This window comes from Lichenostomus cassidix, chromosome 3, assembly GCF_008360975.1.
Source record: "Lichenostomus cassidix isolate B80296 chromosome 3, HeHo_3.0, whole genome shotgun sequence".
Lineage (NCBI taxonomy): Eukaryota > Metazoa > Chordata > Aves > Passeriformes > Meliphagidae > Lichenostomus > Lichenostomus cassidix.
Genome location: NC_139483.1, coordinates 97,491,660 through 97,635,838, shown reverse-complemented (window position 1 = coordinate 97,635,838; position 144,179 = coordinate 97,491,660). Strand labels below are relative to the sequence as shown.

Here is a 144,179-nt window from a genome sequence, read left to right as displayed (position 1 = left end):
AGCCAGGAGGCTAAAAATTTGTCATTCATTCAATCTACTAAACAAGGGTTGCTGAATACAATTAGGGACAATTAGAGCTGATTCATGGGCTATATGCTGGCCAGAAGGGAAATGAATGCATACTGAATACATTTTATAGTAAGTAGTTCAACCAAGTCTAATTTCAGAATTGTTCAAGCCATGGTAGAGTGCCTTTATTCTTTCTCTGCTTTTGAGATATCACTCCAAGTATTTAGTTCTTCTCCCACCCTCTCCAGATAATACACAAGGCTCATAATAACACATCTGCTAAATTTTCAGTATGACTATCCCCACATATGCAGAACCTGGTATCTTATGGTTTCATAATATCAGGATTACATGTTTGCAAGAACCCCTTTTCAAACCTGCAATTTGAAGTGATGCTTTTAGCCATTATTCTCCATGTCTGACCTAGCTGGTGACTTGTGCCCTCCTGGCAAGTGGGGAGGAAACCTACTCAAAATTAGAACTTCTGTGAGGAAAAAAATTAAATCCTCTATAAGAAACTTCAGAAAGTTTAATGGATGAATGAAAGGCTGTGGATGTGATTTACCTGGACTTCATCAAAGCATTTCACACTGTTTCCCACAGCATTCTCCTGGAGAAACGGTCTGCTCGTGGCTTGGACTGATGTGCTCTTCCCAGGGTAAAACACTGGCTGGATGGCCAGGCCCAGGTGGTAGTGCTGGATCTAGTTACTCCAGTTGGTGGCTGGTCACAAGTGGTGTTCCCCGGGCTTGGTGTTGGTGTTGTTTAATAAATTTGTCAGTGATCTGGACGAGGAGATCCAGGGCACCCTCAGTCACTTCACAGGTGACACCAGTTTGGGTGGGAGTATGGATCTGCTGGAGGGTGGGAAGGCTTTCTGATGTTTATCAGAAATCTGTGAGAGCTGTCTGGCTTAAATGCAGCACTAAACCACCCTGCAACAATCCAGGATGACAAGTTTAAAGAAATTTGACTGATGGCCTTTGAGACACAGTTTCACAGCACCTTCTTTCTTTTTCAGTATGAAAGGTGTGTTCTGTCTTCTGCTAGCAACACTTGGGTCAGTGATGCAGCTGGACTACAGAAGTCAAAGGAAGGTGTCTATCACTACTGAGATGAGCAATGGGCAGCATCAGAGCAGAACTCAGCCTGCTCTGACCCCATGTATTAGTTTGAAAACAAGCCAGTGGGAGATTGCAAGTCAGGATTAAAATTTAATAGAAAAAATTAAAAATAAGTGAAATAATACAAGGAAAAGCACTGACAAAGTCGGATACAACCTGACACCCGGTTAGGGTGGTGGTAGCAGTCCAAATGAAGTAGTTCAGTTGAAGTGGTGATCTTATGGAAGGTCTGGTCTCCACCAGAAGATCCAGTGGTAGCTCTTGTCCCCTGGGAACCCAGTAGAGAAGGCTAGCTCAGGCAGTTCCAAGACCAGGTTATATCCAGGTGGGAATGCTTGGCTCCTCCCTCCTGGGTGGAGCATCTCACAACAGGATAAGTCCATGACTCATACAGTGGGTCCTTGATGGCCCACTGTCTGTTATCAGGGGTGAGTCACAGCAGGAGATAACAGCTAATGCACAACAGCTGGTGGTAATAGAATACTAAATATATCTGTATTGTAACCTAGGACACCCCATCAGCTCCATCACAGGTGTGCATACACCTGTCCCAGGTAGGGGCTGGCATCATGAGACATGAGTGCACATCAAGCAGTGCAGCCACCTCCTGGAGAACATCAGGTTCCCAAGGGTTGTCATGTGCTCCCCACCAAATCAACCTTGCTGTGATTCTCAGTTGTCTCATATGAGAAAAGTTTGCATCATGGCCTCTTTGTCATTGTGGGTATTCTCTCCCTTTCAGCTGCATTTATTTGGCAGGGTATCAAAGCTAGGAAAAGCATGTAGAACTGATAGTCACCAGGAATATCACAACAGATCACAGCTGTCAGTGCATGAGTGAGGTTTCCAGGCAGGCAAACCCAAAGGGGGAATAGCCACTCTGCAAACCATCCTACCCCAGAATTTTTGTCTCAGAACATGGCCTCACCCCTTTCAGACTTATTTGCCAGGAATTCCTGTGAAGAGATTGTGCTGTTGTGACATGCCTGGAAAATCCCACATTTGCTCACATTAGGAAATCAATGACTAAAATATGGAAAGTGAGCCCAGGCTATAAGTGATTTTACAGTATGCTTAAGTGTTTTTTTTTGGAGAAGCTGCACAGCACGGTCTTTACCTTCCCACTCTGCATCTTAAAATTTTTTTATTATGGAACAGTTCTTTTTCATTTTCTTTTTTCTTTTTTCTTTTTTTCTTTTTCTCTTTTTCTCTTTCTCTTTCTCTCTTTTCTCTTTTCTCTTTTCTCTTTTCTCTTTTCTCTTTTCTCTTTTTCTTTTTTTTTCTTTCTTTTTCTTTTTCTTTTTTTCCTTTTTTTATTTTACAGGTATTTTAAACTGCAAAGCTGTTTCATAGAATAACAGATTCAGAATATCCTGAATTAGAAGACACCCATAAGGATCACTGAGTCCAGCTCTTGGCCCTGCACAGGAGAACCCCAAGAACCAAGCCTTGTGCATGAGAGCATTGTTCAAATGCTTCTTGAACTCTGTCAGGCTTGGTGCTGTGACCACTTCTCTGGGGAGCTGTTCCAGTGCCTGACCTCCCTCTGGGTGAAGAAGCTTTTCCTAATATCTGACCTAAACCTCCCCTGAGACAACTTCAGGCCATTCCCTTGGGTCCTATCACTGGTGACCAGAGAGAAGATATCAGTGTCTGCCTCTCCTCTTCCTATCATAAGCAAGTTGTAACTGCATTGAGGTCTCTCCTCAGTCTCCTCCTCTCCAGGCTGAACTGACCAAGTGATCTCAGCCACTCCTCACACAGCTTCCCCTTTCCCTCCAGGCCCTTCACCATCTTTGTTGTCCTCCTTTGCACACTCTCTAACAGTTTAACGTCTTTTTTATATTGTGACACCCAAAACTGCTCCCAGCACTTGAGGTGAGGCTGCCCCAGGTCAGAGCAGAGCAGGACAATCCCCTCCCTTGCCCAGCTGGCCATGCTGTGCCTGATGGCCCCAGGACAGGGTTGGCCCTCCTGGCTGCCAGGGCACTGCTGACTCGTGTTCAATTTGCCATCGACCAGGAGCCACAGGTCCCTTTCCAAGGAGCTACTTCCAGCACCTCATTCCCCAGTCTGTCTGTACACCCAGGGGTGCCCCATCCTAGATGCAGAATCCAGCACTTGTTTCTGTTTAAGCTTCTCATGGTTGATGATTGTCCAGTCTTCTAATTCATCAAGGTCTCTCTGCAGGGCCTGTCTGCCTTTAAGGGAGTCAACAGCTCCTCCCAATTTAGTGGCACCAGAATAACAGCCCAGACAACCTTCCCAATACAGGCTTTCAGACTGGCTTCCTGGGGAATATCCTAGGCTAGTTTTTACTGTCACTTCATGGACAAGTTCTTTCTAATTTTTTCTCATTTCACTTCAATAGTTTGTGAACAGTTGGCTTTAATGTCACAGTAAAAGCCAAGAGCTGTGTATGGTGTCCTCAGCCTCAGCAGATTACCTTGATTATTGCAACAGAAAGATGTATCTGTGACTGTTGAATTCCCTATTTGCTGCCTGAGAAGTGATTTGTCCCTACCTGTGCACTCTGACCTATGGCATCCAGATCCTGAGAGCTTATGGGTGGAAGCTACTTTAATATCCACAGGCATCCAAATAATTTTTGCATGAAGATCCCTATTTAGGTTTGCCCTTAAAAATGCAATATGTAAATTTAATTAAATGTCATGGGTTTAAATCAGCATAAACCTACTGAAATCAATGAGGTTATTTGGATTCACAGCACGGGGGCTCACTCCATCTATGCTCGGACTACAAAACTTCCCAGTTCAAGCAATGGTGCTTCTTTGACTCTACTGTTTAAGAGCCAAACTTAGTTAATATGTTAAGGAATTACCTTGGCATGGAAGGTAGAAGGAGGATAATGACGTTCACGAAGAGGCAGTGCTGCCCAGTGTAGGGACAGACTGTCCTATGGCAATCCAAAGCAGACCAGGGTGTAGGGATGGCTGGGAGGGAAAGCCTGGCCAACCCAGAGGAAATAACTTTAATTTAGCCTAGTAAATTGGGGAAGAGTGAGGATGGTAGTGGTCTCCATCAGTGCACCAAACATTAGGGATAAGGATGATTATTAAGCTCAGGGATGGCACAGCTGGTGTCACCAGTTGCTTTGGAAGTGCAAATGAGCTGCTCTGCTCAGGAATGGCTTCAGACTGAAAATGAAATAGTGATTCTGGCCTCTTAGAGAAGGCAGGCCCTGGAAAGGGTCCCCAAGGGAGCAGAGTAACAGAAAAGACCTATGAGTCTGAAGATGGGCTTGAATTTAACTGTGAGAGGGTGGGAGGGAGATGGTGAGTGACAGTGAAGTCCCTGCCCATTCTCTGGATCTCGCATGCCCCCTTGCACCCACCGTCAGGGTCTGCTCTGCCCACGGGGTGCTCACAGCCCTTTCCATGCAATGTTTAACTCTGCTAACAACGGTCAGTCCCTTCTGCAGTTGGTTTGGCATTTAAACACTCACCCACTAGCCCCTGGGCTGCCCTGAGGAACCACATCCTGAGGCATGCAGCACAAAGTGGGTTCAGACCAGCAGCACTGGAGTGGCTGTGTTGCAATGCCAGTGCCCTGCATCTTACAGCTCCTACAAATTCACCTCCTTATTCATTAGTGTGGACACACATTGATACAGTGATTTTCATGAACGACCTCTTTTTTTTTCTCTAGGTGTACTGCCTTTACACTTAATACTATTAGCTGATAAAAAGTCTGGAGATGTGTGTTACAGATCTGTGCATCTAAGTCTGTAACAACATACTACTTTTATTTTTCTCTTTCTTTAAATGAGAAAAGCTTCCTGTCAGGCCCTTTGAAAGCATAGAGAAAACAAGCTTAATAAAAATTAAATCAATGTCAAGAAAACAAGCCTATAGATAATGGAGTCCACAAAGAGGTACTGGGGAGAGAGCAGCACTTACCTTGTCAGTCAGGTAGAGCTTGTGTTTCGACGTTAAACTCTTAGTTGTATCACAACCAGCCCTTGTTTCCATTGAAGTCATTAGCAGCTGTGCTCATTTGATAAATACATTATTAAAGTGGGATGCTATTAAAATAATCTGCAGCAAAGCTCAAAACACACAGATTTTCACTCAACAAATGCTTGCAAATATTTAGGGTGCGTTTTTCACAACTGCTTCTAAAATTTGGATGTGTTATGAAGCATATTTACACTTACTATGATGGCAGCATCATCTGATTTAGTCTTTCTGTAAGTGGACATTTTCAATAGACAGGGCAATCCCTATGATGAGGCATTAGGTGAGCAACAGCTGCCCATAAACAGCTACACAGTGTAAAAGCAGTAGGCTGGGCTGTACAGATTACTGTGGTCTGATGAATGAGGTCTGTGCTGTGTTCCTACTAACAGTATTAACAAGCATTATATGGTAAAGGAGAAAAACGACTTATTTCAACCAGTGTTTTAAGTACAAAAGCAGGTGGAATTGCTTTAAATTTGGTCCTGATGTAGAAAATCTGGCTTGTAACTGAAAATAAATGACCAGAGAGATGCTGAAGGGTACAGTGATGCTCCTGGTGTATCACTCTGATAGGGGCCAGGATGAGGAGGAATGTTGAGAATACCCTGAGTAGGCTCTGTTTCCCTCTGAGTGTAATTATTTACAGCTAGCTGAAACAGAAGCTCTTCCTGCCCATCATGCCTTCCTTCACCACAGTACATGGTACATACCAGGCTCAAGTCTGGCCAAAAATGTCATGGCCCTGGCTCATGTATCCTGCCATTTTTATGAGTTGGACCATGCTGTTGTGGCACATGAAGCTGCTATTTCCTGGGAGCTCCTCCTGGGCCCTGGGAAGATGCTAGAGGGAGGCTAGCAGGTCCCCTGGTCCCCAGGAGGATGCTGGAGGGAGGCTGGTAGGTCCCCTGGTCCCCAGGAGGATGCTGGAGGGAGGCTGGCCAGCCAGCTCCCTGCAGGCCAGCAGAAGCATGAGGGGTTTAGGCGTTTTGCAGGCGAGATAGGCACTGCTTTCCCTTGGCTGAAGATCTTCTCCTTCCTTCCTCTCTCCCTCCCTGAGACAGACAAAAGTATGTAAAATGCCAGGGCCTGTTCCCCACAGGGGGGATCATTTCTGTCTCACTTCTGCTTCCAGACTCCTGTGCAAGTAGCAGTCATGGATATTACTAGACTTTATTTCATGTAAGGTAATTTACCTGCCAGCTTTTGAATCTGAAGATCTTGTTATCCTGTTCCACAAAAGGAGTCTATATTTCAAAGTGATCTTTTCCTCTAGTTAAAAATCTCACCAAATAGTACAGATTTTGCTTTAAATATGCTAGGAGTTAAGCATTCAGGATAATATTTCTGTTATGCCCAGCACTACTTACAGAGTCACAGAGGATGAAAAAGCTCTTCAGTAGCAATGCCACTGCAGGAACACTGAAGAACAGAAACTTTTTACCAGCATTATCCAAACAGTAACACAGTCCAGAATGTCCTGAGCTCGGTATAATCAGCCTGAACACAAGAGAGTGATTAGTGAGAGCTACAAGAATATGAACACTAATGCCTGGTAATCAACCTGCCTTCAAAATATATAAGGAAACAGAATATAAATTGGACATAAATTCCTCCTCGGGGTCACTTTGAAGTGCCTCTGGACCCAGAGAATAATGTGGCCAGGGTATTTCCCTAAGGCCAGGTTAACATGGACTCCAAGAATACAGACACAGATCTGGTAGCAATCAGTGCAGATGAGAAATCTGCTTGCTTAATGAAGAGAAAAAAGTTGCAGATGAAACCAAACATCTTCGTCAAGTGGATGATGTCGGGGCAGTGGAGTGTGCCTGTTTTCCGTATTGTTATTTTTGGACACAACTGCCCTTCTCCTGTGGAACTGACTCACCTCTGCAGGAAAGCCTCTTCCTGCCCCATGCAGTTGTCTGCATTTTCCTTCCACGGCTCCTGATTTCCTTCTAAGGGTTTGCACCAAACCTCACACACAAACAGTTTTAGAGCATGACCACTGTGACTGTTTTTACAGGGAGAGACCTGAGCCAAAGAAAACAATAAATACTTGAACTCTATCCCATTAATCAGATCTCAAAGCATGATTACACCAAATCTCAGAAACCCCAACAAGTAATTCCTCTTATCCTCACTTTGAGTATTTGGATGGTCAGGCATAGACAACTGAAGTTGTTTTCCCCAAATTCATGCTGTGTGGCAGGCCCAGGAACAGATTTTAGATCTAGGCATTTATAGGCAGCCCAAGCTGGAAGGGATGAGTTTTCAGTCAACATCAGCTCAGAAGCTGGTCTGAGATGTCCCTTCTCACTTAGATTGGACCAGGAGATGAAGTAGGGCAGGAACCCTCTGAGCACAGAGGAGACACAAACCTTTCTCTTAGCAATGCTGTAGTTACTCTCTCTACAATAACAAATGGTTCTTTGACGTAGAAAATTAATCCCAGTGATTTAGAAAGCAAGCAGACACCATGTTGCACAGCCCAATGGGACCAGGCACCCTAAAACAGAGCCCAATCAGAAGCTCCAAGGACCTTTTGTAGAAGATCCTTGTGGTGAATCTTTCCTTCAAATTCCCAAATAAATTGGTCTTAAAATAACAAGATGCAGAAAACAAAAAGCAAGAACCTTAGTAATCATTGTAAGTCTTTAAAAAGTAAGGGGAGAGTGAAAGTGTCTCCTTAGAGCTCAGCAGTTGGGTGCACCCCCAGGTGCCGTGGGGAAGGTGTGTGTGATGGCAAAACCTGCTGGGAATGGGAGATGAGGACATGCTCTGTCCTGCATTTTTTGATTGTTTGGGGGATTTTTTTGTCTCTTTGCCTTCCTGTTAGGCATCCCCTCATGAACATCTTGTATCTTGCAAAAGTTTACAAAACTTCCTTTTAGTAAAATTTTCATTTTACCAGATCCATCTCCCCCAGCCCTGAGCACACTGTAGCATCCAAGAGGAAAGCGAAATGCTCAGCATCCTTCCTCCCTGAGCTGCACCACCACGTCTCAGCTGACTGTGACCACAAAAGCCTTCCCTGTTTGATCAGAAACCATAACACCAATGAAAACTACAATTTCCTGACGAAAATTCAGATACAAAATCTGCATGGAGATGAAGTCTTGAAGGGTCATATTATTCTCTGGGCTGATCACGTTTCCCTGCCCACTCTTTCTCATCTGAAGATTTTAATGGCTTAAATATGTAAGTGTTTGGAGCAGTCACAGTTTGTAGCTGTGTTTTAGAATAAATAGGAAGTGAGAAGACTTGAGCAGCAGTAGGGTTGCCATAGCAATTGTTTGTTGAAGAAGAGAAATTGCGACAACAAAACCCTGGAAAACATGTCCCTGTGACTCTGCCCTTTGCATCAGGCCTGTCCGGACTTCAGAAAGGACAGGTTGCATGGGAGAAGGGAGCCCTCCTGACCCTCTGCTGCTCTTCAGCAGGAGTTTTGGGAACCTGCCTGTGGGCACAGCTGAGGCAGCAAAGCCCTGGGCTCAGCACGCAGTTTTGTTGAGTGACACACTCCCGAACTTTGCAGACACGTTAAATCACACATGAGTCACCAAGTGAGCTTGTCATTGTATCAGCGCAAGTGCTTACTTATAAATCATCGGTGAATCACAAGGCATTAGTTTGACTCTTAAACCATGGAATATCAATCATATGTTTTGTCTCAGATTTCAGTCTACAATCACTTTGAAAACAAGCTGATCTCTGGTGTAGGAAGGTTATCTGCAGGGTGCTCTTGTGCTACTCAGCTAAACATTGATGGGCCACTGCCCAGACAAGTAGATAAATGGAAAATAAATCCATGTGCAATTGGGGGGATTCACTTTAACTTACATGAGAATATCTCTGAGAACCAAACACCACTTGTACCACTGTTATCTGAGCAATGCAGTGATAAATTGACAGCATTTGTAGGGAGTTTTTTCTTGAGGGTTTACATTTGATGTTTTATATCTTTCATTTGCTTACCCCTGGCACCAGCCTTTAATGGCTGACTTGCCTTATTACTCTCATCTTACAAGGGAAGGGACAAGGACAGAATGTAAATGGGAGCCAAGGTGAGACAGACACAGCAGAGCTGGAAATAGATCTTGTTTGCAGGCTCCATTTGACACAGACCCTGCCTAATGGTGTAAACTCATGGTTGTTCTGCTGCCATTACAGCAGATGCTGCTGGCACCTCCTGGATGTGAGGGTCACACCATGTCTGAGCATCAGCATTTCAGTGACAACATTCAGAGACACCCATGGGACATTTATATTCGCATGTCAACATCACTGGCCCAGGAAATAATGTTTGCATAAATAGTTTTAAAATGCTGCCCAGAATACCTTAACCACCATAGGACACCCTTCTCTAAAGACAGCAGTAAAGTGACCCTCGTGCCTTAGGAAGAGGGAAGGGGAGGCAGAGTCATGTCTCACTGGTCACCAAACCAGCAGCCAGCTGCACTGGGCATCAAAGAGCACTTTCCTCCCTTCTCACCCATAGGACAACAGCTCAGACTAGAGCAGTGCTTCTTGAGGAAGAATTTAGAAGTTCACTTCATGAGTGTGTCTGTACCAGGCTACAGTGATGCACAAATGCTTCAGCTGTACTCACAAAATACACATGGGTGATGGCATATCAAAACCAGGTCTGACTAATTTAATTGGCACAGTTGGCCCCAAATGATCTTTTTTCTTGAAATATTTGCCAGCATTTTGTCGGGTTCTGTTCTGGAGCAGGGAGGTGGACCAGAAAGCATCCCAAGATTTCTTCAAGCTCTATTTTCTTGTGTACCTTTTTCTGGTTAAAATCAAATCTGTAGGATCATTTTTGAACTATTAGAGCTTATGAAGCAGAACAAACTGCTCTGATACTTCTTCAGTGCAGAGAATAGCCAGAGATTCAGTTGTGTGAGATATTAATCAAAAGCTGTGGAAGAACACCAAAACTGCTTCCCTGCATAAACCAATGAGCCATGTGAAATAGAAGCCCATGTCTAACAGTAGTCAGTTATGCCAAAGTCAGAGGGAGATGCAAAGAAGCACTTGGTGTAAATTCATTGCCAGCGTATCACAGTGTTGACCATGAGTTAATATCATTTGCTTTCAGAGAAACAAGGCAGCTGTAGGATAATTCATGCCCACTTGCCCTGTGGCTTTACACAGAATGTAACTTCCTCAGAACTAGCTGGTATTGGTAGTTGCTGAGCAAATTTTTCCTGCACAAAGACTCCCTTGCTCTTTAAAATAAAAAACACCTTGTCATAAAGAAATGAAATTCTGGGACCCTTTACATATTCCCAAGGTAATTTCTAGGACAGGATATAAAAAGCTAAGGCTGCACTTAGAAGTCTGCATTAACTGAATGCTTGTGTTAGAGGCAGTATTTGTGTTGCCCTAAGAAAAGACAGGTGAAAATTTTGAGGTGGCAATTCACTTCACCTGCTTGGACCAGCTCATAAGGGAACCACTCCATGCCAGGGAGGGCTTATCCCCAGCTTCTTCCCTGAGGATGCTCCATGGCACAGTGTCTGTGGTGTTCCCAGCAGGGAAAAACAGTTCACCCACTCACTGACACACACCTTCATGGTTATCAGGTGTGCCAAGATGTGAAGGTCAGTGCACTCAACCCTCCATGTTTGCCACCATTTGGAAACTAAACACCTCTCAGCCTGCAGAGCACATTTCTGCACAGCCCTCCTTCTGCAGCTTCAAAACATTATGTATGCTTGGCATCTTGCTACCTCGATACTGAAACACTGTCGTCAGGCAAAGCTACCTCCCTGGAATAATGTACTGAATGCCAAGGAACATGAACCATCCTACAGCAGGAAATTTAGTTTGCTTTAAGCAAACTCAGCTACGAAATCCAAATTCTTCTTGCTGTAAGACATGTTAGATAAAAAATATTTATATAAAATTATCCTCTGGAGGGACTGAACTGCAGGTTTGGCTTTCTTACTGACTCTGCTTCAACACTCAAATGAAAGCTTTTTATTTCCCTACATTCATTTTTTTTACCTTGGTCAAAGATCACTGCTCTTGCCTGACAGCAGAGCACATCTTCTGAAGTCCAAGTCAGAGCCCATGGGTGTTATCTGTCTGTCAACACTTGCACTGAGATCCCTGGTTTCAGAGATGTAAATACTGACTTGATATCAGCCAAGCACCATTTCTAAAGTAATTTCCAAACCCTCCATACTAAGGAGCTACTACTGTCTTATGAAAGGCTTCAGCAAGCGGAGACAGGTCGGCTCATGGATCAGTTCCCTCCTCTTATATTACTGCAGGTATTTACCTGAAAATAAGATGCTTTGTTCATTAAATAGCATCTATTCCTTGATGCATTCCCCCTCTAAAATCCAGGCTTATTTTAGTCTTGGTATCATGGGCTTCCTGCTGCAGAACTAGCAAGCTACATTAACAGGATCAGAAAATGTACCTCGTTTTTTGGAACTCTTATGTACAACAAGCCAAGAGTGGGGAGAAGCATAAGTTTATACTGTGTCAGCAGGACTATTTTCTACTGGAAAGCTTTTGGACTTGGCAGCATTAGATTATGAAATTACTTTAATTTTTTAGCATCCCCCCTTAAAGGTAATACATCCGCACGAGCCCTTAAAAACTAGTTTTTCCCCTATCCCTGACAGAAGGACTATCAGTGGCCAATATAAACTCCTGGCCATGCCCAGCCCTCCCTCAGATAGGAACCATGCTGCACCAGAGAGAGAAAGTAGGACAAAATCTGTGCAACATATGGTCCATGAGGTTGGTCCCGCAGCTGCTGAGGAGGAGTGGGAGCTGCATGGCCTCTCCAGAGGCCACAAGGAGCAGCCAAGTGGCCCATGAGGCTGTGGGGAGCCCAGGCCAGGCTCTTGGCCAGTGACAATGTGCACAGCATTTGGCTGGCAGTGTGGCACATATGCATTGCTGGGAGCAGCCAAGCTGCCTCCCTTTGGCTCTGCACAGCACAAGGGGTGGGTGAGTGGGAAGCTGGATGTTGTCTTGGCTGGAGAGTGATGGAGGATGGCTCCTGCAGTGATGGGGGCTAAGGCATGAAGAGCTCCACAGATGCAAATTCAGGGTCAAGTAAGAGATGTGGGAGGTGTTGCATTGTAGGAGTCTTTAGGTATTACAGATGGCAGAGGTGAGGAGAGACCCAGGATCTTGTGGGGAAAAGGAAAGGGAAATTGAGGGTTAAATATTGTGGGTGCAGGGAGTTGTGACCCAGTAGGGATGTTTGATGGGCTCTAAAACCCAACATGCCCATGAGAGTTGGCCTGCACTGGGCTGTCTCCAGAGGCTTCAGTTTCACCTCAGGGAGCACCTTCACCCTTTACATTTGTAAAAACCAGACCCACTGAACACTGGGGTGTGGATCTGCAATGCCTGTGCAGCTCACTAGAGTCCTGGTCAGGTAGAGCAGCATTTATGCTTTACATTTTTCTGGTTTTTTAATGAGTGAATTTTGTGTTCCTCAAGACAGCAGGCAGAATTCTCCAAATGGGGACTGGGTATCACCCAACCACCTCTCCTCAAGCTCCCATTCCACCACAGAGTATAATTAAAAGTGATATTATTCTCTTTCTGATGAGCTTCTTGTGAGACATTCTGGTTAAGAGTTTGTAATCATAAACTCCTTTGACCAGATCTACGGAAGGAAAGTGATGGTGACTGATTTCTGTAGCATCTCCTGTAGCTTTGGCAGTGCTTTGCTCCAGTTGTGCATCCACAGGCAAGCTCTGGAGCAGACAGACCTTGAATCCAGCAAGGCACACACAGTGGCACAGGCCACCAGATCACCCAGAGCAGAGGAATTATGTTACTTGTTACACAACAGCCTCAGGGTATCCACAATACTCACCACAGGAGTAAAAGTTCTACAGCTTATCACTGAATGTGACACTTGGTACTTATTGCATTATTATATTCTTTAAAATAATATTATTATCTTTACAGGAAAAATACTACAACCACTCTTTCTTAACAATGATTGTTCTTTTTCTGAGCTCATTAGAAAATTTCTTATATCAGAATGGGATGCTGGCAGGATCCTAAAGTTGTACATACAAATGGGATTTCATAAGCAAGTATGATTCATTACTACAACCAGATAACAGAATTATGTATTCAACGGCCTCTGGACTATTCAGTATTCACTGAAGGTGAGGAATTACGTTTGTTAAAAAAAGTATTTGCATGAGACAGCTTCTCCACATTCTCAAGAGGGCATAAAGGCACTACAGTGTGTGTTGGCCTGTGTAAAGAAAATTTGACACACCAAGAAAAAAATTAAAGGACTTAACCTCTTCAATTTTGGCTTTGAAAGGAAATACAGTGTAAACTTGCTCTTCTTTCTGCTGCCACTACAATGATCCAAGGGGGCTTGAACCAACATTCAGGCTTTGGGGATGAGAGTGGTCCTAGGTGGATGGATACACACTCTTCATGCAGACCCAAGCAGCCATGAAGAACAAAACTCAGGAGCCTTGGTGGTTAAGTGCTTCTGGGACTGTGAGTTGGTGTTGCCTCACATCATCACTGGCTCCTGTCAGCAAGGCACGGGCACAGGCTGCACTGCCTCTTTCCTTTGCTCTTCTGGGAGCTCTTCCAAACTCTCCACAGCAGACCCATAAACCAGCAACATCATCAACCTGTCCTGACAATATTTTTCCTTTCTCATTGCAAAAGATGTGTGCTGTGCAGCACTGCCAGCGCTGGGGACAGCAGGATCCCAGTGATTTCCAGGTGTCTGGCCCTTTGTTGGTCAAACACATACTCAGGAACAAGCCTGAGGGAGTTTAATGTACGTTCAAATCTTCCTCTGTCAGGTGCCATTAGATTAGGACAGATTCAAGAATGGGGCCAGAAGAGCCCAAGCAAGCAGATGCAAACACCTCATGGTCATCCCTTTTTGTTCAAATAATTAAATACCAAATCTTTTGTACACTTTGCTCTCTCATCCCATAGTGATCTTCTGCTACAGGGATCATGGCTGGTGTAAGGCATGTGTAACACCCCATGTGGCTGACCCAGTTGAGTTCTTCTGTGGAGACCAGACAAGGTGCATTTTGCCCCATTCTCACTAACTCTGGGTAAGGCTGCAAGCTTGTCTCCTCCTAAACCTCCTGAGAAGGAAGGGCCTTGTTTGAGTAAATCACCATTAAAAGACAGAAAAAAAAGAAGGTAGGAATAGGTAGGCAGTGTTTTTGGACAAGGGTGATCATCAGAGAAGTCCCACAGAAATCTCTTCCAGTGTTTAGATCATATGAACCATATGGATCATATGACAACATCTTCATAAATAATTTGAAAGAATAAGGAACAGAGATTGATGATGATTATATGAACTGATTCAAAGCATTAAAACTGCAAGCTGACTGTACAGAGTTGTAGTACAACCTTGCAATAAATGGCTGGATGACAAAAAGCCAGGTGAAATATGATATTGATAAATGTGGAATAATGCATACTGGAAAGACAACTTTAACTCCATGCACACTGTGATGGGCTCCGACTGGCTTGCCTTCCACTCAGGAAAGAGATCTTAGAGTAGTTTGTTAAACTGTCAACTCAAAGCTCAGGGTCAGTTTGAGAAGGCTAATTTTAATACTAATATTAGGAAATCATAAAAAACAATGTGAGAAAAAAACCAATAAAAACCTGCAAGGATTGTGTGCCTGCATCTTACCATACATCTCCATGGTGAGCATTGGCATCTCTTCCCAACGCAACGTAGTAGCAGCAGAAAAAGCACAAAGATGTGAAGCAAGAGTGGTACAGGGAAAAGTCTGTCACAGGTAAGGAATCTTTAACCTAAGGAATAGAGGATTATGAGGAATATATGTTAGGGTTTGTAAAACTTCAAGGCACACAGGGTAGATTCGCAGGGAATAAAGATGATAATAATAATAGTCATCATCATCATCATCATCATCATCATCATCATCATCATTGTCATCTAGGGAACCTCACCTAAAATTTTCTAGTGGCAGATTCAAAAACAAGAAGTGCACAGTGTGTTGTTAAACTGGGGAGCTCACAGAGACATGACATTGGTGGATATCACAGCTCTGTGTGTTCAGTTGATGGAAGACAGAACAGATCAAGTGTTATTAATCACAAAGATATCATAGCTGACTCAGGAGTCCCTTGGCAAAGCCTCCAGGGGAAGTTCTCCTACAGCTTTCACATTTTCATGCATGTTTCTAAGCATCCACTAGCAGTCACCTTATTTTCTATGTGCATTAACTTCCTCACAGTCCTAAATATCATTCTGCAGTCCCATGAGAGGTGTGAGAATGCAGCAGTGAAACCTAGTAGAAATGTAAGTAAAGCTCACAGGGGACTAAATGACACCAGGGTGTTCTAACCCAGGTCACAGAAAGAACAGGTGCTTCTTGAAAAAGAGGATTTCTATGGCAACGGTGAAAAATTATGATCTTCTTGCTTGTTTACACATCTTTTGATCTGCAACAGCCTATGGCTTGCACAATATTTATCTCTCTTTCTGAACAAGGGCAGAGACAACCTTCTGACCATCCAACCATCCACTCTCCGAGGTGCAGATTTGGTCCTAATACTTTCTGGCTGGCAGGGATCTCAATAAAAAAATTGGGAGTATGTGGTGTTTGTAGTGTGCTTAATGAAGTGGAGGATTAAGCAAACAAAACAATACAAAAAAGAATAGTATAGAATAATATAGTTTATAAATTGTGAAGACAATAACAGGACAAGATTTGTTTCTTATACATTGGGGGGAAATACGGTAATTTTTTTGGTATTTGACCTTGGACTTGAACCTGTAAAGAACTTTTGCAGCTTTCTCCCGTGTACTCCTTCTCACTTTTGGCCAAATTGCCCCATGCCAGCCTCTGTGCACTTAGGGATAACCAGCAAAATCTTTATGGAGGGCTGCTGTGCAAGACCTTTTTATAGGCTTTCTATAGGTCGTGATGCCCAGATTGGTGCAAAAGTGAGTCTCAGCCAAACCTTCTGCTTGCCAGGGTTCCTCTGCAGGGTGCACAACACAAATCTCCACACAGGAAAGGCAGTGGACCTCTGGACCTCTCAGAGTCTGGGAAAAAATGCAGGTAGTCTTTACTTTCTGCAGGTATAAACATTTCATCCTCCCCGTGGGTGTGCTGAGCATCTGCTAGAAGATGAAGGTAGTTGTCAGTACAGACACTTCACACAGAAATGAGAGACATTTCTTATTCCAAACTACTGCTGCCTCATCTGAGAACGGGTGAGCAGGTGTTAGACATGATTTTGGAGCATCTGGAGTGTGTGGATGCAAGCTATGTATTAAGTAAGGTTATTAACTTTTAAATTGATCAGCTTAGTGCAGCTCTGAACAGAGATATGTCGAGTTTGGGTGCTAACCGGGGGGGAGCTGAGCTCAGAGGAGTCCTGGCTAGGTGAAGGAGCCAAAATAAGATGTACTTTCAGCAAGTTTGAGAAATATTGATTTGGATGGACTCTAGTGACAGCAGAACCAGCATGAGCAGGGTCTGGTCTGCTGTGCTGGTGAGGAGCTGTGCAGTGTCCCCAGGGATACTCCCCTGTCCCATGGGTGCTCATGCCAGCACTGTGCCTCTACATGGGCACAGCTGAAATGCCCTTTAAATGTCAGTGAACAAAGTAGGGAGACATCAATTAGACATTTTCCCTGCTCTATTTCATGCCTTCTGTGGCATCAAAATCCAATATTATAAAATACAGGGAATTGATAAAGAAAACTAAGTATCTAGAAGAAAATTCCATAGGTGGCAGGACAAGTGTCAAGGAAAAGACAGGATGTCCACTTTGCTGGTGCTAACTGTTGGATAAATCTTGTCTTCCTGAGCAGGTTGTGAAGCCTAGGAGAGCTGTTGTAGCAGCAAATTCAAAAATAGAAAGCTAGGACCCCTCAACAACTGAAGGACAGCTAGTTGGGGTATTAAACAAAAAAGCAAAAAAGCTGCTTTTTTTTTCCTGCTCTGAGGAGCAAGAGTAGAAATGTAATTATGGAAGATAAGACGTGCCAAAGAGAATATTTAATTCTTTGAGGAGATTATGTGTTTGATTTATAACTGCAAAGACATAATAGAGTTTTGCAAGGTTTTCTTTTTGAGCACCATATTGGCATTCTGATTAGAAATTGTCAATATACAATGTTAATAACGCATTATGTCAATAAAGAAGTGACTAATAAACAGCTCAAAAAACTATTTTCTTCATCAAACAGATTTGTTATCTATAGAATCTTATTAAGACCAGCAGGATCTTGGTACCTCTCCAAAATTTTTATCCATTATCCGTAAGACACAAAATCACTGTTGGTAAAATTTCAAACGCATCAAGTCTGGAACGCATTGCAAACAGACTTCTAAAATGCAAGGCATTTAAAGAAAGTCAAATTCAAAGCTGGTCTAACCCAAGCAAGGCAGACCAGCCCTAATAAGAGCTGCATTTTACAAGTGACTCTGGAGCAACCAGTGTAATGCACCACGAGCATTCAATGGGCTTAAAAAAATGCAAAGGAGTTGTCTCGTGGGCAGAGAGGCAATAGAACCGATGCACTGTGTTAAGAAAAGCACAGAGAAATGGGATATTTTTGTCTCAGCCCTTTCCAGTGCCTCCAGACCACATAACCTCCAGCAATCCTCGTACTGTGCTGGTTACTGATGCTTGTCCCCACACTCCCTCCAAAAAAACCCTGCACCCATCTTACTCTATGATGCTGCTTTCCTTGGATTTTAACTTCCTGTTATGTGAAACCTGAGTTTGCCCAATCACTTGAAAAGCAGGCATCTGACAGGAACAGAATATGAACAACTCTAGAGAACACTGGTCTGCAAAAAATTATTTATTGTGATGATAATAACAGGACAAGATTTGTTTCTTAAGCATTGGGGGAAAATATGGTCTTTTTTTTTAAATTTGAGCTTGTAAAGAACTTTGCAGCTTTCTCCCATGTATTCCTTATGTATTCCCTGTGGGCTTATCCTGGCAGCTGATGAGAGCAGACAGGGAATGGGACCAACAATGGGCATGGCACTGCTAAGGAATCATTGGTGGCCAAGGGTGCTGCTGCTGGGGCATGCACTGCTTTGCCAGAGCACTTCATTTCTCAGTGGTTTTGAACTGCCAATGCTGTACACATGTCACTTTCTAATTTATTTTTGGCTAATGAAGTTTCTGAGAAGCAAATCAGATTGCTATTGACACTGAGTCTAATGCAGCTCCTTCTTTGTCACAGTCACTTTCTGAAATGAAGTTATAACACTGCTGTAAAAAATACTTGATGTGACAGGCCTGGAAGATGAAATGGTTTGTTGATGTGAGTCTGCGCTAATGGAAGCTGAGCTGAATTGCTCAAGAGCAACAAATTATATAGATTTAGGGCACAGAACAATTTCAGCTACATCACCTTAATGTCCTTTGTAATGAAAACAAATTGCTTTGTGCTATATAAAGTGGTGCCAGCAGGAGCTGGAAAGTTCAAAATGACACAAGGGCATTGGTAGGTTCCTCAACCAGCTCAGTAGAAGCGTGACAGAGTGAAAAATGAGGAAAGAACCTCACTGGCTCCTTCCAGAAGAATTTGGTCCCCAAGACATAATCCTCAACCTTTGTTTAGATATTACACTAACCAAAGATGAAGAAATATTCTAGTTTTATTCACAGCAGTGACTGTTGATCATTTGACTTCACCAAAGTACCCATCAAACTTCACTTAAATTTGCAGCACCTCTTGAAGCCTGGCCTGTGTCTCAAAATGTTCAGTCATTTAAACTGCAGCGACACCATTGCAGCAGAAGAAAAAGCAACCTTAAAATAAGTGGCTCTACCAAGGAGCTGTTAATTCAATACAGTTTATTTAAACTGTGTAAAGCAACATTAGCACTCTGATGAGCAATCTCTATTTCTATGGTGTGGCACCTCAGGCTCTCAACACCACACTTCCATCACTCTGTACTGTCTGCTAGATGAATATATAAATCCAAAGCCAATATTTTTGTACTAGGCTTTTAATGTCCAAAATATATTTGGAAAATATCAAGTTTTTAATTGACATGGCGTAACCATATCCTTGTTTTAAAGAAGAGGAAAAATCAAGTCAGTTCAAGACTTCTTTGTATTACAAAAATGGAAAAGGAGACATTTACAGATTTCCACTGAAGAAACACTTTTGCCCACAAAGATATTGGATGGTTGATTCCAGGTCCTATAATGAAGTCCTTTCCTTCTTCCCAATCCTGACAATGGAGAAGCACTATCTTTTTTCTTTTGGAGATGACTACATTTTAGTGCCACTTTTTTGTATTCTAACAGTGCCTTCTTTTCAAGAATAAACCTTCTCCTTTGTACATATATGTTCATAAACGCCTTGAGGCTAGTCTTTAAATCTTAATTCTCTTACTAAGCACACATATATCTACCTTTTGTGCTGGAAAAAATTTTGGAAATATATGGACGTGACTATATATGTATTGTTACAAGTGGCTACTGACAAGACTGACTTTTGACCAGGCTGGTGAGCCAGATGCAAGAGCAGTGATGCTGTTCAACAGATAATACAGCTGTGAGAGAGCTGTGGGACTGCTCTGGTAGGGCTGAGTTGAGAGTCACCACAGTCACTGATGCTTTTTTTAGCAATAAAAAAGAGCTCTTACAGCCTCGACAGGTATAGAATGGCTGGATCATATCCCATTTCCACCTTTTGATGCTTAGATGACACACTAAGGAACCTTTTTCACTTTCAAGTAATGTTTCTACTAACTAACATTTTGCTAATGCATTCATCACAAAAGCATCATAAATACTTCTGGAGACAGACATTAATCATATGTCTTTCAGGAAATGTGTGCTTGGCCAAACTAAAATGCATGAAAGAACTGGCAGTCAGATGCACAGAAAGCAAAAATCACATTGTGTGAGCTGGGTGACTTTTCCCGCAGCATGAACAATGGATTATCTTGGGGAACATAAGCAAATTCTAAGAGGAATTGTATTTACTTAACCACTGGCAAAATAATTTTAATATCAAGTACATTTGTAAATGATCAAAGTCTATTCAAGGATAACTAAAATGGACTAGTCTGATGAAGCACATGGCCAGAAAAAAAAATATTCATCATTCTATGCTCCATCAAAATTATGCAAGTTTCCAAATGGCCTCTATTCCTTTGCACACATTATTAATGCTTTGTTTATTTGTGTACAGATTCAACAAAACCATGAAGTATCTGTGTGAAGCTGTGTATCCCAGTGCAGCCATTACACAGACACCTTTCCACTCACTTGCAAAAGTTAAGTTTAAGCCTAAAATGGCCTTGCCTGTGAACTGATTCCTTTCAGAAATCATCTCTTCTGAGCAATGGCTCTTCTATCTCGTTCTTCTCATATCCTTAATTTATTTCTGGAGTCTTTCTGACCTCTGAACTGCAATTTCATGAGGCAGCTGGCTGAGTTTTGCTACGGCTGGACTGGATTATGACTGGAGAGGATTATAGCTGGACTGTGTCTTCAGTACCTATGTTTTTATTTGGGCTGAAAGAATCAGAAACAGTGTAACAGGACTGAGCTGGGCAACAACCTCATTGGAGTCCCTCAGTGTCAGGCTGTGTCAGGGAATGCCACCACCCTGGCATCAAACACTTCAGCAAGATGTAATAATCCAAACATAAACTACATCACAGCGACGTGGCTTTAGTTAGCCTTATTTTAGGGTAGCTGTTGTGACTGCAGTAACAGTAGAGATCCTTATATGACTGATGCAGTGTGTGTGGGATGGAGGAGTGAGACCAGGGTTCATGTACACAATCGAGTTGGTGAGCTCCTGACTCTGCTCTCCCTCCCATGTGGCATCACATACTCCAGGAGGATTGAGAGCTGCTGCCCTGGACAGACAGGGCAATCTGGAGGGATGGGTGAGGCTGGTGCAAGGACTGAAGCCACCATCCCACAGCCCAGCAGTGCTGCCTTCCTGAGCAGTCTCCTGCTGCCACAAAATGTGCCTGCAAACAGAATGTGCCTGAGCCTCAGGTATTTATAAACATTCATCTCCACAGCTAATTACAAGAAAAATAGACAGACCCTCAGGTCCTCCTTTTTTATCATTATTGCCTTGTGGCTTTTAGCCCAGGCAGTTTTTTCAGCTCTCCCCCTGACCCAGAGAACCTACAATGAGGAAGGCAATTCCTTTCCTTCCAGCGGGGAATACCTTGTTGTGGTAAAGGCTATCCTGGTTCCAAGGACATCTCCTTTATTAAAGCAACTCTTGGTCTATCTTAAACACCAAAGGAAGTTGAACAGTAGTAATGCAAACCTGACATGCTAAAATCAACCGACTCAATACTACAAATTTTGAACCTCACCTCTTAAATTCCTGAGGAAGAAATCCTTTCATTAAGGACTGGAGAAGAGAAAAACCAGAAAAAAATTTGAGGGTTATGGTGTTTCTAACTGTACACCTATATATATATGTGCCATTTACAGTTCAGTTGTGGTACTAATAGCTTGTCTCATTTTGTGTGACAAGAATGATATGCTGAGGTGGGAAATAGCAATGAAGGAGACATTCACAAAGATGAAAGCAAGCACAGTAAATGCTTAGGATCCAGGCAGGGCAGGACACTCACAAACACACCGCTGTTCCTGACAGCCCTTTGCCAGGGCTCTGTCACTGATGAGACAGCTCTTGGCCTGAGACACTATCATGCCTTTCCTGCACACACAGGGTATGGTAACTGGCTTGCTTGGATGGGAAAAAACAGAATTTTCATTAAATCTGGTACCTGGGCAGGCAGCCTGCTGCCTGCTGAAACCTGACATATGTGACTGGTTCAGCCTCACAGGAGGCAGAAAGAGACGAAATCCAGAGTAAGGAATAACTCATACTACAAGCAGACCAAGAGGGAAAAAAAAAAAAGAAAAAAAGACCACTTAGGTGCAAACCCCTGCTAGGTATAAGACAGATGGTTTTCTATGGCCAAGAACCAAGATTTTTTTTTTTTAATATTGGCCAGAAATTGCATGAAATCATGTTAATTTATTTATTTATTTACTTAGTCTTCAATTAAAAATACCATTGAACCAAATCTGACAGTGTTCAAATTCAGTGTACTCCAGCATTACCATTTCATCCACTGATGGGTTTAATTTCTTTTTGATCTTTGCTGTATAGAATTTTTATGAGGGCTGCTGACAGTTTCACTCTGCATCAGCTCCCAAAATTTTCAAGCAGCAAACCCACTTGGGCAGGTATGGCAAGAGCAAGCCTTGCTCCTCTTTTTCCTCCTGGAAGATGATATGATGGTGATTGCAATGATATCTTCTATAAGCTGGGAGGAAAAAGCAGTCCCACACATCTCCAACCAGGGGGAGGGGAAGGGGGAACAAAAGCCTATGTGCAAGACCTGCTGCAGAGGCTGTGCTGCCCCTCTGCACAGCCACACTACTCACCCTGATGGAAGTTCAAACCCTCTGCAAGCACATGGTACCAGAGGTGGTGATTGCATCCCTGCTGCCAATCAGATTCCCAGCACAGGTTCGCAGAGGGGTGGAGGTTGGAAGGCACCTCTGGGAGTCATCTGCTCCAAGAGTGGATTGAACATTATTTGTGTTATTTCATTGTCTCCAAACTGCGCGAGGTATGCTGAGACCCTCACATCTAGCTTTGCTTACTAGATTGGAAAAAAAGAGTTATGAAATCTATTAATCTCTTTCTCTTACTTTTTTTCAAAGTTCTGCCATGTGCATTTTGAAGTGATGTTGTGGCATGGCATCACACTCAGCCAAGTTTTGCTGAAGGTGAGGATCATCTGAAGACAAGGTGACGACACAAGCAGAGGTGTGCTTGGGGAGGTGACAGGGAGTGTGAGAGGGTCTGGCCTGCTCTGTGTGACAACATCTCCCACCCACCACACCTGCAGTGCTGAGGGCTGTCACAGGCAGCCCAGCCTCACCTGAGATACTGAGTTAAAAACACAGAACATTAACCGAACACAAGGCAGAAGGGAATAACCTACAGGAGCTCAAACTCCAGCACGACAAGACCAAGGGAGAAGATGCCATGGCTGTGGGGCAAGGGGCCAGCAGTGAGCAAGGACAGCACTGCCAGACTTGGAGAGCTCCCACCTCCTCTGCTCTCAGCCACTGACCACAACTGTGAACCAGGCAGGGGAGGGCCAGGAAGCATCTCAGGGAGCTGATGGGATGTGACAGACATGGTCTGGGAAAAAACTCAATGCATTAGGTAAGCCTTTATCTCAGGGCTCACTTTGAGGTATTGGCAAATGAGAAGAGCTTGTATAACATAATTACTTCTAAAAACAAAAGTGGTGGGTTTTTTTCATGTAAGAAAGGTCTGGTTATGTGATCCAGCTGGATTTTTATTTAAAATCCTCTCCCCCGGATTTTGTCATAATATTTTCTCAAAATGAACTGCCCAAGGACTGAATTAGAACAAGCCAGAGCATTAAATCTGTTAGTTCACAAGATTTTAATTTTCTCTTTGTTAAATTTAGTGAAAGCTCTTTTACAACACCCTGAAAGTGTTATTTAAGAGAAAAAGTGATTTTAGCAGTCAGAAACAGGACACAAGGTGTTGGGGCTCATAGATCACATTATAAAAGGTAAAACAATGAAACTCCACTGATTTCCACTAAACTAAAGCCATTTTACACCACCTGAGCATCTGCTCTTTCAGCTTCAGCTCACCTCCACTGCCAAACCTCTGTTGTGATAATGTCCTTCAACAGAGGACATCCATTAATGGAAACAACAACAATATGATATTTCTTCCCTTTCTGCTGTTCCAAAGATAATTGCAACTAGACACTCTCAAGAAAGGTTGTCTTTGCTTTTGTTTTCATGCAAGGATGTTATTTTGCAGTGTTGAACACAAGGCTTAACCACAGCTCACATTTCCTTAGTCATCCTGAAACACAAACACCAAGGGAATTCAGCCCTTTGAGCATCACTGTGCAGGCTCACACGTGTCCTGCCTTCCTCAGCCACTGCAGGGACAGAGCCACCAGGGTAGGTTTTGGAGGACTCCCTGCTAACAGACCGGCTGTCCAGCCTCTCAGTCCAGCTCTCCATCCTCAGTCACATTTCATGGGCTTGGATAAGAAAGGAGAGGCAGACATCACATGCTCATTGAGCAGATAGAATAACTGAGATGCTACCAGAGAGCCATGAGCCCACAGCCCCAGCTGGAGCATGGGAACCAACAGGGCAAGATGCAGAGGGAAGGGCTTTGCACTGCTGTAGAGGAAACCATGGCCTGTCAGAAAGGCAGCACAGAGAATTTATTAATGTTTTGTGAGTTCTGTCAAGAGGTCAGACCACATGTAAGGGTCTCTATGGGGATTTACTCCATCATTCACCCTCAAGAAACTCCCAGATTTGCAGTCTGCAGGTGATCCATCTTTGCTCATGGATGCATTTCACCAAAAGTCCCAGTGTCTGAGTAGAGGCAGGACCCAGTCACACCCATGCCTGGCATTCCTGTGCTGGTTCACAACTCCTCATAAGTCTTTTTTAGGTTATGCTCTTCAGAGCTGGGGGAAGTTGTACATCTATTGCTTGCTTTAAGTGTGCAGCCCATCATGGACTGAGTGTGCCATTGGAGAAATCTTCACTGTCTGGGGAGTGGGAGCCTTGACCAGCTTTAGGTTTAATAGATTTCCTTTTCTGGGTAAAAAGCTTCACCTTAGAAAGGGCAGCAGAGTGCATAGCAAGGACCTGAACATCCCAGCATGGCACAGACAAGCCTCAGAGTCTGCAGGTCAGCCACAGCGATCCCAGCACATTCAGTCAATGCTAACAATCCTTCCAGACTGCTGTCTGTGCAATCAAGCTGGGGTGAGATGAGACTCTGAGGAGTCCCACATGCTTTCCAAGAAACTCAGTCTCACACTTGAGAGACAGTGATCCTGCTGGCCAGAGAGGAGGCAGGCTGCCAGCACTGCACAGGGAAGGGGTTTGCTGATCATTCCCTGAAGTAGAAGCAATAATTTCAGTCACCAGGGCTGTCTTTCAGCAGCACAGAACTCATGTTTGTGGCTGTTAGCAAGTCAGTTGCAAGTAAGCAAATTACTTTATTAAAAAATCTGTGTGAAAGAACATGGCTTGAAACCACGTGAAATGGCATGACTCTCCCATTTTTCGTTCTTATACCTGCTGTGGGATGATTCCTACCTATGATGCCCATTTTCTTCAGGTGGCATCCCTGGAGCACCAGCAGGCTCCCCCGCCTGCCTCAGCGCTCTGCACCATCACACTGCAGGCACCTGTCCCAGCAGGGAAAGATGCCACTCTTGCCAGAGGTCTCCCAGCCCAGCCCAGCAGTTCCCTGCTACAGCCTGGAAAGGCAAACAGGACCATGACCCCCATCCAGAGAGAGATCATTGGCAGCACAGTTTGAGTTGCTGGTCTGGGCAGCAGCTCCAGGCCCAAATCAGGCACTGGTGTTGAGACTGCCATCACAAAATGCTGCAATTTGCAAGCCTGGCATTTAGTCCAAAACTCACCAAATGCAGAGGAAAAAGCTCTGCATTTCATGACATTTGGATTAGACCCCCCATATTTAATATAAAATTATGCTCCCTTGGCTTACTTTTCTTTCCATTGTGTAAAAAAAAAAACAGTCAGTAAAAGAGTTGTTACTTGAACTTACTGGATAAGTCCTTCCAAATCCTTATTCTCTTGTATTCCAGGACATCTGTGCATATTAAGCAAGAGAAACTATTATCTGCTACAAGGCAGGTGTTTTAGCTGTACTGGGAGTTAGAAATGAGTCTGGCTGAAAACTAATTCGATTCAATGAGAAGTTCTTTAATTTAACACACAAATTGATTTGTTTTGGCTGATCAGTAGTGATAAAAATAGAAAGATATGCTTTGAAATAATTGAAGAAACATTTAGCTGGAATAAAATGTTGACTAAAAATGCCTTCTGAATGGGAATAATTTTTACTTCAGTTTTCTGAGAAGAGATTTGGAGCTGAAAATGATGTGGACCAGTTTCCTAATATTGGGGTCCTTGGCAGCTTACAGACTGCAGAAGTCATATGCTCCATTTGAGAGTAACCATCTGACTTTAGAATGTGGCATTTAAAGTGATGCCATAATTTTGTTAATGCCCTTACTTGTACATTATGTTTCAATCCGTTTTCATTATGTAATTAAATGCTTTAAAAGCAGGAAAAATATATAGTAGGGAAAAAATTTACAGCTCTTAGTTTCTGAAGTTCCTTTTCATTTATTCCCTTCCTGAACTGCTAAGAAACTGTGAGGATCTTGATAAATCCAGAACTATCTTTCTCTGAAGAGGGTTACATACTGTTTTGCACTATAATAAAGAACCTGTGACATTGCTGACTGGCTCTTCATCTCAGCAAAAAGTCAAGCATGACTTCTTTGATCAGTACTTCTTGTGCTAAACTGAGGGGTAACTCAGGGTGATTAGTATGGGATGGAAATTAGTGGACTTTCTAAGAAAAAGTAGTTTACACAAAATCTAGAAAGCTGGTATCTGGCGTATCAGGGTGAAAAGTCTGGACTGGAAATCAAAGTAAAGTTGCTTTTGCTTTTTTAGTTCATGAACCAGGACACGTGGAGCACTCTCTGACAGGCATTTGCATCATTTCCACTGGAGAATTTACAAGAAAATATTAATAAAATAATTCAATAATATTTTCCAAGAAAAGGCATTAGTCATTTTCTTTGTTTTTACACCCACAATGACAGCCCTGTAACAGATTCCTATGTTCAAGCAGGGTGGTGTGGGCTTTGCTGATGCATATGAACATCAGTCATATAGGGTCCATGGTATTATTTTATTATACTGGTATAGATTTTGTGTATATTGAAATGATATCAAGAACTCTTTTCATTTTCAAATAGCTTGAAAAAGCTGCACATAAGAAACAACTCAGACAATCCTCCAATATTTTTATTGTGTTACAATTTCCAAGGGATACTGTTATATGGAGTAAATGTTTAAGCCATCAATATTGCAGCAGGACAGTGAGCAACAGAATCAGTACATGGACTGATGGTGGAACTGGGAGGAAGGGCAGGATTGTCCAGGGCTGTCCTCCCACTTGTGCCACCAACCTGAAGGGCCATATCCTGACCAGCTTCCAGCGGGGATTTCTTTCCATTAACTACCTCAGGGTGGGTACAATCCTGCCTTATCACCAGTAATATTTCACACACAGGTGGACGGCTCTGGTTCACTACACCAGGTAAGAACATTTTCTATTTTTGTTACCCAGTGAAGACAGTCTGAACTTCAGGATTATTTAACATTAACCAAGTGCCCTATAACCCTGGGATTCCTATGCAGTGCAAGAGGAAAACATCATAACCATTGAGAGCAAAGGGTATCATTCTTTGTCACCCCACCTATATTTTTCTAATTGTGCTCTCCATACATCTATATAAATAGAATCATTATGCAGTTAAAGTAGTCTCTGAATGATGTTTGAGCTCATTGTAGACACCTATACTAACAAGAAATAGGAATAACACTGGTGAATCTTCTAATGGAAGAAGAAAAGCTACAGAAAGATCCCAGAGGGTGCCAAGAAAGTCTCTGCCTGTAAGAGTGCAAGTGCTTTAATCTGCATGACAATGGCATTGGCTATTCATTCCGTGCAGTCTCCGCGCTAGAGTGTGGGAAAAGAGGCTGGACTGGTGTGAGCAGCGCCGCGAGTACGTCTTGCAAAACGCAGAACATTAAATTCTCAACTGAATATGTGCATTCACTACCTTTCCCCACGCAGGGCAGGACTGCTCACGGTGTTTCCTTTGCACGGCAGTCAGACCCTTCGCTACGCCAGGGATTTTGCAAGCCTGGCTCTAAAACACATTGCAGAGATTCGGTTACTCGTTCAGTATAAAATTCTGCATGGTTGTAAGATGTCCCCGAGACGCAACTGCTGTGCTGCGGTTGACACAGCAGAAATGAGAAATAAGGCAGAAACAAAGGAAGGAATGTGAATCACCCAAACGCACAGTATGACAGACTCCAGTCTGAAACACAGGTTGTCTGTGTCTACTGCTTTGTGTGGGGAGAAGCAGCGATAGCCACTGAGATCCGCAGGACAGGTGATCCCACCGAGAGATCCAGTGGCTGGTGCCAGCTTCCAGACACGAGCCCTGCCCGGGAATGCTGCTGGCCAGGGCAGGGCAGCTCCCCAGCAGGACAAGCACACGAACCCATCAGCCCCACTGCCTCCCCAGACGGTGCCAGAGCTGTGTAAGGGCTCTCTGAACCAAGAGGATTCCTTTAATCAAGTGGTCTGTGTCACTTTTGACTCACAGTGACACTTCTGCTCCCCAGACACACTGATTCAACTACCCTGTCTACTCACTGTGTACTCAAACCAGACTGCAGAAGCTCAGGCGCTCCAGCTCTGCTCTGAGCTGCATGTTGAAAGCTAAAGTAACTCCAGCGGAGACAAAGTCTGACAGAGTAAATAAGCAGACACTGGATTTCTTTCCTTTTACCACTGACTTCTTACATTTAGCTCTAACCAAATCTCTCCCATGTTTTTGGCAGGATCCTCCCTCTGATCAGACAAAGCTTCTGATAAAGACATGATGTATCTTGCTCAGAGCAGGATCCTACTAAAGACAGAACAGTTTTTTGTTTGTTTGTTTTAATTTTATTTTGATCAAGTAGCAACTGGTAGGGAAAGAAAACAACAGTTTTAAAATTTTGAAATTTTTAAAAATTTTGCCTGCATATCTGTGCCCAAAATTTATTGAGATATTGAACTACAAAAATTACCTATCTACTTGCTTGCTGTTACTGATAGTTCAGTAGGTCAGGACTGCAGAAACTTTTTATCATGGGGCACGGAGCCTCTGCCAGATTCTGATCTCAACTGCACATGGTGTAATTTACCTTGTGTCCATATTTCACTAGAATAACTGCGATGGAAATGCATTTCACTTTTCCCATTCTTTTGTCTTTGGAGTTGAAGCAAAGGGAAGCTTTACTTTGAAATGTAGGAGCAGTGAAATGATTAACAAAAGCTAAATAGGGCAGTTTCAGGCTGAAAAATGTATGATTCATAGCAACTTGTTCAGACATATTCTTAAGTCATATACATTATGGCAATTTAATTATGTAATAGAAGGGATCATGTACTGTTGCGTGCCCACAGTTCCCACTCATTCGACTAAATGCAGATGGGCTCACGCTACACAGAAAGTAACACACAAAAGAGAGGGAGAGAGAGAAAAGTGGTGCTGGAATTTAAGAAAAAAACAGATAGCAAAAATAATACTTAAATGGCAAGTTCTGTACAGCATGAAGTATTCATTTGCCCAACTGTAGCAAAAGGCCAGGCAGGAGAGCATCCCAGCAACAAGCCAAGGCAATCTCAGCGTAGGATTAATGTCATTAAATGGAGGGGAAATGTCACAGCATGCTTAAGAAATCTGAAGACTTCAGACAAGCAAGTACTACTAAATGTGGGTGTTTCTATTATACAGCTAGATGTAGAATTTCAAAGATTTTCCAGTACATTTCTCTGCCTAAATCAGAGGATTAAAGGCTAGTGAGTATTGCCTCAGCTTCTTTAGCCATCTGATAAAATACAGGAGTGATTTCTGAATAGTGTGAGAAGGATGGAGGTCTTTTGTAGACTGCTTGTGCCCTCATCACTGCATCTTCCATGAGCCTAGGACACTTCCTACTTCATTCAAATATGCACTGTGTTCAAAAAACTCATGGGTTGTTTATGTGCTGGAAGACTTAGGTCTATGGGAACATGCATACTCACAAATTTGTGTCATATGGATCTCTTTTGAAAGTAGTGGTGGCAAACAGCAGCTGAACATGAGAGATGCAGTGGTCACAAAGATAATTATGGTTCACAGTGATGGTAAATTTTTAAAGAGGAAATGGCCTCAAGTTTTTCCAAAGGAGGTTAAGATTTATTATCAGTAAAAATTTCTTCAATGAACAGGGTGGTCAAGCATTGGAACAGGCTATCCAGGGAACTGGTTGAGTCACCATCCTGGGAGAGGTTTAAATGATGTGTAGATGTGACCCTGGGGACATGGTTTTGTGGTGGACTTGGCAGTGTTGTGTTGATGTCTGATCTTAAAGGTCTTTTCCAACCTAAATAATTGTATTATTGTGAAAAACTCGTTCAGTCCCCCAAGGTGTCAAAAGTGCTTCTTTTGGTTTACCTTCACATCACTGAACAGCATGGGCACCATCTCCTGTAGCCACCAGAGCTGGGGGAGCTGTATGAGAGCTCATGGCTGCAGTTCCGCAACCATCAGCACCAGATTTGTGTAATAAGAGATAAACCCCTGGTATGTATGAAATCTAGATCTGACACTAACACAGAATTGCTTTTTTATAGAATTAATAGGATCTGGTCATGCCAAGTTTGTGATCCTGTTATAGCTTTATGCCTGTTTTTGTCAGCTTTGGCAGAGCAGATAACAGATTAGCCACAAGGTCCCCAGCGTGCTCTGGGTCCCCAGACAGGGACACCCCTGTCCCACACTCCTGTTGCTGGGGCTGCATCCTGACAGGGAGGATTGCTCCCAGCAAGTGGGGAGGGCTGGGAGTAGTATAAAATATAAGTGTATATTTTTTAAAAATATGAGATATAAAATGTACATTAAAAAAACAAAAAATCAATGCTCTGGTGGACTGTCTGACCACCTGGACATGCCCCCAAATGCATACCCTCTGTGCCAGCACTAGCAGGACTGTAAATATACTGCAGGAGGAGAACCTGCCTGTTCCACAAGGTAAATCACACTTGAGCCAGGCACAACATAATTAGAAAATACATCTTAGGGCACAGTGTGAACGTCCTCTGAGTAAACAGAGCAGGCACAGCCTTCAGTAAGCCTTGCTCCCTCAGATTTGACTGCTTCCTAACAGAAAGAGCAGGTGGAGGGGGAGGGTGCTCGCTAGCTTGACAGCTTGCTCTGGCCACCCAGATGTGCAGGGGGGCACGGAGGGACACCGAGGGATATGGAAAGATGCAGAGCAATGCAGAGGGATGCAGCCCTAGGCAGAAGGAGGCAAGTGCTCACAGGAAACAGAGGCAGCATGGGCTGGCCCCCACGGCAAAAGGGACATTCTGCTGGCAAAGTGCAATGTGATATATGGAGCTGCCAGCGGCCAAAACTTGCATCTAGTGTGTGGTGGAAGCTTACAGCCTGGGAGAGGGCAGAGAGGAACTGCTGTGCTGGGGAGATGTTCACATGCAGTGCAAGAAGAAAACCTTGATTTACTAATCCATGCCCCCATCAACCAGCAGACCCAGGCTGTGGCATTTGCCTGAAGGATGTACAGGGAAGAAAGCATAAGGAAAGCCCGAAGAAATGGGGTTAATCAATTTAATGGAGAATAGGAAAGTGCAATAGCCTCCTGCAGGAGTGAAATCTGGGAGGAGGCAGAGCCCCCATGCTCAGCTGCACTGTCCCTGGATCACCACTCCTATGGGGAGAGCAGCCGCCGCCCCAGCGCGGGGAAGCCAGCAGGAGCATTACCTCATCCCACGGGAGTGACTCAGAGCAGCAGTATCACCTCTGCATGCCAAGCGCATCAGGTCAGTAAAATTAATTCAAAGTACTGAGGAAGCAGGTGTGGTATGTAAGGGAAAAGGAATGGACACAAACTCTAGAGAAAGGCACATTATTGTACATTCTTGTACATCATCCATCCATGTAGCAACACACAGAGGTGATTGACTTCCATCAGCTGTGATGCTCTTTCTTCTCTCCAGGAAGAGAGCAGCACATCCATGCTTCAGGCTTCAGGCATGCATTTTCCCCCTGCCTGCTGTGTGCTGTTACCAGTGAACACAGGGGCAAAGACGTTCACCTGAGTTTGGAGCACAAAGGGACATGCTGCTTGCGACTGGTAGAGCTGCTTGCACAATGTTGAGCTAGTTCCTGAAAAATGGCAGCTAAAGAAAGAGCCAAATGGCACCATAATGGCACAGCACCAAGTGTACAGATCAGCTGTCATGCAGCAAGACCTTTGGGCTCTATTTGCTGAGTTATGGGGTATTAAGCTTGCTGGAGGTGGAGAAAGAGGGGCAAGTCTGATGACTGTAACCACTCTGGTCTGGATGCAAGCTGGAATGGTGTCTTCTTGTATGGGAAATGATTCTGTAGCCATCACATGGAAATTTGGAGCTGTTCTTCGGGAGTGATGCAAGGAATATGCTTCAGCTTGCCTCATCTTCTACAGCTTCAGGTGAAAGAAGCTGCGTCAGGAGACACAAAACCCAAGCCTGATCCCACCCTGACTTTGCATGTCAGCACCCCACTGAGCTGAGATCCACTGTTTCTAAGCTGGGATCATCCCTGCACAGGTACGTTGTGTTGTCTCCTTCACCAAAGCAAGCAGAAGGGGATTCTGGTGCACTTTCTTAGGGAGAAAGCAGATTCACTTTTTAAACACATAGTGAGGCACTGGTCAAAATGGGCTTAGTGACAGGATAATTTAACACACTTTTCCTTAAAAAACAATTACAGGTAACAAGTATAGCTCTTCTGACCACTGACAGGCATCATCTTTAATGATTTAAACCTACCAGAACCCTAGGGTGAGGAGGCAGATTTCTGACCTCAGATTTCAGCTGTGGAATCTTCACAACAATCAAGTTGTGAGGCAGAAACTATTTCTTGGTCCATCTTTACTGACAGTGTTTTCAGTGGCTCTAGGAGACACTTTTCACTTCTTTATGACCTAGGATTTCAAGGTTTGCATACACTAAAGCAAAACCACAGGATTTAATTTTCTTGATGGAATAAAACCAAGAATGTGTATATTTAATAATGACATAAGGAGTACCCATTTTATTTCAGTTTGCCTTTACCCAGAATAAAAAGGCATTGACTTACCTGAAATCCAAGCACTGCCAACAGCTAACAGTGGGCTTTGTCCCCAGGACAGGTCACCACTAATGGCACAGTGCACAGCACCCTGCCAGACAAGGGGCACTTGCTTAAGAACAGCCCTTCTGGCACTGAAACTGCTGACTATAATATTTGACAATATTGCATCTTTTTTTCAGTCAGATTGAGAAATGGAAGGGGGATCATTCTGGCTTCTGAGGTGTAGCAGGTCATGACAAACAACCAGGAGAAATGTCCCCAGGGCTAAAAGTCAGTCCTTATTACCAGCCCGAGCTCAACATTCATGCAGAGACTTGAGCAAGTTTCTGTACATATGGTTGCATCCTGTTGGAGATGATAAAACTAACTGGTCTCAAGGGGAAAAAGTTAGAGAATTCACTCATTCTTTTAGAAGAAAGCCATTGCTTGATGCAGTGAACACAGGGCTGGGAACCAGACAAAAATACCTTCTGAAAAAATGCTCAGTGCTTTCTGGGCAAAAACCTGTCCCACTCCAACCCTCTCCAATTTCTGCCATTAGCATCAGTGGGGCCAAGATCTCATTTTTTAACCAAGCACAAATAAACAAGGATGTAAAAGTGGGAACAATAATGTTTACAGGATACTCTCTACTGCTTTGAGGTCTCATGGACAGAATTACACCACTGACTTCTGGCTTTGTTCAGCCCCAGTGCAGCAGCAGAAAGCACCTTCCTGTTAAAACGTCAGAAATCAGGTTTTCTGTTTGGGCAGCTCGTTAGCAGCAGGCTCTAAACAGAAGTTTAAAAAGGTTGCAAGAAGAATTAACACTGCCTTGAACCTGACATTAGCCACAGAAAAAGGGGAATTATGGCACTATAAAGGAAGGTGTGAAATTAATTAATCCTGCTGGCAACTTAATTCCCCACATGAGTATTTCTCTTCCAATATGAACCATGGCCATTTTCAACACAGTTCATGTTTCTTAAGATCAGAAGAGGTAGTTTAAATCAAGCTGAAAAAAGTCACTCTTTATCCTGTAATAAGAGGATACACAAGAGATTATGTGGCATAACTGCAGCGATGCAGCTATAATTACAGCAGTCTGATTTCCCATGCAGATGAGTCCTGACCCTGGTAGAATTATTGATTTGTGCTGCTGCCTTTAGGAGGGAAACAAGCCCATTGTGTCTGAATAATCTTCTCTGTACAGCCAAGAAGGATGACGACAATTTTTGGTAAAGAAGAAAGAACAAAAATTTCCTTTCTGCACTTTTCACTTCAACAACTTGCAACAAAATTATTTTATGTCAAACCACTTAATCTGTAGGACTGTAATCCTCCCAAACTACCATTTGATTTATGGAGGAAAAGGAATACAGAAACAGATTGCTATTTATTTCTCATTTTTTCAGGCACTAATGCAGTCATTTTAGATACTAAACCCTGGGAGAAGAGAGAATGTGTTCTTCCCTTTTCCCCCTGCAGCCAAAGGTTAGATGAGCTGGCACTGTAGGCTGAGCTTGCTCTCATGACATCTTCCCTGACAGCTCATTTTCAACCCCTGATTCAGCCATCCCTGATCAGAGGTACATTGCATCACACCTACAAGCGCACTGGCATTTCATCAGACTACAAAGAGCAGACTGTATTCCTGTGTTCCGTGCTCTGTATGTAAATAGCATAACACTAACTCATATGCAAATGTCGAAACACAGCCCACCACTAACTGCCATAAAGATCTATCAAATACAGGCATAATGAGGTCAAAGTATCAAACAGATTATTCCAAATGAGGATCTAACCCCAAATGCTTGTGAAGTTCAGCACTGCCTTTGTTTGCACTGGGTGTCGTTCCATATACAGGGGACAGACCATATGACAACTTTTTATTAGCTGCATACAAAAATGACCATGGATATTAATATTAACATTAACAGCACAACTTCTGAAAAACAGTGTCATGCTCAATATTTAAAGCCTGTGGGCTCTAGTCTTTCATCAGGCTGCTGACATAAACATAAATTTATGAACTAGTGTCACTACTCTTCTGATCAGGGTCACAAACAAGTAAAGGTAATTGCTTGGGCCGAGAGACATTTTGTCTTGGCACAAGAAGATCACATTTCCCCTCAAGAAACACTTTTCACCTAAGCTATCAAAAGCAAACAGCACATGAAACCTGAAGTGCCTGTTAAAACACTTTCCTTGATTAAATATTTAATATGCTTGTTAATTAACAACATACATACTCCTTGTCTTCTTAAAAAATAAATGTACCTCTCTGCACAATGAGCAAAAATGTGAAAAGGCAAATGGTAAAGAATCTCAGAAACTTTTATGAATTGAAAACACCTCAATCGAGGTATTTAAGAAAAGGGCTCCTACTTTCCATGTAAGGTGGAAATGCCTGGCCAAGAACTGTACCCTGGCATTTCAAGATGCTGTCTTTGGAGATCTTTTCTCCCTCATGTCCAGCCTCATACATTATTTGGGGCACACAGAACAACCATGGCAGGCAAGGTGCAGCAGGACAAAACCTAGACCAGCAGGTATGGCAGTGAATTCTACTTGCACAGCATTGTACAGGTTGCCCACAACATGGATGGAGACCTGGGGCACTAGATGACCATGATGAAGCCCTGCCCTGAAGTAGAAGCCACCATTAAGAAGAGGTGAGATAGCAGGCTGAAAGCACAGGAGAATCTTGAGAGGCTTCTTTCTCCTAATTTGATCCTCTTAGGTGTCTCTTGGACAGGTTATTCCTCACTTTCTAGTTTGAGGGGGTACATTCCTGAAAGGAAAGGGCTAGCTGCACCTGGGATGGCAGTGGGAAGGAGCATCAGCCCTGCAAACAGCTCTGTGCTGCACAGGAGAAACACACACTGTGCACAGAGAAGCTCTGGGGTCAGGCCAGGGCACAGACCTCTGGGTGTGCTTGTTTTGCACGCACAGCTGCGTCAGTGACACAAAGCAGGGTTGCAGCTTGAGCTGCCCTCCAGGGACCTCCCTCTGGGGCCTCCTCCAAGCAGAGGATCCACAGCAGAGGCAGGGATGACTCTGATGTGTTTGCATGATTTTTGAACTGAAAAAAATGAATGAGAATTTTGTCCTGTCATGACTACTGTACCAGACACTGTCCTCCTTCCTAGGGTCTCAGTAGGGATGCTCAGTGAGCAGACGGGCTTGTGTCTCTCTCCTGGGAGGGCTGTCAAGGCTCACACTAAGCTATGACCAACCACAGCTACTTCAGCTCTCAGAAAAACGTTTGCTCTCCATCAGCCAAATGCTCTGAATCTGCAACTTCCCCTCTGGAAACCCTTTTTATTCACCCCCAACAAAACCGAGTGACACGTGGCCAAGGTATAATGCCTCAGGCACACACACCTCTCCCAGCATATCCCTTACCTACGTGTATCTTCTCTGTTCCCAGGGCAAGCAAGCTGCATTTGCTCATCCTCGGGGGCGTAGGAGCTCGCAGGCGGCTCCCTCTGTCTCCAGCTTCCCACGACACACCCCTGCAGCCCCCAGCTCCCTCTCTTTCTTCAGGGCTCCTACACTCGCGGTACAGCTTGCCCCCCTCTCCCCAGCCTTCCCAAAGTAGCCTCCTAAAGACGAGGACTGGAGTTCAGGGATCTCTCTTCATCTCCCTCAGTCTGGTTATCCATTCCTGTCCAGGGGAATGATTTTTATCCAAGCCATTGTTTTCTCTTTCCTGCCTGGTTTCTTTAGTTCCAGTACTGCCTCCTTTAAGTCTGTATTTTCAGTTAGTAATACAGAACTGAGCTGGGAAAGCAAGTTGCAAAGGATAATCATTAAAAAAACCCCAAACCAAACAAACCCAAACATTTTGGATGCTTTTCCCCCAGATTAAAAACTATGCAGAAATTGATGCCCATAAAAACACAGGAATCTCCTGTTGGGGTGCTGGAGCCCAGCAGGGAGAGCAGCAGAGGCTCCAGCACCGAGTCAGGCAAGCAGGGAGAGTGCTAGGGAAGTACGTCCCTGGAGGTCTGGGCTTTCCTGTGTTTTCCAAGTAATGGGACACGTTGAATGTTCAATCCCACAAACGGGTTAAGTCCAAACTTTAAGTCAGTTGGCTCCAGTGGGAATGAGTCGCAGGGTGTTTCACCATTCCTCTGCTCCTCCCTCACAGCAAGCTGGCAGACTGCTCAGGTTTTTCTCTGCAAACTGCCAAACCACTATTAAACCTTAGACTCATGCCACTGGAGAGAGGAAACTATTTATAGAATAAAAAATTGAATGAGTTTGCTGGCCCAGGTTCATATTTGGTGACTTCAACAAGTTATATAAGGGCAGATTTCAAACCACCACATTTGGAGAATCCTTCTCAGGCTTTTCCCGGTTCTTCCTGTTGTTTTGCTCTCCTCTGCTGATTAGAGTTGGATATCATTCTGCAAGAGTACTTTAACTGGTATATTTTTAATGTTTTCTTTAGATGATGAGACTTCTGTGGCCTGGCCTGGCCTGAGGATCTTGCTCAGAGCCTTGCTGCAAGCAGTGGGATCCTGCAGCCTCCAGAAGTCAAGGTGTAGAATTCCCCTGTAGCCTACACATAAGCCTGACAGTATGGTGATGATCATGGAAGGGATGGAAGATGTTCCCTTTCTTCCACTGGTTAGCATTTATCCAAAGTTCATAATAAAATATATGTTGTAAAAAGCACTGCAACTTAACTTGACCTACTGTTAACAAAAGAACTGTATTAAAAAATATTCCATGGCTTGCATAACAAATGCAGGATATTATAGTTAAATATATAAATTGAAACTCAGAAATGAGCTGCCAGAAGTCTAGGAATCATGAGCACTCCGGACTTCTGAGGACATTAGCTGTTCTCAAAATTGAGATGCAGACAGAAACCTGATAAAATATTGACATTTTCAGTAACACAACTCGGAATATGAAGATCAACCTAAAGACACAATTTATAATCCAGAGGAACAGAGAGACCTGCTGTCCTATTGAAAACTGTTCCTGCAGACTTCTGAGAACCCCTCACAAGATGGTATCAGCTCCAGCTGCCACTGAGAGCCAAAGTGCTTTAAGTGCTTGTACAGCATTTCCCCAAAGCAGAGCTCTAGTTTGCAACTGGTGGGAAACAATTCACAATATAAACAGGGAAGTGTATCCCCATCAGCATGCAGTGCTGCTTTCAACTCATTAAGAAGAAGGATGACTTTTCTTATTTCAAGACACATCATAGCAATACATGACCTTTGGATTTGACAAGGGTTCTGGTGGAATCTTCAAAAGCATTGCAATGCATTTTACATCTTTGTGTCCCAGAGCTGACATACATTAACTGCTGCAGAGTTTTGTAAGATAAAGCAGCAGTCTAGGGATGGTTTTGGCATCCCTGCCTACCTCAGGTCCATATGGCACGACAGAAAGCAGTTTCTCAGGTCACAGAAAGCAGTTTCTCAGGTCACATGGAAGGTGTGTCTTGTTTCCTCTGGTTAACGGAGACAGGGAAGTGTCCCCTGGGGACCATCTTTTAGTTGTAATATTTCCTTTGTTGTAAACAACAAGTTATGCCCTAGGAAAGGACCTGCTAAAAGGATCTGGAAGGTGAAATGTGCTTTGCTGGTAGCTTGGCTCGGTTTGGCTTGGCTTGGCTTTGCCTCCAGGCATCAGCCAGTGCACCTGAGTAAGTGCTCAGCTCCCACAGTCTTTAATGATGCTTTTGAGTTAATTGACAGAAAATTAAGACTCTAAACTGCAAGAAATCTGTTAAAACAATCTTCTTTTTCATAACCAAGGCAGTTGTAACATTTAGGAACCTTAGATCTGTGGATGAAAGTTGAACTTCTAAGTTGAGCAGTGTTTCTGTCCTAAGGCTCACTGTTTCAGATTTCTTAACAATTTCAGCTAACATGATGAGTTATATACCAGTCCTTGGCTTGCAGTTTAAATATTTAAAGTATCTGTCACACAGCAATCTTAATAATTTAAACATTGTGTGGGCATACACAAAAAAAAAACCAGGCAAGGAAGCAGTATTAAACAAAAGCAAGATGTTGCATTAAGTGCAAAAGGAACTAAACTAAATGGAGTGTTGGAATATTACTTAGATGTTAATGTTCAGTTTTAACAAGCTTTTAAGCAGTGCTTGATTAGATTAGGTTAGAGTAGGGATTAGTGGAGATTAGATCTAATTCATGAATCAGACAAAGCCTGAAAAACTCCATGAGAGAAATGTGGGCTGAAGGTTTTAGCAGCACTTAAGTGACATCCAGGCAGTGGAAGATGATGGGAGCAGGGGCTGTGGCCAACAGCCTCCTGTATCTGCAGCTAAGGGTGAGCAAAGCTTTCCTGTCTGCAAAAGTGAAGTGCTGCATTATGCTCCAAACCCTTCTTCATTAGAAGGATCCTCATGTTCTCCACAGCTTCTGTGCCTCTGGAAAGGGAAAGGGATGGAGGCACAGAAAGGATTCAATACAGCAGTAACCTCATACCTACAGGGGTACTGCCCTAGATACACCAAGTACAGGCATGATGACTAAGTGATAGGAGCTTCACAAAGATGCTGTAGGCAGGGCATCACTGCCTGTTGCCCAGGCATTGCTTGATAACACACAGAACTGCATGTTATTGCCTTTAAATTGTTTACAACTCAGTGACACACCTGGATGAGGTAGACACACTTCCACCACCAGACTTTAAGTTTTAACGGGGGTTCAGCATCTCTCAGGATGCAGAATGATGACAGAAGGAGAATTGTCAGGGTACTTTGTGGCATGGGCAGAACAAATTAGCATGCAAGCTCTGTTGCCATAATTATAATGCCTTTTACAGGCATGATGCACACCCTTGCCTTGACAGAGATTAGATTTCAGCTATAAAGTCCAGATTACTTTATGGCCTTAGTTTTTCTATTCAATTAGGTTGATACCAAAAGCTGTGAGGTGCCTGTTTCACTTAAATTTCTTTGAACAGGAAAAAAGCAACACTTCTATCTTTATTTTCTCTAACAATGGGATGCCCTGTTGTGGCCATATTCCTCCTTTCAGCTCAGAAGCTGGCTTGGAGCAGGAGCAGGTTGAGGTGGTTTTTCAAGCTATCTTTTGCAAGGCATTACAAAGGAAGTGTCTCCTTCGGACAATGCTTCAAAGGACAAATGTCTGATGAAAGCAAACATCATTCAGAGCAGATCCATCCTGGTAGATGTATACCTGCAATATCATAGGAACTAAGCTTCTCCCAAATATTTGGCAGTGAAAGCTTGTAATCAAAATGGGGATGAGCTAATCACTGTACAAACAAGGCACAGTCTTTAGTGTACCTTAACATGTGTCACATGTTTCTAGAAGTGTGCTAGGAAGTTTCTGTCCAGATTTGGGGGAACATGAATGGTAAAATCCACACAGGAAGGTAGACAATATGATGTCCTGAGCTCAGAGACCAAACCTACTGCTGGTCCTGACTTTTTCACCAGGAAAAGGGAACATTTCCTCTCCCCGTCCCTGAAACGGAATAGAGTTGAACAGAGGATATTTCTCCCTTTCTGTGTAGAAACAGATTCCTAATCCTTCAGTGGAAAGAGCAAGATGCTTCACAAGGCACACTCCCCATACTCCTGCAGTTAACATTCATTTGTCTATTACATGTCTGAGGGTGCACTTAATCCCCTTATCCAGATTGTAATGAAGGTTGTTGCCTCCTCCTCAACTGAGCTGACTGCCCAGATGATAGGGCATTATTATATCAGTCAAAAAAATTCACAGCTAAAGGAAAACCACATCAGTTGGAAGGTAAAGCTCTTCTATTCTAAAAGTGCTTACCGTACACAGGGGAAAAAAACTTCTAGAGATGTGTTGCTGGCTTACAGTTTAATTGGTGCCCTCAGTTTTGAGCCAGCGTAAATTATTATTTTGTGGGAAATTGCTGAGATCGGGCTTTGCAGACACTTGCTAAAGGAAAGCAATTCTGAGAGTTGCTATAGGGAATTCTCTGCAGCTTTCCTATAATTTTGCAGTGTACTTCATGCTGACCTGCTGGAATTAAATGAACTTATGCCAAAAGTAGTGCTGTCCTTTAGCATGATCAACAAAGCTCTCTGGTGGTGCTCATACTGGGAGGAAGTGTGATTGTGCCTACTCTGGGCCCAGTGTTCTGGAGGAATAGGATGTATCTTTTATTCTCTGTCCTTATCCTCATTTTAAAAAATCCAGTTTTGCCTGCTGGCAACAAGTTTGACAGTGACATCCTTCAAAGTGAGGGCAGCCCTAAATGTGCCCACTCACTAATTTGCTTCTCGTGCACTTTGTTACTCCATACCAAAAGCAGCCATCAGCCCTCCTAATGGACACACACAACCCCTGAAGCCTCTCTGTAGTTAATAGCCTTCCACCCTCCTGCTCCTTCCCTGGATATCTAAAAATCCATGCCATGTTTAATAAATTTCTCCTTGAGTTACCAGAAAAGCACTGCCTTTAGACAACAGGCCCAGAGGACCAGGAAAAATTTGGAAAGATGAATCCTTGTAACTTCAGATTTGCTTAGATCTGGAAACAGTCTGTGAGAATGAAGACCCAAATGTGAGGAAAGGCAAAAGGACATCTGCACTGGGTTAATGTCTATAAATTGGAAAGTAATTTCTTGGTTTTCTCCTTTGTGTTTCCCCAGATCATCAGCGTAATAAAAAGAAGAGAGACAGAAGGGTGCAGGAAAAGGGCTGATACCCTACAGCACAACAGCTTTCAGGGACCGTGGAGGGGCAGATAATTCTCCTGAAGCCCACAGTCTTTAATACTCCTAACTGCTTTTCAGACGCTTAGTAATGTGGTTTTGCTTAGTGTTCACCTCTATGTCTTCCTTGCTATTTAACTTTAAAAAAAACACCAAAACTGAGAATTTCTTTCCACAGAAAGTGCAATTAATTCTGCACATAAAATAAGGTGAAAGGTACAACAAATCATGACAAAGAATATATCCATACACAACAAGTTATGCTATGTGCTTGATTGGTAGTTTATATAAAGACATATCTGTAGTTCACAAGTGGCTGTTTGAGCCACACCAGGAGTACAATGCATTTCTGACTTGAGAGCCCCAAGAACATACAGCATTTCTGTGAGGCTCCTTGTCTGTCTATTCAGGGCATTTGGCTTGTGTATCCTCTACCTCTTCCCACATCTGCACAACACCCTCTTGCTTGTCTTTCCTCTACAAAGTTGCTGCAAAAGTATTTCTGTCCTACTTCCACCTCAACATCAGTGCTGTCCATTCAATCATGCTTCATCCAAATTGTATTTCATAGTCCTTATAAGGCTACTCAGGCCATAGGACAAGGGACTGTTTTGCTATTTGTGTGCAGGACAAAAGACTGAAATGAAGCAGCATCCTCTGAATAAGCAGAATAACTCTACAGAAGACATCAGGATTAGGCTGATTTGCTCCCATGAGGATCTGTGCTGTGTCCTTTGTTTATCTCCAAAATGTACCCTGCACATCCAATTAAGGCTTCTTCAAGCTTGGGACCTTGGAACTGATCTTATTTAATACTTTCATTAACAACCTTGGCACAGGAAAATGAAAACATGCTAATGAAACAAGAGCATATCACAAGATTCAAAGGCTGTGTCAGTGCAGAGGAAGATCAGAGTATTGCACAGGTAGGCTAAGAGTAAAACAGGCAGATTAAAACTGAAGATCACGGAGTATAAAGTTATGTATTTAGGGATTAACACCAGAACTTCTGCTATAAACTTAGAAGTCTGTAATTTAGCAGCAAAATAGGAGCACCTTATATTTTTGCTAAGCACAATCATCCCTTGCTAATGTGATGCAGGGCTGAAAAACCAGTGTGATGCCGAGAGGTATGAGTTATTTTCACCAGTAAAAAAGTGAATGTGCCAGTACCAAAAGTCCTGCTGGGATCTTGCTGGGATATTCTAAGGAACCGTTTTTTGTGTGTTGAACAAATTCAGGCTTAAGAAGTACTGAGGCTGTTTTGGTGGAGGGAAGGAGGGAGATACGAAGGGTCTAGCATTTAGAGGTTTAGGCTGCACTTGCACAGGCAGCATGAGTGAATTGTAAGGTAGGATTGCAGGATTTGAGGCAGATGCAGGCAACCAGACATGCTCCTGCCTTGAAACGTGCACAGAATTTGTTCTCGTGCTTCAGTGAACAAGCACAGAGCCTTCCAACATCCCCTGTACTGCCTTCCCAAAGGTACCCCCAGCATACTTCTGCTGTTCATAATTAAAGGCAAACCTAAGAGGGGAGACAGACCAGCAGGAACAACTCCCTCAGAAGCTGCCTTAGCAAAATGTGGAAAATTTATGTGAATCTTCCTTGCCAAACTGGACTAGACATAGCCATCTCCTTCCAACTAATGAAACACTTCCTTTTGTTGAGATTTCTCAGATAGGGCTCTTCTCCTGATGTTTTGACATCTGATCCCATTTTTCCCTGCATTCTCTCCTCCCTCACCCCAACCCATTCCCTCTGCAAGTTGCCAATGTGTGTCTGAGGGATGAGATGAACTACAGAAGGGAATGTTTCACATCAGGCTCTTATACTTCAACATGGGCATTAAGGAGCTCTTTTGCAATGAAGCAGCATCAATAATTCAGCAACATGAGAAGAGTGGAAAGCCCATGGCTGAGTAGGAGCCAGGCAATCATTTGGGAATGTAAAAGATGCCAGGACTTAGTATTCCTAGGTTGGAGCTTTGGGAATATAACATAGCAAAGAGCAGAGTTTCCAGGGATTGTGGACTTCCACACTACCTCCTTCATGTTGACTGACAAGCTATGCACAGAAATACATCTCTCCAGTAATGACTAGAAAGACAGATGGAAGGAAGAGGAGAAAATGTACAGAGTGCCTTACACTGTGCACCACAGACTCCATTGCACTGGGATAAGTCTCCAGTGCTCCAGCCAGGCTTATGCATCTGGCAGAGAGCCCAACACACACCCATTTCCTCTGCCCACTCTTCACTCCCTCCCATGGGGTCGGGGCAGTCTAGGGTGGTTCGACCCCAGATAAACAAGTGCTTGGCTCTGTGACTGTAGGAATCACTTACCTGTGGGCTCCACTCCTTCAACTCCTTCAGGTTTCTTGGAACCACTCTGAGATCCTGATGCCACCACAGGGGCTCACAGCATATATTTTTATCCAAACTGGTTCATACTTCAAACAATGCTAAAGTCTACAGGGACAAGATTTGTTTGGCCACCTTTTCAGATGCATCAAGTCCTGCCATTGTCACTGATGCAAACAAAAAAGGTGGGAATACAGGTTTTACTTTTCACTCAGGCCAAAGATAAACTGCACAGTACCTAAAGATGCAGTCTACTGCTCAATGTCTTGACTAATGATCTGGAAGAGTGTGAACAGGGCAAGTTTACAAGTGACACAATACACAATATTATCTGACAGTCAAAACAGAACTCTGAGATAAGGTTGTGAAAAACTTTCATACAGACCTAACAAATGCTGGTTGAATGGACAACATGAAACACAGGAAATGCCATGTCATTGAGTACAGCCTAGGAAGAAATTATTTATGTATTGATGTGGTCAGAAAAATAACATTTACACAATGTTCAGCACCATTTTATAAAGCTAACAGAATATCAGGAAGAGTCCTGAAAGCATTAACCCACTGTCTAAATCAATACAGTCTCACCTTGCAAGCAGTGTCCAGTACCAAGCCTCCCATCACAGAGATATGAGAAATGGACAGTGTCCACATAGGTATAACTGAAGAATTTCAAAAGTAAGGATGGACCAAATGAGATTGCACAAATCCTACAATGGGCTTACAATAAAAATCTTCAAGCAATTAATTACATACAAAAGACATTCATAACAGGCAGTATTTTTCTCTGATTTACACCAGACAAAAATCAGGCCTTATCCTTTTAAACTGAATCAAACGAGCTCGTGCTCTGTGAAAGGATGACTAAATGACTCTTGATGACAATCACCCTACTTACCAGGCCCTGCAACTGCTGTTCCTTCAAACCAATTAAACAACTGTGTGCCAAGAGTAACAATAAAACAATTGCATGAACAATATGGAATATTCCTCTCCACCTGAAAAAATTTATGACTGTGAGTGAAAGTATATGACATAAAAGGGGAAAATCTAGAAAATTCAGTCCACTAACAAATACCACTTTAAACAGTATGAAATTGAGCCCTTCATACAGATCTGATGACCATATATGTGCCTCCTAAGTGAACATAATCTGCTCATAATTAATATATAATGTTTGTGTTGGTCCATTCGGGGTAAACTTCAGCCATTATGAATATTCATCAGTTTGCTCTCATATTTGTAGACTTTTGTTTATGTTCAACCTATTTAATTGTATTTAGTTGCTAAAGGTCTGGAAACAGACACTTCCACAATCTCAGTGAATTGGGAAGAATCATTCCCTGGAAATGTTTTCCACAGGCTACACAGAGATGCTGGGGCTACTACGCTCAAAAATCCAGTAACTATGTCTACTGGAGAGAAATCCATGTCTGTCTTTCTGTAGAACATCCCAACAAAGTGTTGGAAAACAGATTTGACATTTCCAGGATACACTCTTCTCTTTATCTATAAGAGAGACCTTATTGCAGCCTTCCAGTATGTACAGGGGACTTATAAAAAAGATGGAGAAGGACTTTTTACCAGGACAAGAGACAACAGTTTTAAACTGTTTAAACTGAGAGTAGATTTAGATCAGACATGAGGAAGACATTTTTTTCTGATGAGGGTGATGAAGCATTGATATGTGTTGCCCAGAGAAGTTGTGGATGCCCCATCCATGGAAGTGTTCAAGGCCAAGTTGGATGGGACTTTAAACAACCACGTCTAGTGAAAGATATCCCTGCCCACGGCATGGTGGTGCTTTCATTCATATTGTAGGAGCATGGGAGGTTTCTTTCCATGCAAAACGTTTTGCAGTGTTCTTCTTCAGGGCAAGAAATCTGAATTCTGGAAGAGTTTTACAGAGAAGGACATTCATTTCCTACCCAGCTCTGATGACAGCAGCATGGGTACAATAAAACAAACTGGTCAGCCAGTATTCCTCCAATATAAAACCAGGAAAGTAAGACACCATCCCTCCAGGAAAACATTTAAATGAAATAGCTAGGAAAGGTGGTAATCTGTGACAACAGGAAAAAATACCTATGAAATATTTGACACATTTAATATTTTATGCTAAAACTTTCCCCTTAATTATCTTATTTTAATGGCTCATGCATAGCTTTTAAGCACAGGTAAAGATGTATAGAAACATTGTATTTAAAGTTATAGAAATAACGAAAATTCATAGAATTACCTGTTCTTAAGAAGGGAAGCAATGCTAACAATATAACATCTAAACTTTCAAAACGCTTTACTGAAGGTTACATAAACAAGAATAATTTGAGGAACCCCATAAAAGAAGCAGATAGAAATAAATACTGGGATTTCATTAAAGCTTTTCTGTGTGTTATATTTGGAAGTCTCCAGTGTTCAAACACATGAAAATTAGATCTGAAAACTCCTCCCAGCATCAATGCTTAACACTGCAAACACTTCAGACTAAATTCCTCAGGTACTCATCCATGGATCAGGACCACATCTGAATGTCCCTGTTCAGAAGTGCATCTCCCACTGCAGAAATGGCTTTATCTGCCAACACAGCAAACAGCAGCATGTTATCATGCTCTTTTGGGGGCTATATGTTGTGGGCATAGCTCTTCACCTCAACAGAAAGCTCTGCTCTCTCATTAGCAATAGAACATGAAACGAAGGAAAGGGAGGTTGCCTCTCTCATTTCTTTTCTTCAGAAGGCAAAACCTCCCACTGGTAAGCTCAACCCACAAATGCAGGAGGCAACCCCACACTTAGTTACTTCTTTCCCTGGTCTGAAGTTTTTTCCTTGCTTGTAGCTCCATGGACACTCATCCCATGTATCTGAAACTTCCTACAACATTAATGCAAGTAATTAAGTGATACAATTTTCATTAGCATAGGCCGTAATTAAGCAGCTTGCTTATAATGATGGCAGACAAGTACAACAGTGATGAAATATTTCAGTAAAGCAAAGATGCAGTATGTTAAATGCCAAAATTAATTCCGTTACTAAAGATGTATGTATAGTGCCCTGCTCTTGGCTTGTCAAAGGGCATTGCAGCCTAAGATATGTATATATATGCATATGCTATGCCTTTCCTCCACTGAAGAATTATTTTATTCTACATATAAATCACTATTAATGGTGTACCCAATACATAATCATAAGTAGTGAGACATTTAACATGCATTTTTCAGAATCCTCAGTTTTCTGATCTTTGTACATGAAAGACAGACTAAGTCCTAATTGAACTCATACCAAGAACCTTGTCATTAGAAATTGCATGGAAAAATAAAATACATACATATCCTATTGCCATGCTGAGCTGATGGAAGAGCATGAACTCTTCAAAACCAAAAGATCTCACCTTTAAACAAATTTCTGAGGACTACTACATATTTAATTTCAGCCTGTAAAATTCAGATGAGAAAGGATAGTTATATCACCTCTTCCCACAGGTATTTCTGGTTAACCACTTGACTGCCTTCTTTCCATCTCTATCGTTTTGGTCTTCTCCTTTCCCTTACTTTATTCTTACAGCAGGTCTATGCTGGGAATAGTCTGATAATCACAGTTTGTTGTTATTACTCCCTGTATTGGTTTGAAAGCAAACCATTAGGAGATCGCAAGTCAGGATTAGAATTTATTAGGAAAAATTAAAAATAAGTGAAATAATACAAGGAAAAGCACTGACAAAGTTAGATACAACCTGACACCCTGTTAGGGGGTGGCAGCAGTCCAAATGAAGTAGTTCAGTTGAAGCAGTGATCCTGTGGAAGGTCTGGTCTCCACCTGAAGGTCCAGTGGTAGCTCTTGTCCTCTGGGAACCCAGTAGACAGGGCTAACTTGGGTAGTTCCAAGGCCAGGTTATATCCAGGTGGGAATGCTTGGCTCCTCCCTCCTGGGTGGAGCATCTCACAATAGGATGAGATAATTCCCTGAGTCTTGCAGTGGGTCCTTGATGGCTCATTGTCTGTTATCAGGGGTGAGTCATAGCAGGAGATAACAGCTAATGTTCCACAGCTGGTGGTAATAGAATACTAAATACATCTGTATTGTAACCTAGGACACTCCCCTAGCAGGCACTGTATTTCAGAATAAAAGTATCTTTCTTTATAGAATTTCAGTGTAAGGAATTACCCCAGTTTACTTATAGTTTACAGATATAACTATTCACACTTCCTTTACCACTCAGTTTACCTGTAAAGATGAACACTTGACCTTCAGTCTTAATACTGTATCACAGAACAAAAAAGGACATTTATATTATACAGAGAAACTACTTTAGTACTTTCAGATCAAATGCTTGTCTCTGTTTCCAGCTGTTAATGGATACAGGAAGAGATTTTACCTCTCTGCACCAATTTTGCCTGCTGGCATCCCTAGCCCATTGCAAAACCAACAAGAATGGCTGGCAGCAACCTGTCTGCAGGACCGAGGCTTTTGCACATCATGCTCCCAACTACACCTCCAATGGCCCCTCTCCTCTCCCCCCTGTGTCACTTGTCTGACTGCTGTCCCTTCTCTCATTTGGATAACACCCTCATACGGCAGTTGCAGGGGAAGAAGAGAGAGATAAAAACCTCTGTGCAGAGGTCAAACACCTAACAGACAGAGCTCTCCCTGAATTTGCTAAACCTTTATTAAACCTGAAGCCTTTCCAAGTGCCAGTGCATTTTTATGCATTTGGGTCTTATTCAGTAGTGCCCCTTTCTGCTCCAATACTTCTCACTCCCTCAAAGACACACTAAACGTGTGCAGTGCTCCTGTTCTCTGACCTCACTATATCATTTTTGCCTTGCACATCCACTCTACCTGCTTTCCCATTTGTCATGACCATTGGCAAAATGGGAGAAGAACCAAAAATCTATACAAATCTATTGCAATACAAACATTTTCTGAAACCAGCAATCTCAGAGCACCACAATAAACTGTTAATGGATGAACAGTTTTAATGGTCCACTCTGATAAATTGGGTAATTTTTCTTAGATAAAAGCAAACCATATAATTAGAAAAGGGAACTAGTTACTTGTAATGAAAGAATAATCAAATTGCCATTAAAAGGACATTAGCTGCATTTGTCTTAATTCTAGGAGCCCTACTGTTGCCTCCTGATAGGAGGATAGAATTTGCTTGACAATCTGAGTGACTTTTTCCAGTCGTGTTTGTTCATGCAAAGGGGGACTTTTTATTAACCTTTAGCAGACCAAGTTGCACATAACTCAACAAAATCAATTAAAAGGCTGTTTGCTTCATTTCCATCAAAAAAAGGCACACCATAACTTTGAGGGATACCATGAACCCCAGCTGGCTCCTGTCCTCCCACCTGTAAGTCCCTCTTGTAAGAGAGGGCCAGTTAAAATATGAGAGAAGCCCAAAGGAAATCTGCAAAAGCTTTATGTCCAGCTAGACCAGTGCAGGATATTCCTGGAGAGGAATCCTATAAGGGACTCTATCACAAGTGTCTCTTGGCAGTTACAGCACAATGAGGTTCCAGGGCTTTAGATCTACTTCACAAGCGGTTCACTGGACCTGCTTAGGACCAAAGCAGACAAACCTGTGCTTTTAAAGCCAACAGCACAAAAAAGGGAATGGTCCTGTTTAGCCAGCATCCTCCCTCCCTCACAGGGCAGCAGGAGGAAAGGAAAGGAAAGCTCTCTGAGGCAGGGAGATGGCTCACCCAGGTAACGTAGGTTCAACTCTCCTCCCCAGAGTCTATTCCACTCTTCAGTTCCACATGCCACAGAAGGACAGGACGCAGAGAAACCCTGTCACGTTCAATAGGGTTATATATACTGCACCTCTCAAAAAGAGGAGTGGAATCTAATATCAATTACTGCAATGGTAGGAGAGAAAAGTGTGTCAGATAAAGCTGAGACATTACTATGAACCATGATCAGTAGCTGCTTCAGCACATCAGACTACAGCAGCATTTACCTTGCAGCAGATATCAATATTAATCAATACCATCCTTTACAAGCAATGACCAAACTACTCTCAACATGGAGATACACTTATCCTGAAGCAAGTTAAACCAGACAAATGGCACTCAGCAGCAAAACTGAGGCTCAGTACCACGTTCCCATGCTGACAGTAGCCTTCCTAACCCAAGTATTCCTTGATCCCTCTTCCCCGAGCAGAAGAAAACTAATTGCACAAAACAGCATCCACCATTAGCTACACATTCATCAACATCTTCAGAAGCTTGTCCTCCCTGGAGCAACTAGTGTATCCCAGTAATGAACAAGCCATGCAAGTATTTTCAAAAATTTAAGCCCCCTGACCTCCTCACAGCACAGTAGAGACACAAAATGGAATCAGGATAATGTTTAAGGAGCTTGATCCCACTGACTCACATTTATTTGTCATTTCACTGGACTCTGATGATGCTTTAGCCTCTTACATGGGTGACTTTCTCTTTTTAATGTAAGAGCACTCATTCCACCTTCTAGCATCTTTAAGATACAATCATAAAATACAAGGGTAACAAAAGATCTTATGCTTACATTACTAAATCTCCCAAACAAGGAAAAGAAAAACAAATTTAAGTACATTTAAGTTTTATATAGGAGAGTCATGACCATCGGTTTAGTTCCCCTCCAAAGGCTTAAATACAGATCAGTCTATAAGAACACACTTGGAATGTTTTTCGTGTTTTAGCTGGAACAGTTTAGCTGTTTCTCACAGAGAAAATCCACAGAGGGAATTCTGGTTTTGTCCAGGATAAGACATTTTATTACAATGTTATCAAAGAATTCCAACACCTACAACCATCAGAGTGGCGCCTTTAAACTCTTCAAGAAGTTGGCCAAACAGAAGTTAAGTGTTATGCTGGTTTCATGGAAAATGAACCAAATGTGGAAAACATGATGAGAAAACTCAATTTTAATATCCTCAGCTGACATCTTAACATTTGCCTGCAGAATTTCCTTAAGACTCCAGCTCTCATATAAGACTACTAAATGTCTAGTTCTCCTAAGCAAGTCTTCTTCTCTGCCCCGAAGTTTTAGTAGAAGTTGGAACAACAAAAGAGGGACAGAGGGTACACATACAGGAAGAATGACAGCAGGAGAACAAGTGTATAGGAAGGACCTGAGCAGAAGGCAGGAATCAGAAGGGGATGAGATGGGATAGCAGTGTAAATTAGGGGACTGATAATAAGGAAAAGATTACAGGAACTAGTATGGAAGCAAAAGAGAAAAGTCCTTAACCACCAGAACATAGGGCCTTAATAAACATGGAATATGTTCTCTTGCCATTAAGTGAACAGACACGAGACAAGTTGTAAAGAATCTCCATCCCACTCAAGGCAGGACACAAAATGAGTAAGTTTTTCTACTGCTACCCACGACAGGATTATTTTGGATAGTTCAGGAATATGCTGCATATCCAAAGAGCTCACTCATACTGTTGTTCAGTGGTGGTCTGGGTAAATCCCATTACAGAAGTCTGCTTTTGGGGGTTCTTTCTTTGTGTGTTTACCTTAATTCACAGTGCTAAATGTTTGCTTTGTGATATGTCACTTTGACCTGCTATATACCTGTTGTACAGATGGTAGGAAGGAAGTTCCTCCCTGTACCATTTCAAATTCCTTTGCTGTAGAGATGAAAAGCATGTGATGGAGGGGGCTGGTTCTGCTGAGAAAAAGAAAGAATAGTCTTATAGCAAATAACAGAGCCTCTAGAAAACTGTATTCTAACTCCGTGGTAAAGTTCACATGTAAGTCTGAGGAATTTGCATTATATATATTCCTCATTTTTCTCCCACACCCCAATTGAGTAATTAGTGGTGTGAACTGCTAAGATGCTGAATGTGAGTAGGTGCATCTGAAGCCAGTGGGAGGTGGACTTTCTGTACATGCAAAGTGGCCTAAAGCATTCATCACCCTGGAAATGAAGGTCTTTGATACGATATTTACCACTTGGGAAATTAAGGTCTTAAATTTCTTCATATAGGTAACCAGAAGTGTTGATACTTTTAATTTCCTGCTCACAAGACAAGATAACGCCAACCATTTCATAGTGGTGATGAGGGTAAAGTCATTAACGGTCAGTAAGATTACAGCACTCCTGAAATGCTCTAAAGGAAATTTTTTTCTTATTCAATAAAGGATAATGCTATGCAATAAACTGTACATTAAAGTATACCTGGACTAAGCATGTATAAGAATGTGGAATAAGCAATAAAAGAAACACAGAATTGGAAAGCTTCCGGAGCTTAGTCTCCTGCTATCTCAGGCAACTACATCACATAAGCATTTTCATAAACTCATCAGGCTCTGTTTCAAAGTGGATGGGCTTCCTGCCCTCAGCACAGGGAAAGTGTGTCATGGCCTCATTGCTCTGAAAATTCCAAATCATCTAATTCACAGTCTAAATTCATTGATGTCCACTTTACACACATTTGTCTTCCATTTAAACAATTCTACATCTGTGCCATTTACTCTTGAGACAACATCAAATCTCCTCTTAACATTCATTTTTCTAAACAAAACACAAATTCTTCAGGCCTCTTCTCATAAAAGCTCCCCCAAAGGACATCATTCCTACTTAGCAATAGGGTTCTTCTGGGAAAATAAGCTTATGGCTATGTGATTAGGAACTGTATTGTAGGGCAGTCTTACAGCACATAAACCCACAAGCCCCAAGCCTGAAAAGCAAGCAGCACAGAGGGGGCCTGAAGCCAGACACCCACAGGCCACACAGGTGCTCTGCACACATACATCAGGTTCTCCATCACGCATGCAGTTAAGCCTGCATCTATCACACAGCTCCATGCACACAAACTGCTCTGCTCAGCACTTCCCAATTTTTAACATGGTTCTGCATTTCTTAATGCAACCTCTCAGTAGGTGGGAGAGAGATGGGGACTAAATGGTATGAGGGTAATTCTTGATATTTTCCCCTTTTCTGAGCTGAATCAGTGAAAGAAGTAGACCAATTAGGTTACCTGTGCCTCCTCAAATAAAATGCACTCACCTGTGCCTTATAGGTGGAATGGTTAATTGATGGAGACCTGGTGTTAATAAAAAGGGTTTTGTTACACAATTGGTCAATTTTGGTCTTTATTTCATGTAAATGAAGGTAACTATTAGGGAGTAGTGAAAATGTGAGCATATCCCACCAACAAGGAAGAATAAACAGGCATCCGAAAACTGTAGCAAGTTACCAAGAGGTAATTTCTGGGGGAGAGTATTAAATATCCATGGTGTGTCTGAGTTTAATTAAATTTGGACAGGTTGTTATTGATAGGTCTATTTGTTTTAAAATAAAGGAACGTTTCTCAAACTCGAATGACAAAGAAGAGCGGCTTGTTCACAGCATAGGTCAAATTTCCATGTACATAGTCCCAGTCGTAGTCCAAACACAGACCAAGAGCTTTATGAGTTCAGACAGTATCATCCTGAGGTTGATTCACAGGATTCATCATCCCATCTGGATGCCGAAGTTCCTCAGTGTGACTATATTTGGTGATGCTGAAAGCAAAGGTGAGAAATCTCATCTCCTCACGCAGAGACTTGGTACTGCACAGACACTGGAGAACGTGACCTCGCCTGAGCCCTGACACACTAGATGCATTTGACCTGATTTTGTATGGCAGGACCAACAGCACAAACTGCTCACCACGTCCTCCGAGGCTCAGGCAGAATGAGTGCACACAAAGTCACGCATCCACTCGGCCGGTGTTTTGGACATACATATGGCCGTAGGTGCCTCACCTGTATCCAGTCCCGGGTGGGCAGCAGGCTACTATTGTGTGTCATAGCATGGAGTGACCGCTAGAGAATTAAGGTGAAATCAAGATGAGGAAAACAAGCCAATAGACCGATAGTTGCTAATGGGAAACGCTGCCTTGCACTGCGCGGGGCCCCGGGAACACGTAATGGGGAATACGGAGCCCCGCAGTGCCTGTACGAGACCCGGCCGCCCTCAGCTCCCGGCGACGGCAGCACCCGCACTGTGTCCGGCCCCGCTCCGCAAGGGCCCCACAGCCGCTCTCGGCCCTGCCCGCCCGAGCCGGGGCAGGGGCAGCGGGGCAGGGGCAGCGGGGCAGGGGCAGCGGGGCAGGGGCAGCGGGGCAGGGGCAGCGGGGCAGGGGCAGCGGGGCAGGGGCAGCGGGGCAGGGGCAGCGGGGCAGGGGCAGCGGGGCAGGGCCGGGCTCGCCGCCCGCTCCTGCGAAAGCTCCCGCCCGCCGGCGCTGCGGGGAGCGGCGGCCCGAGGGCGCGGCCGCCCGCGAGCGGAACAGCAGCCGCCGTGGTACGGGCGCGGGCACCGCCTCACCCCCCCGCCCCGCCGCCGGCACAGGCACCGCCTCGGCCGAGCCCTCCCACCCGGGAGCACCGTGCTCCCTCCCGCCACCTCCCCGGTGCGGTGCCCTGCCCTGTCCCGGTCCCAATCCCAATCCCGGCTGCCGGGGGGAAAGCGGCGGGGGAGGGGGCGGGGGAGGGGGGGTTGTAGCGGCGTCACCATGGCGACAGTGACGTCACACCACCCTGGATCTCATTGGAGGAAACCCCGTGGCCCCAGCCGCAGCCCACGGGCCCAGCCGAGCTCGCGCCCTGCCCGCGCTCGCCCCCGCGGCGGCGCGCTCCGCTCCGATTGGCCGACGGGGCGCGGGGGGGCGGGGCCGGGCGCGCAGGCCGGGCCGCGATTGGTCGCGTGGGCGCGGGCCGCGCAGCGGGTCGGTGCGCGCGCCAACGCCCTTCAGCGCTGGCTCGGCCGAGACGGGAGCGGCTCTTTCTCTCCGCCACAGCCCCGAGCGCGGCACCGACCGGGCGCGGCCCGGCCCCACAGCCCGGCGGACCCAGGTGAGCGCGGGGCCGCGGCCTGCGGCGGGATGGGCTCCGCTCCGCTGCCTCCTCCCGCCGCGTCCTCCATTTTGTGATCTCGGCATGGAGAGCTCGGCGGCCCCGGGGAGCGGGAGGTGCAGCTACAGCCGCCATTTCGCACCCGCCGCCGCTTCCTCTTCCCGCCCCGTCGCCACGGGGACTCCGCCGGCCGCCCCCGCGCCCCCCGCCGTCTCAGGCGACGCGGCCGCTGGGCCCGAGAACCCACCCGCTGCGGCTCACCAGAGCCGCCGCGCTCCCCGCTGGCAGCTTGGGCCCCCGCCGCGCCGAGGGCCGGATTTACGGCCGCCGGGGCAGACGGGAGGCCCGGGTCCGCCGCGCCCCGCCGGGGGGAGGTGAAGCGCCCTAGGCCCCCCCCCCGACCTCGCGGCCCCGGCCTCCCTCGCCCCCAGGGAGGCGGGTCCTGGAGGGGTTTAACCCCTGCCGTGCTCCCCGGGGCCGAGCTCGTCGTGCTGCTTTTATTATGTATTTTTTCCCGCCAGTCCCGGCATTCACGCCCGCCTGCCTCCGGCGCTCGCCCGCAGGGCTGGTAGCACACCGGGGGCAGGGTTTTGGGCGAGGGCCCCAGGCTGGGTGGTAACCAGGAATCCTTCCACGAGTCCCTGTTAGGGAGCATGTTAATATGCTCACGTAGGGCACGGAGGAAAAGCGGGGTGATGACTTTTTTCTGATGGAAAAACAGCTCTTTCCACTGCTTGAGCGGTAGGCTGCCGTCCCTTGGATAGCACCGAGTGTGCCTTTCCCGGCTGGGTTTCTAGGTCGTGGGTTCCCGAGAGATGGACCTTTGGGGCGAGTCCCCTTAGCCTTGCATGGAAGGGCAGGATGTTGCAGTCCGTGTCTCCAGGAGGAGCACCTGGAGATGGGGAGGGGGAGACAAGGTTCACAGTGATACCTGTTTTTTGCTGGGTTGTAATGGGTGCCGTAGGATCGTGTTCGCTGGTGTTTATCCGGGCATAATGGTTACTGTCTGCTTTCTGTCAGGTTTTGAGGTGCATTCTCCTGTCGATAGTGTGACCTCCCCATCTTCTCCAGCTGCTACTACACTGCTCTTGTCCCACTGCCAGCCACCATGGATAAGACCGAGTTGATCCAGAAAGCCAAGCTGGCTGAGCAAGCCGAGCGCTACGATGACATGGCCACCTGCATGAAGGCAGTAACGGAGCAAGGTGCCGAGCTGTCCAACGAGGAGCGCAACCTGCTCTCCGTGGCCTACAAGAACGTGGTGGGGGGGCGGCGCTCGGCCTGGAGGGTCATCTCCAGCATCGAGCAGAAGACAGACACCAGTGACAAGAAGATGCAGCTTATCAAGGACTATCGGGAGAAGGTGGAGTCTGAGCTCAGGTCCATCTGCACCACGGTGCTGGTAAGTGGGGCCTTCGTTTTTTCTTCTGTTTTGTTTAAGGTGCAGAAATGAAGTATTTAAGTGTACTGCTGTATTGGGGGAAGGACTGGGAGCTTGGCTGGGGCATATAATGCAAAGTGTTCTGCTGAGGTGGGGAAGTCAGTGCAGTAACTTCTACAACCGTTAAGTTACGTGGCTCACTGTGATGAGGAAGGTCATCTGCACTATGCTCTGGGTCTTACATATGTAGAGCTATTTAAGATACTCAATTTTGAGTATCTGTGAGGCATATTTTTGGGTGGAGTGATCCATATGCAGTATTTCACTAGGCAGTTGCAGAGATACAGGGAATTTAGCCTCTGTTTGTGCTCTGATTAGTAAACTTACCTATTCATAAGATAGGGTGAAAACCCCATTATTCAGATCAGCTAATAACTTGCTAAAAACATATAAATCATGTGTGCATTTTGTTTACTTCTTAATGAAAAAAATATTTTCAAGGGGTCTTCAAGAGACGTTTTGAGGAATGTGTTAACATAAATTTGATGTCATAGGCTGAGATATCTGCACTGAAAGTGGGAAAAACACATGCAGAAATTGGCTTTGCTGGATGCAGGCTGACTTCTCAGGGTATCTTTGAGATGAATTTGCAGCAATTATGGAACCATGTAAAGCTAAGGTGTAAAGACTGGCATGGCACCTTAAGCATGCATCAAAGCACAGAAGTACATTTCTGTAGAAGCAGCAGAATTCCAGATGCTATTGATAGGAAAGCTGTACTGCACTGTACTGGGAGCTCAAGAGATGTGTGTCAGCAGTGTGGAAGCTGCTGGACCCTGTTCTGCATGACCAGGGAGTTGCAGCTGCATGAAATTGCATGTTCATAATGAGGTAATAATTGTGTGGCAGATCATCTTCAGTGCTTTTTCTTCTCTTAGTTACCTTTTTTTGGTGTCCAGTATTGCTAATGTGAGAGCAAGAGGAAGCAAGTCTATAATGAAATAAACAATTTTGAGTTACATTTATCCTAGATTGGTTTAGGAGACATGAATTTAAAAGTGACTGGTTTGGAAGTAACTGAATTTTCTTCTTGATTAAGTGTTCTGGCTCATGTACAAGAGAGTGCTTCTTTGGATTGTGCTGAAAATACCTATATGCCTCCTTGTATGCTGCCACCTAGGTTTGGTCATTCTTTCTAAATCAGTCAAAGAGAGTTACCTTTCCTTGAAAAAAATTTTCATATTTATTAGCTTTACGAATCAGTTATTTTCCTAAACACGTTAAAGAGCCCATGCCTTCCAAAAGAGCAGAACTGTTTCTGCAGTTACAGGTGTGTTTAAATTGTGAAACTGTCACCTTTATGAAAATGATGGGACTTACGTAGGGTTCCTGCTTCGTTTCACTAGAACCCTGTGTGTTGAAGTGCCAGCATTTTTGTCATTCTTCTTGTTCTCTCTACTCAGTGCCCCACTTCAGGACTAACTTCTTGGGACCTCCACAGAAAGTTCACACTTCAGGCTTCTTAATCTCCCTCTGTCCTTTTACCAAATCTAGTTCGTTGGAGAAGGTGATGCATAAAATCTCATACTGGTTGTACCATTTTGACAAAGGAGCTCGTGTTACAGGGAGAGGCAGTGAACCACTTCACACAGTGTCTGTACTGAAGGTATTCAACCCCATCTGATGGTGGCCAGCAAGTATTCTGGTAGCTGTGCTAGCGCAGACCTCTGATGGAGGGAAAGCAAGCTCTTCCTGTGCTAGATGAATTTTTCAGTGCAATCTAGTCTTTCTCTGTTCTCAGCAACAGCCTGTTGGCAACCCGCCCTTTCTGGCCTGGAAGGCTGCAGGAAATAGTGAAGATTGAAGCCTACAGCTGAGCATGCTTTTCCTGTCCTGTCCTGCTGCAAAGATGTGCCTCCCTTTGGTAGGAGGAGATGTTGGCTATCTATTGCAAGCCTTCCTTTTTCACTCTTCCTTTGAGGGCTATGTGCAGTTATGTTCTGTTCTGATTCCCTCCCTTTCCTCCTCCACCTACCACTCCTATGATCCATGAGTCAGCATCTGAGAGGTTGGAATTCACAATGAGCAGGCGTTAAAAGGATAGTTTTCCTAAAGCTGAGCCACAAAATAGTTTTGGCTCCTCCTTTGAAAAGTAATTTGTTCTGTACTAATACTATGGTAACGGTTTGTAGCTTTTTCAGATCTCTTCATTTGAATCTCAGAGATGCGTTTTAAATTCTAGGAAGGCAGCTAAACTGTAACAACTGCTGGCAAGTAGTATGGAAAGGTTGCTTGTCATCTGGAGTATTTGGATTTAGCAAGGGTGGGTGTGTTGGGTGGAGTGTGACTGCTGTTAGTCATACTACTAAGATTTTTTTCAAAAGGCTTTTTTTGATTACTGGTATGGCATATTTCTAAATCTTCATTTAGAAATACTTGTGCTAGCATTAAAAATACTGCTAATTTTATTTAAATATCACCAAAACTGAATCTGTAATTACTTTTCCTACAAAAAGATGCCTGAAGCCAGTTAAGTAAGGCATTGTCTCTGGGCATGGTTTGATAAAGAACTTAAATTTAATCACCACTAGAATACAAACTTTCAAAATTGTGTTCAGATATCTATACATAGATACATACATAAAAATAGAACTTATACTGATTATTTAACTGTCATTCTTTAACTGCTTATCTTGCAAGTATGTGTGATCTGAATACTTTTTAACTGCTCATTTTATGACTGGTCTTTCAGGTGAGAGTGGCTCTTAAGTGGAGAAATGGTATGGCTGTCAAACAACTTGCACAAATGTTTTATTTGAAAGGTACACTAGGAGGTTTTACTGAACTCCCTGTATTGATTAACTGATTATTTGGTAATATAGAGAATTAATGTTGAATTATCCCTTATGACTCACAGTTAAAACCATTCTTGAAACTGTTCTCATCAAATAAAGAAATGGGTTGGCAACTTAATTTTTTTCAAGATAAAGTTGAACTACGTTGTTTCATACACTCTCTGAGCACAAAGTTCATGTTTCTTTCTATTGACTTGAGTGATTTCAAGACAGGGGTACTAGATAATGTAGAAGGGGTGGATGCAGCAGCAACTTTCATATAATTAGTGAAATCACGTGGGAAACTTTGAAGATGGAATGTGCAATATAAGACCTGCTTAATTGTATGCACACTCCACTGTTCAGTGACATTAGGTTTTTAAAAAAGTAAACTTTTGAATTGGAACCTTTCTGGGAAAGGAGATTAAACTTTTGGGTTTTCTGAGAGCCTTGGTCTTTTTGCATGGCTATAACTTGTATTGCATTCAAGCTGCTTTGTTCTTTAGAGAGAAGTAATGTAGTGGCAGGGAGGACACCAGCCCTTGCCTCGAAGTACTCTTGACTTGCAGCTTGAGTGTTTTTGCATGTGTTCAGTTTCTAGGTCCTGATGTGGTGGAGCTCTTCTTGGAGTTGAGATGAGATTTGATAACTACTTGCCCACAGTTTAAATCTTAAAGACAATGCAGTAGGTAAAATCATTAGGGCTTGAAAACAACTGTATCTTGGTGGTTACTTCTTGTGTCTCTGGCTGAAACTTAAAAGTGGTTTTTTAATATTATTTTAAAATCTTGTGTAGAAAAGTTACATACCTGAGGTATGTAACTGAAAACAGGTGTTTGGAAACAACTGAAAAGGTATGTAACTGAAAAGTTGTTTCCAAACACCTGTTTTCAGTTTCATTTTCACAATGTCCTCTGTAAACATTTTTACATTGTATTGTAAAAGGGCTGTGTTGGCCCATTTCTCTATCAATGAGCAAGGACGTTGTGAACTTTTAGAAATGAACAGTCACATTACTTGTGCTGTCGATTCCTTTTGGCACCCTATGGCAGTGCCTGCAAAGAAATAGTTTTGAGCTATAAGGTGTGTATTATCTGTGTTTTTACTGTCTTAAAGCTGAGGGGATGCTTTGATCTTCTGTGAGATTGTACTGTTAATTGTTGAAAGCACGTATTGGTGTGTTGCTCTTGCCAGCTCCCCTTTCTTTCCTTCCTTCCTTCTTTCCTCCCTCCCCCCAAGGTTTGCAACGTTGTTCATACTGCTGCTTCACATAATGAAGAAACAATAAATGCTAATAAAAATGAGTAAAAAAAATCTGTCCACTTCTGATTATTAGCCATTTTACAGACCTAGTTCTAATGTTAATTACTTAAAATGAGTAGAACAAAAATTCCCATGCAAGAAGGCAATGTTTAGAGCAGTTTGTTTCAACAGCATAAGTTCATAGCTCCACTGAAAATGAAGTTGGCATTTTCTTGCAGTAGCAAATAGATTCCTATTTTAACTGTCAGCTAAAATATCTGATGTCTGATGATGGATTACTTTGACCATAGCCCTGTTTCTTCCCTACTGCTACCTTTGGCCTACAGAAGACTGAAATCTTAATTTCTGTTATTGCACATGCAGAAATCTGGCAGATTCAGCAGGTACCAGCTTCATGCTGCTCTGTGAACAATTTGCCGGAGTTTCGTGTCTTGTGGATCCTTTGTCTCTGTGTTCCTATTTTCAGTGAACAGACAGAGTTTTTACAGAAATATATATGGTGTAGAGGTGAAACCCAGTAAAAGGATATTACATACTGTCTTTTGGTACAGGGAACTATGTAGGATGCCGTTTTATTTTTAACCTTTTGTAAGTTAAAGCAACTGCTATGGACTTCTTAAGTGACTGACTAAAAGGAGATCCTGCTTCATGAAAGTCAGGTTGAAAACATTACTTCTTGGCAAATCCAGAATTGTGGAGTGAATGTGAATTGAATGAATAATTTGGAATCTTCTTTTTTTACAACAAGTAATTTGTGGAGAGAGAGATGATTTTTTCCTTTGTGTTCTTAGCACACCTTCTAATAACCATCAACATATTTGTGGTAGGAATTGTGGAACTTAATGCTTTAATCTTCTAGTTTAATATGCTTGAAACTTAGATCTGAACTTGACTTATTTGTAGTTTTCTACAAATAAGTTTCTCTTACCTTCTCTGTCATCCTTCAGTAGAATCTGCTGCTAGAATTGTGCAAAGAAAACTGAATCATTTCTGAGAAGGGACTGATTCTTGCAGAAACAAAGCCTGGAATGCACTGAGGTTCTTGAACAGACTGCAAACTGTTAAGAGTCCAGCTAAAAATAGTTCAAGGAATTCTGATGGTAGCTGAAGCCTCCATCCCATGCAGTCATTGCTTGCTGCCCCCTCCCCCTTCAGCTCTATGCTGTATAGAATGACTAAATTTCTTGGAGAACATTTACTGGTTTGGTGGCTTTGAGAAAGTGGGATGTGTTCACTTGGTAGAACTGGACAACAAAACCACACATTCTGCTTTTCTGCTAATGCAGTGAAGCTTTTAACAGATTTTGTAAATCACTGCCACACTTACCTGCTAGACATCTGTCTCACAGGCAGTTTTACTATGTTAGGTACTAATGTGACAGGTGCCTTTTTGAAGTAAAATACAGAAGATTGTATATGAGAGAGGGAATGTGATAAGAACACACTTGAGCTTGGCACAAACTGGGGTTGTTCAGCACATTATTAAAGCAGTAGACTGTACTGATGTCTTAAGAATTTCTAGTTTTTATTCTTCATGTATCTGTAGCTTTGGAGTAATATAAAATGCTAAAACCTCTGTTCCCAGCACCTTTAGCCAAAACAATTTCTCTGAATGGAAATGCAAGGACACATTCGTTGCCCTAGATCCCGAAAATATGTAAACAGCAGTGAATTGGTGGGGAGCAGGCCTGGGGTGGTTAACATCATCACCTAAGAGAGTGACTGGAGAATTAAGGGTCAGTATGCTAATAGGACAGAACTTAAAAAAGGTGAAGAGGGGTGATCCCGGGTCCATTTTGGGTGCAGCGTCGTGAGGGGGCTTCATTTGCCCTGAATGTACCAAAAAGGCCTTTAATAAATTAGTCTGCTTTTATTCTCCTAACTCTGTCTGGCCTCTATTTCAGGTAGTCTGTTTCAGGCATCAGTACCAGTTTTGTACAGGCATGCAGCTTGGTATTCTGGTTTCAGTAATGGGGGATGCCTGGTTTTCAGAGGAAGGTAGTGAGGAAAATGGCAGAGCAAAGGCTGGTAAAAGTGCATGGATACTCTTTGTAAGTTTGGTATGTGAAGGTGCACACTTGATTAATCAGTATTTTCATATTTAGCTTTACACTCTTGGTATTTGAGAATTAGGGGCTAGTTGCCCCTTGATGTTACTTGTGGTGCTTTCCTACTGCCAATAAACTTGAAGCCAGTTTTGTCACACACGGGTTAGGTACGTAACAACGGCTCTTAAGCACTGCATTTGTGACACTTCCTCAGTATAGCTGCACCAAGTTCATTGGACAGGTGTTTACAATTTCTTCCTCATCCTTTCTGCATCCCAGGAAGCTGTGGAACCAACATGAGAACACTTCAGCTGAGTGTACTGCTGATTTGTAAGCTTCATCCTGTGTATCTGAATATTTAACAGAGCCCAGTTCATGTGAGAGGCAGCAAAACAATTTAAGTTTTGAGTTTTGCATCTTGTCATCTGTACAGCCACCAAAACATCAGATGTCAAGATTTAAGAACTGGAAGTCCTGAATTAGCTATGATTTTGCTTGTACCTTTCTCTAAATTTGTTAAAGTAATCAAGGGTTTGATTTACCAGTTTCTAACATTGATAAATGTTGTTCTGTTACTCCTTATTCTCTCGAATTTATATGATCCATTCACTGAAGTAGCTGGATTTAGGAGTGGTGTTAAAAAGGAAAAAAACTAGGAGTAGTGTTAAAACAGAAACATTTCCATTTGCTTTAATAATAACTTTTCTAAATACACCAAATTCACTCTTACCTGACTGACAGCCACATCCTTCCTGGATAAAACTTCTTCAGGAAGTTTTGTTGTGAAGTTAAACACATTTTGCAAAATTCTTGTAAGCAGAAATTGTTTTTAATAAAAGTAGGAGCAAGGCCTTAGCAAAAAGTCACAGCTCACTTTTTGTGAGATATTGTTGTAAACAGGTTATCTGAAATGTTGGCTTTACTTTTTCGGGCCTGAAAGTTAGACTTCATTTTTGTAGGTTGTCTCATTTGGGGAATAACAAATTACTGGCACACTCCTAATAGACTTAGTGAAATAATATATTGCTGGGTTCCCTTCAGGATGAAGCTGGAGGATGCGAAAGGCTCTTCTGAGCTACACTAAGTGATAGGAAGAAAGTGCATCTGTTGTGTTACCATTTTGAATTTCAGTGATCCTGAGCTTCTGATCAAGGGTACCGAAAGAGAGAACAGAACTAAAGCAAGTCACAATTAGTTCTTTGCATAAGGGCAATATACATTAAGACCACATAATTTCTGTGTCCTGATGTTCCTTTTGAGCACTGTTGGTCTAGGTATACCTCAGTCATTTAATATTACCTTTGGGCTTCTGTAGCTTTAGAGCATAGAAGTATTTTTAAATTAAAATCTAGACTTTTTTGTTCAATTCTGACATGTGAGGTCACAAATGAATGCTGAAAACAGCTTTTAGATGGCCAGGATTCTGAAGGGAAGAATTTGGTGTCTAAAATGCATATTTACTAAGAGGAAAAGAGCACTTGGAAGTATTTTCAGGAATTAGAAATATGTAAAATGCAGTCATGGAAGAATGTTAGAATCAATTTGAGATAAATCTGTCAGATACCAAGGAAATTTTCGTGAAAGCTTTTGGCTGTGCTGTATAGCCATTAATTCATTAAAAATTATTGTTGAAAAGAGAAATGATTTTCTTTTTTAAAGACTCATTTCTACATTTGACAGAGGGAAACTGCAAAACTTGAGGCTATTCCATAAAAACCTAAATAATTCTCTGACTTTCACTGGATTGTTCATTTTGTCTGAAAATCTACAGAAAGGACAACTTGCATTTCTGTATAGTTCTAGTTCCTGGCTGATATACTTCTCTAGGGACCACAGAACTTTCTAACTTGTTTTAGGAGAAGCGTAAGCAGTGAGTGTGAATTCTAGATTAATTTAATCTCAACCCCAGGTGGGAATAGTGTGGGCAGACGTGCTGCAGCTCAGGCTTCCAGTGCATTTGTTAAGTGGGATTCCAGATACTTCATTCAGGGCCAATCCTAAGTGTTGATTGCCAGTTTTTAAAACTAGACAAAGGCATGGAACCAAATGGAAAAGACGAATTAGGTCACCTTCTCCGTTTTCATGTCAGGTACATTTGTCTCTGCTCTCAACAGTGCTTTGTCAGGTCATCTTAAGGCCATGCCATTACTGGAAATATGCACACATATTTTCCTCAATACATAAACAGAAACAGTTATTCTTAAGAGGTCTGTATGAAAATCACTTTATGTTCTCCCAAAAGGAGTTGATGCATAGATCTTGAATCCTGAAGGATGAAGAACTTAGTTCTGCTGAATTATGCTGTTGAAAGTAAAGTGATCTTACTGTTGCAGCAGGGGACTCTCCCTTTCCTGTCAAGAAAACAACTGCTGAACGTTAAAACACACCTAGGTTGCAGTGAGTCATACTGTGGACTTTGGAATGACTGATTATACTAGAAATAGTTGAGAAGTCTTAAATACCACTTTGCTAGACAGTTAAAACAGGCGGTCATTTGTGAGTAGAAGCCTTATGGAAAGGTCTGAGCCTGTACCAATTATCTGTGCTGTCAGACACTTCGGAATATTTGATGTGTTTAAATTCACATTTAAGTTAAATTAAGTGATTATGTTGGTCTGAACTGCCTCACCAACTTTTAACTTTGCTTTTTGACTGCAGTTAGGGTGGAAACCATCTCTGTATGCTGCTTCTAGGTCTTTTTATCTCCTGTTGGGTCTGGATGGATCCTCAAAAATACTTGAGACTGAATAATTTTTCTAAATATTTTGCATACTGCAGCACTGGCTGAATTTATGTAGCCTTGCACACTTCACAGCGTTTCTGTGGGATGCAAGCTGCTCATCTAGATGGGACTCTAATGTTTTATCCGTGGTCAGGGTGGTGAGTTAATTTGCTAAAAGAAGTGTTGACATGCACTCTGTGTTTGTGCATTATTTTTAAGGAACCTTCTCTCGAAATAGCTTTATTTGGAAACAGTTTCTTGACTTGCATGTGACTTTTTGGTTCTGTGGGGTTTGGCCAATTAGTGTGTGGTACAACATTAAGTAATCAGTTACTTGCTGTTACCCAGGTAACATCTGTTCTGGTGGTGAGCTTCAGTGCTCCTTAATAAACAAAGCAAAACAAAAAACCCAAAAGCGCTTAAAAGCTCAAAATAGGGAACGTTCTGTGTCGGTTCAGAAAAAGAAAGACCATCTAGGAAACAACAATAAAACTCAGTCTAGTTCCTGTAAAACTTGTGAAAATCGGTACCCTGTGGAATGACAGCACCTCCTCTGCTGGCAGGTCTGAGAACACTTGGACGGCTAAAAGCTGCTGAGCAGAAGTTCAACCTGGTTTCTTTTTACTTTTTCTTCTTTTTGCCATATAATTGAATTTTTTTCCATTATGTGGTGAGGAGGAATATAATTTTTTATAATGTCATATGCATTGATATTTATTAGTTTGTTCTTCTGTCAAAAAAATTCCTACTTTTGGATTTTGTTTTTTCTGTAGATGCTTTTCGTGTCTTGTAACATCAAGTCAGGTGACAGACATTGTTTTGTATTACTAAAACCTGCAAATACCAATTACTTCTCACAAAATGTTAGGATGTTCACTTTTTAAAATAGCCTTTAAAATTAGATGCCCAAAGGATGGAGATGGTGCTGAAATAAGGCATTTCAAACAGCTTGAATTAAGATATATTGGCCTTAGGCTCAAGGGTATTGCTGAAACAGTTTGACTTGAAAAATCAAACTTCATCTAACATAGACTTCATTCAGAAAATTCTGTGCCAACCATTTAGAACATTGACACACTCCTCCTTGCTAAACACCATGCAGCAGCTTAACCAGCTTATACTTACAGGGCAAACTTTTGGAGAACATTGCCGTTTTTGATGATTGCTTTTACAGTGACTTTTTTTTCTTCTGCTGGAGCAAAATTACTGAAAAACTGTATTCAGTTTAAGATTGAAATGACAATGTAGATATGTCTTTTAATAGCATGACATTAAATAACTTGGTGCTGATGTGATCCAAACATGTCATAGGTGACCAACATGACATCTGTGTGATGGTGATGTTGTAAATATTTTGAGTTACTTGAGTTTACCACATTAACTTCTATCAGTACATAGGCACATGGTGTCTTTAGTTTGCTTTGAAAATTGGCCTCAAACTACTTGTGATGATTAGATAATATCTGGAGCTGACCTGGTTCATGTTCATCCTCTGGTATTGAATGGTTAAGTGTGAAGAATATATCCCCTGGCTAGTGGTATTGAAATATATGAGGAGACTTACTCATGTATTTGCTACTGTTACTGAAGTCCAATTCTAAATGGCACAACGCTGAAGGAAGCTAAAAGGTCGGTTTGGTATTCAAGATGGATTTTTTCCGAGTTTAGCTTTGCTGTTGAAATTTTTTATAGCTGAATATGTGGGCAGAGAGAACAGCACAGATCAGATAAAAGTGTTATTTTTCTGCCACTTGAACCTATCCTATAGTTAAATTGTACAGAAAATCTTCAGTGTACGCTGTGGTTGAATTTAATGTCTCTATCAATCTTGCCTTTTAAAACTGGCTTAGATGAGGAGAGGGTGGTGGGACTTTGTTTTGATGTCAGCTTTTTAAAGGAGGTGTTGCCCTGAAAACAGGTAACAAAAAGCAAATGTGGAGTGGGACTGGAACATGAATTGCAGGGGAGGTGTGCCAGTGTATTGTAAGGAGAGGGTGGCTGGATGCACACACCACGAATAATTACTAAGGAGCCTTGTCTTGAGCAAGCTGCTTTGTCTGTGAGACACTTCAAGTAAAGATATGGCTGATATTCCTTCAGGGCTTGCTTTTCATAAAGCCTGAAATAATGGGGAAGTGATGAGAGAAGATGTATTGACTTAGTATTTCTGGCTCAGGTTAATTGCAGTGGTCAGTGAGCACCCCTTGAGCCTACTTAAACAGAGAGGAAAAGAGACTGAGAGGACAGTTACTAGGTTGGGAAAGAGCAAGAGTAGAACCCAGAAGGATCCAAAAAGGCAATTAAAATGTAACTTTTGTTTGGCGTGTAGAGGAATTAGTTTGCAACTGGATAGAAAAAGTCAACTTTCAGGGAGAAGGAGTAATTTGCTGCCAGGCTCCTAGCCTGCTCCCTATGGCTTCTACAGGCAGCCATGGACCTGTTCAGGGAGCCATAGCCCTTTGTTGCTGGCTTCTCTATAACAGGTAAATAAGCCTGCCTTCTGTAGGAGGGGAAAAGAAAATAATACATGGGAACATGATGCTGTTAGGATGACAAGAGTGTTAGTACACTGCAAAGGTAGAAATAAATTGAGATGGATGAGCAACACGTAGGAGAAGTGGGGTGGGAAATCCTGTCATGCTCTAGGAGGACCAGCACACCACTTGAGCACAATATGTGAGCATGGGGGAAGCAGCAGCCACCAACCACAGACTGTCACGTCGGAAACCTATTGTAATGCAACTGCAGTGGGACACAAAGGGTCTGGTCTGAGGATAGAGCTTTAATTCCTGTGTCTTCATATTGCTGCTGGTTCTGAGAGTCACTTCCCATCAGGGCAGGCCCATGGCTTGGACATCGTGTGGCTTTCGTGCAGCTTCTGAGGCACGTTTGGCATTGCAGAGCACATAACTGCTGGTTGTTCAAGGCTTGGTTTAGAAGGTAATGGGAACAGCTGCAGTTCTTAAATGATGGTGGCAGCTGTATTTTGATACATAAAAGGGATGGGCATGTTCACTGTATCTGAACATGGATGGTACTCTACTGCACTGCCTTACTTCATCCCAGAATCATATCTGTGGCAGTGCTTGCATCTCCCTAGGTAAAATTATCACAAAAACTTTGAGGTTGTCTGTGGTCTGCTTCGTTGCTTTGTGTGCCTGTATTCATTTTACTTAATATCAGCTGATGTTTCAAATAAGTATTCCTGGCTGATTGCTGTCTGATGGAAAGGTAGAAAAATCCAAGTGGGGAAAGATGAGAGAACAGATGCAGGAAACTGTGAGTTTTCCTGGCTATTACTGACTCACAGCAGTGTAAAGTAAATAATTTGGCTTACTGTGCTGTCTGCTCTCACTGCCCCACCAACATTTTGTCTGTTAGAGGGAGGGTAAAATGCCTTCCAAGCAATGATGAATATCCTGAGATGAATAGCTCACAAAGTACGTGAAATATATTATTGATTTGAAAGATTAACATCTGGCCTGATTAATAACTAGCTTCACTCAAAGTTTGTTTGGATTTGCTTCTAACCTGTGTGATTTGTAAATGAGATCATGTTCCATTTGAGGCTATAAAAAACCAAAACTGGATGTGTAAAGTCCAGAATGAGGATGTTCCACCCTAGTTGAAGGAAAAGGCACAGGTCTTTTCCTTTTTTGTGTTATGTAAGAATTAGGAGGCACTCAAGATGAACTGGGAGTGGGAGCTGCTGGGCTACTCAGGTTCTCCTCCTGACAAGTGCCTAGGAAATAACCCACTCTTTGCTGTCTGAAAAACTACAGTTCGTTTTCAGCATCCACTTTTTTCTCTAAATTTCTCAGAAGTTTGCACAGAACCACTGTTTTTCAGACCTGCATAATGGATTCACTGACACACAGGCCACAGTACTGCGTGCTTGTGGTAGAGCTGGGACCATGGCAAAATCCTTTCATTTTCATAGAAGTGTGTGGCCTGCCCCATCTGGGGAGAAGAAAAAGCAGGTGCTAATGCTCTAGGGAATGTAGCTTTCAGATTCAGCTTAAGTTGGATGCACTAAAACCTTCCTGTAAACATTCTTTAGTGTACACTAGATTCCACAGGTTTAGCATTTTTTGGTCATAATCAAGCCAGATCAGTTTTAGTGCTAAAGCTACCTCAAAAGACAGAATTTTATAATAAAATGGGTAATATTTTTTGTGCGCTAGATGTACAATGAATTTCTGTTTTGGAAAGCATAAAAGAAAAATGCCTGTTTGTTCCCTTGTTGATGTGGTTGTAACGTCTCAAAGTTTTATTTCAGCATTGAAAAGATGAATCAAAGATACACTTTTGTGAAATACCTGATTTAAAATGCTATATACAAGCAGTATCTGCTCTTTAGACTGTGGCATAGCTAATCTGAGCACACACGTGAATCACATCTCTGCAACTTAATGCAGTCCCAACTGTAGGATGGCTTTTAGAGTCTGGTGGTTACTCTTCAAACTTGACTGATTTATTTCTAAACCATATTATGTATCACATTTCATTATTCTGGGCAGTTTCTTGTAAAATCAAACTTAAATGTTAGACTTCAGGTTACCACGTTGCCTCTGAGACTCTGAAACTGGTTTATGTAGTGTTGTGCTTTTATGGCTGACGTGGACATTGTCATAGGAAAAAAGCAGCAGGAAAGCATCAAGCCCAAATGTGAAGTTTTTTTCTTCTTCAGAAATCTGCAGAGTGGGAATAACTCATTCTAAAATGGAATGAGTCATGCACAGTAACACTATTAATGTGGGGTTGTATTACCCATCTGCCTACTACCTTTTAACTCTTGTTTTGAAACAGACCTAAGGTTTTGCTGCTTTTTCCATAACACCAGTGAGCTCTACTGTTCTATATGTTTGCTCAAGCCCCTGCATACTTGACCATGTTAAACTGTAACACAGATTCCTCACGTGTCCCTTTGCCAAATAGCCAGTATCTAGGCTTTGGCAGTGGTTTTATAGCCTTACAGAAACTCCTAAAATGTCTGTCTCTGATTTGGTAGGTGCAAGGGTATGTCAGGCTTGGTATCATCTTACCTTCCTGCTGTTTTCTCTAGGGTGATATCAAGGGCATCTGTACTTCCCTTACTGCCTTGGTGGAGATCTAAGGGAGCTTGTCTGGGCACTGCAGTGTTACATCCATGGGATACACACTGCATGGATGCAAAAATGCTTTTTTCACCCAATTGGAAGTACCCTACTACAAGTGTTAGTTTAAAATAGTTGCCAACACCTCAAGTGGACGTGGAATGAGTAAATGCGTTGAACTGGACTGCTCTGCTTCCATTGATCATTAAAGGAAGTAATAATGCTATGGTGGTGTGCATAGGGAGTGTGTTTGTGTCTGAAATTAGGTCTTTTGATTATAGTGCTGTAGTAGCCAATCAAAAGGCTGAGGAGTTTTGTGCAGAAAGCTTACAGTTACTTGAATATTTCCTTTGTAGCTGCTTCGTGAATTTGGATACATGTCCCTGTAACAAAAATCATAACTAGCCAGCTGCAAGCTCTGTAGAAACTTTCTGCTCCTTTTATGACCTGTTTACTTTCCAAATAAGTAAATACAGATCATTATCACTTAAATTCCTACTGTGAAGGAGTAGGAGTATTGTAGGGTTTCCTTGAGTCTGTCAGAACTCATTTACATCTTCTGTCAAATGTGGAGAATATGGGTGGTTGTAGTAATGAGTTGGGTAAATCTCTGGGGTTCAGGGACAAGGTCAGCCAGAAGCTGCTCTTGTGCTTGTCCTCTGAACTACCCTGTCCTCTGGGGGAAAGTTCTGTACGTCTTCTCTCTTTTCTTCACCCCCGTCACAGGATGACTTACAGCCTTGAAGAGAAAGTTTCTCCAGCTTCTCTTGCTGGAGGCTTGCAAATCTTTCCTTGTTCTTGTGGTTATCAGGTAGAGGAGCTGTGAACAAGGGGAGTGATGTGTGCAGCAGCTCAGTGTGTGCTGGAGAGCACTATACAGCTCTTTCCATTCTGGGAATGGCAAGGTAGATGTGAAGGATGCCTCCCTGCTATGCTGAAGCAGGTGTTTCTTTAGAGCCTTGCAAAGAGCTGGTGCAGTGTGGTGGGGTTGGCTGCCGACTGGATGGGTTTGAATCCTTGACTCCCTGTGGTAGGTGGGCTGGAGATTCCTTATCACAAGTCTAATAAACACAATTGATGCCAAAAAAATTAGCTTTGAAACTTTCTGCATAGTGTTTCACTTTTCCACTAACAACTTACTCATTTGCAAAGTTCTTGAAATGAGAAGTGCATATCCTGAAACTAAACTTGGTCCTGAAACTGTACAACAGTAAATCTTTTCTTTTTACCTGCAGTCTTATTGATTGGTTGACTGTTCATCTTAATGTTGTCTCTAGTTTTGTGCCTTTACATAGTCTGTTGAAATAAGTGTGCATCTATCTAAAATGCCTTAAAATTCTTTTTAGCTTTGTAGCAAACATGTGAATCCTGCTGGGGTTTAGCTTTGAAGTTACAGTTCGTGTGTATCATCTTGCAGATGTTTTCTGCTTGACTTCTTGCAAACTTCCTGGGGAGATGTAGATTGAACTTAGTTGCAGTGGTGTTTGCAATATGTCAATGTGTGTTTTGTTGTTGTTTCAGGAGCTTTTGGACAAATATTTAATAGCTAATGCAACTAATCCAGAGAGCAAGGTATTCTACCTGAAGATGAAGGGAGACTACTTCCGATACCTTGCTGAAGTTGCCTGTGGTGATGACAGAAAACGTAAGTACCTTGTGGCTTTGGGTCTTTTACAGCTCTGCCCATGAGTGAGGGCCAGGAAATTAAATACAGACTCCAAATTCACCTGAGTTAGCTGGGTTTCAGTTGGAAATCTCCAGTGTGCATGCAGACAGAGAGGAAAACTCTGAATAGACCTTATGTATGCCAGGGAATTTTAGCTGGTGTTCTCATCTACCCTAAATTTCCAAAAAGTTGCTCCATAATGCTTAGTCAAAGCTTCTGGAAAACGATGTAGGTGAAGGTATGGTAATATATTTAATGTTGTTTGTTTGTAATTCTTTACTAAAATAAAGTTGGTGGGGGAGACTAAACAAATCTCTGTAATGTTTTGTACTGCATGGTAGAGTCGTGCTGATACATAAATTTTAAACATGTCATTGTGAAGCAGACTTCATTGTAGTCACTTGAATTTATAAAGGAGCAACAAAATTACTAGGTCGATACTGTAGCCGAAAAGAGTGAGCTGTACTCCAAAGTAATTCAATTTCATGGGAGTAATACTGTTCCTGAAATTTTAGCTTGCCCTTTTGGATTCAGCAGAAAAGGCCTGGAAACTGCCACTTGATACTGGGCATTAGACCTTCTCTAGGAATTGAAACATGTGCATAAGTAGTTGTAAGTACCTCAGGAACCTCTTCTGGGGAAGATTTTAACACTGTTGAGAGGATGTATTGAATTAATCATTAAAACGGTCTTGAAAGGTGTCCAGATAGTGTTGTGATGGTAAAAACTCTTGGTATGGCATAAACTAGTGACATATTTCTACATAACAAACTAAAATTAGTTGTGCAGTAATGCTGTGACACCAAGGAGAGGGACTATTGGAGCAAGTGGACACTGCAGTGACTGTTCCTGGAGTTGGGCATGGCAGGATTGGATCTGACTGACAGTGTTGGCTGCCTGAAACCAATTGCATTGCAAAGTGGGATGATGGGACTGATTGTTCCTTCACTAAAGGCTTCGTTAGTCTCCTTGTGTTGTAGGAGCATTTCAGTTGAAGGATGAAGACATACAGAATAGAGTAAAAGTCTTTGCATTAATGTGTTGCATTCAGAAACTCTTAAACCTTAACCTGATTCAAAAAGCAACAGTAAGTCCAAGAGTAGCAGAGAAAACTTGCCTTTGCTTTCCTGAAGATCATCTGATTTGTCCTTTGTCTGAAGGAACAGTTACAAATCTGAGCTTGTCCAAGCAGAGGAATACCAGCTCCTTGGCTAAAATGTCTGCAGTTACATGCCATACATGCTGATACAGGATATGAGAGATTGATTGATAGAACCTTGTTAGCAGATGCTGCTGGGGTTTAGCTGTGAAGTTACAGTTCATGTGTATCATCTTGCAGATGTTTTCTGCTTGACTTCTTGCAGACTTCAAGACTAAGCTTTTCTGATATTCTACCTCTAGGCATCTGTATATTTTCTCAGCTTCAAATATATTTGATGTACTTACAAGCTAATTTATTTCCTGGATTTGCTAGTTTTTTGCCTTCTTTCACCTGTTCTCAACAAATGGATAGTCCTTTAGCACTCATTATAGTGTAAATACTGGAAAACCCAATCTGTCTTGACTCTTGAGTACTTACTAGATTTTACTTACCAAGCTCTTGTACCAGTATTTGCTAGAGCAGTTCAGTACTAGCTCCCTCAGAGAGCTGTATTGAACTCTGACCATGACCTTTCTTTTCCTGCAGTCTCCTTCCATTTTGCAGCATGTTTAGGACAGCTGTTGGCCATTTGGTTGTCTATCAGAAGTGAATCTGGAATAGACTATAGGTAGCACTCCTAAAGTACTCTCTGACCTGGTAGCCTCTTTTCTCTCAGGTGTTCATCCCAGTTATTTTGGGCATAACATTGAGGCTTTTTATCTTGATCTGCCTACATACAGCTTTTGGAGGCAAACCTTCAGTTTTTCAGGAACATGCCATACATGCCTTCCAGTTTTCTTCAAGAAATTGGGCCTTGTTTACTCTGCACACCCAACTCCCATGAACATGTCCATCCTGTGCAAGGAATGAAGCAGTTCTGTAGAAAAAGTAATGCACAAATGCTCCCCTCTGCCCCCAAGTATCAAAGGTCACTGAGGCAACAGAGTAATCTTGGATGCTTGTGCTTACCAGCTTCTGTGTTTCTCTCTCTTGAATACCTGTGCTCTGTAGTAGCTGTGTTTTATCAGTGTGGTAGCTAAACTTAAAATGGGTGTAAAATCTTACTTTGATTCAAGTACATGCATGTTTTCCTGAGAATAGGCTTGCGTACAGCACTGTTCAGTCTCCTGCTAATGGAGTGATTTAAGTAGTAATATCTTAAAAAAATTTAAATGAACTCAAAACCACTTTGTTTGTCATTCTTTTACAGAAACAATAGAAAACTCACAGGGAGCTTATCAGGAGGCATTTGATATCAGCAAGAAGGAGATGCAGCCAACACATCCAATTCGCTTGGGTCTAGCTCTTAACTTCTCTGTATTTTATTATGAGATTCTCAACAATCCTGAGCTTGCCTGCACACTGGCAAAGACAGTAAGTCACTTTTTTTCCTGTATGCCTGCAGGGAAATTAGAAGAGAGTTTATGCTTAAAACAATACAAATTAATACTTCCTAGAGTTTGTGAAGAAAATGATCCTATTTAAAGTTTCTGGTTTCCAAGCTCATGGTGTTAGTTGAATTGAAAGGGTACAAACAGGCTATATTTACACTGTGACTTAAATTTTCAGCAGCATGGCAAGCTTTTATTATGATTTTATTATAGTTTTGTGTCAAGTAGAGCAATTCAGGTAATTAACTTATAATGTTTCTTTTTTTAAAAGCTACCTTTACTGATAGGTTTAGCTTTTGCTTGCTTAATGATCAGTTAATAGAAGCCTAAAGATGGTTTAATTATTCCAGGCGTTTGATGAGGCAATTGCAGAACTTGATACGCTGAACGAAGACTCATACAAAGACAGTACTCTCATCATGCAGTTGCTTAGAGACAACCTAACAGTAAGTTGCTTTTTTATGTGCTATCTGGTTCTGTAACCAGGTGTTTGCTTAGACTGAATTTGTGATTTAAAAACCCCTTATTTTGCTCTAGCACAAAGCACAGCACTAACTTGGGCTGTTTCCCTATGATCCCTTTTCATAACTTAGTTTGAATGTTGTGTAAATTGATGTCCAACTGCATGCAGTGTAATCTGGAATAACAGCCTGGTTAGCTCACATTCTTGCTGGTTTGATGGGCTTATGGTAGAGGGGAGAAGGGGCATTCAGCCCAACCTAACGTATAAGATAGGACAAGGAGTTGAAACACAGAAATCTGATCTGTCAGGGACTCTTAGTCAAACTTTTTTTGATGACTGCCTCAAAACAAAGTTTCTCCTGCTGTACATCCAGTCTAGCTTGCTTTATTTGTTGTCCTGATTTTCATTCAAAAGATCTAAAATGTCAATGTATTAAGAATAAAATCAGTTTGTTCAATTATGTTATTATAATGATTACCCATTTAAGAAAAGTGCCTTATGGAACAGCTAAGTTCTATTAAAATATGCAACTATGGCTGTTTTTCAGGGAATATCCTCCCTGAATATTCACTGTATTTTAAATTACAGCAATATTTATTCTTTTGCAATACTCCGTCAGTAGAAATGCTTGTTGTTAGCAGTATAAAGTGCTTAGCTTCAATAACCAAAATGACAGTCTACACTTTAAGGATTCAGACTGCTGCATTTGAAGTGGAAGTTGCCCATGGAGCTAATGTTGAGGCTGTTGAATGGTCTGGGATGGATGGCATAGCTCACTGCTAAGCACAAGAGCTGCAGCCATTGAGAACACGTCTGCTCTGCCTGAGGGGCAAAGCTCATTGTGCCCTGTGCGTGGGGAGCTCTTCCCAGTTACCTCTCTCCCTGCAAGTACCAGACGCCAGGGTTGTGCAGCACCACTGCACTGGTACTTGTGGGCATCCTTAAGTCTAATTCATTATCGTTTCCTTACAATCAGTAGTTGTCCCTTTTCGGAATTCAAGCTGCACTTCTGGAAGCTGACACTCTTTTTCTTTTCTTTCTAGTTATGGACATCAGACAGTGCAGGAGAAGAATGTGATGCTGCAGAAGGTGCAGAAAACTAAACTGCACGTGGGGCGTCATTCTCCCTTTCCTTCTCAAGAAACCTTTTTACACGTCTCCATTCCTTATAGCTCCACTTGGATTTCCTATAGCAAAGAAAACCCATCCATGTGTATGGAAATCAATTTATAGTCTTTTCACACTGCAGCTTTGGGAAAACTCCATTCCTTGATTTGTGTTTGTCCTGGCCTTCCTGGTGTGCGGTTACTGCTGTAGAAAAGTATTAATAGCTTCATTTCATATAAACATAAGTAACTTCCAAACACTTATGTAGCGGACTAAAGTGTACCTGGTATTTAAAAACAAATCTGAACCAGTTCCTGCCAGTTGACTGTGTTTTGTATTACAGTAAGATACGAAAATGTAGTTAAATGCAACTAAAGAGTGTTCCACATAGCATTTAATTCTCCACATTCCCTTCTTATTCTTCAGGGTTTCCTTTCCATAATTGACTTTCACATGCTACTGTGTATTCGTTTCAGTAGGAATATGGAAGTTTTGGGCCAGATCAAGCTGAGCATTTAAAGTTTGGAAAACCACAAATTGAGTTGCTTCCCGTATCATGTAATACAGAAGCTTGTGTGTTCAAAAACAGGGGCTTCTCTTAATCTTCAGTTGCTGCTGTTTAAGTTGATATCCCTTCCCAATAAAAGTTCACTTACACTCCTGCCTTTGTAGTTCTGGTATTCACTTTACTATGTATTAGAAGCAGCATGTTACTGCTGGAGTACAGGCAGTGCTTTTTGGCAGACTAAAGTGCATGTCATTTCTTAATACACTGGAATGGGAAAACCAAATGAAGTTCACATGTCCAAGTATAAAATTTAGTACTTTTCCATGCAGGTTTGTGCACATGTGAGAAGGTGTCAAGTTTGTCCAGTGATTGTTAGAGAGTTTGGACCACTATTGTGTGTTGCTAATCATTGATTGTAGTCCCAAAAAAGCCTTGTGAAAATGTTATGCCCTCTGTAACAGCAAAGTAACATTAAATAAAATTACATTTTATAAACCACCTACTGTTGACTTGTAACAATTCCATATAATAACTTAAGGGCTGAACTTAAATGTAAGTATCTTGTGCTGGAAATGTCTTTCTCAAATTTATTGCATACTTTTTAAAAGTCTGCTTCTAAATGAACTTTTTAAAAAAAAATCCTGGATAACTTTTCATAGTTAATCTGACATGTGGACTTCTGAATAACTAAATCTGCTAGAGGAAATGGATTCACCTTAGTAGAGACCTAAGAAAAGATAGCCAATTTCTCGATACTCTTTCATGGCTTGCAAATCTTCTCTTCTAAATTATGCATTTTTTTTGTAATCTGTTGGAATTCTCTGCTGTGTTCTCCTGTTGTGCTTTTCCTGATGGACCTCATTACAGTATTCCAGCTGCATGTTTAGTAATGCTGAGGAGTTTGTCCTGCTCTAGAATGTTAGTTTGTGTGCTGCCTCATCATAATCTGCTTTCTCTTGTTGCTAGACTGCTTTTAGTGTTACTGTTTTCTCTCATTTTTAGAGCTTTTTATAACAATATGTTGCTCTGCTTTTTTCTTCTCCTCCCTAGATGACTTAAGACTTTTCTTCCTAAACATCTACCTCTTACTTTTCCATGTTGGTGGGTTTTTGAAAATATTTAACTCTTATTAGTGTTGGAGCTAGACAGGAAATGACATTACAAAAAAGGATATATTGCTAGTCTTTGAAGGCTTCTGTTGGTACATCTTCCACCTTCCATGTTTTTACTCATTCTTTGAGTGTGCACAACAAGTGTTCCTACAATAAAACTTTCAGATTCTGTGCTTCAATTGACATGCATTATGCTAAAAAATAATTGTATCAATTCCATTTTCTTCATGCAATCACTTTGAACTGCTGTCAAAGTATTGTGTGGCAGGACTCTATATAAACTCATATGCTTCTTAATTGGTGTTTTGGTTTCGTAATTTCCTCTTGCCCATGCATTTCTTACTGATCCTTTTTTTGTTTCATACAGGTTTTAGTTCCTAAGTGCTGCCATTCTCCACTAAAGCTGTTGGGTACTGACGTAGCAGTCAGCTTTATCTGCTCATTTAAGGGTTTGCTTTCTTTGCTGTTCTGTGGCTGCTGTCTTAGCTTGCACTACATTGTCGGTTAACACTGTTCTCATGTTTCCTTTCTTTTGCACCTTGTTGAGAGAGTTGTCAGTTTTCCTTTCAGGAACAGGAGCCTGGCCTTGTATCTAGATTATAGCCTAATTTATTAACTCTGCTTTCTGATCGTTTATCAAGCTGAGCAAATTCTGGCTGCCGCTTGTTCATTGCATCTACATTTTCATGAAAAAAGTCTTGAAACTGCAGCATCAGCTTTTGAATTTTAATAATGAATGCAGCGGCATCTCTCCTCGTATTGTTACTTCCAGAATTTGGCCAAACATTTGTATGGTTTTGGAGGAGGGAGGGAACGATACGTGAAGGAGAATGGGATGGTATCACAAAAAAAGGGATGAACTGCAATGCCCTAAATGACTTTGTCTAGTCTTTCCCTCTCAGCTCAGCTTGGGCAATAAATCATCATATATAGGAAAAGGTAAGGCTTCACAATTTATTCCAGACAGGAAGAGTACAGCCTTGAGATTCCCACTGTACAACTGAAATCCCAGACTTGTGTAACAAGAACTAACTGCCCTCGTTTGTGTGAGTGTGGCTAGATGACACGGCTGCTGAAAGCTCCAGCAATTACAGCTTGGCCAGCCTTCAGATGAATAAAATGCCAGAGTAGGAAGGGTGAAATGTTAGTACCAGCCTTGGATTACTGCCATGATATTTTCCACTACGTTGCAAGGACTCCAGCTTCCTAGAGGAATGCTTTGTTGTCCTCTGCCACATAGTCATGAGTACACCTGATAATAAAGTGTAGCCTGAAACTATGTCATCAAGTATTTTAAAACTTCTATTTCTGTATATGCAAACTAGTTAAAGGGCAGTTTCTCTGTAGTGTAGGATCTGTGAGTTGACATCAATGTAAGAATCCCTGAGCAGACATTCTGTAAATGCTATTAGAAGTGGCTCATAAGCTTTTTTTATTGCAAATTATATTCTCAGTTGTCCAATCTCTTTGCTTAGTTAAATCCTCATTCCTGCTGTTGTGGTCATTGTAAAATCCCTCTACTTTGGAAGCAAAAGGACAGTTTGTAAAACCTGTTTGGAGGGAGGAGAGGGGCTTTTTTTAGGCCTTGGCTTCAAATCATGTATGGCTGCTAATGTTATTGCTGAGCAGATGCTGGGTGTTTCTGATCTGTTGGAAACAATAAAACTGCCTCATTACAGTTGCATAAAAAGGAGGGAAATGAGAGGGAAAAGAGATGTTTGTTTCTATGCTATGAATTACTTAAATTCCCCAAAAATCTGGAGTGTGGCAGCCAGGGAGTGATATGAGTTTGGTCTCAGCAGTGACAGTATTAACAATGTTGTACATTACAGGATTCTTCACATAACTCAAGGCTTCCAAAGAGATTTTGTGCATGTGTTAGAGATACTGAAGCCTCTGTAGGACAGAATACATGAATCAGCCCAGTAAAGTTTAAAAAATACTTGTGTTTCTATTTGTAGAATGAATTACACCAACGTGAACCAGGAGGCAACAAAATATTTGGGCTATTTTATAAAATGGCAAAGCCAAGGTTTTGGCACTCACATCCCTTCTGAAAAATCCAGCCTGATTTAAAAGGCTGCCTTTGCTCTCTTAGCTAATTTTACTGGTTTCAATATATGGGTGACTTAAACTTCATTTATACAGCTCATTTGAACAGACTAAATGGTCTGAACAAGATCTTGCTATATGATTTAAAAGGTTTCAGTAGTTGGTGAACTTTAATTCTAACATTAAAGGTGAATTAAATAATGAATAATGAGTTTAAATACAGGACTTTGAGAATGTAATTTTCAATTTTCATAAATCAGGTCTTCAGTAAGGGTTTAATGCAAACATAGAATAGGCACCCACATAAAGTGTATTTTTATTTGGACACTTCAAAGTACAGATATTTGTTAATAGGTAGCAATACCAAAATGTTTCAAAGAAATATTAGTGCTCAGTAAGCATTGTGTCGATTGGAAACTCTCATGCCAGTTTGTTGCTGTTAAGGTTTGTGTTTGAGAGATGGTTGACAGTTTCATCAGTGGGAGGAACAGGAGGAACTTCTCAAGGGCTACTGGAGCATCACCGAAGAAATTTGTGTACAGTGGAATTGTCGCTAGATGCTATTTAACTGACTCAGTTTTTGATGCTCCATTTTGTCCCTTCCCTCAAATTTTTTACGATCTAGGACAGTTTCAATAATACTCAGTGAGAAACAAAATTAAGGCTTTTGCTAGGCCCACTTGAATTATTTAGCAGCAAGTTCAAAACTACTCTGCTGTGAAACTTCCATCCCTACAAATTTGTTTCTAATGTTCTGGTTACTCTCCTGCTCTGCTCTACTCCAGCTGTCCTTGCATTGCTCTTCCTTTCTACCCTGTCCTAAGGATCTGGAGTGAGGGCTGGGCACATTGGATGCTTGGTGGAGAGATGCTTGAAGGCACAAATTGCTCTCATCTCTTGCATGCTGAAAATACTTGAGGGGATGGTCTGCACTCAGGTGCCAGGTGTGTTGGATCCCAGAGGGGAGAAGATACTTCCAGTAGTCATCTTGCTGTGTTTTAAGGCAGGAAAATAAAAAGAGCCTTGTCTTGCCAGAGTACGGAATGCAAACACTGCTGTCTCTTGTTACTGCCTCCAGCGGGGAAAGGACTTGAGAAAGGGACTTGGTCACTTAAAAGTGATGTGAAGGTCTGGTGTGTGGTCAAGGCTGAAAAGATGTTTATAGCTCTGGATGTGCTGCTCCATTCTACAAAGCAATGAGATGGTTAGGTGCTGCTCTGTACAAAAGCACATGGTCACTTCTAGTGGAGCTGTGGCATGTGGTTCAAAACCAGCAGCTTTGATAAATAATAAAAGAATACAAATCTGTAGAAATAATAACATAAATGGTCCCTATGGAGAATGCAGCTTTAAGTGAGGAGCCTAACCAATTGAAGACTTCTTCAAAATGGGACAACTTACGCTGTGGTTTGTGTACTTGAAACAAGTCTGGAGGAGACCCCCTAGATATCACATCCCACTCTTTGCCATCACAGACACTACACAGTATGGTATCCAGGCTGGTACTAGATTCTTTTCCTCCTTTGGTACTGGAAGCCTGTTCCAGGTCCTCATCCTGCTGATTGCTAGAAATCCAAATAAAAACTTTCTCTTAGCTAGTTTCTACCCACTTGTTTTTGTGTCAGTGCTGCCTGTTGGCTAAATCTTGTAAGCATTCTGCTGTCAGCAGCTCTGCACAGAGAGGAATCTTAGATTAATAGAGTGCTCCAGGAACCTTTTGTGGTATGCAGAGATAGGACATAGTGCAGAACTTCAGTACTTCTGTGACAGTCATTGGTTTTCAGAGGTGGGTCCAAATGCTCAAGGTTTTGCTGATTGTAGTGAGGATTCAGTTCATCAGTGGTCTGTCATAGTTAGACTTGTATTTTGTCAGTGATAATTTGGCTTGTAAGGGAGGCAATTTATTTTGAAGTGCATCTGCAAAGAATCTATTGCAAAGGGAAAAAACAGCTGAGGAAGAAGGAATTGTTTGCCTGCCTAATAGAATGATCTTTAACAGCATAGGCATTGACATTTGAAAGGAATAAACATATTTTCTTTTTTCCAAATGGCTGCTCTTTGTAAAGATGGCTCACTTGTTAGTTCACTGTCTAAAAAGATAAAAAGGAAATGTTGCTTATCTGTCTGTCTTGACTGATGGGTCAATTGCAAATATTTTTGTCCAGTTAGAACTGGAGGAGAAAGAATGAATCATTCTTGTCAAAATCACTTTAATTTTTAAAAGCTGCTCAAGCTTTCCAAATGTAATTTTTTTCCCAGCCAGGTACAAATGCGAGATCGATATCAGCATCCTGGAACTTCATGTTGTATTCCTTGACTTTCTAAATTTCACTTGTTGAGACAACTAGGCAGCCCTTACTACTAATTAATAAATCACTAGGATTAAATGGTGCAGTAAGAAAAGTAACAGGAAAGAAAACAAGTCGACTGTTCAGTGGATTTGTAATACTGGAATGTTTTTTGTTTTTCTGTAACAGTAGGAAATTGCTACACCCACAAAAGGTCTATAATTTAGTGTGTTCTTCTGTTAGTAACTACATCTTTCCTCATGAAGAGGAATCTGGAAACCTGATACTGCAACAAAGACAAGGAAAATTGTCATGTCACCGTGGATCTAATCATTCCTGTTATTACAGTAAAGCTTCACAATCCTGCCATGGAGAGCATGACATACACATACTGCAACAAAGACAAGGAAAATTGTCATGTCACCGTGGATCTAATCATTCCTGTTATTACAGTAAAGCTTCACAATCCTGCCATGGAGAGCATGACATACACAAGCATCTGAACCCTGGGAGCTCTGACCCTTTAATGACTGATGAAGTTTGGATAACCTTTGGTAACCTCAATGACTACCTAAAATCATGGGATAAAGCCCATTTAAATTAACACAAGCATTATTTACGTAAAGGAATGAAATACAGAGTGCTCTCATGTATTTTAAAAGATGTAGGATAATAAGAATTTGACAATGACTTCAGGGTTTGTAGTAGAGATGGTATAACCCTGTAGTCTCTTTGTAGTTCTGCTGGGGACAAAAGGAAAAGCTATGTGGATTAATTTGAAGATTTTGTAAGGCAACTGGAGAGAGTAACCCGTTTTATTCCTGAACTCTGGAGCACCTGAGAGCACTCTTCCTCTGTTGGAGAAGAGAAAAAGGTATATTTTACCAAGGAAATCTTATTATTTCTCTGGTGAGACATAAAAAGCAACTATATGCACTTGGTACTTAAGGTTGCAGTGGTTGTGATCTTTTCAGAGAAAATTGAGAAGACATTACTTAGTTTGTCATGATGAGCTTGTTTCTGAACTGCTGGGTTTCTGCTGAAGTTCCTAAAATGCTTTTGAGTCTTCTCTGGGGAGAATGCTGCTGCAGGGTAAAGTTCAAACAAAATTCTCTAATGAAAGATGATGGTCTAAAAACACCAAGAGATGATGTAGATAAGCATGAGAAGGCAAAGAAGGAGGAGGATTTGGTAGCCAAAGGAAGTGCTCCAGCAAGGCTGAGTAGAGTCTGGAGAATCCCTGCCTAACTTCAGAAAGTGAATCAATCCTTTTAAACCCAACTACTTGGTCACCTCTCCAGATAAAAGAAAGCAGATGGGTCCTTTGGGAAAGGAGATCAACGTTAGGGAACTACTTGGACTGCCACTTACTAATTCAAATACTGGATTTCCTCAATGAGCATGGTAATATAGTGGTAAAAGATGGGGGTTGTTTGCATTTGCAGGCAGCATGGATGTCATGCTAAAGCTGCTAAAAGGGAAGTAGTTTGCCATTTCCTTATGTGTAAGTTCTATCACTGTTTTTCCATTTGTGTTTGTTAATTTTTTTTTCCTTAATAACTAATCCTGCTCTATACAGTCTAAGTGTTTTCCCATTGAGATGTTCTGCTGAAGGATGGGGATCCAAGCGCTTGGAGTAATTTATCAAGGCAACCTGGAATACCTACAGTCATCTAGCACTAGTGCTGGGTCTCCTGATGGCAGTCTGTTTAGCGTATCAAGAGTACTGAATGCTTCCTAAACTGCTTACTGAACTAGTTGTTTGATCTTTTTAGCAGGAAACCTATTGTTTAATTTGTAGAATTGCGTCCCAGAAGCTATTTCCTGTCCAATTAAAACAGTGCCCCCAGTTATACCAAACACTGCACAATTTTTCTATTAAAAGGTTTTTATTAAGAATGAAATTCTGAGATTTGTTTTTTTTTTCTTTGAAATGTATTTAAAATGGTTAGATCTGATTCTCTCATTAAGCATTTTTGGCCAAATAAAAAGTCCTCAAAAGCTCTGGAAGCCATAGCCAAACGGGACTCCGAATTGCATTTCCATATTCTAAAAGGCAGTTGGAAAGATAACTGTGTGGGAAGGGATCCACTGCAGGGAACAGTCATGTCCTGGCAATGAGGATGGACCAGATGACCTAATTTCTCTTTTCCATTAGAGTTGCCTCTGATTCCCCAACTAGTCATGCAATCACATGACTGACAACAAGGATAAAAAATTTGGAAAATATATCTCCCAGTGTAACAAATAAATTCTGTTATTCTTGATTCCATCATCTTGCAAGCACTGATTAATCAAATGCCATGGGGTCCTATATCATTATGTTGGTCTTTTAGATGAAACCCTTAAAACTGACTTGCCATCTGCTCTGCCTGAAATTCAGCACTGCTTCCTCAGCTGCATGAGACATCTACTTGGTGCAGTTGATGTGTGAATAGAAGCAAGACTTGAGAAGAAGAGCTCAAAGAAGCAGTTGCAGGAATAATATACTCTATTGCCCTGTTTTAATACTACCCCATACAACTTACATACAAGATTTTGGAAGTGCAGCATTGTGCTGACTACTTCTCCATTACCATACCTTGCACACATATGCCATGGGCTTGCTGTGCCAAAGTCTGCAGATGGTTAGACTGGCCTTAAGATGGTTTTTTGCAGCTGTTTATAAATCAGTCATGACGTGGCTGTCATGAGCCAAAGGACACTTTTTTTTTTCTTTTTTTTTTAACCTTTCCCATCACTTGGTGCTTCTTGGCTGAACAGGCTACCTGTTCTCCCTCAGCCAGGTGGCCTAAGGTCTTGTAGTGTCAGATCTTCCCTGCAGTATGAAGGATTTTGGAATCAGCATTTAGATTATTATCAGGAGACAAGCCTTTGAAATACATTTTATTAACATAACCTCATGCTGCAGAGTTTGTACATGAAATCCTATTCCCACTTAGTGCATCCCATCTGTAATCATTCTCCGTTAACATTATTCACATCATACCTACAAACAAAACCAAACACGAAGGCCAAAGAATCCTGACTGTAGCATTAAGGTGATAATGGATTACAAGAATGCACTTAGAAACACCTGCATCTAGGCAGAGAAGTGAGGGTGTACAAGACAAAGAACTTTAAATACACAAACCCTTAAAACACTTTGCTGTTTTGATGGAAACTACACAAAACCACTGTATTGTCTGAAATAGGATGTTTACCCACAAGATCCTTGACAACTCTGATTTGCAATTACTAGCTGCATGCTCATCTAGCCAGCTGAGATCCAGGAGGAGTTTGCTTCTCAGATCCACTTTGGAAGAACTATTGTAAGGTTGATTTCCTCCTTGGTAAGAGAAAGTGGAGTAGAGTACATCTTGCTAGAACTGTATGTCATATACTTTCTACTACTGCAGAAACCAAGGGTCTCTGCAATGCCCAATCTCTCCTGACCTCTTGTACCTTATTTTGTTAATAGTTGTGGCTTTCAGTCTTTTTCTTTAGGTACTTTGGGTTAGAGGATGTTGAAAACCTGTTTTTTAGATTAGATTTATTGACTACACATTTTATGGGGCCTTCTGAAATAGATGTCTATTACAGACTTACTTCAATGTACAAGACTGGACAAGTCCTGTGTTCCTTTGGCCCTGGTAATCAGTTCTTTCTTACTTGTGAAGCCAAAGGAAGCACTCTTTCCACCCTGACACCTGTAGGGCCAGAGCCAAGGACAAGATACAGGGATGTCAATTGTTTTCCATGCCCTGCATTCTTCTTCTAAAGTATTTTCCTGTGCAAAGCAATCCCAACTTCTAAAACAATGAGAAAAAATATTCAAGCTCTCAAGAAATATAAATAAATACATGTGTATTATAAAAATATCATTGCTTAATGAGAAAAATACTATGACAATGAAGAAAGTATAACATTTAGAAATGAGGAGTGTCTGACTACTGAGGGATCTTTGTGGGAGGAGTAACCAAAAATTAAAAATCTTACTTTTAACAGCATATTTCCTGTCCGTTCCTGCTTGTTTTTATCCTTGACTTTGTGAAGTTTTTCCATGTTTTCCTTTTCCAAATGGAATAGAGAGATTGCTGCTGTTTGGGAAAACTGCCTCAGACACCTATCTCACTGAGATAAAAGTAACTAGTAGATGGAGTTTGATGTATTTTTGTTTGTTTTTCTTCCTTGTCACTCAGCTTTCTTATCCATTTGCACCCACCCACTCTCCAAACTCCTATTTGCTATTAGTAATTTGTTTACTTGCTTTCTTAATTCAAAGATCCTTGGCTTAAAAACTCCACACATGGCTTCTAAGCAGTGTTGTGGGATCAATCTGAGCCTTACAAATTACAGCAATCCAAAGGCTGTGCTGAATCATACTTCCTGCCAGTGGTATCTGAAGACTGTTTTCATTAAATTGGAATTGCTGGGGTACAAAGCTCCAGTGGCAGCTTGTCCTCCTGGGCCATGTCTCCTCTGCTGACAACCAGTTCCTGCACTGGATACCTGTTCTGGAGGATCCCTCTGAGGTCAGAGTTATGTGGTCTATTTAGTCCAACACAAATCCATACTGCCTTTGAAATCTTCCGCTGTCTCATCTCTGCTTATCCCTAATGCCCCTCTTGGGCTGGCATCAGACAGCCTGAAGGCAAAACCACATGCAAGGATGAACAACTTTCCCTTCTCCCTCTCCTGCCTACATGCTGACCCCTACACCACATGGTTCCTCAGGAAGAGAAATACATGGGAGGAGAGGCCAGGAGCACTCCTTCTCCCCATTGCAATGCAAATTATGATGGACAATGTGGCTACATAACAATAACCCAAATACAAGGACGTTTTAACATCCCTACTTGTCAGACTCAATCCAGGTTTATTTGTCTAGACTGCACTGGATTCTGGATCTGGTCTTATAATGTTTATTTTTGGCTCAAAGTGAGTGACTGGATTCTCACTCATTAGACTGCATGATCAAAGTCTCATTAGGAGTAATATCTTCCAGCAGTGAAAGCTCTTGAGTGTCAAAAGCAAACTGCACAAAGAGCTGTATAAAAAAGACAAAAATTAAGATCTGCGCTAAGGAAAGAAGCTTGGTATCTAAGCAGAAGTGTCAATCCAAATGACACCCTAGCAGAACACAGGGATGGTCAGCAAACCTGTTCTACTACAATTTCAGGTATTCTGCATGATCCAATTTCTTACTACCTTCACAAGCTGGGCTTATGGGTGAAACAAAATTTAAGCATCAAAAGGCAAACCTTGTTTACAGTCCTCCCATGGTTTATTGTGTGGGAGGCTGTTTCTGTACTGTTCCAGAATGAAATGTCCTGGTAGTGATGCCTGTAATCAAGAAAACAGGAGAACATGAGATTAATGCAAGAAACAAGATGAGCTGATAATTAAACACAGAAAATTAGTTCACTAAAGAAGTTTAACTCATTAAAATGAAACAATCTAGAGCAAGAGTTCTATTACTTTCAATTGAGAAGTCAAGTGGATTTGGAATCCTCTCTTCAAAATTATAACCTAAAAGATGCACCATATTCATGAGAAGTAAAAGGAGGGAAAATAATAAGTAAGAGAACAAATAGTTTCTGTTGTGCCAGTGTGTGTATACTGAAACATGTATTTTATTTGAAAGTATTTTATTATATATATTTACATGTATTTGTGTACATTTATATACTTACTTATGAGATTTGACCATGTCTGCTTGCAGAGGACTGACTCATTTCATGTTGTATATTAGTTATAATCATATGCTAACAACTTTTGGTTACTAAGGACCTAGGTTGACCCCATGCCAGTAACCACACATGATTAGCTGTAACTTTGCAGTCCTATGAGGCACTCCTGCCTTTGCATAACTCGGATTTCTGGACTCAAATGGGGACAGAAAAAATGTTGCTAACATTTTGTACTAAATACATTAATTATGGTGTTTTGGGTGAAGAAAACCCAAAACACCATAATTAGAAACCACATTTGACACAGTAATTACTGGTCATGTTGTCTGGAAAAAACATAAATAAAAGTCTAAATCCTTAGAGAGAAACTCCTCTTTTCTGAGTGTTCTTGTATACAGATAAGAACAGCCAGTTTACTCATTAATTAAATTTAACTTTGCAAATAGCCCATTTGCGCATGGTTTAAATTATGATAGGAACAGTAAACAGCACAGTAAAACAGCAATATAAAAGGCTAATAAACTCATACAAAATAAAAAAACTGCTCAGGTTTACTTACTACCATATATGTAGTATCTTTGCATTAATAGGAGCAAGACAAGTAGTACACATTTAACAATCTTACAAAACACCTCCTCATACTTAAACTACTTTTTCTACATTGCATAAAATGCACACACACACTTACAAAGTACAGCTGTTCATTCATGGCTTCCTACTTTACTGATTATGACTTTTTATACCTTAACATCATGCCTGCATTGCTCTTATCATTACACAATGCTGTCAGCCACTAATAAGGCAAATATTTTAATAAAAGCAGCTTAGTTTCAATAATGCTTTAGAATCATAAAACCACTAAGGCTGGAAGGGACATATGGAAACTACATGGTTAATATCTCCTCTCAGAGCAGGTCCAACTTCAAAGTTACAGGTTCCTCAGGGCTGTGTCTTTCAAACACACATAATGCTAAATCATCCTAATACTCTACAAAGCATTCAAAACATTAAGGCAGTCAGTTGTTCTCACTAATCCACTAACAAATACATTACAGCTATCCTTTGTTAAAATTACCCACTGTACTTATTTAATCTTACATAAAAGCAGTGTTGCTGGGGTTTTTTCTCTCAAGGCCTTAGTTTCTTTTATTTTTATACTACTTAGTTTTATTTTAGACCCTTTATTGCAAAAGTCATTAAGTACAAATACGTTTGTATGGTCAGTGGTGGTGTTTTCATTATTGGGGAACAGTCATTGCATTCTAGAGATTGGGGCTTGGTGAATGATTCTTTTGACTATTGCTTAGATACTCAGAAAAGCCAATAATCTGTATTCCTAAGGGAAAAAAGACATGGATTTGTATCAGCTGTGGTAAATGAGAAAACTTGTCCAACAAACGCACACTAAAATTCAACTGGTTTAATTTTGTTCTAATCACTTTAGTGTTGTAAAAGGCCCTGGAAAGTGATGTTTTCTTTAATCTCTGTATAATTGCTTCAGAAACAGCAGCAATGCATCCTTACTTACGCTGGCTCCAGCAATGTTTCTCCTCAAAACACACAGAAGAACTGACTTTTGACAAAAAGGATGGTTTAATTTGCAGTGGACAGTCTGCTGGTCTGACTGATTCCTACTGGGAAATTACTCCTACAGCAAGGCCTCTGCCAGTACATCTGGAAGATGCTGGTACAGACATCTGATCAGTCTGTAATCCTGACAAAGGTACCTAAGCAGGATTACCACTGTTACAGAAGTCCAGAGGTCTTATGCAGACACTGCTGCCCTCAAAATGGAAAATGTAAGTGGAGGTCCATGGGATCCCACCACAAGTGTTACCACGTGTGTCTCAGTTTTCTCAGTCAGCTGTCTTGGACAACTCTTCCAGACAATACAGAAATCCAACTGTAGACCTCAATTCTGCATAATTATTTATGCCTTCCACTCCTTTTTTTTACCTGTATTTGTGAACACAAATAAATTTTTTAAATCCAACCAGTCAACAAAATAAACTATGAATGTACCTAAGAATTCGGTGCAATTTAATTATAAACACAAAGATAAACCATATTCAGCATCACTTAACTGGCCAAACTGTAACAGTTTTTGTGAAGCTCAGAGAAAAAAGGAAAGGAAAAGAAGGTATCAAGGGGACAAGAGCAAGAGCAAAAGCTCCGATGGCATTACTGTTTGGGGTTTTTTTCCCTTAAAGTTTTTCTTGGTCACCTTATTGTCCTCCTTATCTTTCATGGCCCTTTTTATGACCTGTTTCAGGCTCCTTCTTTGCCCTGATCCCACAAGTCATCTTTTCTCAGCAGCCCAGATAAAGCAAGAAAAGTTACCCACTGCTGATATATGACAGCAGAGTAAGTTTGATTCAGCTGAAGCCAGGTACCTAAGTAGCAGGATCAGAATTAGGCTTCCCCTGCATGACTTAGAGATATGAACTGTATCCTTTGAACCACATTCTTGATGATATTTGTCACACATTTCCTCAGCAACTTCAAAGTATTTGAGTCCTTTAATTACAGTGCTGCTTACCTACTATCTTAACTAACAGGTATTTGCTCAGAACAGACATTTTCGCAAACACTTCCTTTATTATCTCTTCCCTCAAGTGCAAAAATAATTTACAAAAAGCCATATTAACATCCCTGGTTAAATATAAAGCAGTATTCTTTTGAGAACAAAAATATTAAAAGAGTGATAATCAAGTATGAGTTTCTGTCCTAGATTTGCAGTAAACTCTGTGCCTGTACTTTCTCATTTAGGGATCTTAGAAACTTCCTGCCTACCAGTTCTTCACCAATAATAGTTTGCAGACATGTGTGAGAAACATGAGCTTGGTGTCAGTTTTCACAAAGAAAATTACCTAAGATAATAACTTAAAAATGGGTCTAGCACTGTGCTGGTTTTAAGGTTATTTCCCAGTCCTTTTAAATTGGTGCTTTAAGTCAGCAGGTGTATAATTAATATGAGAACTTGCCTCTTGCATTGCATGTTTAATATACATCAATATCTATGCTCTACCATTGGAAAACTGATTCACACACAGAAAGGTAAGGAGACTTAGATAGAATCTCTTTAATGGTACCTTAAGTTAGTTACAGTTGAAGTATTTTGGCCAGTGGTTTCCCTACTGTGCCCCATGAGCCACTGCTATGGACTCTGCAGAATCATATGAAAACATGTTTTTAAGTAGAATTTTAATAAAAGGGTACAATAAGCTTTCAGAGTTGACTGCACTTCAGTGGTCCAAACTGTTTGGAGACTCCTGACCTAGTCTGACGTTTGTGATTACAGAATTACCAAAGTGCTCCCCGCTGCCTTATGATGGCAGAGCTGTGTTACCAGGGCAATCTAAGCTACAGCTCAGGGAATAATACAGTCAGTGGCATATTTGCTGACCCAGAGGGCAAGTTTCTCAAGGTTCTTTACTACCACTACACAGAATAGACTTCCAACCAAACTACTGCAGGTAGACCAAGAGAAGGATAAAGAGCCTGCACAGGTGTAGAAGGGAATATGCCTTCTAGCAGCACTGTCCTTCAGCAGAAGTGTCCCTTGGAAATGCCCTTCTCACTGTCTTCCTGTGCTGTGTCCTGTATCAGATCTGGCTAGTGAGCAAATCCCAGAGCAGTGTAAAGGGGCAGGGCTGGGGAGTGGCAATTCTATGAGTCACATGTCAAGCACACGGAACTGGAAGCCCTGCAGTGGAGAGAAAGGAGGCACCATGAAAATGAGACATCAAAGGCATATAAATAAGAAGACATATTAAAAAAAAAAAAGTTGAAATCTCAGATGATGGGCAGGTGACTCTTGAATCATCTTAAGCATCTTAAGCATCTTTGCATCATCTTAAGCAGTTCAAATGCAGCTCCTTCACGAAAGCTCCATCATGAGGTAAGTCTGGGTAACCTGAACCTTGACTGTTGGATGAAGTGAGCCAGTGGTGCTCCCCAGCCTGACATCAGTATGCTGTCTACAAGTCCAACACACATGCAGGCCCATTCTGCAGTGGTGAACTGCTGTCCCCAATGCAGGCTGCTCATAGGGATTTCCTTTTCTTTTTGGAAACAGGTGACATGTGTGAGGTCTGGTCACATGAACATTTTGACACAGTGTTCATAGCACCAAGACATTTGGTGAACTTCTTTTCTTTGCAAAGAAATTATTTAAAAATAAATCCTCTTGGTCTCACTAACATACTCAGGAGAACTATTTTGTCTGAAAGAACTGAGAGGACTTGGATCCAGATTTCCTGCTCAGTGCAAGCACTTACACCTATTCAGAGTGTGAAATACTTGCTAGCCCGGAGCAGTAATGTTTCACTCTGATGTTGCTCACATACCAGTGACCTGACGGGGTCAAAAATAAGTAAGGAGAATGAAACCTCTGAACAGGTTGATAGCTTGTAGACACTAACTACTGCAGCAGCTCAGCAAAAATCCACCTGCATTCCTCCAGTTCTGGGGCCAATGGGTTCATTCAGTCAGTGGTGCAATTTACAGTAACTCTGCCCTGTCCTTCTGCTGCAGTCACCAGGTCACTACACAAGATCCTCTTGTCCTGGTCTTTTCCTTCTGTTGAAGCTTTAAGATGGTGCCCAGAGAAGCATTAAGACAGACACATGACTTCCCATTGTACAGAAGAACTGCTGCAACATCCCATCACAGCAATTTTTTAAGAGCATCAGGTTCTGCAAGAGGCTCAAGTTCTCACCATGAAACTCAAGGAAAATGCAAGGTCTTATTTTGTTGGCTCAGGCATTTGTCTCTTTTCAAGCACCTCTCAATGATGCCACATTCACAAGTGTGGTCTACTACAGCTCTAATTCGGAATAGCAAGCAAAGTCTAATGCTACATTCCACGTATTCCATGAATTGCTCTGTATTTAAGATATTGCCAAAAAACCCCTAGAAGGCACAAATCCATTCCAGCACAGCCTTTTTCTAGCCCACTCTTTTTCTGTTTCTTTGTAATGCAGATGGTACAGAATTGAATACATTTATTTTCCATAGCATGTTGAAGTCTCCACTTACACTGAAATGCCAGGTTGCCAACCTAGTTTGAGAGGGAAAAAAAACCAGGAGCACCACCTTTCAACTCTTATTCATGAGAATAAATCTCACTTGTGAAGCCACCGAATAGTGATTTCAGTTTGCCCAGAAGAGTTTCATATGTCTCTTATAAAATTTCCCATACAATTCTAAGCCTAAACAGGGACTGTTCATGTGGATATATAGACAGAATGTGTTTATATACACAAATGTAGAATGAAAGCAGTTTGCATAAGGTAGAATGCAAGCAGATCTTTCCAAACCCAAACGTGCAAATTAAATCAGTTAATTTCTTTTTTTCTTTTAAACTATGGTAGGTATCCAGTTGTCCAGCTGTCAGGTTTTGCTTGGGCTCCTAGAGTACACTGGCAGTCAGTTCCCTCTATGTCTCATACACCAAAACAGCACAGCTGGAGACTGGCCCACATTTCATTACTTTCCACAAGGTCCACATAAGCTGCCTTTACATTAACAATACACCTGGAATAATGCCTGGTCCTAATGTCTGATCAAAAACGCCCAGAAGAAATACATTTACCTTGTACTTAGATTCTCTTCTATTAAATTTCACACCACATAAGCTTCTTCTTAGGAGAGAAAAGAGAATCAGTAAAAATATCTGATGTCCTCTGAAAAGCAAGAATTGATACCAGAGATGTTAACTTCCACCACTGTCTGTGACAGCTGTTGTGTGGGTAAGAGAAATCACCAGAATACATGTTAAATCATCAGGATGTATTTTAGAACCAGAACATAGCAAAACCTGGGAATTTGAAATTAGGGCCAGTTCTTTTCTTTTTTCTTTTTTTTTTTTTTTTTACTGTAGCCATGAGTGTTACCAAACAATTGCACTGGTGAAAAGAAAATCTGATACCAAATAAACAAAGCCAAGAAATGGATCCTTTGAACTTAAAAGGAAGCATGTTGTTCTGTGACATTCAGACATATAATGTGATCAAGCAGAAGAGAATATGTCTCTCCATTATACATTGCAAGGTCTTTTCAGGCTAAATATTGTGAAGTGTGCTCAGTGGAAACAGAAGCCACATGACCTGTTAACATTTATGCTAACAGAACTGTCTAAACTACAAAAAGTGATTTAGGATGAGTTTTAAAACTGCATCTTGCTTCCTTTTAAAGTAGTGTCACAGCTCTTGTTCTCTCAACGGGCTGGGATGCCTGTGAAAGTATGAAACATCTTGCCAGAGTGTATCCAGAGATGTCTGTAAAGGTGAGAAAGGAATGTCTGAAACTACCCAGAAAATCATAAAGATAAGTGGTTTATATTCATCATCCTGCTGTGGAACACAAAAAAACTCTGGAAAGTTCCTGAATGGCTTTGCCATTGACACCTGATGAATCTTAAATACGTGTGTCCAGTTGTAAGATAGTAGTAAGCTTTAAATATGGAAAGGTGTTTTCTGTTTGCCTTAAGATCCTATTAGGACAAAAGTGCACCAATCAGACGTGAGAAGTATGTTCATTATTTATACATAAACATATACCACCTTTCCTAAAAACTGGAAAGGAAGAGACGGAAGACTGGCAGCACCATCTCCTGGCAGATAAAAGAAATAGGGACCACTTTGTGTCAGAAAGCAGGGCCAAGTAATTTCTTTGTGGATTTTAAAAAGACTGTAGCAGGAAGTAACTTCACAAGAGTATATTCCCTCCCTAGGAAGATTAACTTTGATATGCTTCAGGGAAGAAAAGCATTATGTGTTATTATAATTATGGAGAACACATGCTTGCAATAAAGAAGAACAAATTCAGGTTGCTTCTGCCTTTAAAAACCTCTCTCATGTTGGTCTCTGCTTTCCTTTGTGATGCAGTAATAGCAGATTTCAAAACTAGCACAGCAGGTAAATCAGTCCAGTTGCAGCACATTTGTGTAGTTCTGGAAGACCACAGAAGACCATAGAAGTTCCTCAAAGTCAGAAAATATTGGAATATGTATATTTGCAGAGTTGTAGCCAAATTTCTGTCTTGCTGAGTAGGTAGGAGAAATGTTGGGAAATGTACTATAAACTCCTGGGTCACTAATGTGGAGTGCTATTTTACATATTTAGAAAGTGACAATAGGCCAAACAGCGCTAAGTAAGGGTGAGGCCTTTGAAGTAAGGAAAAACTGTATGGGAAAGAAAAACGTCTACAGAGATAAAAGAGGAGACTAAGTCAGATGATCTGGTGAAATACAGATATGGAAGAGGACAGAGGAGAAAACAGAGCTAAGGAAAAGAGGAATTACAGAAACTTCAGAAGTGGTATGCCACAGGAATCCAGATCTCATTGATCAGCAAGAGGGAGAAGACAACTTCAGCAATCAGACCAAAGTGTATGAGTCTTCTGTCTGTTAACTCTTGCAAACCTGTTCCTGATGTTAGGTCCTGTGTTCCATGGTGTGAAACAAACACGAAGGCCTCCTTGTGTTACATAAACATGGATGATGTTGTGCTGTTGGGTTTTTTTTTTTTTTTCTGTGTTTTGGAGGTTATTTCTCTTTGAGAAACTCTCAAGTGCTTTTAAAGATTTTTTTTTTTTTTTTTGCAGATGATCACAAAAGTGGAAGAGACTTATTAACTCATTCATTCCATCCTTCTCCCAAAGTATGAACACTTCTTTTAAGTTCCTGCACTTCCCAGGACTTCACGCAACATAAATTCAAAAGCCACATGTAATATGGGTTTCAATAATTCCCATGGGAAAATATCCAGCTTTTGAAGCCTACATCTCTCACATGGGCGGGGAGGAGCTCTGCTTATCTCTTTAGCTCAGAACCAAGATCAGGACTTTTTCCTCAGGGGATCATTTACTCTTCAAACATTCACAAAACAAAAGTAATCCACCATCTTCCTCCAGGGCGTGCCACAGAAATCACCTTCCTTTCCAAGCAAACTACTAAACTGTATATGTTATTAATCACTCTGGGTAGTGGGTTTACCTCTTTTAGCAAACACTTGTTCTTAAAGGAACCCTTCTGAACAGGATCAGTTACCCAGCTAGCTGTCACCCCACATCTCCAGCTTTTATTATTAACACAGGGAAGCACATTCACTGGCTAAGTATATTAAATTCTTTTGTTTCTTTTTTTTATTCAATGTGCTGTACTTGTGCTATTCCTCACCAAAACACACTATGTGCTGTTTCCCATTAATTTATAATCATATCCTATGTATTTATCATATCCTTGCTTAGTCCCTACTCATGTAGGAACTCAATAAAATGGCTCAAATTCCTTACTGTGGGAAGGAAAGAATGCATTTCCATTAATACTGAGTATCAACACCCTCCAAAAGTGTTTTTGTCCTGGATGCAAATTTATATTACTATATTTATATATTGATATATTATATATACATATATATATAAAATATTTTTATATTTGTATATATTTATATTTTAATTTTTTTATATTTCTATACTTTATGTTTGTATATTTATATATTTATATAAATATAGATATTTATATATTTATATTTATACAAATATAGATGATATATTTGTATAAACAAATAAAGATTTAAAAAAAATCACACTAAGACATGCCATTACACTAATCTACTGATACTAAATAAATTATTGTTACTAATGTGGAATTAACAATATTGCTAAATCAATAACGATTTTCATAATTACTAGATACTAGCATGCAATTATTAAATAGCAATAGTCTAAACACTTTAATCTAACAAGTCCCATTGTGATGGGCTCTGTCAAAACCCAAATAACAGTTCTAGAACCCTAAAAATATTTACAGGCAATCAACTTCTATTATTAAAGTGTCCTTCTGAGATAAGAAGTAAATGGAAGAAACAAACATAGTCAGTGGGAAAATTCAAGTGATAAAAAGAAACTTTTTACCTGGCTTTCTGTATCTTCCTTCACATGTTACAAAACAGTGAGAGATAGGATAGTTCATCCCTCAATTAAAAAAATGGATCTGTACTGGGACCTCTGAAGCCTAATACGTGATCTGAAAATTGGGATAAATAGTTCACAGTAAAACAACGCTATTCCAAAAAATTCCATTTAAAGTTGATTCTAAGACTTGCAGAAAGATCCTGCAATATTAAATTACATCTCATAAAATGGCAAATAGAAATTGATGTTTAGAAATGCTATGTATAGCCTTCACCAAATACTCACGATGATGAGCACTTGTTTAGTTATTAATCTGAAAAGAGATCTTGGAAAGCTGGTGAAGATCATCTACCCGAAACTTCAACTCTGTACTCAGCGGAGGTCAAAAATTATGGAAAGTCACTGGAATCAAGACATGGATAGAGGAAAATTATTTATTACTTACTTCAGAATGGCTTTACTACATCCAAAACATGCCAACAAACAAACCCAAAAACCAGAAAACATTTTAGATTAAGCACAAACATGGAATAATCACACACAAGGGAAGACTAACCAAAACAAGACATTTCATTTGGGAAAAAGCCCCAGTCAAATCTGTAACTGAGAGGGTTATGGCAGATCTCATGAATGACATCAAAGGAAAGAGTCATAAAATGCATAAACTCAATAAATAATTTTCAAGACAATCTGATATAATTTCAATTATCTAAGTGTATCAGGTACCAGAAGCTGAAACCCACCAACCAAACTGGCTACAAAAACAGCACCGAGACATGATAAAGCCAAGGTGGAAAACCCAAGAGAACTTCCTGAGTCTGTGTTCCTCTGCTGAAACACTTCATCATTTGCCTTATCTCTGATCTATTTCAAACTGAGATGTTGACTTAAAAAGAGGTTCATTAATTAAGAATACACAAAACAAACAATGACAAATTCTTGATGCTGTTCACCCAGGAAACTCAAGGATGCAGTAATTCTAGCAGTGCAATGAAATTCTAACTGTGGTATAAATCCTTGCTTAAAATTAAAACTTTATTGGCATCTAAGAAGTGGATTGTATCAAATGATACATTATTTTTTTTTAATTGTTTCTAAGGGAAAGCTGGAGAACTAGTGCCAATTAAAAGTGACACCTATTCTGCACAGACTACTACAACTATAATTAGTGCATATGTGGGAAGAGATATGATTTACCAGGGAAAGGTCAACAAGGGTTTTGTCAACATTATTCTTGCAAAGAGAAGTCTTGTCTTATGAAATCAGATCGAGGTCTTTTGAATGTGTCAGCAATCACTTGGATAAGAGGGATTGCAGAGATAAGGTATGCTGAGATTTCTGAAAGACTTTGAAGACTTTCTTGCCAAAGGCTCTTAGATAGGCTAAACAACCACGGGATAAGAGCATGGATAGAACTGCACTTAAAAGACTAAGTACATGGTCAGTTTTCACAATAAAAGGAAGTCACTAATGCACCTTCACATCTCTGCACTTATTCATAAACAATCTGAATAAGGTGAGGAGTGACAAAGATTGCTGATGATATCGTGTTATTCATAAAAGGAGAGAAAAGGTGGGGCTGAGAATTGCAGAAAGATCTTCCTCTATTCAGGGCTCTTACACTCACACTGATGCTCCACCATACGGGGGACACATTGGCTCTGGCATAGGACTTTACAGGGACTTCCAGGCTCTTCTGAAGCCACAGTCAGACCCTCTGTGTCACCTGGAATAGCACTGGACACCCACATGGAGGCAACTGAACAGAGCCCTCAGTGCCTGGCAGGAAAACGACAGATGGTCATGAAGACAGATGGATGTAAAGTCATGCACATGAGGAAAAGACAGTCCTAAATCACATGTGGAATAATGCTATCTGAACTGATCACTACACATCAGGAGTGAGAGCTGGGAAGTTTAATGTTATTTGTAGGACAATGCCAGCTCAGTGGAGATCAATAGCACATTGAATATCAGAAATATTCAGAAGCAATGTTGACAACAAGGTAGGGAATATTGTTATGCCACTTTATAAATCCACTGTGTGTCTCTGTTGTGAGCACCATATGTAATTCCAGTATCATCATCACAAACAGGATATAGCAGAAATGGTAAGTTCATAGAATAGCAGCAAACAATTCCTTGGAAAAAAGGAGATTTCACTTGGACTTGTCAGTCTGCAAGAGGAGCCTTACCAGACTGCAAGGGGATTTCATGGAGGCTATGCCATGACTGGTAGAGAGAAGGCAAAATTTATGTACTGTACTTTCCAAAGCAAGAAGCAGAACTGGGTCATGAGATAGTGTCACAAAATGTCAAGTTGAAAGTAAGGAAAGTGATTGTTTATATATACAGTGGCATTGTGGAACTCCCTGCCACAGGATGATACGGATGCTACAAGTTTACAAGCAGTAGGTCACAGAAATCACATAAATTGCATAAATCACAAAATGGGTATGTTTGGAAGTGACCACAGTGGAGCATCTGGTCCAGCCTCCCTGCTCAAGCAGGGCCATTCCAGAGCACATGGAACAGGATTGTATCCTGGTGGTTCTGGAATATCTCCAGTGAGGGAGACTCAACAGCCTATCTGGACAATCTCTTCCAGTCACTCACACAGTAAAGAAATTCTTCATGGTCAGGTGGCAATTCCTGAGCACCAAGTCAACTGAACATATGCATGGAGATACAGCAAGGGCTGTTAACCTCTGATTTCAGGAGTCACTAGATGCAAACTGTTGGAAGTGCAAGGCAGACCCACTGGAAGTTTCCCCAGCGATTTCACCTCTTATAATCTTCTCATCCTTGGGGACAAGAGCTAGGAGACACACTCTTGGTTCAAGTACTATATCTGCCTTTATGGTCTTATGAAAAAATGAAAAATGAGTAATTTTATTGATGCTATTTAAATATTCCAGGTTAACTAATGAGCAGAATGGGCAAGGGGGACACTTCTCCATTTTTGCCAAGTACATCACTTGTAATCATCTTTGCCAGAGGCATATGCAAAAAGGTAAGAGATTGAGCTAATTCTGGAGAACCTTGACTGTAACACTACAGCACAGCTGTAACTCAAGTACATTTTCTGTGCTTTTATCTCAATAAGGCATGCTCTTTGGGAACAGTTGAGTCATGGACCCATCGTTTATTTGTACTAAGTGCCACAATCTGCAGTTGAGCTAAGGAAACTACACAAAACCTTGTGAAGTCACTGAGTAAGTCACTCACAGGGGCTGCAGAGAAGTTGCAAATGCTGCTGTGAGTGGCATTGCTGAGCATGTGAGATCTGAAAGAATCAGGGTCCTGTCCAGGCTGGTCCACACCCCTCGCTGTCCCTGAAGAGGGGCTGCAGAACCCGGAGCCTTCTCCTTTTCCAGGAGTCTGTTCCCACTCCGGGAAGACCATGAGGGGGCTGTGGTGGGGATGTCTCAAGAAAGCAAGTGCCCTCAGCAGGAGCAACAGCACTGCCAGGAGGTGGAAGGAGCTGATCCTGCCCCTCTACTCAGCCCTGGTGAGGCCATATCTAGAGTGCTGTGTCCAGTTCTGGACCTCTCAGTACATGAGAGACATGGAGCTCCTAGAGTGGATCCAGCAGAGGCTACAATGATGATTAAGGGACTGGAGCATCTCTCTTACGAGGAAAGGATGAGGAAACTGGACCTGTTCAGCTACAAGAGGTGACTGAGAGGGGACCTCATCAATGTATTTATCTGAAGGGAGGGTGTCAAGAGAATGGAGCCAGGCTCCTCTTGGTGGTACAAAGGGATAGGACAAGAGACAAGGGGCAGAAATGGATGCTCAGGAAGTTCCACCTGAACATGAGGAAGAACTTTACTGCGCGTGTGATCAAACACTGGAACAGACTGTCCAGAGGCTGCGTTGTCTCCGTCCTTGAGTGTATTCAAGAACCGTTTGGATTCAGTCTTGTGCCATATGGTCTAGGATAACCGTGCAGGAGCAGGGAGGTTGCACCAGACGCCTCACAGTAGTCCCCTACCCCCTGCCACAACCCGTGCCCCATGCAGGCAGCGCCCGCCACCTCACACCCTCACAGTGCCCGCCACCTCACACCCTCCCCTACACCCTGCCACCGCCCATGCCCCATGAAGGCAGCGCCCGCCACCTCACACCCTCCCCTACCCCCTGCCACAGCCCGTGCCCCATGCAGGCAGCGCTCGCCACCTCACACCCTCCCCTACCCCCTGCCACAGCCCGTGCCCCATGCAGACAGCGCCCGCCACCTCACACCTCACGGCGCCGCAGCGCCTTCCCCCGCCCCGCCCCCAAGATGGCGGCCCCGCCCGCCCCACAGTGCCCCGCGCGCAGTGCCGCGCTTCCGGGTGCGGGCCCAGGAGGGCGGCGGGCCCGGCGCGGCGGGCGGAGGGCGAAGCTGCCCCGAGCGGATGCGAACGGGCGGGCGCGCAGTGCCGGAGGAAGCCGCGCCCGGACCATGAGGCTTCGACTGTGGCTGGTGCCGGCCCTGGTGCTGCTGTGGGGGCCGGGCGGGCTGGAGGCGCTGGGGCACTCGCAGCGCCCGCAGCGCTACGGTGAGGGCAGGGCGCGACCACAGCAGCCGCGGAGGGGGGGAGGAGAGGGGAGAAAGAGGGAGAGACCACTGCGGCGGGGCGGGGGGAAGGCGCGGCACCCCCGCACGGCCAGGTTAGTTAGCGATGGGTGCTGTGTGGGGCTGGGCAGAGCAGCCCTGGCGCTGAAGGATCGCTGATGGACAGTGTCTGGGGTTTCTGCTCTCTGCGGGGAGCCGAGGAGACACCTTTGTTTTCACGCTCGAGGTCTTGTGAAGAGTTTTCCTCCCAGGAGTTTGCGTTCTGTTAAGGCGGGACAACCACAGACTAGGTCGGGTAGGAAGGGAGCGCAGTGGTCATCTGGTCATCTGCCCCAGTCTCCCTGCCCCTGCAGGGTCATCCTGGAGCACATTCCGCAGGACTGCATCCCGGCAGTTCTGGACTGTCTCCAGTGACGGAGACTGGCCAACCTCTGTGGGCAAAATCACCTCAATGGCTTCCCTTCATGGTTCTGTGTGGAGAGTCACCGTCAGAGAGAGCCCTGAGCCACTGGAGCTGGAAGTGACCTCTCGAAAAGCTTGACACGGAGGAGAGCCACTGCTTTATTTAGCCTCTGCAAACAGTTTTGCATCTAAGCTTTTGCTTTGCAATAAAGAACTTGCAGACTTTGGTTTGATAAGCAAAAGCCTATTACTGAGATGGCAGATGGGCTCTTGCAGGACGCAGCGGCCGTGTGTTGCCCTTGAAACCCATGTCTGAAATACTTCTTGGGTCCATGTCTTTGCTCCATTTTTTTCTCCTCTCTGTGCCACGGTTCCTCATCACTGGAGCAGCAAAATTTTTGTTGCCTTTAAAGGCGTTATCTGGCCTTTGCATGAAAACCCCTGGTTTTGAAAATCAAAGTTGCAGAAGTGATTTTGTGATTAGTTCTGTTGCTTTCCTTGAGCCCATCACTACGCAGGATGGGCATTCACATGTGATAATGCTGACATTAATGCTGACATTGAAATCTACAGCTGAACTGTCTGCAAACAAGTCTCCAAACACTATTCTAGTGATTGATCAGCTGTGCATTCACACAGAGATATTTGTCCTGTCTCCATTTGGTGAGGCCAGCAGTGACTGCCCCAAGTCTCCTTTCTTAGCTTAGATCTCTCGGCACATGTCCTGACAGGCGTCCAGGCTGCACCTCTGCCCTCTCTCCTGCCCCTGAGGTGGATGTGTGGCTCTGTGCACACCTCAGCAGTTGGTGGCTGCAGGAACCTGGGAAGGATGGGGCTCAGTGGTGGATGTTCCAGGAAGTGTAATAGAAACAAAACAAACAGAGCGTGTCCTTTCAACATTAGGCAGGTGAGGGAGGTCCTGAGCAGAGGTTGCATCTTGAGCTGTCAGATCTTCATGCCTTCCAAAGGACCTGTCTGCTATGAGTTTTGCAGTCTTTTTCTGACAGCTTTTATGTTCTTGGCTCATGTACCACCATGCCTGGACTATGAACTATTCAATTTTGTGAAATACTGCATGGAGGAAAACGTCCTTTCTTCTGTTTCTAAATTTTGACTGTTTCTGGCAGCAGAAATGGTCAATATGGAAGAATTATTAGTTTTTTTCACACCTTTAATTACTTACATACCTATGCAATTCGTGTCCTTTGTACTATTTTTTTTAAAGTGAGAAAATATTACTCTATATATCTTAGTATGAAGAAAAAATCGTGATTTTATTGGTTACTTTTGTCTGTATATTTTGCGTTGCATTTTTATTTATTTGAGATGTATGATCAGGGCTGCACAGCACCATTTGTAATACAAAGGTAGCATAAGTGCTTTCTAAGTAGTTTTTGGCCTTTAATAGTCACTGCAAGCTCTCTTTGTCTTTTTTTTTTTTTTGAGTGGTAATAATTGTACTGAAATACTTTGCTGTGTAAATACAGTGAGGATTTATTTTCCTCATGTGTTATTTCACACCTTGAATTTCATCAAATGTTTTGTTTTGTTGTCCAGTAAACTAAGTTTACAAAAGTACTTTGTGAGGGAGCTTGAAAAATCCATGTGTGCTACATTAGCTGTTCCATTTATCCACACACTACTGCCATTCTCTCAGAATGCTGGTATCTACAAGGCACTACTTCCCTAGTATCTTATTTAGCCTCAAGTGTAGTAACTTACACTTTGTTGCTATTATTACCTGTTTGCCAGGTCAGGACACTGAATGTGTCTGTTGTTTGGGCCCTTAGATGGTACCTGCAGTGGAAATTGGTCATTTCAGGCCCTCTGCACTACATCAGTGGCAATGACGTCCCACACCACAGTTAGTAGTTGAGCAGTTCTGGTTTTCAGTGCTTTGTAACTCTTGGGTTCATACATTCATATCCTGTTGATTTACTAGTGATTTTCTAGACTTGTTGTAAAGCCCCTTTTCCTGAGTCTCGGACACAGGTCTTTACATACATCCTATCATGACAAGCATTTGGGGAACTTTTTTGTCTCCTCTGCAGTGAATGCTACGGTCAATTTCTGCCTTACTTTTTGGTACTGGCCTTTAGCATCCCTTCTTGGGGTTGTATGTGCAGCTTACTTGTTTACAAGCCCTTTTGGTTATTTAGCTGCCTGATTTCTTTTAATAAAATAAAAAGTATTTCAAGTATTAGCTTTATGCCTTTTACAAGCTGCTTTTCAAAATACCTTTGCCTATTTTATTGGGGTTTTATGTTCATCTTTTGCTGGAGTTCTGTTGTCTTCATCTTATAGCTTGGTTTTCTAAATACCATCTTTTCCTTCTGATGATTTCAGTGTTATTATTTTGAAAGCTCTGTTTAACCACAGCTTGATTTTTGGGAACTGAAGTGAGATGTGTGGTGAGCAGTATCCTTAAGGAAGTTTCATTAATTAACATTTTGTGATTTCTGTTAAGAACTTTCTTGTTTATTAGTCTGAGTTCAGTTTTTCAAGGAGGAAAAAAAATATGCAGTGAAAAAAAAGAATGTGACAAAGAATAGAGTAAGTGATACAAAGAGGTAGGTCATTTTCCAGCTTTTTTCAGCTGAAGTAATCTTAGGGTGTGGTGATCCAGGAGTCTAAACTGATCTAAAATGGGACTGCAACAATCCTGACCTCAGCTTTCTGATCCCTTCCCCATTCCTGTGAGCACATTCATGGAATGTGAGCTGCCTGGAAGCTAATCTCTTTGTTTAGTTGGTTTTGTGGTTTGTTTTTTTTTTCCCTTTTTTGGGGGGGGGGTGGTTTTGGTTTGGTTTTTTTTCAGTAAAGTGTGTATTTTCTCTTTTATTCTGGAGCAGCTCACAGTGTGACTGTCCAAGCACCTGCCTCTTTGGTGGGTGGAAGTGGTTGAGTTCCAGGTGAGGGGTGAAGGCAGGGTGGTATCCAGCTCAGTTTGTCTTTAGGTATACTCTTTTTAATTATGTTGACATCAGGATTAATTTCTAGAGAAGTGGGACTCTACTAGTCAATACAGTGACTGATACTGTAGTTTGACCCCTGAAAAATTAATGTCAGCTCTTTCAAAATTTTTCTCTTTGTTTTTCTCTGAAGATAACCTTTTATAGCTAAAAAATATTTATGCTGTTTGTCTTGAAGTTCAGGCATATCTGAATGGTAGAAGAGCTTAACGTACTTGAATACCAGTGCAAATATTCACCTTGGGTGTTGAATAGGTGAGTAGGTCACTGAATATATCTCAAGAACTGCTTGAATCTCTATTATGATACAGTGGTACGAGTTGTGTGCTGCCACTCAGCAGCATGTATCCAGGATTACCCCCAAGGGAGTCTGGATGTAAAATGTGTCTTACTCTACTGTTACCTCTTTTGAATGAGAACCTTTTGTCAGAAGCTAGGCAGAGAACTAAAATAAGATAGTTGTTCCTATGCTGGTCAGATGATATTCTTTGAATCACTCACTGGGGGTCTTTTCCTACCTGCCAAACTGGACTAATAAAATCTGAGGCAGGTAACCTGATTTTTGCCCTTTTTTTCTCCACACGGCAGAAATACCACACAGAATTCAGAACAATTGTTTTGAGCTGGAGAAATGACCTGTTACAAATGGTTCAGAGCAAACCTACCTAATGCACATCAGAAGACTGGGATTTAGAAGTTGTTGAGTGAAAAAGCAAATGTTAGTGGTGTTGATGAATAAACTAGGGGAGCGAAGTCATACAGAGGGCAGTATAAATTGATTTACAGACAGTTTTGAATTCTTCTTTGCACTTGGTTTGACAAAATGCAGGAAGTCCAGGAATGTAACTGGCTGCCATAGAGTTAAAGGATTGGAAGTTTAGCTCAGTGTCAAGAATGTGCAGTGAGATAATAAGTAACAGAAATCTTTATGCAAGATTAAATTTTGTCCTGCTGGACTGAAGCTTCTGTTGAAGACTAAGGCCAGACCTTAGGTGAGGGTCAAATTATTCGTTTCTGTACTGTCATCTGCCTTTTTGTTACAGTTTCTTACCCCATTTGGACATCCTTTGAAGCAAGATGACTGTTTTAGAGGAAAGTGGTTTTGCAGTTTGTCCCCAAATGCTGAAGGTTGAGAGTGTTTCTCACCATGCATCACATGGTGGAGAATTCAAGGACACAATCCCACAGCACGTGATCCCTGCCCAGGATGTGGTGGGATTATTTCAAAATCATTGCAGGAATTTGTTGATGCAGTGTCTTTGTCTCTGTATAAAAACAGCAAATGCCTGGTGTAGACATGGCCTTATTGAATGCAAATTATCAGTGTTATTTTTGTGTTGTGGATTAGCAGTCTTTTCCATGAAGTTACTTAATATCAAGGTTTTTAAGTACTTTTCTTACGTTTGTTTTAATTTGTTCATATGAATCTCTCAATGTTTCCATTTCCAACTGAAAAAAGTGATTGAACTTTAATTTCTGAGAGAAGTGCTCAAGGTCAACAAAAAGAAGAATGTCAGTGCTACATTAAATGCTAATTAATAAGAATTACTGTTAACTATTGCAAGATTTTTGTAATGGGAACATAATTCAGTGCTCAGCATGAGTTTGGTTTTCAGTAGTGCCAATTTGTTCTGACCTTTAAGCAGACAAAAAGTAAAATTCCTGTTTGCATTTTAGATTTGGGGTGGTTTCGTTTTTCCCCCACTGTAGAAACTGACAACTTCACTGCTGCTGTACATTGCTGATAGCAGCAGTGACTCATCTCAGTTTCGTGCTTCTGCCACTCTGGAATTTTTGTGTGCATGTGCAGAAGCCCCAGCGTGGATTTCTGCTCCGTGGCTGGAAGGGCCAAGCGAGGCAGCACAGCCAGCCATACTCTTAACACTCTGGCACGCTGACATTACATTAGGATTTAATAGAGTGTTTAGTAGTCGGCAGAGATTTGTCTTTGAGATAGAAGTTAAATATAAACTTCTGTTGTAAAGAGGTTGATTTCCCCACTCCCAGCTTTTTTATGAACTGTTGGAGTCGAAGTTTGCCTGTTTGCCAGGCTGATGATGGAAAGTCCTTTGCTGTGAAACCAAGAGCCAGGTTTCTTTAACAAAGAGCAGTTTATCCTGCTGTCCTTTTCTATGATTTTCATGTGCAGCACATGAACTTGCTTGTTTTGGGGATGTCCTGCAACCCTCTCGATGGTTATAAAGGTTTTCCTGATGTCTTCCTTCTATTCTTGCAGATACATGTGATTGCACTGCCCATCTTTTTGTCACTTGTGCCCTGCTTCTCTTCACAATATCCATCCCTGTCTTCCTGTGCTGCTTTAATGTGCATTATTTATACTTTTCTTTCCTCCTTGATATTTGCATTTTTAACCTATGTAGGTGCATGGACTGGGAGATGGGAAGGCATGGGGGCTCTGTTATGGAGACACCTACAGCTGCCACCCAGTAGATGTTGATCCATAATTACTGAGGTGTTGAAGAAGAGAATAGTATCCCTTGATTTCTTTTCTCACCTTTTCAGGTTGTTACTGAAATGGTGAAGTTCTGTGTTTCAGTACTTGTGATGTGCCTCGAATTTTGGAAGTTTGTGTGTGAATGAGTCCAAAGTTGTATCCACAAGGAGAAGAAATACAGTCAGAAGTGAAGGGGTTGGTCCTACATGTGTAGTCTGAACAGTGATTAGTGTTGACCTAGAATCAACTGCACTCAAACTTATTTTGTGACACAGCAGGATTTTGTGATGTGGTGTCGTTGCACAGCAGTGAGGCTTGCAGTTTTTTGGGAGCCAGACAGATGATCTGTTTCCAGAGAACACTGCATGCTGTGACTGGGCAGTTCCTTTCTGGAAGATGTATGAGAGCATGTGATTTGGGGGTGGGTCGTGTTGGGGTTTTTTGAGCATTGAGTCATATGATGCTGTTCTGGTGTACGAAGGAATGGCTGCATTGCCCTTGTTTCGCTTTGATTATGAGGATGTTAATTCAGTAGACTTCCTTATTTCTTATAACGTCCATATTTGGCAGGATATTGCATTTTTTTTTTCCTTCAAAAAGTGGTCTGTTGTCATTAATAGGACAGACTGTGTTATTAAGTAGTATAAGTTTTGTTCCTCACTGGTCCTTATTTAAGAAGTGATTAGTGAAGGAAATAATATGCAAGGTTGGAAGTGTGTGAAGTAACATGTAGGAGCCATTGTGGGTATTCAGCTGTATTCAAAACCACCAGAAACATCAACTTAACTATGTACAGCTTCTGCTAAACAGAATTTGCACCCTTAAGGAAATATTCCCACTGCCCAGAAACAGATGTTTATTTTACTGTGGGGGAAAAAACCTTGCAGTAGTGTACAGGTGCAGCTACATGAGCAAGTTTTTCCTGAGATGAGCTGAAGGGTATTTAGTAAGCTGTTAGTTTTCCATGATATCCATCACTGGCATGTCTGAATGTGTGATAAGGAGAGAGGAGTTGCCCCGTGTAACTGCAGAAGTGCACTGTGGAGTAGCTGGTGGACAGTAAAGCAGCAGCATCCCTGCCCTCTCAGCACAAGGGCTGGGTAACTGTACCCCGAGGCTGCTAACTAACTGAATTCGGGCACCTTGTTTTCTCACGTGGTTTAACAAGTTTGGTGCAGCTGGGATCAAGTGAAAAACATGCCTTCTAAAACATTCAGCAGTGCTGCCGTGCCTGGCCATTCCTACTAACAGGTTTGTCCAGAAATGTGCTCAAACAGAGTGTAAACCTTTATCTTGTTATGGTTTATTAGAATGCTAACATGTATTTAGTTCTTGCTTTGAACTTGTTTCTCACACGAGTTCTTCTGTTTACATGTTTTTGATGAGCAAAATAGCAAGCCACTCTTCAGTGGAAACAAGTAAACATAATTTATCTAAACTGTTAAAAGCATGGGCTGTTTTGTGTGGGATAAGTGTTTCAATTCACTTTGTGTTGTGCCTTTGGTAATGGCTCTGTGCCAGATGTGCTGGAGAAAGATGTAACAGCACGTGCAAGGAGCTATTACAGAACAGCTTTCCCATAGATGAACCTCCTCAATGCATCCTCTCTTCATCAGCTGTCTCCTAAAAGCAACATAAGCCGTTCAGAGAAGGTACCACAAACAGTCAGGCATGACTGTATCACCTCCTGCCTGGCACAGGCCGTTTGTGTGCCCAGTTGAAATATGAATATATTTGCTGCAGCCAAACGATCCTGCTGTATTGCAGCCAGTGAGCGGCTGTTTCCACAAACACAAGGGCAGCTGTTTTGTGTGGGGTGATGGAGACCTGCTTTAGCTCTTGTGGTTCAGGTTGGAAAGACTCCAGTGTTTCCTGGTCAAAATTCTGACTGAGACTCTGAATTATATTTCAAATTACTTCATTTGGTTACTTTAAGTAAAATACTTTAATGTACTAAGAAGAGCACATAAAATTAAACAGTAACAGTAAAGAATATGGAGCCCTTCAACTATTCAGTCACTCCTCAGCTGAATCAGAAAAATAATTACTAGTCAACTGCTTGTAAGCTTTTGATAGGTTTGGATACCCATTGGAAGCCAGCTTGAGATCAGAACTCAGTTGTAGTTGATGAGTGCCACATGAAATACAGCTTGGAGCCCTTTTTTCGGTTTGGAGATGACAATGATTTAACAGTCCCACTGCAAAATCCTCCCTGATGGTGTTTGCAGTGCTTGTTCTAGGACTGTTCCATGTAGGCTTGTCTTCCCATTCCAGTGCCTTTGACAGAAAACTTATTTCTGCTTTTATTCCCTTTGGGATCATGGGAGAAATAAATGCAACCATTCCTGCAAACCCCACTGATTATCTAGTGGTAATTTTTAAATCACAAAAGGGTTTTTTTGTTTTTTGTTTTTTTTAATATTGGATCTTGAGCTTTAGGTAGGGACATTTTCTTTCATGGGATAATTTTGAAGAGAGTTTTAAAAAATATTAATTATATCGTCTGGATTAAAACTTCATGCTTCTAGATAAGCTTAACCTTTCCATAAATAATGCAGTGCAAAAGAATGCTTACGAAATGGTTGACTTGCCACATTTACTTTTTGGTTTCCAGGCAATAGATGGGGCATGAGATCATGGGAATTTACTGTTGTGGTTATGAAAGCCAAGCTGGCTGGAGAAGGGTGACATTGGTATTTGAATTGCTAGCTGAGCACTGAAAGAGAAACTTCTCTTGAAATGTATGCAGTGGCCTCCAACTCGGGGAGCTAGGCTGTTGCCCACTGCATTCTTGAGCTCTTCGGTGCTGGAGCAGTTTATGGAAAGATACTTTCCTGTGTTAAGCCTCAAAGTCTGGTGCCAGGAGACTTTTAGCCCAGAAACAAGGTGGAAAAAAAAAGAGGGAAGAGTTGGTGAGTTCAAAGCTGGGGGTAGAGGAGGATCACTGCTGTGGATTTCTTCTCAAGAGCTTTGGGATATTGTTTTTGTCACTGATGTTCCTTCCCTGTCTTTCTTACAAACCCAAGATCTGTATGTTCTTGGGAGGTTTCCCCTCCAGGAAAGAAAGTACAATGAGGTGAAGGCTGGTGACAGTAAATAAATAAATACTTGGCATATCAGGATCCAATTAAGGTGTTCCCTAAAAAGAAAGGAATGAAGGAGGGTATGAAAGGGAAGGAACTGCAAATAAGTGTTTTGGGAAGATCTGAGTCAGGTCAGGGCTGTTGAAGCCCACGGGAAATGACTCTTGGACAATAATGAAGATAATGAGGAACGAATCCCAGAAAGATCTTTAAACTTGAATAAAAAGTCAAGTATATGCTCTCTCTGGCTCCCATCCACAGGCTGCTGTACAGTTGGACTCTGTACAGCTCTGTGTTTTGTTTAAAATAATGACACTTCATCTTTTATTTTCAATAAGCCATGGCCATGAATTCATTTTCACAGTATGAACATTTTTCAGAAAAATTTTGATTTGAGTGTATTACCAGTGTATTTTTTCCATGTCTGTCTGATACCGTAATTAGTTAACAGATTATGTGTGGGAGCAGAATGTTTTAAGCCTCTACTTATGTTGTAAGTAAAACAAAAAGCAAACAAATTTAGGAAGGGTAAGAGGAAATATGAACAAGTGCACTCTTGTTTCAGGGTTACAGGAACTGGGAGTGCCTTGTGTTTCATTTGTTATTTCAATAGAATCATCTTACTCATCTTCATGAATTTTTAGGTCTTGTTCTTACTACCCTTCCTGTGTCTCCGTGAGGCATTTCCAGAAGGGTGTTTGTGTATATTCAGGTGGAGCAGGACTTGTCTACCAAATAAAAAAACCTGGTATTTTTAGCAGACTTCTCAGTTCTCTTGCCATGAAACTGAGGCATTTTGTCTGGCCATAGTGGCGACTGCGTCTTGCTCTTTGAAAGGCATGGCTTTCCCTTGGTTCTGCTCTGTACTTCAAAGGCAGAGGTGGAAAAGGACAGTAGTGTTTTGTAGCTGGGGTTGTGCCTCTCGGGCAGACCTTGTGCTTGGCAAGCCCCTGAACAGTGTGGCAGTGGTACCACACCTCTTGTTTCATGCCTCACGTACCATACACTTGGTCTGTATCACAAACCCATGTTTGATATCCTGTATATCAACATTCACTTTAATTGAGGGGTCAGCTTTAGCTGAGGGTGGTGAGAGAATCTGGAGTTTGATTAAAAGAATTCAGAACTAGACAGTTTGATGAGGAGATTTTTTCAGAATTGATTTCCCTGCCTGTTCCTACCCCCATCCTGTGTAGTTCTGGATGAGGGCAGGTGCCAGACCAAAAGCAATTAATTAGAACAGACTTTTTAAACATAAAGGGCTGTTTTGAGAGGGTTTAGGTTTTTGCTCACTGCGTGGCTCTAGTGAACCAGCTCTGCAGCACATGGTAAGCTGAGTGAAGGCCCTGACTGGCATGCAGCAGTGGGGCACATAAGGAAAAAGTCCCCACAACAGAAAGGAGGATGATGGAAACTTGTCTTTGCATACAACCCGAAACACACGATTGCAGGTGCTCTCGACCTCTGGGCTGTAAACAGAAATCAGGAAATCGCAACTGCACTGCCCTTCCTGTGTTGCTTAAGAGCCGGGGAGGAGCAGTCAGGGAGGGAGAGCCTGGGAACTGCTGCTCAGTGGCTCCTGCTGCCCAAGAAAGTGGCAGTGTCTCCTGTCCCTCACTCTGCAGAGTGGCTCTGGTGCAGGGCCAGGAGGGCTGTGAGGGTCATCTTTGCTTCTGTGGTTTCCTCACTTCAGTGTACACAAGCACACGTGTGTCTGTACACTGATGGTTCATTCTCCCCACCCACTCCCTCACAAAAGGAAAAGCAAGATGCTTCCCTTGCCCTGATCAGTGCATGTGTTCTTAAAGCTTTCCTGGGCTTTGGAGGCTTGGATTTGGGGATAAATGATGGCACTGAGTGTCAGGTTTAAAAAAACCATATTATTTCAAGAGCCATATTCATCTAGATTTCAAGTTGGCAATCTTGGTTTGTTGCACAAGAGCCAGTAAAACAGCTTATTAGTGGTGCTGCTTACTTAAAAGTCCAATAAAACACATGAGGTGGCTTTGCTGAGGGGTGTAAGCTAGTGACCAGAGGTCTGAAGGAATGCCATCTTCCTTAACAAAAAACCACTTTGGGAGCTGTCAGGTCTGGTTTAGAAGCATAGCTGGAAATGGAGAGGAAAGAAACGGAATTTTTTAAATAAAAAATGTCTGGATGAGCCCTTCTGTCTCTTGTAAAACACATCTGAATCCTCAGTTGGTGCAGTGGAAAGAGTGAACACTTCTGGCTAAAAAGGAAAAGAGCAATGTGGGAATAAGAGCCTCTGGATTAAGGCTGTAAACAGCAACTGAATCTATCAGTGGAAACCAATGTGGTTGTTGGGTGTGTCACTTGGTGATGGGTGCTCCAGGGAAGGAAGAGTGTGGATGGTGCTTTGGTGAAGAAATGCCATACGAAGCAGCAGGAAGCTTTATCTTTATCGGCAGGAGCCAAACATTGTTGGCGGTTGTCATTGTGCACTTGTTAATGGTGGAAACATCGGCAGAATATTGACCTGAATTTGTAATTTGTGTACTGCTCCCATAGGAATTCAGGCATTTAGTCTCCTTTCTCTGAACAAGTTTTCATGCTGGGAGTAGGAAAAGGAGTTTTGCATGATGATAAGGTATTGAAAAACCAGGGTATCTCACATGAGTTGCTGTGTTAGTTCTGATTGATTGTGTTATGCAGATACCTGTTTTCTGGCTACTGTTAGGCAGAAAGGTAGTACATGCAGTCCCAATCCGCGATTAATTTGGCATAATTAATTAATCTCCTAGGTAAAACTATTTTCTTCCTCAGACTCATCAGGGGATTCTTATAAATTAGGTCTCAAAAAGCCAATCAGAGACGTGGATTTAATTAAAAAGAATTTATTAATTAAAAAGCAAGCAGGTATCAGCCAGGGATGAGCAGGTGTGGAGAGTAAATCACCCCAGAGAAGTAGGGACACTCTCCCCCATTTAGTTTCTGAGGGGCAGCCAGGGAGGGCATTAGATCTGCATTGCTGTGGCAGTAAAAATGATGAGTTGGTTGCTCAGAAATTGTAGAAAAAGTGAACCAAACTCTTTGTCTCTCTTAGATTGTCTTGTCTCACTCTATGATTTCAACTTCCTATGCAAAATGGACCTTTACGGAAATGTACAATAGTTATCCTAATGTTTGAGCAAACTGTGGTCTTGCTGTTGAAACAGGAGGCTCTGATTTGCTCTTTTTTTTAATGTGTGCGTTTGGAAAGAAAGTATTTTGAAATAAAAACTTTCTTTGTTGGTCTTCCAGACACAGTTGAGTCCATGCTTTCAGACTACGACATCCTCTCTCAGTCTAGCATCCAGCAACACTCCCTGAGGAAGAGGGACCTCCAGCCTGAGACACACGTAGAGAGGCTCTTAAGTTTTTCAGCCCTGCAAAGGTAATTAAATCATCAGGAATGAAATGGCATAATATTTTCCTTCAGTTTGTGATGAATAATGCACAGTTTCAAACCCAGAAATAGTTGTCTTGGTTTCTGTCATGACTGGCCAGTTCAAGGTTAGTGATCTGCATGGTTATATGCAGACTTCAGAGAGGCTCAGAGGAAAGGGGAAAATAAGTTATGTTTTGTTGCTCTGATGGCTGAAGTGACAGTGATTTACGATTTCTTTTGCTTTATTCTTAGGTTTAGTTTCATGTAGATTACTTCCACTGATTGTGTTGGTTCCCACTTATAGCTCATCTGGCAATGTTGTCTTACTTCTTGACTGTCCTCTGGTTCTTGAAAATCTCAGCCTTCAGTCTGGGAAGTCTCTGTGGTGTGTTGCCCAAGAGATTTACTGTATTTATTTTCAAGGAGGTTTAATCCTTTTCCTACTGACTCTAAATGGCCCATTAAATAAAATACTTATGTCTATATTTTGTTTGTTTTGGTTTTGGGGTTTTTTTTTTGTTTTTTTGTTTGTTTGCTTGTTTTTGTTATAAGATGGGAAATAAAAGCTCAGGTGAAAGGGGAAGGAGAAGGAAGGAGGCTTGAGGATTGCAAGGATTGTATTTTGAGAGTCAGAAAAGTGCCTTGCAGGTATTTTAGTGCTGAAATTGTAAATCTGAAATGGGAAGCAGGGTGAGAATAACACTTTTTGTTAACAAATGTAGATAGATTTTTGTTCATCTGACATCTTTTGTCTTCTGTATTCTCATGTGTCTTCCCCTGTGTCATCTACAGCTATCATGCAAGTTAGGCATACCTTTTGAATCTCTGGATGTTTCAAAGGGCAATTTTTAAGTTTGGAGGGGCAATTATAAAAGGTTGATGGGATGAGATGTCTGCCTGTCCCTGTTTTGCACTGCCTTGTGCACCCTGGCTTTATGGTGAGATTGCAATACTACCAGTGATGATTATAGAATAATTGCAGAGGAGCATGCCAAAAATCTGTGACCCAAAGTCCACATAAACCAAGAGCCCACGAGGCTTCTTCCAGGGAAGGTTATCTGCTTACTTCTTGGGATAGTGTTTAGTTTTTGTGACAAAATATTGTAAAAAATGTACAGATTTCAGATTTCTGTTTATTGTCTTCTGCGTCTATTGTGTCAGAAAATAAGAACTTTAAGATAATTTAATTTAAAACAGATTACAAAACTTCTTCATCTGAATTTTTAAAAAAATATTTACCAGTGACTGGTTTTGCTTGACTGCAAATGGAGAAGGCACATCATGAGCCAACTTTGACTGTTTTGGATTTTGGGGGTTATTTTTATTTTTTTATTAAACAACTGTAACTCTAAAATATTTACAGTTATCAATTACCCAGTATATGTTTTTGTAGCCTGATTATCAGAATTAATGCTTTTTAACTTCTTTTGGACCCTCAGTAAAATGGAGATTGAATGTATCTGTTATGTGTATACTTTCCTTAAGAATAAATTTAAGTAAATTCTTTTACAGGCACTTTAAATTATACTTAACTGCAACTGCTGAACACTTTTCAGAAAAATTTCAAGCATTAATTGTGGATGGGGAAGGCAAGGAAAAGGAGTATCGTGTTCAATGGCAAGACTTTTTCACCGGACATGTTGTTGGTTAGTATGAAGTAGACTATGGGTCAATGCTGAGAAACCACAGCTTTGCTCAAGTCTCTTGGGCAGAGTAAATGGTGTATTTCCCTCATTTTCATCAGATACAGTTAGGATGAAGAAATAAATGTAATTCTTATCCCTTTAGGTTTTCTGGTTTTGTTTTTGTGGTGTGTTTGGGGATTTTTTTTAGGTTTGGTGGGTGGTAGGGTTTATTTGAGCTATTGCATCAAGGTCCTAAGATAGGACTCTTGTGTTTAGTTTGGCAGAACACAAAGGTATAATTTACTTAAGCGGCGGCTTGCAAATTATTATTTTTTTAAATGCTGATGGTAGCTTTAATTCCAGCTGGAATGTAGGTCTTGAATGTTCCTTGCCCCAGAACACAAAGCTGAGGTAGAGGTGATGCAGTGATGCCCAGACTGTTCAATTAAAAGAGTTAAAGATAGTTTTTTGCAGCTTACTTTTCTGTGAAGAAAGATACCATGCCTCACTTTCATGCAGTACTAGTGCTTCTGCTAAGCTGTTTTGATTTCTGTGTTGCCTTTGTGATGTGGTGAGTCTTTTCCACTGGAATGCAGGCTGACTGACGCCATGAAACTGCTGTCTGATAGTAGTGAGATGCACACTGCGTTTGTTGACAGAAATATTGTGTGTCCCATTACTAATCCCCAGAGCCATCTCAACACTTTCTGCAAAATTGTCTGTTAAATCTGTGTCTTGTTGACTATGACTGTTGGGAAGTTAAGACTTGGGGGAAGTGCTGATTAATTTCTTTTTTCTTTAAATTGAACAATACAGATACTGAGGAAGGTAATTTGTCATGAAGTTTAGAAACAATTAAAAACTCCCAACAAACAGATGAATTAATTTAATTCTTCCATGCTTATGTTAAAGGAGAGCATAATTCCAAGGTTGTGGCACATATTGGGGATGAAGATTTTACAGTGCGAATCAATACTGATGGAGAAGAATACAATATTGAGGTATGCTTTGCTGTGGAAAACTCTATCCAGACAACCACCTTCTTTTCCTGTGGGTGTTTCTCTTTCTAGTTAGTTGTGATGACACTTCTGTAGCTCAAACTAGATTTGGTAGGGGTGTTTGTTTTGGGGTGAGTAGGGAGGAGGGAGAGAAATACTAAACCAATTTGGCTTGCAAATGTTGACTTTTATTAGTGAGTGACATTCTGTGACAGTTAAATGTTTTAGATACATCAGGGAGAAGGTATGTTTTAAACAAGAAAGGGTTTTAGAAACAGAAATGGATAATTAGTGATGATCATGACCTCTAACAAACTGTGGCAATCTAAACAGAGTCGATGTCTGTGAAGCCTTTTAAAACTTTGGCTTTGTTATGTCTTGGAAGTTTTCCCATTCTTAGAGCTTCATTTGAAAATCTGATATTTTATCTGAAAATCTGGTATTTTTCCATACTCCCTTGTTTTTCACCATTTTCATTGCTTGTGTTATTTTGAACTCTTGGTTAAAAAAAACATATTCAACAAATGTATAATTAGAGACTGTCTAATGAGTTGTTCAGTGCAGTATATTCCCAGACACAAGCAGTATTAGAATGGCTGAATAACAGTAATTATGGCTGAGTGTTATATGGATATTGTAATTGTCTCCAAACCCAAGGATATGCAGAATTATGGGTAGACCTGAGAAATCTAGGCATGTTAAAGTATAAAAATGTGATCAAAATGCCCAAATCACTGTAGTTGTGTTTTATGTTAAGAACACAGAGTAGCTGTTTGATTGTGGTGTGAAGCATTTTCGTGTCTGTGGTCCAGAGCAGTGTACATGTGCCTTGGCTTTCCAGGCAGCCAAGCCCCTGCTCCTGGCTGGCTGTGCCTGTGCAGCTGAGGGCAGGCAATGGTGTGCAGCCTCTGACTTGTTGATGTCCCCAGGTCAGCTTTGGCCACTAATCAGCCCTGGATGAGATGATTGCTGTGCTCAGTCAGAGAGGGAGCATGCCTGAGTCTACTCCCCAAAGGTAGCACGGGCAAAGCTGCCCTTTCCTGCCTTTTTTTTCCATGGTAGTTGTGTACCATTTAGAAAGGCTGTGGGCTTTTGTGTAAACCACTGTTGCCCACACACCTTGCCTTAGTGTGTGAAACTGTTTTGTGCTGCAAACCATAGCCACCCTGCTGTGGCTGCTGGCATGGCACAACCTTCATGTTTTGGGACCTTTTTGCTGTGAACTGAAAGCAGAGTGTGTAAATAATGGCTGGCTGAAGTTGCAAGGGCACTGCCTGAGGGCCAGAGGAGACCCAGGGCTATGTGCACTGTATTGTGGATGTAGGCAGTCTGTGCTGCTTGGCTTTGGCCAAAGAACTGACTCTTTCCGTGCTGTATTTGGTGGTGTTGCTGTAGCATTAGAATTCAGATTCTAACAGGACTTGTCAGTAAAGTAAAAAGATGGATTGTATGCATTTGCTATGGGAATTGGTGTCTTTCCTTGAGATTTCATGGTTTTCTTTGGTTTTGGAGAAATTTTCATGCTTATGAGTGACTTGGGTAGCTACTGAACATCGAAGGTCCCACATTCTGCTGTGTGTTTAAAAGCTCTCTGTTACCTGTCACCTCCTGTGCTTCTGGTCAGTGCATTTGTTAGCACAGTTAAGGATCTCCTTGTGGCTCCTTGCTGTTACAGAGGGGAGCAGAGGAACTTGAGACGCCTCCTCACCTTGCTCGTATTCTGGAGGGGAAGAAAAATTGTGTCTCCTATGGCCTTATCAGGTGGCTGCCACTACTTTGTTAAGATGCTGTTAGGCTTTTGGATTCCCATGTAGGATCAGAGAGTTGAATTCTGTTGGCTTTCTTGGGGATGTCATTTTATCAGTAGATTTGTTGCTGTAGGTGAAGTGCATTTGTGTGTGTACACAGAAAGTTGTGGAGATTTGATGGTACATACATAAAGTTTTGTACTTATTTAGACTTTGCATTTACTGTGTACCTGACTTCTTCTTGTCCTCTCAGCCACTGTGGAGATTTGTAGATGATGTGGAAGATGAAAGACTACTAGTCTACAGATCTGAAGATATCAAGGATTTCTCAAGATTGCAGTCCCCCAAAGTGTGTGGTTATTTAAAGCTGAATGAAGATGAACTGTTGCCAAAAGGACTGGAAGACAGGAAGCAAAATGAAGGTGAGTGTTCATACCTTGGGAGAGCAGCATCTTTGAAATGAATTAGCTCTTTAAATTCACTGTCGGGATGAGTAGGTAGCACTCCTCCTCATGCCTATTAAAACAACTTTGTACTTCTGGGCACTGTGCAGCAGGTTCTGTTTGGCCTCTGTGGTCACTCAAGGAATCCATCCTGAGCTATGGTGGGGTTTTGACAGTTTTTGGTCCCTCTTTCCTCTGTCCTTTGCTGTGTCAGCAGAAGTTGGGGTAATGACTAGGAACAGGAGGAGGAGAGGTGTTATATGGCTGCAGTGATGGCCATGAAAGCTTTATAGGTAAATCTGATGAATAACTCAGTTTCACTGCTTACAGTAAATTTGAGGACTGTTAGGAAGAAAATATTTAAAAATAGTTATTAAATAAAAAAAGCTCCAAACGAAACATCCCCATTCTCCTCCCAGAAGCCCACTCACACTCACATTCATGTTTAAATAAGGACAATAGACTCAGCAGTGGTAGTAGCATTGAGTGTTTCTTTTGTTTGAAATATTTTAGCAAGCACCCATCGGAAGAAAAGAACCATTCCAGAGAACTCCAAAAATACGTGCAAGATGTTGGTAGTGGCAGACCATCGTTTTTTCAAGTACATGGGCCGTGGGGAAGAGAGCACCACTATAAACTATTTGGTAAGTGAAAAATTTGCCAGATTTGCCCTGTTAAAATTTGCCAGAATAGGTGCAGGAAAACACAGTGATACGAAGTTAAAACAACATACAGCTTTATATTACGTCTGTACACACAGCTTTTACCCAGGAAAGTGCTAAATCATGCTTTAAAAATATTTTATAATGAAAATAATATAGTTCAGTAGTCTTCAAATTTCACTTATTAGCAAATTCCTTCCTTTAATGTACTTCTGTTGGTTATGCCATTTTCTCTTTTCCCAGTCAGAGCTCTAGAGTCTCCTGGATTTTGAAATCCACTGTAAATGATTTGAGCATCTTTAAAGTTCTACCATGTTTCATGAGAGGTTAAAGGAACTCATATATTTTATTTTCCAAATTCTTTCAGGATTCTCTGTACAAAACAATAAAATTAGAAGCAGGCCCAGTAAACAATTTGGTTGTACATGGGTGTTACGGGTTAACCCCAGTAGGTTGCTCAGCCTCAGACAGCCACTTGCTCCCTCCTTACAGATGAGATGGGAAGAGAATCAGAAGGGTAAAGGTGGGACAACTTGTAGGCTGAGACAGAAACAGTTTAATAGCAAAAGCTGTTCACAGCAGCAAAGCAAAACAAGGGAATTAATTCACTGCTTCCCATCATCAAGCAGGTGTTCAGCCATCCTCAGGAAATCAGGGCTCCATTGTGTGTACCAATTACCAAGTGACCCAGGCAAAACGCTAGGGTTGTTGGTCTGACAGGTTTTTGTGAACTAGAACAAGGCCTAGCCACAGCCTTTCAGCAGAACTGGCGAGTATGGGGGTTTGGGGACTGGAGACAAAACCAAATGAAAAGAAGTTTGGAGCCTGTTGTTTGTCAAAAGTCTCTTTCTGAGCTTGACTCTTTGAAATGCTAATCACTCTGTCCCACATTTGCTGGCTTTTTGACCTTTCTGTCCCCAGAAATGTTTATATATTCTCCAGGTAAGGGGCCCTCATTTGGTGTGTTTGCAGAGGTGCTCTTATCTCAGCATCTGACATGTGCTGAGGCTGACCCCTCTTGTGTTTCCTGGGTAGATGGGTACTATTAACAACACAGTGATTGGAAAACTAAAGCATAAACTATTATTGAGTGGCTCTGAATGTTACTTCTCATTCTCAGCAAGTTTGGTGGTTTATATTTAGTAGAAGGTGGTTTTTTTTTTTTAAGAGAACAGCTTGAAAAGGGAGGTATTGATTGTGAGCACTGACAAGAGACTTTCTGGAACTTTGTGCTTGAACCATAATGAGGTAAATAATAGGTTTTTGGCTGGGTGAAGGAAGCAAGCCTGGGGGGTCAGTTAAACTAGTTAAGCACTTTGCTAAAACAAAGCAGTAAAAACAGCTCCTTCCCCTGCCCTTCCCCTCAAAAAAATCTGGAAAATCAGTGTTTGAACAAAGTGTTTCCCAAAATGTCTTGTTCTTAATATTATTGCTCTTCCACTGCACAAAAAAAGTGATAAATGGAAAAAATTGTGCTACTATTTATGGTGGAAAATTTTCAAGTATATTGGATAATACTGATCCAAAACCAACAGTACTTGGATCCAGGGAGTTTGCCTGTTACCTTGTATGAGGTTCAGTTTTAATTCAACCGACTGTTTGCAAGTGTGTTGCAGTTTCTGTTTCACTACATGGAAGCTCGACTGAGTAACTTGTTTCTCTCTTCTGCACAGATTGAATTGATAGACAGAGTAGATGACATCTACCGAAACACTTCCTGGGATGATGGAACCTTCAACGGGTACGGCATACAGATAGAGCAGGTATTCACTGGACTCTGCAGAGGGCTTCCAAGTTAAAGAAAGATGGTTTAGATAGCAGGTTTTCTGATTATTTTGTTCGGGTTAGAGGTAAAATAATAAAATCCTACAATATTAACTTCAGCCAGGAACACTCTGACATAGCATCTTGCCAGTGGTAGCATTAATGATCTAACACATGGTGCCCATTTTCAGTTCCTTGCAGTGTTTGAGATGTGAATTTTCAGGGAGAATATTTCCAGACTTATTCTTAATTCAAAAGTACTTTTTTCTGGAATACGAGCAAGTTTTGTTTCTGTCAGACATACTCATGCATTTGTTTCATACTTCTGTCTGTGGCTACTGCTTGACTTGCAAAGCCTGAGTGGGCTTGAAACACAGGTGAAAACACGCAAATCTTGCCTGAAGAGCTTTGATGACTCCATTAGACATCATGGTAGTGTAGAGGCTGGTGTATGGACACATGGAATGTAGTGACTTCAGCTTGTATGATGATGTCTTAGAGTTAATGCACAGAAATCTGGAAAAGGGTATTAAAACCAGGAGGAATCCATCAGATCAGCATACTGCAAGAGTTGTGGTGTGGGACATGGTACAAGCCAGCTGCCCCTTTGCTGGGAAAAGGTCTGCAGGAACAAGGAAGGAGCATTAATAGGGCAGGGAGGAGGTAGAGAACATGATGAACTAATTCTGGGTTACTAGGAAAGTTGCAGTAAGTAAAAAACACCTTTTGGTTAGCTAGAACTTTTAAATTATTTGGGGTTATTTGTACCGGTTGTATTTGTTTTTCTAACAAAATCTGTTATTTTGTTTGTTAGAACAAATTTTGTCCTAACAAAATCTGTTGCTCTGTATTTGTTTCTCTTGGGGTTTTTCTAAAAGTAAAATTAATCTCAAAACAGAATTTTACAGTGAAAACTTCTGATGTTACTCTGTAAAAGGGTTACTTACAATGTAGTTATGATTTAGCAGAGGTTGGAAAGTTAATACTAGAATCACGCTGAGTCTGAATTTTTCTCCTTACAGATCTATTGAGATGTTTAAAATTACATCAAAACCTTTTCTGTAGCTATAAAATTGACCAAAATTCCTCTTCACTATTGTTGCCCTTTTGAAATGTAGATTATCATCCACAATGAGCCAAATGCTGTAAAACCTGGAGAAAAACATTACAATATGGCAAGAAGTTACCCAGATGATAAGAAAGATGCGTGGGATGTGAAAATGCTGCTAGAGGTAGGTTGTAACCCTTGAAAAATCATACCCCTTACAGAGAATTACTCAGTCATATGGCTGCTCTTTAGTAATGGGTGAAAGTCCTCTGCTCCTTCTGCATGATGTGTAAATGTCACACACAGTCAAACCAGCTGCTGTACCCTGTAGCCTGTGGTAAAGGGCTCCCTTGCATAATTACAGAGCAGACATCAGTTAGTCTTATTAATGTGGTCTGAGTCAGAAAGGCAATCCTCATGTGTCTGGCCCTGAGACTGGCTGCCTTGTAACCTTCATCAAGTTATTGTACTTGGCTTTGCCCTCCCTCTGAAAAGGGAAAATGAATAGACAAGTTATTGAATGAACATGTACAGTGTATTTGGACACTAGATTAATTTCCTGCAGCTCTCTAGGACAGCTAAACAGCTGCTGTTTTCTGACTTAACCAGATTTGGGGAGTACCTGTCTGGCACATTGGATAAATGTTCTTATCTTAGACTTCTAACATGCATTGTAAACTGTCTAACAGAGATTTGACCCCTTTTTTTTTTTTAAAGCAATTTAGCTTTGATATTGCTGAGAAAGCAGCTCATGTGTGCCTTGCTCATCTCTTCACGTATCAAGATTTTGACATGGGAACACTTGGACTGGCTTATGTTGGCTCTCCCAGACCTAACAGCCATGGTGGCATTTGTCCCAAAGGCAAGGCTTCTTTTTCTTTTGTCCCAGTTGTGGTTTGGAAGCTAGTTTTTGTTATTTAATTCTTTTCTCCAACTTCGATGGAGAATGTTGGGTTATTTGCATAGACTCTAGTAGTTGTTTTTTCACATAGAAGGGATGGCCTCTTTTGGCTGGAGCTGGAAAAAGAGGAAAGGATAAAAGTCACTAAACAAAGTCACTAAGCTATGTGGTGTGAACAAGCTGTATAGAAAAAACCCAGTTCTAAGGGCTGCTTTGTGTGGGTGAATCCTGCGGCGGTTCTGGAATGACAGATGCTGTCTCTTGGAAATTTCTGCTGGTTTTGCCTTTACTGCAATACATGAGCTGTTGGAGCTGTGCTTGAAAGATTCCCAGCTCCAAAAACTGGCAAGAGGCAGGGTCTCACTAGTGAGCCTGTGAGAACAGTAAAGCTGTTTATTTCCCCAGACAAGGATCCCTCTCTCCCCAAAAGTACCCTGAAGCCCAAGAAGAAAGTTTTTCAATTTTAATTTGTTTATTTCTCACTTCTATAGCTTATTACAGTCAAATTGCAAAGAAGGATATCTATCTGAACAGTGGCTTGACCAGCACCAAGAACTATGGGAAGACCATTCTCACAAAGGTAAGAGAGTATCCTCCTCGTACATGTGTGTGTGCTGGTGATGTGTGCCATGGGACTGTGACAAGCGTCTGTGCTCTCTCAGAAATGAGCTGCTGGCTTTCTATTTGAGTCAGATCCCTGGGGACAAGTATGTAGATCACAAACCAAAAATCACCTTCTCTGTTGTAGCTGACAAGGGGAGTCAGGACTGAATGGAATTGAAGATTTATTTTACTGTGAAACAGGAGTGAGGAAACAGCTAGTGTCTCATAGGAGCTGTAGTTTGCTAGATATAACAGGTTTTTGATGTCTAAATATGAATTTAAATGTAGTTTCCTTTAACAAAAAAATCCTCAAACAACAAAACTCTAACAAAACAAATCCTCAAACAGAACAAGTAGGCAAAATAGAAGGTTTAGTTTGAGCTTTTTAATGAAATTCCTGCACCTGATTTTTGTGTGTCCTGAGTAACTAGTGCAGAGAACAGTGTAATACACAGGGCTTATTAATGCTAATACTAAGTTTAATGTAAGTTGATGCTTTCTGGACTTTTTTCCATAATTTATGAGACAGTAAATACACAAAAGGCCTGAATATGAGCTTTGTCTCACTTGTAAAGACACCAGAGCAGTGCCTATATCTGCATCCATGAAATCTTTGCAGTTGGGCATATTTCGCTTTTGCTGACTTCTGCTGGCTTCTCAGCTGCGCTTTTCTGTAGCATGATTATAGTAGGAATTTTTAATTGATGCGTGGGCTAAAACTTGGCACAGAAACTGTCAAGAAGATAGGAGAAATAGACAGTAAAGCTTTGTGTTAGAGGGATGTTGACAGAGAGCTCTAGCTGTTGCCACGCTATTTGCATTTGTTGTTCAGTCTCCAGACTGGAGTTCTGCCTTGGATTACAAAGCAAGTTGAGTTTTCTGTCTTCCCAGTGGCAGGCAGGCTCAAGGCTTGGGATGATGGTTCACAGTGGTTTCACAGGGAAAGTGCCACATGGTGTCCACTTGGGTTTAAAAAAAACAACAAAACAACCTTCTTAAAACTCTTCTCCAAATGAAACACAGTGAAGCATAGAAGGGATGCCTGGGCAGCTCTCCTGTCTCTGGCTCCCACATTAGCCATGCTTAGACACAGACCAGGGCAGCTCATGGCAGTGTTTGGTGCTTCCTGTGCCCACACAGCAGCTGCAGTGATGTTTCCTCTCCAGAGCTGCCTGGTCTCCTTGTGGTTACCTTTATTTCTGTGTGAGTTTAATTTGTGGTTGTCACCTTGTGAGCTTGACACCATCTGCAGGGGAAGGTGCCGTGGGAGGTGCACAGCGAGCAGAGCCGGTTTGGGATCCTCAGCACAGACAGGCCTGTCTTGCATAAATGGTGTTGGAAATCCATCCCTGTTGGGCCACAATTGTAGGTGTCTTTCCTAGAAATCATTCAATAGCAGAGTTCATTCAGCACTCCTAATGTCATCATCCATTTAGAAGAAATAATTCTAATGGCAAGATATGTTAAACAAGAGATTGAGTAATTGTAGTAGCTGGTGTTTGGATTGGGTTTTGTTTTGACTTTTTATGCCTTCCAGCTGCTTAAAAGCAAATTTTTATATTTTAGGCATCTGCATTGCCTTGAAAACAAGCTTGAATTGGTATTCTAGGACAGGCTTTTGCCTTTAACAGTGATTTAATGTTCAGATCTAGTCCTTGAACTTGACTTTGAAAAGGACTGCAATTTTATTTACCTTCATTTCTCCACTTCTGAAAATAGAAAAATTTTCACAGGAAATTCCCAACCATCTTGGTGTATCATAGTGTCCCGGGTTAATGATAAGACTCTCTCCTCCGAGAGCGAAGGGCCCCGACACCCCCTCCCCCACCCACAACAGAACTTCTTAGATGGAAGTGAAGAAAAAACTATTTATTTAACAAAACTACGCAGAGTGCCCTGCAAGGCACAGGGGAAGGGGAAAAAACAAGGTGAAAGGCAGTTATTTAACCTGATTAAAAAGTCTTTTTCTCAGACGCAGCTCCTCTCCTCCTCGCCCCCCACCCGGGGCCGGGTGGAGCTCCCTGGAGAGCTCTGCTGTCTTCTGGCCCTCCTGGGTCTCCGGGTGGCAAAGCAGATCGAAGAGAAGGGGTCCGAACGAGGAAAAAAGAAGAAGAATGGAAAAAACGGGAACAGAGCTCACTCCGACCCCCGTCCAGCACGCAGTCTCTGCCGGGCGACGAATCTTCTCCCGGAGCGAGGCTTGGAGAAAATGTTTTCAAAACAACCCGCGTTTCTCTCTGCGGCTGGGTGCAGTTAAAGAGACAGGACCACACATTTTTACACTTTTTTTTCTTTCTTGGGCATATAAGCCAACGATAGGGGATAAAGGATTATCATATCATCAATCCAAGACACATAGTATGCTGGTGGCTTGGAAGTAGCTGGGATCTTCTGTCCTTTACTGCTCAGACTAATTTTTTTCAACATTGTTTTTCCATGTTCAAAAAAGGAGGCTGACCTGGTTACAACACATGAACTTGGACATAACTTTGGAGCAGAGCATGATCCTGACAGTCTGCCAGAGTGTGCCCCCACTGAAGACCAGGGTGGGAAGTATGTCATGTATCCTATTGCTGTCAGTGGGGATCATGAAAACAACAAGGTATGGTTGTTTAGTTTTCCATCAACACAAAAGTATCTGCTATGGTCAGTGACCCTTTGCATGGCAAATCTATTTAGTTAATGATTCCTGTAGTTTGAAACCATCAGAATGTAATGGATTAGCCATAAGAAAACATTTGCATGCAGTTGGGTTCTCTGCAAGATAAGCTTATCTTTGGAATCTGGGTTTCACTGGAGTTCATGGCATGTCAAGGTGCAGTTTAATTAGCTGTTTGCAAATAGCTGTGGCCATCTGCTGCTACAAGCAAGTCATCAGCAAGAGTCCAGTCCAGGACCTTCAGTACCACACAGCATTGGGGTGGTCCATAGCTGTTGGAGAGGGGCTGCCAGGCGCCACAGCTATGGTGGAAGCTTGCCCTGGCAGTGTGGAGTTGGCCTTGTGCCTGTCCTACAGATGAGAAACCCAGATTATCAGGGGATGATTGGTCTGCAGTCTGGGCTGACCTGTGTGTGGCTCATGCCTTGGCTCGTGCCTTGGCTCGTGCCCAGCTCCACTGCCCAGAGGCAGTGTAGTCTGTGCCTCTTGCTGCAGCTTCACATCCCATTCTTGGGCCACTGAAGCCCTGAAGCTGTGGGAGGGCTGGAGCTGTCTCTGAGCCAGACTGTGCTGGGGAGTCCCTGCAGTGTGTAGCAGTGTCCATTATGGACCCAAATCTTACTTTCCCATCTTAAAATGTTTCCAAGGTCTCAAACTGTGTAGAGGGAATAATTGCTTTCTGGGATGCCTGAACTCAGAGGCATAGGGAGGTTGTGGCCCTATTGATGCCAGTTGTTGACAGAAGGGTGCACTCAGTGCTGCTCTTTTCCCCTGTGACTCTCCAGATGTTCTCAAGCTGCAGCAAAAAATCCATCCATAGGACCATAGAGATCAAGGCCCAGGAGTGCTTCAAAGAGCGCAACAACAAAGTATGTGGGAACTCCAGAGTGGATGAAGGAGAGGAATGTGATCCTGGCCTCTTGTACCAACTGGCTGATCCCTGCTGCTCTGCAGATTGTAAACTGAAAGATGGTGCCAAGTGCAGGTAAGGGGAAATGAGCTGCAGCTTCTCTTTACGCGGGAGAAAATGATGGGCTGGGCTGAAAACTCTTCAAGCCACCTGCAGCATCCCAGGCCTCTTTCGTGGCTTTAAGGCTAAACAGGTGAGCTCATGACAGTAAAAGATTTCATGAAAGGATTCTGTGTGCACACATTAATTTTTATAGCATTCTGTTTTCCTGAGAAGTGTCAAGAGGCACAGGCTTGAAAATTATTATTGTGTTGCCATTGTTATTACTATTATTAGGCAAACTTAGGCAATCAAAAAGCATTAAAAATTTCCTGTGAAAACTTCCTGTGCAAATACAATTTTTGTTTGTATTGGAAGGTGGCTTTTTACACTGGTACATACTGGTATTTCCAGACTGCTGCAAAATATGTTTGAGCAGACAATACAGTGAGTGCTCTAAATGACTCCCCTTTCTCTTGTTGCTTTTTTGGATGTTCATGGCCCTGTTGCAATGCAGTGTCCAATCTGTTTGTTCATAGTTCAGCCCTACACCATGTAACAGAGAGCTTGTGCAGCTCCTGTTGTTCAGCAAGAAAATCCATCAGTTTTAATGAGTGTTTTTATACTAAGGGCCTTCTTGCATTAGGTGAGAACAATGAAAATAAAGACAGTGCAGAATACAAAGTAGGAAACCTTCAGGACAAACAGAAGGGGGAGAAATGTTTGGGGAAGGAAAGGGTGAAAGATCTTCTCCTAAGTTGCACAGCAAGTGACAAGAGGAGGATCCAAGTGCCTTGAATAAATACAAGGGTCACTGTGTTGTCTCTCAATATGTTGCTCTTTCTGTATTTTACCTTCAGTACATGAAGAGTGAGTGGGTGTGTAGAAAGGTGGTTTTGGGAGAGGGCAGACAGGGCAAGGGTTGAATCAGTGAGTCAGTCTCCAAAAAGTAGCTTTTTTTTCCAAAACATTTTTTTTCTCTGGCTTTGTCGCCCTTGTACTTATTTTTAAAAAAGTAGGTTAATATGTATTTCTTTCATTTTAATCTTTCCGCAGTGACCGGAACAGTCCTTGCTGTAAAGGCTGCCAGTTTGAAAGTGCACAAAAGAAATGCCAAGAAGCCATAAATGCCACTTGTAAAGGAGAGTCTTTTTGCACTGGTAGGATGTGTTCTGTGCCCTGTATGTTAGCTAGCCAAGTGCTCCAGGCCCAGTGTCCTGTTCAACCTGCTTTCAGTCTAGTGCCCTTTAGTCATCCGGTACATGTAATTTTGGAGACCAGTTAAGCATCACAACATGCTCCTATAATGAGTTTCATTGTAATTCAGGAGTCACTTCATTGTGATTTATTGCCCAGAAGAACATAAAAAATGTTGCTTTTTGTTTGCCTTTTTCTTTTTTGTTTTTGTTTTTCTGTTGTTTTGCTTCTTTCCCTTAAAAGAAAAAAAAAAGCAAAACAGTGTGTGTAACTGGGAGGGGACAAGAATGTATTCTGCCATAGAAAGGGTGGAATTACTACAACTCTGCTTCACTTCCCCACTTGTTTACTTCCTTCTCATAATCCTACTTGGAGGCTGGGAGTCAAGTCAGAGTCTGTGCTTTGCTGAAGGAGGCTCCAGGGTCTGCATCTACTGCTTGGTTGCCAGTGCCACAATGCCTGAGCTGCTGAAAGCCTCCATAGCTTCTGCTGCCTCTCAGGGCAGCTGGCAGGCAGCATGCAGGTGAAAGCCAACAAGAAGCTATTGGAGTTTTCCTGGGATTAGTCTATATTTCCATTATTTTCCTTTTTTTCTTCTGCACACTTAGGTGCTCTGCCCTTTGCTCTAACACAGTCCTCCCACTCTGCTGACTTCCATCTGTAGGGAACAGCAGCGAGTGTCCCCCTCCAGGGAATGCTCCGGATGACACAGTCTGCGTGGACATGGGGAAGTGCAAGGATGGGGAGTGCGTCCCTTTCTGCGAGAGGGAGAAGAACCTGCGGTCGTGTGCGTGCAATGGTGGGTGACACAAAGTGAATTGAAACAGTAATGGGACTGAAATTTGTATTTCATCTCTGCTCCTTGCAGAGTGCTGGCTTCACTGTGGGCTGGCCTGTTGGAGGGCTGAATTTGTGGTTTCTGGAAAAGTTCAAACCGTTGGGTTTTGTCAACTGTTTTCTGTTTAGAAAGGGGATGTGAATGTCCTGTCTTCTGGTGGGCTGGGTTGAAGACCTTAAGATGAGACTTACGGTTTGACAGTCCAGCTAGAGGAGAGGACACTCTCCTACCTTCCAGCTCTGCCACAGATGGACAGAAGGGATTATAAGGAGATCCCAGCCAACCTCTGGATCCAGCATCTGGCAGAGGAGTAGTGGCCTCCAACAAGTGGTTGGAGAAAGATTTCAAAGTGATTAAAGTGCCTTAAGAACATAGAATCCCCTGCTAACCTGCCTGTCAAATACTCTGCCAGTGAGTTTTCCTGCTCCCTTGCTCTCCATATTGTCCCTTAAGTGTGGTAAAGCAGCAGGGAGTAGGACGAAAGCTTCACAGGGGCGACACAAGGAATTGCTGTGAGCCCTGCTGTTTGAGATGGAGGGCACAGCCAAGGAGAAAGGTGCCTAGAGGACTCAGAACCCAAGAAATATGTAAATTTGTCTTTTTGGATGTGTTCAGAACCTCTTCACTGGCCTGTTGATTCCTGCAGTGTTGGGGTACCATCTTGGAGTACTTGATCCCCCTGTACCCCCTAATACGTTGCACAGGGCATGTGATTAAGTTTTAGGCTTGATTGTCACTCCGTCCTACCTTCCCTGTGGGGAAGCTGGTGACGACCATGCTCAGCCAGGGGACATGTGGAATTGTGGGTTGCAGGTGACACTTTGTGCTTCTAAGGAATGAGTTTGCTGCTTTATTACAGAAACAGATAATTCCTGCAAGGTGTGCTGCCGGGACGAGCAGGACAGGTGCACGCCGTACGTGGATGCCAATGACCAGTTCCTGTTCCTGCGCAAAGGGAAGCCTTGCACTGTGGGTTTCTGTGACACAAATGTAAGTGTGCCCAGCTCTGCTCTGCTGCGTGTCTGAGTCCTCAGGGAGGAGAACTGTGCTGGGGAAGAGAAGCCAAAGCTTGAGCAGAGTAATGGGTTTGAAGTACCTCTTCACAGGGTAAATATCAAAGGGTGTTGGAGTTCTGCAGAGACCCATGCAAGGGGAAGCTGTTACCTTCTGCAGCTGCTCATTACCCCCTTCTGCTGCTCCCCGCAGCTCAGCCAGCTGGTACCCTGCATGAAAGAGGGGACTGAGCACTGCTGTAAGCTCGGCTGGGTTTGCAGCGCTTGCCTTTCCAGTTGTTCCCATTAGCCCAATTAATTTTTACTCCAGTAATTCAGGTCAGGGAGCAATCACATGCAAATCCAGCTGTCAGTATCTGAAAGGGGCAGTGAGCCTGTGGTGGGGAGGCTGGTGGGTTGCTGGCCATGGAAAAGTGGCCTTTTGCATAGTACAGCTGCACAACCATCTGCAGACCCCAGCTCCAGACAAGTGACTGGAGCTAAACTGGGTGTCAACAGAAGTGAATTTGGAAGGGCATGCCTCAGTCCTGCTGGCAGAACTGGAAGACCAAGGTTCTATTGTGTTAAACCAGCACAGCCAAATCTGGGAGTGAGTTTGCCTGTATGCTTGGGCTCCTGAGAGATGCAGCCTTCTTTGTGGATAATGGGAACTGAGGCTTCTATTGTTTAAATCTCTCCAGAAACTTCTGTTTTATGTCCCCTAATATGGGCCAAAGGTGAGGTGGATTTTGCGTATTTCAAACATTCAAATGTGATCTGATTCAGACACCAATCAAATTGAAACTGGTTTGATAAAAATAAAGGCAGTAAAAATGGACTGCTGCTATTGGGCATTAATGTAAATCTAAATTCAGAATGTAAATGAAGTCATGCTGTGTCTAGTTCTCATTTCACTACCATCATTTTATCTCCCTCTCCAAGAAGGCAGTACTTAATGCTTAGGTAGCATAAGACTATTTTGTTACTTTTGCAGGGCAAATGTGAGAAGCAAGTACAGGACGTGATTGAACGATTTTGGGATTTCATAGACCAACTCAGCATCAATACTTTTGGTAAGATACATAATCATATCCTTTGGGGGGCTTTTGAGTTCATGACCTAAACCTCTAAAGTTTTGGAGGGGCTAGATTTACTCACCCATGTGCAAGGGTAGATAGATAGTAACTGTGCTAGGGATACATCCAAGTATATTTTTGCCTGAAGTTTGACAATACTGATCTCACCTTTTAAAGCTGAAAGGATGTGGGATCATTTTACATTTTTCTCCTCCATTTTTCCTAGGCATCTTCCAAGCTTGTGAAACAGACAATAGCTTCTTGTCTGAATACCAAGAACTAGGTCAATTAGAGAAAAAGAAAAAACAGTCAGTCTCTTTAGAGGTCAGCTAGATTCAGCAGGATATAAAGTGGGCCTCTCAATAGGATTTAAATGTCAGCAGACCAGAAGGGGAACCCTTTCTTTCTTTGTCATTTAAGAAAACCAGAGGTCACACACTTCAAGCTGTGCTTGTGCTGAGTCAATCCCTATGACTGAGTGGGCCTCCTTGGTCTTGATCCCAACTGTGCAACCCAAACAGGCGTCCCCTCACCCCAGGTGTCACCCCTGGTGTCTTGCTCTGTTACTGGCATCAGACAAAACCAATGGTTATGCTGGTGTTCTGTCACGAGCCCTAACTGTGTGTGCTCATGGTACTGCTGGGCCTGCACAGTGCAATTATCTGTGTTGGGGATTCCAATTTCAAGTTTCAGGGACAAAAAATTGCTTCTTAGGTAATTGATAAAGCCGCTTAGCCTGCTTGGATAGAGGCACTGTTTGAATCTTTGACATTCAAATATTTTGTTTGTGGAGGCAGGTAGAGATCACGTGACTGTTACATCAGAATTGGGTAATTGGACTCACAGTGTGTCGTGTGTAAGTGAGAGTGGCTGGCTCAGTATAGGCTGTTCCAAAACAATCCATATTAAATATTACAGCCTTACAGCATTTCTCATCAGAGAAAAACAGAGAAAAACCTGTTATTAACATAATGGATAAAATTTTCTAAAATTGTATAATTTTATCATTGTCTACTCCAAAGTAGGCAGCCTGTGCTTTCAGCAATTCTGAGGCTTCACTTGCCTGAGCAGTGGCTGCACAAGGGGGATAGATGTGTGTGTTCATGAAACAGTATTTGGTAGGTAACTGACAGATTTGAACTGGTTTCACAGGGAAGTTCCTAGCGGATAATATAGTGGGCTCTGTGCTTGTCTTCTCCTTACTGTTTTGGATTCCTCTCAGCATCCTTGTGCACTGTGTGGTGAGTAAGCTGTCTTTGAGATGACTGCTCTGTTGGATTTTGCTGTGAGAACACCCTTCATATGTGAAATGCCAGATGGCTGTGGGAGAAAATGATGGGAAGCTTTTAGCAAACCCTGGGGGGAAATCCAGCATATGTAAAGCTTTTACTGCTCCTTCAGTAGGCAAAACTCTTGCTAAACTCTGCCAGGCCCTGGCAGACCCAGCGCTCCCATGACTATTCCCTGGAGCCTTTCCCATTCTTTCCCAGGCAGATTTTCTTTCCCTGCATTCTGAATTCTACCCAAGTATAATTTTGGTATCTGTATCATTAAAAACAGTCTTCTAAAGCCCTGCAAAGAAATATGTCACCCACAGTTTGAGGGGAGACCCAGAGTGGGAAGTGATCTTAGTTGAGCTTGGGTGGATGGGTAAAGACAGAGAGTGAGCACATGGCAGCTGGGAGCGTGCTGACAGCGTGCTGGTGCTGACAGCAGTGTGGGCTTAGAGCAAAGGCGTGCTGTGCCCACAAGCACTCCTGGGATGAATGGGAAGGCATGGGAAATAGGGGAAGGGAAAAGAATCCCACACAGTGCTGTGTCCCTGCAGGAAAAAGGAGACCTTGCCATAGGGAAATTAACTTTCTTATTTTGTGTTTTTCAACAGGACAAGAAATTGGACAAGCAGTATGAGGAGAACACAAAGTCCCTGTTTTGCCCCAGTGTAAGTTGCTGTCTATGTCTGAATTGGCAGAAGGCTGTCCCATGTGTATTGGAAAACCTGAACCTCAGGTGTCTGTGGAGTATTTACCAAAAGAGTAGTAACAGAGCCCCGGAGCCCCATGCTGCAGAGGGGTGAATCCATGTGAGGGGAAGTTGCTTTCTGAACAAGCCTATGTTCACTCTTAGCAAGCACTGCAGCGTGGCAGGATCTGATACAAGAGCTGTGCCTTGTTGACAGAGCCACTCTGGTGCAGCAGAGAGGGGCAGGACACTCTCTGGGGCTGGAAGCTGCTCTGCTCTGCAGAGCACAGCTTCACCCATTGGTATCCCCTCAGCACAGTGCCCTCAGCAGTGCCAGCCACAGGCTGCTTGTTCCCAGCCAAGGGGTGTCACTGAGGCTTAAAAATCTCTGCAAAATTGGCTGCAGAATGGCTGTTTGCAGGAGTCAGCTTCTAGTGGCCAGATGTGCTACAGCCTCCCCATTGCTCAAGGGGCTCATTGGTGACACGTCTCACCTCACAGATACTGAGCTGACAGAGGGGAAGAACAAAAAAGTGCCAAGAAAAATTTTAATTACAGTCCAGCACAGGGCACCTTGTAATATGGAGTTTTGGGTATCCTTTCCTGTACTTTGACAATTCAGTTCCTATTAAGAACTGAAATATTCAATTAAGGTAATGGCCTGTAAGGGGAGGGGGAAAAAGCCCTGCAGAGGTCTTTGTTGTACAACCATTGAAGGAAGCATACTGAGGTGAGAAACCACTGAGGCAGACTGCCTCTGTCATCTACTGATCGAATTGAGGGTGATCTTAGTTTGAGTGCCCCATAGCTGGTCTTGAATGCCATGAGAAAAGTTACCTTAGTGCTTCTTACCTGCATTCAGTCGAGAAAATCCCAGAGGCAGGAGAGCACCAGTATAGCCAATGGGCTCCTTTGCACCATCATCAGTTTAACAAACAGATTTTGTGTCTTTTGAATCTGCTGAGGATGGAGCGGTTGGGAAATGGTAGCAGGTAAACATCTCATCCTTCCCAGTATTAGCATTTGCTGAGGTCCTTTGGGATTTTTTTATGCCTAGACATCTCTGGATATTTTCCAAATCATATTAAAATAGAAGCAGACCTCAGTGGACTTGTATTTAATCTAGGTTGTAGAATCTGGTTGTGATGACACTGATCCTTGCAGTCTTTGACCCTGTGTTCAGTGCAGCATCTTGTACATGAAACCATGAACTGTCCAAGTTGGAGGACTGGAATAAGCTGTACCTTGGACTGTTTCCCTGCATTGAGCCTTGTGTCATGTGGCTTGACCTTGCATTCCAGTCCTAGGTTTTGCCAAAGCAATTTGGGCCCCAAGAAGGTAGGGCTGAGTCATGAGCCCTGTCCCATTGAGGCTGTCACCTATGGTGCTTTATACAGAGAATGGAGATAAAATGGCCTTTCTGCCTGTAGGGAGTGGTGTGGCAGCCTTTAAACTGTTCCAACAGGAGTGCAGGTGCCCCAGAAGGTGCCTTCTCCCTTTGGAAAATAGTGCAAAAACTGAACCCTGGACTGCTGGCTGCTTTTGCCAGTGACGTGGCTGCTGCTTGTGTCTTGCAGAACGTGGAGATGCTCAGCAGCCTGGACTCAGCCTCCGTTCGCATCATCAAGCCGTTCCCCGCGGCGCAGGCCACAAGCAGGCACCAGCCGCTGCAGCCCCTGACAGCCGCGCCCACCGCGCCTGCGCCACCCAAGCAGGACCACCAACGCATGGACACTATCCAGGAGGACCCAAGCACCGACTCGCACATCGACGAGGACGCCTTTGAGAAGGACCCTTTCCCAAACAGCAGCTCGGCTGCCAAATCTTTTGAGGACTTGACAGACCATCCTGTCATTAGGAGTGAGAAAGCATCATCCTTCAAACTGCAGCGCCAGAACCGGGTGGACAGCAAAGAAACAGAGTGCTAGTGTCCCGCTGCCTTCTAAATGTATGACTTGTGTCTGCAAAACAAGGATCTGAAACCATTTCATTTCTATAAATATATGTATATATATTTTTGTGAGGGAGTGGGAGAATAAGGAAGTGACCTACTGCAGATGCTGGTCATGTGTATGACCTTCCTTAAATTACATTACTAGAGCATTATATCTTTTAAAAAGGAAAATCCAAACTAGAACTGGCTTGTTTTTGAAGCTTTTTGGATTTGTTTTTCTATTTCCTTGACCTTTAACATTTCCTTCAACCTGTGGTGCAAAACCAAATATCCTCATGGATATTGGATTGTGTATATCAGCCTTTTTTTATAATTTAATATTTTGTAGTCTGACAGCACTGATAGACAAAATTAAGGGGCTTTTAAAACCAAAACGAACACTGCAATATGTTCCATAATAGAGTAGATAATTTAGCAATTTAAGGTACATGTAACCAAAAGCCTAAGCAAATGCCTTGAGAACAGAGAGAGAATAATGAAACTGATAAAAATAAGTCTTGCAGCAATGAAATGCATAATCAGAATAAAGAAGCTTTATGATGTCCAGCTTCTGTATAAATAAAAGGATCACAGAGGCTGTTAAACCATACACGGTGCATGAGAAATGCTCCTCTAGCATGAAACTCTTTGCCTCAGTGGTGAGGTTGTCTTGCCTTCCTGGCTTTTGTTGGGAGCTTTCCACTCTGCACTAAGGTTTGTGTGGTGCAGGTGTCTGGTTGGAGAAAGAAGTGTAAAGGAAGATGTCATTTATGCAGATGAGGACATTTTAAACTGTTGTTTACAGCAGTTTTGATGCAGAAATGTTTCTCCAAATGTTATTTTAAAATAGGCAACACTATTGTTGAAATGCTCAAATTGCTGAGCTCAGTTTTGTGTGGTCTCTGTGGCCTTTGGAAGCTCCTACTGCATGAATGACAGGAAAAAATCACTCCATTGCAGAGGAGGCATTTGTTTAAAAACAATTGTGAATTTAGTAAAGAAACAAACCTTTGTTAAAACTTGCAGGGTAAGTATAAGGAGGAGATTTTGTGAATTCAGATTCTCACACAGGTAGTAAAATGCGATGTTTAAAGTTGGTAATTGGATGGTGTCTTCTGTACACCTGGAGATCTGTCAGGTAAGCTGGGACTGGCACATGAGCATTGTTTTAGCTTAGTAGCAGATGGACTGACACAGTGGAGTCACAGAGCAACTGTCCTGGTAGTGCAGCAGCACCTTCATTCTGCATCTGTTTTCTCCCACAATGATCTATTGATAAAACTGACAGAATGTGGCCAAGGGCAGAACCATTTAACTGTTACAAGCCTGGACTCAGCCACAGGGAAGCAGGGCTGTGGAAAGCCCATGTTTTCATTTGTGAGAGAAAGGAACGGAACCTGTGCTGGAAAGTTGTGAGTGCTCCCTCTCCTCCACACCCAAGGATACTTGTTACACTAGTACTTGAATGTGTGCCTTATGGTATTCCTATCTGACTAGCTATTATGTTTTATATACTGGTTTTGAACTTTCTTTGGGGTTTGTTTTTTGTTAGGGTTTTCTTTTTTTGATTCAGTGCAAAGTACATGTGTGAGGAGTTAATTTAATTCCCAACAAAATAAAAGCTTTTTATATTAAAAAAATCAGGTAAACAAGAGCTGTTTGTGTGCAGTCCTCTTCTAAAAGATCTCCATGCTTTGGTTGTCAAAGCCTGGGTTAAAACTCTGACCTGCAGCCAGGCATAAGCCAGGATTTCTGACTGCTCCTTTGAGCTCGGATGCTGCAGAGGCCAGACCCAGAGTATCTGTGGTGCAAACCTGCACCCTGAGGGCTGCCTGCTTCCTGCCCGGGCTGGAGCTGGTCTTGCCATGTGTCCTGCAGATTGACATCAGTTCATATGGTCACATTAATGCCTAAGGTATGGGGGTGTGCTCCCAATGCCTGTTCAGGTACCAAATCTGTAAAGTACAAGTTTGCAGCACAAAGGTCTTTACATCCCAGGTGAAAGCCACACAGTGGCCAAGTGCTTGGGAGCATGAAAATGGGTATTTAGAGCAGGCCTTGGAAATCACTGAATCATCCCCCAGGCCGAGCTGTATTCCAGAAAATAAAAGCAGTATTTGCATGGTTTGTTCTTAACATCTAAGGCAGGAAGATCCACAGCTTCCCACAGGGAACCCCTTTTGCTGCTGGCTGCTGTTCAGCCAGTCTTTACTGTAAGCATTTATTACAGAAAGGGTAGGCCAGTTTAATACTCATAAATATTTATATACAAGCTCACTTCTGCTCTGGCTTCAGGCACATGAAAAATAACTACTTATGCTCCAGTTTATAACACATAGTAGGAGACAGGTCTTGGCCAACTTGTCTTAATTATTTAACAAGGCAAAGGCAGTCTAATGGCACTTACAGTGCTGGACAGCATGAGAGCCTCTCATTACTCTCTCTCTCACCCACTACATAATAAACACACCTGTTCCATGTCAACATAACTGTTAATACAGCCCAGAATTATCGAGGGGTTATATTTGCACTGATACACTTTTTGATTTTTATGCACAGCTAGTTGTATCATCATTTTTGCTGCTATCTGCCTTGCTAGACAATCATTTCTCAAACCATTTTTTTCCATATTTGTTGAATTTCATCTAGGTTTCAGGCAATTTTTTTTTGTTGTTTGTAAAGGCAGTTTTGTAGTTTGTGTTCTCTTGGCCAAAACCTGCATTGTCTGTAAGTACTTACATGAGTTGTTAAATTATGGCTGAATCCCAAAGCTCACTTGAAAGGTCTCCTTAACTTGATGGCAAATGACATGAGAGTGCAGTTTTGTTAGCAGAGATGCAGACCTTTTCTAGTAGTTTCTCCAAGCTCATATATCCAGTTTTATGCTGGACAAAAACATGCACTGGTCTGAAATCTGTGCCTATACACAGGAGCTGGGTAGAAAGAAACTGCTGCTGGTGCCAGAGTAAGTTAAATTTTAAAACCCCAGCTCTAAACTACTCTCTCACTACCTAAGCCAAAGTAAAACTCAGGAAACTGCTTTTCCTGCTGTATTACATCCAAATAAGTTACTCTGGACTGACATTAATGGCTCTTGACAAACTCCACACTATTGCTTCTTATGAGCTCCTCAGTGTTTAAAGCAAGTAGATGGTATTAATCACAGTGCAGTCCCCAAAGCTCAGCAAGGGCAGGAACTGCTCAGGGCAGCCTGTATCCCTTGGCTGCAGAGCAGCTGAGACTCAATTTCCTCTGAGTCTTCCAAGGAAAGAGCTACTCATCCCCACAGATATCCTGGCAACAGCAGCATGAAGAAAAACCACCCCAGGACACACCCCAAGTGGTCTCATCTTTATTCTCCCACAGACCAGGAGAAGGGGACAGAGAAGAGCATTGCTGGGGACTCCCCACTGCCCTGTTCCCTGAGGACAGACAATCTGCAGCACGTTGCTGAATAATGGGCTGGCTCTGTCTGGCAGTGGCTGTCCCAGCTTCTCCCTGCAGGGGATGTCACAGAAGACTGGCCTCGGGATTGGTGTGGTCCACATCACGCCAATAAGGAAGCAGTGAAGGAAGAGCTGACAGTTTTTTGTCCAGGCGTGACCAAAGCTGAGCTGCTAGAAAGCTGTTGCCTTTTGTCGATAAATGAAGACCATCAGACAAATAGGAAGAGAAATCCTACAGGGGAGGTTAAAACCATGTTATTAATGTATTTACTACCTGCAAAGAGATCTTGAGTAACTCTTCAAAGCCACATGGTACACTGGTTTTATTTTTCACTTTTTTTGTTAAAATATTAAGAGAATGCTCTGATGGCAGAATCACTGCTATTCATCAGGAAAAGATCATGGTATTAAGTGATGCAATCAAAATACTGCATCAGTTGCACTCCTGAAGAGTCTACGGCATCAGGGAGTGCAGGGGAGAGAAAAGGTTCAGTGTCCAAACTGGAGTTTTCTGCTCACAGGAAAGGTCTCCAGTGCCCATGGATGAGTTTGGGTATTTGGTCAGAAGCATCAGCAACACCTTTGTGCAGCCAGATCTGACCTTGAAGTTAGCCCAACACTGCACAGTGGGTTGGACAAGAAGCCTCCAGAGACCCCTTCCAACAAACTATTCCATGACTCAAGTCCAAGGAAAAGGCTATTACATCTAAATACACTTGGGGGACATTTGCTAGCCAACTATCATGGCCAGGTTGTATAAAGCTTTATTTCTGGTTGCCAACTATTATGCACTCTGGATTATTTTATTCCTTCCCTAAATTTGGATGTATTTTGTATCATTTCAGTGATAATGCAGCACCACTGGTTCCTCTATGCTGAATGATGCATTTTATAATTCATGACAGTTTCAAATATTTCTGATTTCATCATACCTGATTCTTCTGCATCAGAGTCCAGAGGTCAAGCACATCTGTGCCACATTCCCTGGCGACCTGGACACAGGCCTGGGCATACTGCCCAGTGGTGGCATTGCAGCGGTTCAGTTTGTCACCTACCAATCAAAAACAAAGGGAACATCCAGCAAGGGCCACTGCTGCAGCATGACTTCAGTCTTCTCTGGCACACAGGATGTGTATCAGTTTGTTAAACCAGCAGATTTAATCACAAACTAAATCCAAAGCACAGCAATGTAAGTGGCCAGAAGCTACAGCTTGTGTGGTCTTTTTCAAGGCACCCTTTGGTTCTGAGTCACTGGAAAATGTCTGTTTCTAACAAAGATGCATTAGGTGAGAGAGAAGAAACAGCAACAAGCACACAGCAACAACTCTGCTGCTCACAGCTTTCACCTTCTGTCAAGATTCAGGCAAAAGCAGTGTTTAGATTAAAACCCTTCACACACCTGTTAATGGCAGGTAAAACAGAGTTAAGTACATGGAAATCTGTTTACAAGTTGCCTTCTACTTTTTGGCTGACTTCCACAAGCAACTGTTCCTTCTAGTAGCCCTCTTGCTACTTTTCACACCTGGATGAATGCTCCTGTGAACATCACCATTCTGCTTCCCATCTCTCCTTTGCTCTGATATCTATCTGACTAAACTAGAAATAGGCAGAACACTTTCCTTGATACTGGAGGGCAGATGGTCTGATATTGCTGCTTACTGTGCCCACAATACTTCATTTGTGGTCCATGGTCTGAGATCACCCTGCCTTTTGTTCCATTCCTGGACAGAATTCTCTTTCAGACAGATGCTTGCAGATTCAATGCTACAAATCCAAGTTTTCTCCTTCCCTACCCCATAAAAAGGATAGCTTTAAGAGGAAAATGAATTAACATTACAAGTGCTCCTTGACAGCTGGGAGCCAGATAAGCAGCATTTGACATCACATGACATCACATCAAAGCCTCCTAATGCAAAACGATACAATAATGTTGTCTAATTTAATGCAGTTTAAACTTAAGGTCATCTTCAAAGTTTTACTGCTTTGACTGAAAACACAACTCAGGATATGCAACACCACCTAAATTATAGAAAACTGTGCCACTAAGGTACAAGCTCTGTATTCACCTGACTTAACTCAAATGTTTATTATAAATGTGCAAGAACTGGACATGGCGTCCCAACAGAAAAGAGAACATGCTCTCAAGAGCTATTAACTGTCACTGCTGGAGTCAGTGGGATTATGGCAATTTCCAGCAGCTCAGTAACAAAGTAAGTTACTATTATGCTATTATGTCTCTAATTTTAGAGTTAGCTTAAACAACATAATGAGAAATCATTTAACTACCTTTTTCTTCTTTATCAGGCACTTTTATTAGCATCCTTAGAATATGATATTCTCTGATACTGGATTTTTTTTAGCTTTAAAATAAACCTGGCTGAGATATTGCTGCTTATCCAAACAGATGTGAAATCTGCTGTACCTACTATAAAATTTTCTACGGCACACAATGCCAAGATATCTTCCATTATTTTTATTATTTTGGAAGCTGCTGGGACACGATGTAATCTGCCTAGGACATGTTGACAAACCCCATGTTCTTAGAAGACAGCCACTTCTGTCAGTTCTAGGCATTAACAGATCAATCAACACTTTGGAAAGATGTTAGTAATTAGCTGGTAGTTACTCCATGAGCTTATCCAAAAGTTGTTTAGTAGAACAGTTAGCAGCCCTTTTCCAACAAGTCAGAGAACATGACTGCAACAGGGCACACACACAAAGGAAATCACCTAACAACCTGGGATCTGTCACTTACACTTTTCTGGTAAAATGCTGAAATTCCACCCATCCTCATCATTCTTTTACCTTTAGCAAGACATGCCTTTTCCCAAGCCGATTCCTCAAGTGGTGGCGGTGTTATCAAAATAATCCTGTCTGCAGTAATGTCTACTGACTTCAGGTACTGTACCATGCTCTTCAGGTTTGTGGCATATTCCTCCAAAGGAACGTGTTGCTTGGGGTTCAGCTCTGTGAGGGGGGAGCACAGGCATCAGTGGTGCTGAGCTCCCTGCAGCTTTGTTACACAGCATAACAGAACTCTAACACAGTATGGCCATGGACACTCATTCCCAGTAAGCAGTTCCCCTCAGTGATAGATTCAGGAGGTGTGGTAAGAAAACGCTGTTCCTCAATACCCAAAGCAGACAAATCAAGAGTTTAAATACAGCATTTCCAGCTAACGCAAGTAAGGCCTGGGGGGGAAAGAAATCCAACAGTTACCTTTTTTTTAAGATGCTTTTTTTTACAACTTTGTATCTTAATATTAGAACACATAATCACCTCAAACCCTCACCTGAACAAAACCCTGAGATTTCTAATGTTCATGGATGCTGAGAACATTCTGGAAAGTCCCATGGATAGGCACTCAGTCCTTCATGCACTGATGTTATTTTGATTAGACTCTGTCTGTGTCCTGCTATGCTTATCTGAAAGAGAATCCAAATGCTACTGTCCTGCCTTTCCTCAGCCCATCTGCCAAGAACTGATCAGACTGTTTTAAGACAGCAAAAACAGCTGGATGCCCAACTCCAATTTCAGGCAACCATTATACAACTAAGTCTTGAGCACCCTGAAATTTACACTTCTAATATTAAAACTTGGTGATAGGGAGAGAAATGGAAGGCACTGCATGGTTTAAATACCAATGAAATGACTGAAAACAAATCTCTGTATAAATGAAAAGAGAGCAATCCATTCCTGGAGAAGTAGCAGGAAAGGCCTGTGAAATATTCTGCTAAACTGTAAAACCATTTTAAGAGAACAGATCACAGGAAAAAAAAGACAGAAAGCAAGCTACCCTACCTTTCAAAGCACTGTCATTAGCTCCAAAGAAAATAGTAACTGCAACAATACTGTCAGCACTAGTATTTTCAGTGATCAGTCTTGGAAGAATCAATTTAGCCCATCTGGTGTTGTACCCCGAGATCCCACGGTTCAGAACATCACATTTTCTGAAATGGAGACACATATCAAAAAGAACATCTCTCCTCTGTCCACCAAAAAAAAACTTGGCAACCTTTGAACCATTCTGTCAGGCTGCCTCCATCCCTCTCAGGAAAAATGAGATGTCACAGGCTTTTTCAATGGAATCATGCATTGAAAATGCACACACAGATTGCATGTGTAGTATTTACCTGTTACTTACACTACAGAAACAGACAAGCCTGACAATCACTAAGGAATTTTTAATTTCCATTTAAGCATTGAGTGGAAACACCCAATGAGTATTTCCACCAGTCCTGGGCATGTTGCCCAGAAGGCAGTTCCACTTCACTAAATAAATGTCAGTAAAGAAACATGCATTAAATATTAACCACTGTTGGTTTCATTTAGAAAAGCCACATGACTTTCTGCAGGCTAGAAATTACTTCTGAAATTTAAGCTCTTACCTGACCAGTCTCTCAGCAAGGTATGCCCCCCAGCCATTTTCCTGGAAGGAGTACTGAAAACAAGGAAAATAGTTAGATCCTCACTGGAATAACTTGTTCCCCAGAGCTCAGCCCCACCACTGGCACCTTCCTGCCACAACAGCTTTTGTGCATGGCCTCTGGTACTGCTGCAGCAGCGTTTCCTCCCTCCCTGCTGTGTCCCTCAGAGGTCAAACAGTCCTGGTTGTATCTAGACACACCACTGGCTTCCCAGGCAACACGGGGCTGGGGGCTGGTACCTACAGAGGGACAGATCCTGGGCTCCCTTCAAAATACAGACTACTATCAGACTGCAGTTTCATTTTGTCCAGTGAAGGTTTGCTATATTTGTTTGTAATATTTTTGTACTTTATATCTGAGATCCTTTCATTCTGAAGAGCACCTCCCAAAATCCTCTCTCCACATGCCACTCTGGAGTGCAGTTTGATACCCAGCTCTTCCAGAAGTGGAAAAACAAACCCCTTCTCCTTATTGCCACTGCTGTACTATCCTCCCTGCTACAATTCTGCAGTGAGTCGGCTTAGACACCCATCTCCCAATAAAGTTTGGTCAGTTACTTTTTCATCAGAGCAGCTCCGTGACCCACTACACAACCCACGCAACAGAAGTCAGGGTCTCAAAATCAACACTAATAAGCTGGTGCTGCCTCAAAGGACCAGGCAGCAGTCTAATCACGTCAATGGAGAACCTGTGTCCAGGCTGGGCGAGCTGGACACCGGGAGCTGGGATGCACCAGGGCCGGGGAGGACAGACTGCCAGCTCCCTGCAGACGGCATGGGCAGCACGCTGGGCTCCCTGCATGGAAAATGCCCGACGCAGAAACATCGTAAGCTACACCTTCATCAGATCGCGCCTCTGTCACAGCGACCTCAACAATTTCTGTTACACTGCTCCAAATTTTATAAAGGCCCACCAGACGAGAGGGCCTCAGGAGCAGTCTCCCGGCGGCTCCAGCAGGGAGGTCACCGCGGTCCCCAGAGCCGCCGGCCCGGCGCTTTTCTGTCGCTTGGCAGCGGCGCTCGGCCCAACGCCGGGATGCTGCTAGGCCGCCGGTGCCGGTACGAGGAGCCGGGCCGGCCAGGGAGCTCCACACGGGAATTGCGGGGCCAGGGGCGGGCGGGCACTACCTCAGTGATGGAGTCTCCGAAGAGGAGGACGCGGGGCCAGCGCAGGAGCCGCCCGCGGGCTCCTGCCTCCGCCACCGCCATGGCCGCGGCCGGACATCCGCCGGGAGCGGCGGGAGGAGGGGGTGGTGGCGGCCGCGCCGCTTCCTCTGCAGCAGGGAAGGGGACGGATCGGTGGAAAGCCCCTTACAAACCCGGGTCAGGTTCCTGTCCTCCTCAGTGTTTTATCGCCTCTTTAAAAGGCTCATTGATGCAGGTGCGCGGAGAGGGCGCGCCCGCGGCATCCGGGACCCATTCCATCACACAGCGCCTCACCCATCCCCTCATGCACCCCCTCACACAACTCTCACACATCCCCTCACACAGCCCTCACGCATCCCCCA

At 42.3% G+C, this 144,179-nt stretch overlaps 3 protein-coding genes and 2 long non-coding RNA genes across 5 annotated transcripts; 2 read left to right on the top strand and 3 right to left on the bottom strand.

Annotated features, from left to right (window-relative positions):
* Positions 1-52,142: 52,142 nt before the first annotated feature.
* LOC146440271 (uncharacterized) lies at positions 52,143-55,438 on the bottom strand. The gene is made up of 2 exons (XR_014851101.1): positions 55,136-55,438; positions 52,143-53,542 (listed from the first exon to the last, which is right to left on the bottom strand). It is a non-coding gene; the product is annotated as an uncharacterized LOC146440271 (long non-coding RNA).
* YWHAQ (tyrosine 3-monooxygenase/tryptophan 5-monooxygenase activation protein theta) lies at positions 54,736-76,992 on the top strand. Its single transcript, XM_085056835.1, has 6 exons — positions 54,736-54,874; positions 55,895-56,276; positions 71,740-71,863; positions 74,236-74,399; positions 74,767-74,862; positions 75,923-76,992. Exons 2-6 carry the CDS (start codon positions 55,983-55,985, stop codon positions 75,980-75,982), a joined length of 738 nt encoding a protein of 245 aa, XP_084912961.1. The 5' UTR covers positions 54,736-54,874; positions 55,895-55,982; the 3' UTR covers positions 75,983-76,992.
* Positions 76,993-96,953: 19,961 nt separating this feature from the next.
* On the bottom strand, positions 96,954-100,584 carry LOC146440269 (uncharacterized). The gene is made up of 2 exons (XR_014851100.1): positions 100,535-100,584; positions 96,954-100,475 (listed from the first exon to the last, which is right to left on the bottom strand). It is a non-coding gene; the product is annotated as an uncharacterized LOC146440269 (long non-coding RNA).
* Positions 100,585-100,857: 273 nt separating this feature from the next.
* Positions 100,858-136,439, top strand: ADAM17 (ADAM metallopeptidase domain 17). The gene is made up of 19 exons (XM_085056833.1): positions 100,858-101,084; positions 113,275-113,407; positions 114,914-115,047; positions 115,939-116,027; positions 118,026-118,194; positions 118,729-118,859; positions 120,551-120,640; positions 121,760-121,873; positions 122,407-122,551; positions 123,082-123,170; positions 125,643-125,795; positions 126,638-126,837; positions 127,858-127,961; positions 128,663-128,797; positions 129,696-129,826; positions 130,823-130,901; positions 132,057-132,145; positions 132,790-132,846; positions 134,444-136,439. The coding sequence occupies exons 1-19, from the start codon at positions 100,988-100,990 to the stop codon at positions 134,792-134,794; spliced, it is 2,490 nt and encodes an 829-aa protein (XP_084912959.1). The 5' UTR covers positions 100,858-100,987; the 3' UTR covers positions 134,795-136,439.
* Positions 136,440-138,137: 1,698 nt separating this feature from the next.
* Positions 138,138-143,958, bottom strand: IAH1 (isoamyl acetate hydrolyzing esterase 1 (putative)). The gene is made up of 6 exons (XM_085056834.1): positions 143,800-143,958; positions 142,634-142,686; positions 142,047-142,195; positions 141,051-141,212; positions 139,178-139,296; positions 138,138-138,477 (listed from the first exon to the last, which is right to left on the bottom strand). Exons 1-6 carry the CDS (start codon positions 143,878-143,880, stop codon positions 138,310-138,312), a joined length of 732 nt encoding a protein of 243 aa, XP_084912960.1. The 5' UTR covers positions 143,881-143,958; the 3' UTR covers positions 138,138-138,309.
* Between the last annotated feature and the right edge of the window lie 221 nt (positions 143,959-144,179).

Coding starts and splice junctions, on each gene's coding strand:
- YWHAQ (XM_085056835.1), top strand. CDS start 55,983: ATGGATAAGACCGAGTTGATCCAGAAAGCCAAGCTGGCTGAGCAAGCC. Junction 71,864..74,235: donor CTGTGGTGATGACAGAAAAC/GTAAGTACCTTG, acceptor ATTCTTTTACAG/AAACAATAGAAAACTCACAG. Junction 74,863..75,922: donor TGCTTAGAGACAACCTAACA/GTAAGTTGCTTT, acceptor TTTTCTTTCTAG/TTATGGACATCAGACAGTGC.
- ADAM17 (XM_085056833.1), top strand. CDS start 100,988: ATGAGGCTTCGACTGTGGCTGGTGCCGGCCCTGGTGCTGCTGTGGGGG. Junction 118,195..118,728: donor AGACAGGAAGCAAAATGAAG/GTGAGTGTTCAT, acceptor GAAATATTTTAG/CAAGCACCCATCGGAAGAAA. Junction 122,552..123,081: donor TGGTGGCATTTGTCCCAAAG/GCAAGGCTTCTT, acceptor TCACTTCTATAG/CTTATTACAGTCAAATTGCA.
- IAH1 (XM_085056834.1), bottom strand. CDS start 143,880: ATGGCGGTGGCGGAGGCAGGAGCCCGCGGGCGGCTCCTGCGCTGGCCC. Junction 142,196..142,633: donor CTTGCTGAGAGACTGGTCAG/GTAAGAGCTTAA, acceptor TCTCCATTTCAG/AAAATGTGATGTTCTGAACC. Junction 138,478..139,177: donor CTCTGATGCAGAAGAATCAG/GTATGATGAAAT, acceptor CCTCCCCTGTAG/GATTTCTCTTCCTATTTGTC.